At 40.5% G+C, this 118382-nt stretch overlaps 5 protein-coding genes and 2 long non-coding RNA genes across 10 annotated transcripts; 3 read left to right on the top strand and 4 right to left on the bottom strand.

Annotated features, from left to right (window-relative positions):
- Positions 1-3010: 3010 nt before the first annotated feature.
- Positions 3011-7453, bottom strand: rpl36 (ribosomal protein L36). The gene is made up of 4 exons (XM_055658380.1): positions 7389-7453; positions 5155-5249; positions 3900-4034; positions 3011-3139 (listed from the first exon to the last, which is right to left on the bottom strand). Exons 2-4 carry the CDS (start codon positions 5245-5247, stop codon positions 3050-3052), a joined length of 318 nt encoding a protein of 105 aa, XP_055514355.1. The 5' UTR covers positions 5248-5249; positions 7389-7453; the 3' UTR covers positions 3011-3049.
- A 7764-nt stretch (positions 7454-15217) lies between these two features.
- On the bottom strand, positions 15218-19562 carry LOC129711031 (uncharacterized). Its single transcript, XR_008725769.1, has 2 exons — positions 19228-19562; positions 15218-15998 (listed from the first exon to the last, which is right to left on the bottom strand). It is a non-coding gene; the product is annotated as an uncharacterized LOC129711031 (long non-coding RNA).
- Positions 19563-19867: 305 nt separating this feature from the next.
- lmnb2 (lamin B2) lies at positions 19868-36759 on the top strand. Its single transcript, XM_055658377.1, has 9 exons — positions 19868-20369; positions 30130-30286; positions 30857-30982; positions 31813-31983; positions 32119-32244; positions 32680-32900; positions 35334-35553; positions 35860-35967; positions 36529-36759. Exons 1-9 carry the CDS (start codon positions 20020-20022, stop codon positions 36742-36744), a joined length of 1695 nt encoding a protein of 564 aa, XP_055514352.1. The 5' UTR covers positions 19868-20019; the 3' UTR covers positions 36745-36759.
- A 2037-nt stretch (positions 36760-38796) lies between these two features.
- Positions 38797-42217, top strand: LOC129711030 (uncharacterized). The gene is made up of 2 exons (XR_008725768.1): positions 38797-38846; positions 39446-42217. It is a non-coding gene; the product is annotated as an uncharacterized LOC129711030 (long non-coding RNA).
- Positions 42218-45392: 3175 nt separating this feature from the next.
- LOC129711023 (ras-related protein Rab-11B) lies at positions 45393-58959 on the bottom strand. Its single transcript, XM_055658373.1, has 5 exons — positions 58789-58959; positions 52758-52953; positions 51431-51624; positions 47977-48057; positions 45393-47121 (listed from the first exon to the last, which is right to left on the bottom strand). The coding sequence occupies exons 1-5, from the start codon at positions 58826-58828 to the stop codon at positions 46976-46978; spliced, it is 657 nt and encodes a 218-aa protein (XP_055514348.1). The 5' UTR covers positions 58829-58959; the 3' UTR covers positions 45393-46975.
- A 223-nt stretch (positions 58960-59182) lies between these two features.
- LOC129711022 (E3 ubiquitin-protein ligase MARCHF2-like) lies at positions 59183-96980 on the top strand. Of its 3 annotated transcripts, none has more exons than XM_055658372.1 (6): positions 59183-59342; positions 75360-75486; positions 81230-81453; positions 84122-84317; positions 85850-86059; positions 87476-87613. In XM_055658372.1, exons 3-6 carry the CDS (start codon positions 81278-81280, stop codon positions 87596-87598), a joined length of 705 nt encoding a protein of 234 aa, XP_055514347.1. In that variant the 5' UTR covers positions 59183-59342; positions 75360-75486; positions 81230-81277; the 3' UTR covers positions 87599-87613. The 3 variants fall into 3 exon arrangements, with proteins under 3 accessions (XP_055514347.1, XP_055514344.1, XP_055514346.1); XM_055658369.1 differs by lacking the exon at positions 87476-87613 and adding an exon at positions 90431-96980 and having other exon boundaries at positions 59200-59342; XM_055658371.1 differs by lacking the exons at positions 59183-59342; positions 87476-87613 and adding exons at positions 59386-59666; positions 90431-96980.
- Positions 96981-100165: 3185 nt separating this feature from the next.
- Positions 100166-118093, bottom strand: LOC129711024 (ras-related protein Rab-11B-like). Of its 2 annotated transcripts, XM_055658374.1 has the most exons (5): positions 117754-118071; positions 109407-109602; positions 108269-108462; positions 104647-104727; positions 100166-100863 (listed from the first exon to the last, which is right to left on the bottom strand). In XM_055658374.1, exons 1-5 carry the CDS (start codon positions 117791-117793, stop codon positions 100721-100723), a joined length of 654 nt encoding a protein of 217 aa, XP_055514349.1. In that variant the 5' UTR covers positions 117794-118071; the 3' UTR covers positions 100166-100720. The 2 variants fall into 2 exon arrangements, with proteins under 2 accessions (XP_055514349.1, XP_055514350.1); XM_055658375.1 differs by lacking the exons at positions 100166-100863; positions 104647-104727 and adding an exon at positions 107807-107943 and having other exon boundaries at positions 117754-118093.
- Positions 118094-118382: the final 289 nt, after the last annotated feature.

The following is a 118382-nucleotide window of genomic DNA, read 5'->3' as shown; positions in this document are numbered from 1 at the left end:
AGATATAAACGTTCTGAATGGTTTACACGTTTTTACTTTTTACTTAGATGCTATCACTTTAGTGTTCTGCAATGTTGCTTGATCTATACAATTGACATAATTACCTTATAGACATCTTTCTATGTCTGAGAATAAGGCACATTAGAATCTGTGGGCATTTTGTTTCAGTAACTTTAACTTTGTCTTGCATTCATTAATTTCATTGGCCTCCAATTTAAAGATATGGTTGTTTAATTTTAAATTATCTTCATCGTTCAGAAGAATGCAAATTGGATTGATTTATCGATCACTCCCTCCAACTACCATAATTGTATTTGTAAGTTCAACTATTTCATTTTGCAAAAAAAAACAACTTGTGTCGGTATTCTGGATAAATATGATTTCCACTCGTACGAGGAGAAATGATTATCAAGTAGTAAATAATGGCAGCTTTAAGATAATACACCTCTACTATTGTTACAATACTTTGCTGGGGAATTTGGTGCTTCGTTTTAAACCACAAACTTGTGAATAATTTTGTGGTCTTAATGGTCGATCTTCAGTATATTACTGGTCATTATACTTAAGTATTAACTTTGTATTTCCAGGTATGTGAAATTAAAGATTTATGGAGTTGTCAATTGAAAATCGACGAGCTTTGCTGCTGAATCTCATTGTAAACACTGAGATGAAGCCAATGCTAGAGCTTAGCCACTTCTATTTAGTAAGGAGTCTTTCTGTCTTGGAAGCCACAGGGTGAAGGCCTAGGGAAGGGGAGGTTTGCACCAATTTGTCTGATTTTAAACTGCTTCTATCAGGTTACAGGGTGGAAGGAGGCTTTTTAACCATATCATCTGTAGTATAGTTCTAAAGAACAATCCAAATAATTCCTCTCACTAAAATCTGCACTTTCCTTCCAGATAGTCTCCATCTCACTGTTGAATATTATAAATGGATGTGCTTCCACTACTCACTAAGTGCATGCCAGACCCATTCTCTGCTTTTTTTAAACTGTCTTGATCACCCTATTCTGTATCCTCTTGTCCGTCATTTAGTTTCTCTCTGTTTACACATATTAAATATTTTTCAAATTACTTCCCAGCTTTGCGTATATTACCTTTTTAGAATTCTATTTGTATCACTAACTGCATTTTCCTTGACAAATTTGTCTCAACCACATCAATGCTGGTATTTTCTAATTCCTGCAGGACTATTGGCTGCTAATTCTTTCCCTGGTTGTTTTGGGACGTAACTATCCTGTTTAACCTCAGCAGTGAGTTATTTGGTCTGACTCTGCACCTTTGAACTAGGGTGTAACATTTCCAATGTTCTGAACTTCAGTACCATTATGCCATGTGTTTAATGGGTTATAGCCAAGGCCTCTGCATTCCCCCCCCCCCCCCCCCCCCCCCCCCCCCCCCCCCCCCCCCCCCCCCCACTGTCAACAACCTCAGACATCAAACCCCGCCAAGTACAATTAGCATTATTCATTACCGCCTCTTAATTTTTACCCCATTCAGAATCTCAACCACAGACCTCAGCATTACCTCACCCGTACTGTGATCTATTTGTTTTGGTCTAGGTATTAAGTGAACTGAGAGCTATGAGAAATGTCAGCTATGATCTTGATGCATGGAAAAAGTAGACACAAAGAACTCAATGGTCTCCTGCTATGTTTCTGGTTGCCCCGATGTCTTTCAAAACCCAAGTTCACATATCTAAAAGATTTGTTTTTAATTCCTACACTTCTTACCTGTCTCCTCATTCCTTCCTCACCGACATGTTTCTGTAATCAGTCTGATTAATAAGCTGACCATTTCCTGCTGTGCTGTAATGTGGACATACAAGAGCTCGAGCTTCAATTGCATACAGTTCTCTTTGATCAATCCAAGCTTTGATTTTAGTTTCCCCAAACCCACAAGTATTTTAACCCAATAATATTAGCCATTATCTCATTGGCCATGCGTATCTAGGGTCATGGGGAGAAGGCAGGAGAATGGGGTTGGGAGGAATCTAGAGGGAGAGCTCAATTAGCCATGATTGAATGGTCGGGTAGACATGATGGGTCGAATGGCCTAATTCTGCTCCTATCACTTATGACTTGAAATGTTGCACTGTATTTTTCATAGCTGTTCCAAATGTCCAGTTGCCTCTTAGTTCCTCTCCCATTGATTCTTGTTCCACTTGGCTTGGCACATTTTCTAAAACCATCTCCAGCTATGCCACCTATCCCATTGCGTTTTAAACATCCTAAAAAAAAAACCTTTTCTCACTTCTATTCTATTGTCTGATTTGCATAGTTGGAATCTCACCCACCATCACTGTGGCATTTGGGCATCTCAAATCTGATCATTGTCTCCCCACCCCCCAAGTCAGAATAGTTCCAGTACTGAACAGATTGTGTCCTTGATACTATATTCTCAACAGCATATTCTTCCATTATTTTTTGAACATCTTGTAGCCAGTGCAATTTTTAAAAATTGGTGTTATTACCTAATTGTAATTTGCAGCATACAAAACCTTGTTTTAATGATTGTAGTGTTTACACTAGATTTATCTGAACCTACCCCATACTATTAAGATTTCTTGGCTAGATTTGTCTATTTTTATCTCCTATCGGTGCCCCATTTCTAGCAAAACATCCCTCTAGTCACTAGTCCCCGCGCTAACATACAAGGGCTGGTATTTATGGGTCCCACCTCCTCCAGTTAATCCAAATGTCCTAGGAATAACCCCCTCTTCTGTATTATTTATCCAGCAATGCATTTGTGCTTTCCTTATTTCTATATGTACGAGCACATTGTAACCTTGTCTTGCTGATGAATGCCCCGAATGTAGACAGTTCTAGAATTTATGGAAATCCAAAGGGGAATTTGTTAGGGTGGAGTACATGGTGAGCTGTATAGATTAAAGGGGCCACATTAACTTGTAAAAGGTAATATGAATATGAAAAGGCTACATAAAATACAATAAATTATTTCATGAAAAAATAGTCCAACTGTAAATGTAAAGCCGGTTATTCACAAGTTAACTTTACAAATGGATTTTATTGGTAACAACTTGGTACAGATTAATCTTTCTTTGCTGCTGCCTTTCTCATTGCTGCCAATACATTGCTGAGTTCTTCCCTCTTCCTCTTGGCCCGAATATGAGTCCCAACCTAAAAGGAATGAACACATTTCAATGAATGTTTACACTGCAGACATGAACAAAAGCTGCATCCTGCCAGATCCTCTAACACACAATTTAAGTTAACATGACCACTTATTATGGTCAATGCTCTAGTTACCCAGCCTGCTGAACATTTTCTGCTTTTATTTCAGACTTCCAGAATCTGTAATATATTTGATGTTTTGAGTACTGACAGCATTACATTTACCCACAAACAATGCTGCATCTTGTAAGCCTAATTTATCCATAGGCAACTCGACCTGTGCAGTTCTCTTAGGGTAAGTTTCAAACAACACCCCTCACAAATTATCCAGATTTCACACACGTACGTAGCATGCAACATACATGTAATTCACAGCCACAATTCACTCGAGTTGCTATCTGTGGGACTTCCTATTTTGTGAATTATGAATAATGCAGCACAAAACAAACGCCAAAATTGCTCCGAATGCTACCGTGCCTTTCGTCAGATTGTTGAATGTCAGCAATAGAAAGACACTAAAGTATATTTAATATTTTCTTATTTCAGTATTAGTAGGTTTAATAGTAAATGCAAGCTGTTGATGAATAATTTAACTGAGTACAGAAAGGTTAAATATTGCAAGAAATGTTTGATGATACCAATGAAGTGCATTGAAACAGGTTAAGGGAATATTCAGATAAGAGTTATATATGTAACAGGACCGGAATAAAGATTTAAGATTATGCATAAGGTCAGAAAATTAAATATTTGGTATGTTGTTACTTACCCTCTTTTTAATGAATTTGAGTGCACGCTTATCTTTAGAGACCTTCAGCAATTCCATTGCACGTTTCTCGTAAGGGGCAAAACCGCAGACCTCACGGATCAGATCTCGGATAAACTTGGTGTGCTTGGTCAGCCGCTGAAAAAGACAATTCATGGAACACATTCAATTCCAAAACCCACGTCTCTTTAGTGGAGATATTCTTGCTAATTCAACAGGTAGACTGTGCAGCATTTTTGATCATGATTTTATCTTGGGATATATGAAAAGGAAAGCCACATTTAAAGAGACAAAACACTGCAGACGCTAGAATCATGATCAAGAAGCAAACTGCTTGAACTGAAGGGTTCCAACCCAAAACAACGTCAGTCTAATTTCCTCCACAGATGCTGCTGGGCCCACTGAGTTCCTCTAGCAGTTTGTTTTTTGCACCACTTTAAAATATATATTTAATTTACGGAGAGTATCTAACAGGGTAGATAAAGGGGAAACCATTGAATGTATTATATCTGGGTTTCTAAAACCTATTGACTGTGCCAAGTGGTGTAGAATGCAGAAGGTACAAGTGGAGCGGCCATTTTGGGAGAGCTTGTGTTGAAGCGCGTGTCGTATGTGAAGGCAAGTGGTGGGGCTTTGGCTCATGATGCTTCGGCGAGGAGGCTGAGCAGAGAGTAACAGCAAGATAAGGCAAGGTCTTCTTTGGTCTTAGTGCAGTTGTGGAGAACTACAGAATTAATCACTAGAGATAAGGCAGAAGAATGGGTATCAAATCCAAAAAATTCACATCAGCCATGAATTAATTAAATATCAGAGTAAACGGAAGAACCATAAAGCACTGTACTGTACATAGATTCACTAGCCCCTTAAAAAACAAATGTAGTTCTTAGAGGACCCTTATTATAAGACTAGTCTGTCATTTTGTGACAGCATGGAAACAGACCCTTTGGCCCGCCGAAACCGCGGCGACCAACAAATACCGACATGGTTCTATCCCACACATTAGGGGCAATTTACAGAAGCCAATTAACCTACAACCCTGTGGAATGTGGGAGGAAACCGGAGAAAACCCATGCGGCCACAGGGAGAACGTTCAAACTCCGTACAGACAGCACCCACCGTCAGGATCGAACCCGGGTATCTTTTGTTGTATGGCAGCTGCTCTACCGTTGTGCCACTGTGCAGTTCTCAACACATCCGTCAAGTGAAACATTGGGCATTGAAATAAAACATGCAGCTACTGTAACAAGTGGTTACTCACCCCGCGTCTGCGACACTGCCTTGGGGTTCTCTCATTCTTGGTGATAGGGTGGCCTTTGTGCAGGCCAACTGCCATAGGATACCTGATTGCCATTTCTGTATAGAAATAGACATTTTTTTAAAGTCAAGAAAAATGATTGCATAAAGCTGACAAGTTCTACATCAATTTTAGTGACACATTAGCTGTGTCCTGGACATTTCATGAAAGGAAGTTGGTTTACATACATAGAAAACTATGATTTAAAATACTTGTCTGATCTCTTAAATATCTTCTTGCCATAAGGAAGCAACCATTTCTCCATTTTATCAATGTATAGCTGATTTGCTGGCAAATATGCAATACAAACTCTCCATATATTTCCAATTAACTAAGACCCAAACCATATCTGCCTAACTTAAAAATGGAAGCATAAATTGTCTATTTCTTCTTAGACTTATTTTAAAATTGTACCAAGCATGAACCAGTTTCCCATTCTTCACATCAAAATATATCAACTCACACTTTTACATTTAACTTCATGCACAATGATTTTCAAATTTATGGAATGAGCATTAAGCCCATAAAGTCAATATTCTAAATGCTTACATGTCTCACATTCCCTTTTCAAAGATTCAAAACACTGATGGAATAACCTTTCTACATCAACCACACTAGCAAAAATGCCAACATTGTCTTTTAAGTAAACATGGCAGAATTAATAACATTCTAATCTTCATTTTAAACATTTAGAACATTATTAATGCAATCTTTTTGTGTCATTGTTCATTGTACTGTCTAATTATCTGGTATTACTAAAACTGAGGAAACCACTGCAATTTAAGGGGTGCTCCAATATGTTCTGAAGTTTAATAAGGAGATAACATCAAAACATTACACTCTTAAGATGGTAACAATGGTAGATGAGCTAAGAGGTAATTTTGGTTGACAGGAGAATCTTGGAACAATGAACAATAGTCTCAGACAACTATCTTGCCACAGAGGGTTATGAATACATGTAAAATACAGCAACTAAGGCACTTCAGCATTCAGGTCTGCCAGAACTAAAAAATAGATTCACTAGTCTCTTGAAATACAATTGCAGTTCTTAGAAGGCCTTTATTTTGAGACAGAAAGTCATTGTTATTGTTTTAGATCTCATGACCCTTTGGTAAAGCTTCACTGAAAAACTACATTGGCTTTTGGAAATGTCATTCATTGCTTGAAGGCGCTCTAACGGGAGTCAGAGGGTACTCTATATAGATTCTACAGCATCACTCCAGCTGCAACTCCATGTAACAGGTGACGTTTCGGTTCGAGACCCTTCTTCAGACCTGAAACGTTTCAGTCCCCTATTCCTTTGCTCCAGTCTGTCCCGCTGAGTTACTCCAGCATTTTCACACAAGTCTTTGTAGTAGAAGAATTCAGCCCATCGAGTCTACTCTGCCATTCAATCATGATTGATCTCTAGTCTTAAGGGATTGGACAGGCTAGATGCAGGAAGATTATTCCCGAAGTTGGGGAAGTCCAGAACTAGTGGTCACAGTTTAAGGATAAGAGGGAAGTCTTTTAGGACCCAGATGAAAAAATCTATTTTTACACAGAGTGGTGAATCTGTGGAATTCTCTGCCACAGAAGGTAGTTGAGGCCACAGTTCATTGGCTATATTTTAGAGGGAGTTAGATGTGACTAAAGGGATCAGGGGGTATGGAGAGAAGGCAGGGATGGGGTAACTGAGTTGGATGATCAGCCATGATCATATTGAATGGCGGTGCAGGCTCGAAGGGCCGAATGGCCTCTACTCCTGCACCTATTTTCTATGTTTCTATATTATAACCACAGAGGCGGCTGGTCACTTGTCTAACCGCTTCTCCCCGGGTACAACGACCAGCGGTTTGGGGCAGTTTTACTGGAGTGTGAGTGAGTGAGACACACGACAGATGCAGAACCCGCACTCAAGGCCGTCCCCGAGGCCCGGGGCAAATCACCTGGTGCCTAGAAGAGCAGGCAACGGTCTGGGGACCTGAGATAAAGTCATGAACTGTGACTGCTTCACCGATCTGAAGATGGGAGAGGGGAACGAAGCAACGGCGGCTCCGCCCGTAATTACAGCTCCAATACATCGCTCATACACCCAATACTCTACCCAGACACCGGCTACAAGGCTGCTCTCCCCATCCCCACCCAGCAAGAGCCGCCCGGCCGGAGGATGGCGCGGATAAAAACCCGATCGCACTCGCATCCATCTCTTCACCTACTTGCGGATAATGGCGTCCACACCGGAAGGACTGCGGCAAAGCGGGATGCTGGGACGTCGAGGCTTACGCCCTCTAGCGGCCGGGCCGGGTGGAACCGCAGCCGCAGCCGCCATCTTGGCGCTTGCTCTCCACTTAATGTCATGAGTTTTCTCTAATGGTCTGTTTGAAAAAAAAAACTCTTCGTTTTGGTGCTTTATATTTATATTTATATCTCACATATATATATCAACAATAAAAATGCCACTTTATTCCATCCTGCATCTATTTTCACACATTTTATTGCCCATTCCTACTGATGTGCCTCAGGAAGGCAGTCAGCATCCATAAAGACTCCTCACACCATTGTAACCAAAGATCCTTTGATTGTAACGGTCTGTTCGAACTACTTCCCTCCGGCAGACGTTACAAGGCCTTCTACGCCCGAACCTCCAGACTCAGAAACAGCTTTATTCCCAGAGCTATAGCGGCTCTGAACCGGCCCTGCTGAGTGCACCCCACCCCCCCGGACTGTCTCCCGTCTCCCTCGGATGGTCACGTCACACAGCTTATTTATTTATTTTACTTTTCTTTTACATCGCATACTAAATCTCGTTGCACTGATGTGCAATGACAATAAAAATATTATTATTATTATTATTATTAATGAATGTTGAAACAGGCCCTTCGGCCCAACTTACCCATACTGGCTAACATGCCCCAGTTACACTAGTCCCACCTGCCTGCGCTTAGTCTCTATCCATCCAAACATGTACCTGTCTAGCTGTTTCTTAAACGTTGGGAGAGTCAGCCTCAACTACCTTCCCTGGCAGCTTATTCCATACATCCACCACCCTTTGTGTGAAAAAGTTAGCCTCAGATTCCTATTAAATATTTTCCCCTTCACCTTAAACCTATGTGCTCTGGTCATCGATTCACTTTCTCTGGACAAGAGACTGTACATCTACCGATCTATTCCTCTCACGATTTTATACACCTCTATAAGATCACCCCTCATCCTCCTGCACTCCAGGGAAGAGTCCCAGCCTGCTCAACCTCTCCCTATAGCTCAGACCCTCTAGTTCAGGCAACATCCTTGTAAATCTTTTCTATACCCTTTCCAGCTTGACAACATCTTTCCTTATAACATGGTGCCCAGAACTGAACACAACACTCTAAATGTGGCCTCACTAGAACAACGCAGCCTTGCAAGCATATTAATGCATCACCTCACCAAATAAATGTGCAATCAACAATAAATCATCAGTTATACTAGGTAACCAGACCATAATAGTGCAAGCCAAAGTACATTGTACAACTTAATGCAACATACTTCCTAACAACCTCCCCCTTCTTTCTTCTTCCCAGTGCACTACCTGGATTTACACCTTCTCCTCTCCCCTTTCCCCCCTTCCATCTACTTTCCTTCCTCTGAAGGAAGAGGGTCCCATCTATCCATGTTCTCCAGACCTGCTGAGTTATTCCTGTACTTTTTTTTTGGTAAACCTGCATCTGCAATTCCTAGCGTCTCCAAGAATTTAATTGTACCTTCTTCCGGATGGTGATAGCAAGATGAGAGAGCGGGACCATAATCTTGTAGCATTTTACATTGTTTGAATATTAGATAGTTCTGTCTAAACTAAGGAAATTACAAAGGTATGAATTTACTGTTACTTCTTTTCCAGTAATGCCAACTTTGAAGAAGTTGGATAAAGGGTCTTCTACTAAAACATTTATTTTTTCTCATATGCTACCTAACCTACTGTTTCCAGCATTTTCTATTTAAATTAAAATACGAGTAACAGTCTAGTCCTCATACCTTAAATTGAAAAGTGTATATATAGATTAATGTGCCCAATGATCTAGAGCAATTTGGTAAATTGGATCCAAAATTGGCTTGTTAATAATAATATCTTTTATTGTCATTGCACATAAGAGCAACGAGATTTGGTATGCAACTTCCAACCAATGTCATATCATAAATAACTAATAAAATTAGGATTTAGATATTGATATCCAGAGTACATGGATTGTAATAGAACAGTGAAACAGTCAAAACAGTTCAACAGACTAAAGTGCATATGTGTCTGTGCGACGTGACCATCCGAGGGAGACAGTCCAGGGGGGATGGGGGGCACTCAGCCCCATGTTAGGAGACAAAAGTCAAGGTTTTAATGGACAGATAATAGCTCACATAATTTGCAACAAATGTATTCCTTTAAGGCACATAAATACAACAGGAATAGTGCTCCAAACATGGATCATTGCTGAATAATGATGGTGAATCTTCAGAACTTTCTACTCCAGATTTCTGTGGTGACTGCATCATTGATTGCATTAAAAATAGAGGTTGATGAACTTCTGGATATTAAAGAAATACATGGGGATGTAGTAGCAGTTGGTTTTGAGGTAGCAGTTGTTTCTCATGTAATACATTTTCTAAATAATGTATTAATGATTGCGCTAATATCATATTATATGTCTCTGCAGAACGGAATATAATGTATAAAATGTAGTGAGTCATTCCAATCTGTGGGTGTGCCATATTTGTTCTGTAGCTTAATCTTTCCCTTTTACTTAAATTTACACCTTTGCCAAATATGTTGTAACATGCCAGGTAAATGAGAATAATTGTGGATTGAGCAATATAATGGCAGAGCAGTTCAGAAGGCCGTCTAGTTTAAAAAAAAAAAATTGTGGATATCTGGGCATCAATGGCAAGGTCACCACTAACTGCCTTTGAAAAGGGGTCGGTGAGCTGTTACAAATGTTTCAACCTTCTGGTGACGGTACTGTTCTCTCAAAATGCTGCTGGGAAGGGAGCTCCAGGACGGACCCAATGATAATGAAGAACTGGCAATATATTATCAAGTCATGATAAAAATATATAGCTGGGGATGTTCAGGCATGCATAGAATGAAGTCATTACCCATGCATTCCTTTTAGGACATTGTAGGGGATATCAGATCGAGTTGCTCAGAGACCGCCCTTGTTAGGTATTTTCAGGGTAATTGGATTGTAATAACACTGGACTGGCCGCCAGGCTTATTTTTGAAACTTTAGTTACTCATCATGAATGAATGAATAAGTTTATTGGCTAAGTATTTACACATACAAGGAATTTGCCTTGGTGCTCCGCTCGCAAGTATCAACACAACATACAGTAACAATTAAGAATGACACATCAAATATTAAACATTTATAATAAAACATTAGTTTAAATATGTGAATGAAATAAAATACCAGAATTCAAGAAGGCTACGGACTTTTGGTTATTGAGTAGAGCTACTTCTCGTGAAAAAAAGTTGTTTTATGTCTGGCTGTGGCAGCTTTGACAGGCCTGAGTTGCCTTCCAGAGGGAAGTACTTCAAAGAGTTTGTGGCCAGGGTGAGAGGGGGTCAGAAATGATCTTATCCGCTCGCTTCCTGACCCTTGCAGTGTACAGTTTGTCAATGGGGGGGGGCAACAACCTTCTCAGCTGATTGGACGATTCGCTGCAGCCTCCAGATGTCATGCTTAGTGGCTGAGCCAAACCAGACCATGATGGAGTAGGTGAGGACAGACTCTACGATGGCAGTATAGAATTGGACCATCATTGCCTGTGGCAGATTGTGTTTTCTCAGTTGCCGCAGGAAGTACATCCTTTGTTGGAATTCTCTGCCACAGAAGGTAGTTGAGGCCAGTTCATTGGCTATATTTAAGAGGGAGTTAGATGTGGCCCTTGTGGCTAAAGGGATCAGGGGGTATGGAGAGAAGGCAGGGATGGGATACTGAGTTGGATGACCAGCCATGATCATATTGAATGGCAGTGCAGACTCGAAGGGCCGAATGGCCTACTCCTGCACCTATTTTCTATGTTTCTATGTTGGGGCTTTATGACTGTGGAGTCGATGGAGTCCTCCCACTTCAGGTCCTTAGAGATTATGGTTCCAAGGAACTTAAAAGACTCCACAGATGTGACTGTGGTGTTGTTGATGGTGAGTGGGGGGGAGGGGAGGGGGAGCTCTCCTAAAGTCTATTTGTGCCATATTCATATGGCACGAATAACTTCCCATTTTAAATTGTGCCGTAAACCCACAACAATGCGGAAATACAAAAATGGGTATCCAAGTTTAAATTCAAATGGAACTTTTTTTATTATCCCATGCAAGGGAATGATGAGGTACAGATACAATGAACAATCTTGCTTCCAGCAGCATCTCAGGCACATAGACTCAGACATACACACAATTTATGCATGAAATTCGAAAAGAAGAAGACTGTGCGAATATCAAGGCCAGCGGTTGTAAGAGTGAGGTAAAGAAAGGCAAATTAATTCTGATGTTGATTATAGTGGTACGGTGAACTGGACACAATGCAAGTAAACACAATGGGTGAGACTTTTGCTCATGTTTCTTATTAGTGGAACATTGACTGGTGCTTGACGAGTTCAGTTCAGTTCAGTTCAGTGTCACGTGCACCGAGGTACAGTGAAAAGCTTTTTGGTGCGTGCTATCCAGTCAGTGGAAAGACTATACATGATTACATTTGAATTACCAAATGAGCAATTAAAAATGTATCAGGTTGTTCAATCACAAAATGAGAATATGAAAACATCTAGGATTAAGATGTAATTTTAAATTTCTTTAAAGGATTTTGTCTTTTTTTTTTACTTGCAGCTCGTAAATTTGTAAGAGACTTTTAGTTAAATTTGATGAGAGTTAAAATTGATAAAACAGCATTGATGTGCAGATGGCTCTTGGTGTCCAAGTTCACAGCTCACTGAAAGTGGCCACACAAGTAGTTAGGGTGGTACAGAAGGCGTGTGGTAACAGGAAGTCATGACGCAACTCTATAAGATGTTGGTTGGACCACATCTGGAGTATTGCGTGTAAGTCTGGTCTACCCATTTTACTGATTTTGCATCTGACCCTGGCCTCCCTTCAAAAGAAGTCACGATCTCCGTATTCCCCACTGTCTTCATTCTCCCAACCTTTCTTGTAGCCCAATCCTTCTTGTAGAACGATGCCTCTTACCAATCCTTGATAACTTGTTCACCCACCCAACTCCAAGCCATCATTCTCTATCTAAATTCTGAATCTATCTCCTCCACTTACCCAGAAAAAGTACATTTTGGTACTTCCAATAGTGCCCCAATATACAGAAATCCATAAGACCAGTCCAAGACAGAGATAGTTACTAGCATGACCACCTCAGCAGATCAGGTCTCATCTGAGGAAAGAAACAAGTCTGACCCTTCTTTAAACCTTTTTCTCTAATATCTTCCCTGATCTCAACATGGTTTAAAAAATGGCCAATTAAAATTCATCTACTGCCTTCCCAGCATTTTTAGAATTGTACAGAATTAGAATGACCCACACTTGATGATTGTTTTTAATGGCCTGACATTATGATCGGCTATGATCATATTGAATGGCAGTGCAGGCTCGAAGGGCCGAATGGCCTACTCCTGCACCTATTTTCTATGTTTCTATTATCATTGCCATTGTGAACAGTTTTTTTTAATCCCATTTTGAAGACTAGTTCTTGCTTTAATGAATATCTTCTATCTACCTAATTCTAGAATTCCTGAAATTTCTCTAACACCAAAAGTAACCACAGTGATCAGTCACCATATTTCTCCCAACATGACTGGTTGTACAGCAGCTTTGGATCATGATGCTTCTTGATTCTTCTAGCCAAACAATATTAGTTAAGAACGTGTATAGGCGCGATCTCACTGACTCTCCACTCCGCTCTGGATCACTTGGACAACAAAATCTCATATGTCAGGCTGTTATTCATTGATTACAGCTCAGCATTTAATACAATCATGCCCTCCAAGCGGGTTACCAAACTCGCAGAACTGAGTCTCTGCGCATCCTTCTGCAATTGGATCCTCGACTTCCTCATTCACAGACCATAGACTGTTCGAATTGGTATAAAGGTGTCAGCCTCGATAACGACCGGAAGGCATTGCAGAGGGTGGTGAAAATTGCCCAACGCATCACCGGTTCCACGCTCCCCTCCATTGAGTCTGTCCAAAGCAAGCGCTGTCTGCGGTGGGCGCTCAGCATCGCCAAGGACTGCTCTCACCCCAACCATGGACTGTTTACCCTCCTACCATCCGGGAGGCGCTACAGGTCTCTCCGTTGCCGAACCAGCAGGTCGAGGAACAGCTTCTTTCCGGCCGCTGTCACTCTACTAAACAACGTACCTCGGTGACTGCCAATCCACCCCCCCCCCCCGGACACTTATTATTATTTTTTGTATTCAAATCGTTTGCTATGTCGCTCTTCAAGGGAGATGCTAAATGCATTTCGTTGTCTCTGTACTGTACACTGACAATGACAATTAAAATTGAATCTGAATCTGAATCTGAATCAGCAATCCCTCCCTTCACCACCTCCAGTTTAAATTCTAGTTGAAATAGTTTGGAGGACCAAGTAACCAAGAACCAAGCACGGGAGCATCTCAAGGCTGCGTGCTCAGCACCCTGCTGTACTCACTCTATACTCATGATTGCGTAGCTGGTCATAGTGCAAACTCCATCATCAATTTCGCTGACGACACCACTGTTGTGGGACGTACTGTATCACTGATGGGATGGAGTCAGAGCATAGAAGAGAGATCGACCGACTGACCAAATGGTGCCAGCACAATAACCTGGCACTCAACACCAGCAAAACCAAGGAACTGATTGTGGACTTTGGAAGAGGTAGGATGGGGATCCACAGTCCCGTTTATGTCAACTGGTCAATGGTGGAAAGGGTCAAGAGCTTCAAATTCCTGGGCGTGCACATCTCTGAAGATCTCTCCTGGTCCGAGAACACTGATGCAATTATAAAGAAAGCACATCAGCGCCTCTACTTCCTGAGATTACGGAGAGTCAGTATGTCAAGAAGGACTCTCTCTAACGTCTACAGGTGCACAGTAGAGAGCATGCTGACTGGTTGCATCGTGGCTTGGTTCGGCAACTTGAGCGCCCAGGAGCGGAAAAGACTATAAAAAGTAGTAAACACTGCCCAGTCCATCATCGGCTCTGACCTCCCTACCATCGAGGGGATCTATCGCAGTCGCTGCCTCAAAAAGGCTGGCAGCATCATCAAGGACTCACACCATCCTGGCCACACACTCATCTCCCTGCTACCTTCAGATAGAACGTACAGGAGCCTGAAGAGTGCAACATACAGGTTCAGGAATAGCTACTTCCCCACAGCCATCAGGTTATTAAACTCAACTCAAACAAAACTCTGAACATTAATAGCCCATTATCTGTTTATTTGCACTTTATCTGTTTTATTTATTCATGTGTGTATATATTTATATAATGGTATATGGACACACTGATCTGTTCTGTATTCATGCCTACTATATTCTGTTGTGCTGAAGCAAAGCAAGAGCAAGAATTTCATTGTCCTATCTGGGACACATGACAATATTCTCTTGAATCTCTTGCATCTTGGATCTTGAGGTGTTTGGCTTTTCATGGCTTCAGGAAATTCCAAAATACTTTATTGTCACCGAACTCTTTTTTGGAAATGAGATGCACTATTTTATACTATAGACGTCTAATGGTAAAACTAGAGACGAGGGATATTGAATCTTTCTTTATTATTAAGAAACCATTTAATTTTGTCAAACTAAAGATGAACAATTTCAGCAAAGGAAGTCAAGCAAGGAAAAATATAATACTTTATTATAACCATGTCAAATGAAAGTGATGTTAACAATTTTGTGTAACAGGATGGTTCACCCGACCCAAAAATCAGAAACTGTAAACAAATTATTTTGTAGATTTACACAATTTCCATATGATATGATATGATATGATATCCTTTGACAAATATAATTTGCAACTTTTTGCCAGGTCGTGTCCAACTGACACAGAAAATGTGTAATCTGCCCACAAGCGGATGACAAGCGCACTTTATGCAGACTAAAGAATCTCTTCAATAAACATTCCCTTTTTAGGAGAAACTGGCAATCAGACTTTGGAATTCAACAAGATCACCATTTTCAAAGATTTAATGATTTAAAATCAAAGTGAGTTGTTGCTGCAAACTAAATACATCATACTTGAAATACCGTTTGACATGAATGTTTATATAATCCTACATTTTTTTTCTATCTTTTCCTCTCATTATTTTCACTCCACCTCAGTGAAAAGAGTTAAACCTTGCTGCCGCACGGGAGTTCCGGGATCCAGTGGCTCCTTCAAATTTGAATCTAAATACCGAGAAGGGTAGAGATTTGGAACAAAGACTAAGCGGGAAGGAGGGGAGTGGGAAGTTAATTGTAGTTAACTGTTTATAGATATAAATTAGGTATAAACAGTAAAAGGGAAAGGACCTTTTAAAGAAAACAATAACTAAATAAGTCAATAACTAGGGGACAAATGGTTCTGCTAAAACGCAAGTTGCTTTCATATGAACCTCCTCATAGAAAATTGCATTATAAAAACAATTGTGTCAATGGGGGGGAAGGGGTTAAGGGTTTAGAGTTTTTAACTCACAATAACAAAATTACTTTTTCTGCAGGATTTTCAAAAGTAAATGTCTTTTCAGTCTGAAGGTCTCAACCCGAAACGTCACCTATTCCTTCGTTCCATAGATGCTGCCTCACCCGCTGAGTTTCTCCAGCATTTTTGTCTACCTTCAAAAGCAATAAGTTGATTTTATTACAGCAAGCTCAAAAGCAGTATTGTTTAAGAGTATCATTACACAAGTGTCAAAAGGAGTGATTGCCTGTCAATTTCTATGAACACCTCAGGTTAAAGTAGCAGCTGTGTTCTTAAACGACAATGGTGTCTGATTACTACAGGGAGGTTGCAAGGAAACCAATCCCCTTCCTCGTGTTGTTTTTTTAAATCAGTGAACACATCAATGAAGCTTGGAGTTCAGCCTGAGAATGTGTGCAAAAGGCACCTACATTTCAGCTCAATGACTGAATTGGTTCCTGTAATGTAGGTTGAACAATGTCTCATTTAATCCTCCCAGTTTTTTCCAATGGAAAACCTCTTGGAAGTGAAGTGCACCATGCCAATCAGATTCAGATTCAGATTCAATTTTAATTGTCATTGTCAGTGTACAGTACAGAGACAACGAAATGCATTATAGAATGGGCAGCATGGTGACATTGTGATCACTGCTGCTATTTCACAGATCCAGGGGCATAGAATTGTTACCATGGGGTGCTGTGTGCATGGACGTTGGGGAAAGAGAGAAGAGAATTGAAACAAATTTACCCCATAAAATACAGTTGGAAGAGTTTGATGTTCAGCAGTTTGATCATAGTTCAGAGGGAGATACAAGTATCTGAGAAATGACATAACCATATAACCATATAACAATTACAGCACGGAAACAGGCCATCTCGGCCCTACAAGTCCGTGCCGAACAAATTTTTTTTTTCCCCTTAGTCCCACCTGCCTGCACTCATACCATAACCCTCCATTCCCTTCTCATCCATATGCCTATCCAATTTACTTTTAAATGATACCAATGAACCTGCCTCCACCACTTCCACTGGAAGCTCATTCCACACCGCTACCACTCTCTGAGTAAAGAAGTTCCCCCTCATATTACCCTTAAACTTCTGTCCCTTAATTCTGAAGTCATGTCCTCTTGTTTGAATCTTCCCTATTCTCAAAGGGAAAAGCTTGTCCACATCAACTCTGTCTATCCCTCTCATCATTTTAAAGACCTCTATCAAGTCCCCCCTTAACCTTCTGCGCTCCAGAGAATAAAGACCTAACTTATTCAACCTATCTCTGTAACTTAGTTGTTGAAACCCAGGCAACATTCTAGTAAATCTCCTCTGTACTCTCTCTATTTTGTTGACAATGTGGCATGTGGCCTTTATATTTAAATTCTAGATTAAAAACCTTCCGTGAAACGTCAAGAAGTGCGAAAGACATGTTGATTTCATTTTCAAACCCACAGTCTATTCAAAAATCAGAGTTTCTCAGTGAAGAGCTGACAAAAGTACTTTTCACCCACAAAGATGTAACACGTTGTGAAATTGTGGTTTGCATGCATGATTTAGTTCAGTGTTACTCAATAATTTGATAATTCAATGTCAGGGTGGCTCTTTATGTAGCATTTTTTCCTTGATTACTTTTTATCTAGACTGATAATGGGACTGAGCTGTACAGGAGCGAAGAAACAAGAATCAACACAACATTTATTACATTTAATTCATCACTCGCAGTCCAATACATCACAGGAATAAGCAGTCCAATTAACTAATGAACTAAATTACTATTAAACTTAAAATAAAACAGAAAATGAAAGTAGTGATTTATGTGCAGGCTACTTTTTAAAACTTGTTTTAGAGCTACTTTACTAATGCTGGTAGCAACAAAAAAACAACAGACACTACAGCAACCTTACAATGAGAATGTCATCCCGGGCACTTTAAACCCTGCAATGCTCATCGGCTGAAAAGCATTCCCATTTCCATATTAGAAGGTCCTGTTAAAACTAGGATAAAAGGACAAGAGCATGGATGTGAAGGAAATACTCACAAAATGTAGTATTTGTGGTGAAGATTCTATTTGATATGATTATTTAATCTCTGCTCAATCTAGCACATCAGTGATGCAAACTTCAATATATTGAAGGTAGACAAAAATGCTGGAGAAACTCAGCGGGTGAGGCAGCATCTCTGAAGAAAAGTAATAGGTGATGTTTCAGGACAAGGCCCCTTCCTCAGAACGTCACCTATTCCTTTTCTCCATGGATGCTTTCTGAGCTACCTTCGATTCTTAGTCTACCTTCAATTTTCCAGCATCTGCAGTTCCTTCTTAAATGCTTTCTGAACTGCTGAGTTACTCCAGCTTTTTGTGTCTATCTTCGGTTTAAACTAGCATCTGCAGTTCCTTCCTAATATGTTGTGAGATTTGTACCATTTTGCATCTGAACTGGAGCACCTTGTTCACTTCGATAGCTTTTGTAAAACATCTATAATTTGGGACAGAGTCCAGGAAGATATTATTCATTTCCTGTATGCCCACATCTGATTCATAATTCAAAATCACACAAAATGACTGGTAATGTATTTCCATTCACAATAATCTCAACATTTAATTGCTTAATTTTGAGCTTGTTTTTCCATTGAGTCATTATCACTTTACACGATAGGTGCTAGAGGCCTGTATATGTTCCAATCCCAACATGCCAGATGGAGAACTTAATTAATTTAGCAGGCAATAATTTATTATTTAAATTAATTGGTCATTCTGGAGATTACTAGAGTCGGGGAGGAAGTCACTCAACAATAATTATTCTGGCCTAATTTTATCACAGCTCAGTGAATGCAGCCATTTAACCGATCAAGTCTGTGTAGAGCAACCAGCCATTCAAAAATAAAAGATGGTGGAAATCTAAAACAAAAACAGAGAACGATGGCATCAGCAAGTCGGGCCACATCTGTGGGAACGTCAGGCCACGTCCGTGGGATGAGAAAAAAGAGTCAACATTTCAGGGCAGAGACTCTGTCAGAACTGAGATTTGGTTGTTCCCTTTCCCTGCGACTCTGCAAATTATTTGCACGAAGTATCCATTTAATTCTTTAAAAAAAAATCCTATTGACTTGGTTTCAATTACAGTGAGTTCCTGATCATTATTACTCTTTCTCTGAGCATCTTTGGTCTATTACTTTAAATGTGTGTCCCTTGTCATCAAATCACACAGTAACATTGACAGCTTTCTTTAAGAGCCCTATCTAACTCTCTCTTGAAAGTATCCAGAGAACCGGCCACTGAGGCAGAGAATTCCAGACTCACAACTCTCTGTGAGAAAAAGTGTTTCCTGTAATATTAAGTACCATGATGGAGAATTAAACGTAGTAAGGCGAATTTGGAAGAAATATATAATAGTACCTGGCGTTAAAATGAATTTTGTCTCTGCGTAGGAAAGGAGATGTTCGAAATGTACGGATTTAAAAGTGAAAACTCTGTGTGACAACGAGGTGGCGGCACATGTTTACAGTCAATAATATTTTCTCCAGGGGTATGATTGTTTTTTTTCTCTCTCCATACTTGGTTTCGTTTCCTAATCTGATATTGTCTTTTGCCAACTGGTCTCTCTTGTTGACGTTGACGGCTTCCCTCCCTCAGACTGTTCTCAGAAAAAAAAATACTAGATCGCAGTTCCTCGGGCGGCGCCAAAATTTAAAAAACGCGCGGAACCGCCGCCCGGAGGCGGGGCCACACGTGACTGACAGATAACCGTTGGCCACTGGGCCAATCGGCTCTGTTGGCGGGCAACAGGAGCGGCGCCAAGTCCCCGGACAAAGGGTGCTGGCGTTTGTAGTCCACAAACTCTCGAACCTTTCGACACATGTATTAAAGAATATACCGTAACGAACAAATGCACTTGGTATTGCTATATTTATAAGTCTGCCTCCGTGCACTGTGGTGTAGGGAACCGATTGCTCACCCCCTGATTAAATATTTATAAAGGCGGGATGAGTAGGACTACAAGTCCCGGCAGCCACTGTGTTTCACTCGGCGAGGCCCGCATGAGAGCGGCGCCATTTTCTAGTTCATTGAATAAAAGGGGGTTGGTGGCGGTTGGAGTTGCTGACCGGTACGCGTCCGAGCTTGTAATTAAATTGGCAAATACCGGCGATTTGTAAGGGGGAGAGAAAAAAAAATAGATTTTTTGTTGCCATGTCAGCTACTCCGGCCCAGAAACCGTCCCGGGGCAGCGCGGCCCAAACGCCTCTGAGCCCGACTCGGATCACTCGCATTCAGGAGAAAGAGGAGCTGAAGAACCTCAATGACCGCCTGGCTACCTACATCGACAAAGTGCGCTCGCTCGAGTCCGAGAATAGCGTGCTGCAGCTGAAGATCTCCGAGAAGGAAGAGGTAACGACCAGGGAGTTGACCGGCATTAAGTCCATTTACGAGACTGAGTTGGCGGACGCCAGGAGGTTGCTGGACGAGACGGCCCGCGAAAAGGCGAAGTTGCAGATTGAGTTGGGCAAGACCAAAACAGAACTGGATGAGCTGACCAAAAAGTAAAGTACTTTGTTCATTGGGCTGACAGCTTGTACAATTAATCCACGTGTGCATGTAAAAATATATACATCTTTGCCGTATTTATACTAGATAGTACGGCCAGTGGGGTGGATAATGTCCAACTTTATTAAGTGTATAGTTGTTTAATTGCCTGTGCATTTTTCGAGGACTCTTCCATTTTCACCTGTTTCCAATTATTTTAGGAATGAGTGGCCCCTTTTTGCCTTAAAAGAAACGCTGTTTACGTTATTGGTTTAACATGTGGGATCTAATCGTCTTGAGTAAATTCAGTCATCAAACATAGTTTTCCCCCCAATCCGGCAGTAATGTTTTACCAGTTGTGGTATAATTTGTAACACTTTACTCAAGTGTTTGTTGATCTACTTTTATCTGCTTGGTCAAGTGTGTAATGTTTTTATTTTCTCGTATCTGTGTACCGTAAATCGAGTGACAGATGTGGCTAGTTGCCCTTGATGCTTGATTGCAATTTCTCCATTAGACAATTATCTATGCTACTTTGTTTCGTAGGTGATTAACTAGGTCTCCTGCCTTTAACCAGAGCTTTAATTTTGTCTCCAGAAGTTGCGGCTCGGCACAATCTCTCCCCCCCTCTTCCATTCACAGCCGCCTTAAGTGGCTGATCTTTAGCCCTGTGTCGAGCTACCTGCCGGTTGCCTCTGCATGTAATATTATTTCTTAAGTATCCGTGAGAATACAGTACGAATGGCCACTTGCAAATCATTCTGCAATTCTGATAATGGTTAAAAAGTTCAGTGAAAAGTCAAGCGTGCAACACAAACTCAGATATTCACTCAAGCGTGAATATATTTTCTGTCATTTAATATTTAGTGGGGAGGCATAGTATCTATCACACAGTATACTCGAATATTTTACAATGAAGAAAAATATTTCTGGAATGCAACAGTATTACAATGAACGCTTATTTATAGGATGCGCAAGCGATGAAACCGTCTGTTATTACGCTGGACTAGTCTTGTAAAGTCACTTTATCAAACAGCGTTTCATTTTGACTTTTTTAATTGCATTTGGTCAGTACTTGGGCTGTAGTGAAGGAGTGCCTTTTGGTACAAAGCCTGTAAAACGTGGGGGGGGGGGTCAAAGGTTAGCAGGTTTTTTTTTTTTTGCTGTGTTAAATTGTTACAGTTCATGGACAAATGTTTAGAGGATAAGCAGATTTTTTCTGCCTGTTAGTGTTATGAGGCGATGTGTTGAATTCTGGTATTTCATGTCATGCTAGAGGTGGTGTACTATCAATTGAAGTTGATTCCCCAAGCAAATTAGTGATTGCTTCTGAACACGTGGAATTGATTTTTGGCTTGGTGTATTTTGGTGTATTTTTTTGTCCTTGTGGTTTGTGGTGTTAAGCTAAAGTCAACTATTTTAAACAATCATTTTCTCTGGCTATTCTAATATTCGGATTTGTTGTGGCCAAGGTGGTCCACGATCAAATGGGATATCCAAATCTTCACACTGCTTTTAAGAGAACGCATAACATCAAAACGACGTGTAGTTTGGTCGAATGTCATGGTTTTGGCTTGTGCTTCTAATTGGTGTTTTTGCAAATATTTTAAAAAGTTGTCTATATAGCTTCACATGATTTTTTTTTTTGGCGACATGACTCCAAAATTAAAAGGCGGACTCTTGGGGTGTGGCTAGAAACTCGGAATTAACAAAAGTTGAATTTGGCAAAGAGAGCAAAATGTATGGTTTATTCTGCATGGTGATCCAGTTTTGGGCTGTAAATTCCTGCGCTTACATTGCTAAAAATATAACTTGTGTTCCAATGGCAGATGCATTTAAAATTCCTCCTGGAGAAAAGAGAAATGTGGATTGATAAAATGTAGCCCAAGTACTGACAAATATTGCCGTCTTTGTGCGGAAACCCAAATATTTGTCTATCCTCTTAATGGTACAGTAATCCACAAGGAGGCCTGAATGTACTTGGAAGGATAAATTATTATAAGGTGTTATTCGCAAACTAATTAATCTCCTATTTCTAATCAATAAAAATAATGGGTGTTAGTTAAACCCTGTGCGATTTCATTTTTTGTAGAATGATTTAATTGTATTTGTCTTATACATGGAATAATACTTTATGAAGTTATAGTTCCTTCGATGCTGTAGTTATTGGTGGGATTTGTGGAATCTGCTTCGGTGGATTATTACTCAAAATGGCGGTATAATTTCATTTCCATTGTTGAGGCACATCTGTTGAGCTCGAATGCCTGGATTTCATTTCACCATATGAGAATACCATTCACATTTGGAGATTGAGTAGTTGTTTTATTGTCAAATGTATTAAAAAACTATTTGTTTCTATGGCTCTTTGGACACCCAGACGCATCTCTTCATTTCTCACAACTAGGCTGGGGTTCGATCTTAATGTGTATTCGTCGACGCCTTATTCTTTGTGCTCCAGATCTGACGCTGAGTAACGATTGATCCCACCCAAAATTTACGCGCTGGATTGAACAATGGACAACTCGCGTTCACGACTTAAACTGTTTTTACACTCGATTTTATCGTGACCAGTTGAGTCAAATTCACGGAACCTTACTGGAGTTCCATCATAAAGCTGTATGCTGGTTTTGCGTTCGATTACGACGATGTTTTTAGAAAAACAAAATTGCCGCGCCCATCGATCGGGATTTTTATTTTGAAATGTGAATGCAAGACACGATTGGTAAGGCTAGATCAGTTTAGCCAAAATAATAACTTCGTACGTTGCATGGTTTCCTTAAAACGTCCACCGTGCATTTCGAAGAGATCCCACTGTACATATGAAACCCATTTCCTTTTGAATATACCCATTTTAAATGCCATCTGTGCTTTGACTGGTTTGTGGTTATGATGTCAGGGAGATCACGCTATTTCAGGAAGCGTGGTGAAATGCGGCTCCGCCTTGCTTTTTCTGATTTGGTGGATGGGGTGCGATGGAAGTACCTGTACAAAATGTTAGTACGTGATCGTCAGGATAGGAATGTGCTCAGAGTAAAATAGGAATGTGCTCAGAGTAAAAAGTTTTAAAGAAAAATAGGATTGCATCTGTTAACTGCGCTGCGAACCCGAATTGCAATGCAGAGCACGTTCGATTAATTGGAGCTGTTCCACATGTTTTTTGAGTTACGAGCTTTGGAGGACCAGCCAATAAGCAGATGTATTCACTTTCTTGCCGTTGGTTTCTTCGAAAGGGAGGGTACTGATCTGCGAGTAGTGATGGGACTGGATAGTTTGAACGAGAAGGGAGGGAATGTGATTCTTACTGGTGTCTGGTTTAAAAATTTCAGACACTTTACTGGTGTCTGGTTTATAAATTTCAGCTCAATTTGGCTAGTCATTGGGTTACCTGATTTGGGTGCAAGCTGCTGTACTCTCACTGCGTGCTCTTGATTTAGCCCTAAAAGTCGGTGATTTGTTTTTATCACTTAAAAAAAACAAAACAGGGTTTTGGGAAATGCAAGTTCAGATGGTGTTTTTTTAAACATATCATTTTTTATTGGAAATGAAGAATCTGCAAAACAAGTCTTTAATCCACATGAACTAAAATATTTTGGGTGCATTTAATGAAGCTAGTATATGTGCCCTCCATAATATTTGGGACAAAGACCCATCATTTAGTTATTTGTCTCTGTACTCCACAACTTGAGATTTGTAATTTAAAAAATCACATGTGGTTAAAGTGCATCTTGTCAGATTTTATTACAGGCAGTTTTTTATACATTTTGGTTTCACCATGTAGAAATTACAGCTGTGTTTATACATTGTCCCCTCCCATTTCAGGGCACCGTAATGTTTGGGACACGAGGCTTCACAGGCGTTTGTAATGGCTCAGGCGTGTTTAATTGCCTCAATGCAGATGTGAAAGAGCTCTCAGCACCTAGTCTTTCCTTCACCTTTGGAAACTTTTATTATTGTTTATCAACATGAGGACCAAAGTTGTGCCAATGAAAGTCAAAGGTGCCATTATGAGACTGAGAAACAAGAATAAAGTGGTGGTGGTTGGGGTTGTGAGGGAGGGGGGGCTACCTTGCCGTGCCGTGCATGGTGGTGGTGGGGGTTTAGAGGGAGGGGGGTGGGGTTGTGAGGAAGGGAGTTGTGGGGGTTGGGGTTGTGAGGGGGGGGTTGGGGTTGTGGGGGCTGGGAGGGGGGGGGCGCGGCCTACCTTGCTGAGCAGGGTGGTGGTGGGGGGGGGTGGTTAGGGTTGTGAGGAGGGGGAGTTGGGGGCTACCTTGCCGTGCAGGGTGGTGGCGCTGGCATCGCTACGCTGTTCGTGCATTGGGGCAATGAGCGTCCACTGGTTGTTCTCGGGTTCGTAGCGCTCGGCAGTGTTGAGCTGGACGTAACCATCGAAGCCGCCCATGGCGTGGATGAAAAAAAGGATGATCAACCATGATCGTATTGAATGGCGGTCGGTGCAGGCTCGAAGGGCCGAATGGCCTACTCCTGCACCTATTTTCTATGTTTCTAATAAAACTGTTAGAAACAACAGCCAAACCTTAGGCTTACCAAAATCAACTGTTTGGAACATCATTAAGGAGAAAGAAAGCACCGGTGAGCTTACTAATCGCTAAGGAACTGGCAGGCCATGGAAGACCTCCATAGCTGATGACAAAAGAATTCTCTCTATAATAAAGAAAAGGCCCCAAACACTTATCTGACAGATCAGAAACACTCTTCAGGAGTCGGGTGTGGATTTGTCAATGACCAGTGTCCGCAGAAGACTTCATGAACAGAAATACAGAGGTTGCACTGCAAGATGCAAACCACTGGTTAGCCACAAAAATAGGATAGCCAGGCTACAGTTTGCCAAGAAGTACTTAAAAGAGCAATCACAGTTCTGGAAAAAGGTCTCGTGGACAGATGAGACGGAGATTGACTTGTATCAGAGTGATGGAAAGAGCAAAGTATGGAGGAGAGGAGGAACTGATCACGATCCAAAGCATACCATCTCATCTTTGAAACACGGTGGTGGGGGTGCTATGGCCAAGGCATGTATGGTTGCTGAAGGTACTGGCTCACTTATCTTCATTGATGATACAACTGCTGATGGTAGCATAATGAATTCTGAAGTGTATAGACACACCCTATCTGCTCAAGTTCAAACAAATGCAAACAAAAAACTCATTGGCCGGCAGTTCATTCTACAGCAAGACAATGATCCCAAACATACTGCTAGAGCAACAAAGGAGTTTTTTCAAAGGGGGGGGGGGGTAAATCTTGGCCAAATAATCAAGTGATGGAGTACAGAGGCAAATAAATAAATGACAGGTCTTGTCCCAAACATTATGGAGGGCACTGTATCTGCAATAATAAGCTGAGCAAAACTAGCAATGATGTCTGTTTTGGCAGAATGCCTAGCACTAAGTTTGTTCTAAACCTGCTTAACTCCAGGTCTATGATCCTTTGTAACAGGAATGTTTTTTTTTTTGTTTTTTTTTTGCAATAATGAATTATTAAGATGGCACCCGGCATTACTTGGAAGGTTGTTAGGATGCCTGGGTGGGATGTGAGGTAGGTTAATAGGATGCCTGGGTGGGATGTGAGGTTGTCAAAATCCCACTAATCTCCAGCAGCCTTTATTTTAGTAACATGGGAGTCACCAAAACTTGATTGCTGAAGAAGTTGGCCTGATGGAACATTTGATGCAAGATATTAGCAAGGCCAATATTTTGGGTTTGTCTCTAAAATCCTACCGTGAATTACAGTCCACAGCTTTGAAAGAATTAACATTCGGGGGTCCATCTTTCAAACCCACGTCAATGTTTCAGATGAGGGTAATTTGAGGTTTTAATGGTAATGTTTTCAGTCGGTGCCCTTTGACTAGAAATCATTGATCTGTAACGTTTACTGATTTGATTTCTCCTGTTCTCTGTTTCTTATTATATCCACCACACATCTACTTATCCCCATCATGAATTGCCCAACCTGTGTGTGTGTGTGTGTGTATATATATGTGTATATATGTGTATATGTGTATATATATATATATATATACATATATATACATATATATACATATATATACATATATATACATATATATACATATATATACATACATACATATATATACATACATACATATATACATACATATATACATACAGATATACATACAGATATACATATAGACCACACATCTACTTATCCCATCATGCATTGTCCAACCTGTATATATATATACTCTGTACCAGTGCCGTGAGTAACTACTCGGGGTAGGCAACCAGCCGGCTTTTAAAAATAAATAAATAAATAAATAAATAGATAGATCTTAAACCGCGCATGCGCAGATTGTTCTCTCCGAAAAATAAAAATAAGTTGCAATTCAATTTGCCCAAGGCTTCTAAATCTCCTTCATTTTGATTTACTGAATGGGTGGGGTGGAGGATGACGGCAGGTGGAGAGTAAGTGGGGAAAATGGGAGCACACCAGGACAAGTTAATTTAGTTGTGATCTTATTGAATGAGTTAATGAAATCTTATTGAATACTAGTTCAAGGGACCAATTGGGGTGAGAGTTCCTTTCACAACGTGTGGACAGTTTTACCAGGGGTTAAAGGTGCGGGGGGCGCAGGAGTGTTGAGAAGGAGGGGGTCGGGGATCTTGCCAGTAACTCACTCAATGCTGCCTCTGCGGTCTGGGCAGGGAGCCACCGCATTGTGGCCGTGGAGGGAAGCAGATCGGGTGGCTGCGAGCGGCCGCTGGGGCCTCAGCGCTTTCTGCCGGCCCACTTAACTCTGGCAGTGCTCTCCGTCTGAACATCTCTCACCTGCCGCTTGCCGGCTTTGCTCATGTCAGCCGCTTCCCACAAATCCTTCAATTCCGAGCCGAATAACCTCAATTGATCCCTTGATCGCGCTGTCGGCAGAAGGAGCTGTCCGGTCCCGGCGGCCACTTGCAATTGGGACACTGGTTTAATGGATTTGCTGGCTGTTGCTAGTTAACACCTTTGTGTCCATTTTGCAAATCCTATCTAGAGATTCTCCACCCAGCCCACCAGCAGTGTTTTTAAAAACAATAACATTTAAAATCTAGTCTGCCGTAAAATCTAAGATTATGGCAGATCCTCTACTTCAGTGCCACGTCCCAGCCTATCTCCCTATGTCCCTTGATTTCCTTGACGACGATCTCGGATCTGAATGAACATGGCGACTGATACGACAGCCCTCACTGAAGGAATTTGAAAGGTTCATTGTCCTTTAAGTAAAACTTCTCTTCTCAGTCCTAAACTGTCTACTTGATCAACAGTGGTGTCCCCTAATCATTCCCCCCCCCCCCCTTGCCAGGGAGGAGAAAATGTCATCACTGCAACTGGTCTATTCAAGGCATTCAGCAATTTTTATATTGCTTTATTAGTATTGATTGAAAAAAATGAAATCTATTTCTCATCTGGAGAAGTCCCAGTCTACTTGTGCTTTGGTAAATCTAGTTATTACTTGGAAACTATCAAACAATTATTTTCTTTCTTTTTGGGGTAAGGAGACCAAAACTACTTGCTACTGGTGCCATCTCATCTGAACAATTGCGGTGAAACTCACTTATTACTGCATTCAAAGTCCTTTTTTCCTTCATTATTGTTTGATGCACTCGCATGTTATATTTCATTTGCCACATTCTTGCCCCTGTCGCTGTGTCCTCGAAGCTTCCATAATTTTTCTCTGTACTTGCATTTCACTTAGTTCAATATTGTAAATAAACCTGGAAATTTGACATTTGATCCTACATGTAGTTTGTAAGGCTCTCTTTTAAACTCTTTGTATTATTGCTCCTCCTTGTACTTTAGTTTAGAGATGCAGTGTGGAATCGGGCCCTTTGGCCCAGCGATCCCAGCACATTAACACTCCTACACACACTAGGGACAATTTACACTTATACCAAGCCAATTAACCTACAAACCTGTATGTCTTTGGAGTGTGGGAGGAATCCAAAGGTCTCGCAGAAAATCCACGCGGTCATGGAGAATGTACAGACTTCGTACAGACAGCATCAGTAGTACGGATCGAACCCGGATCTCTGGCACTAAGGCAGCAGCTCTGCTGCTGTGCCACCCTAAACGCCCTGCCCAACTCTTATTACTTTAAATTTTCATTGGCCATGTTGTCTGCAATTCAACTGACTTCAAAATTTGGACAGCATTCTCAAAATGTGTTGTCTGTCTATTCACTGCTTCCATGTTTTGTCCTCTACAGTTTTAAATTGTTGTCCCATCACCATAAACTTCACAGTGGCTCAGCACTTCAACTCCCCCTCCCATTCCCAATCTGACCTTTCAGTCCTGGGCCTCCCCATTTGTCAGTGAGGCCCAGCGCAAATTGGAGGAACAGCACCTCGTATTTTGTTTGTGTAGTTTACACTCTAGTGCTATGAACATTGACTTCTCTAACTTCAGATAGCCCTTGCTTTCTCTCTCCACCCCCCTTCCCAGTTCCCCCACTAGTCTTTAAGCCTTATCCCACTGTACAAGTTCATTCAAAGAGTTCTCCCGAGTTTGCCCTGATTAGAACTTGGAGATTTACAGTAATAGCCGCTCGTCGGTACTCGGGGCTCTCGTGGACATTTTTCAACATGTTGAAAAGTCTTCCCGAGTACGTGCCGTTAGCATTACGAGCTGCTAAGAGACGTCCCCGAGCTCCGACATACCCGCTACGTTCATTCTCCGTGCTTACCACAAGTTTGATTTTGCTTTTAAACTCGGGAGAGTTCTTGAATGAGCTTGCATCGTGGGACGGGGCCATTACTGTCTCCGATTACATTCTATCTTTGTCCCGCCCCCTCCCAAGACATCAATCTGAAGAAGGGTCTTGACCTGAAACATCACCCATTCCTTCTCTCCAGAGATTCTGCCTGTCCCGCTGAATTACTCCAGTATTTTGTGTCCACCATAAACCAATGTTGCAGGGAGGAACTGCAGATGCTGATTTAAACTGAAGATAGACACAAAATGCTGGAGTAACTCAGGCAGCATCTAAGGATAGAAGGAATGGGTGACGTTTCGGGTCGAGACGCTTCAATTTGAAAAAGGGTTTAGACCCGAAACGTCCCCCATTCCTTCTATCCAGAGATGCTGCACGTCTCGCTGAGTTACACCAGCATTGTGTCCATCTTCGCCATAAACCTATGTTCTGGTTATGAATATGGCTATAATTTGTGATCTTGTTATTGTTCAGTACAGGATGGATATGGGGGGGGGGGGGGGGGGAAGGGAAGCGAAGAGGAGGATAATGTTTTATTTTTGTTGGATCCTGATTCTTTAGCGATTTCTAGTTTATTTAGTTTAGATGAACCAGCATTGCAAATCCCAGTTAGGGAAATGTGACTTGCATGACCCCTACTGGAATAAACCAGTCTAACACCCTGGCCTGATTTATGAATTTCTTTACTTATTTGCAGCATTTGTAATTATTTCATTATGATTGTATCTTTCATTCTGAAAATATTGAGATTTAAATATTTCTGAAAAGTTCAACTTGTGCCCAATAGTTAAAAATTGCACATTGGTTGTTTGAAATTCGTCCTCATTAAAAATTGAATGGGTTGCTATTGCATTAACAATCATTGCTTCTGTATAGATGGTTGAAATTTGCACAAACCAAATTTGGATGTGAATCTAGATTAAAATTGGAGTGTTGGCATGCATTCATTTTAAGAATAAAACGTTGCATTCTATTTGTGACCAATATTTTCAGTATTTAAGACTGGTTGTATTTATGTTTGTTGAAATTGGTTTGTTTCCCTTCAGTTACAAGAAGAAAGATAGTGACCTGATATCGGCTCTTGCACGGTTGAAAGATTTTCAATTGACCTATCACAAAAATGAAGCTGCACTTAACTCTGCTCTTAGTGAAAACAATCGTTTGGAAGCAGAGATGGAAGACTTGCGGTCACAGCTTGCTAAGGTAAAGAATCATGGTTGAGTTATAGAAACATATCTGGAAAACGATCTCTCAAATGTTTTGAATGTACCATGAAATAAGATATGGTATTTGAATTCTGTGCACATTTCCCCCCTAACTTTCGGCTGTGGTTTAGATATGCTTCCCTATTTACAAAAGATGGGTGTCATCTGCAATTAGTTTTCATCTATATGTGCCTGTTAGATATGTAGTGGTGAAAGTTAGTTTGGGCGTATAAAGAGCTCCACCTTTCCATGTTATCCCTCATTAAATATTGCAAGGGTGCACTAATCTCCTCTTGCTCTTTTTTTTCCTTTTCAAACCTAATAAGTGTACTTAATAATGATGAAAAACGATTTTAAGTCGGGTTGAAGTCTTGCATTGACTTTCCAGTGTAGCAGCTTGGATGATTGAAAGAGTACAGTGCAATTTTTTTCCTTCAACATGTTTTGGAATACTCTTTATCATATTTGAAGCTAATTGCATGATATAATGATCACATCGGGAATTTATTTTGTGTACATTTAACAGTAGGTACAGCAGACCCTTATTTTTCTTTCATTAATAATGTAGGTTGAAAGCTCTCTGGCTGCTGCCCAAAAACAATTGGAAGGAGAGACGCTGATGCGAGTTGATCTGGAGAATCAGTGTCAGAGCTTAAATGAGGAGCTGGCATTCAGGAAAAATGTGTTTGAAGAGGTATGATCATTTGGGTTTCTTTTTTAATTGCTAATACGATAACGTTTTCCAAAATATCAAATATTGCATTCTGCAAATCTATAGTATTAAAGTAAATTCACCCGTAGGAAGCCGTTCCTTCCATGTTAGAATTTGCCCATCGTGCAGTAGAAATGACTTATTTTTCCAATATCCTGAAATTTCAATACCCCGTGACTGGTTAGCACACAACAAAATCTTTTCACTGTACATCTGTAATCATGACAATAAATAAACAAACGTTGAAATATTTTGAATTGACCTACTGCAAAAATAATGCTGCACTTCAAAACCAATATTGAAGTAGAAATAGATGACTGGAAGCTTACATTCTTCCTTGTGTGTGCAGCCACTGAACAGAATTTGTTGTCCCTTCTAACCAATGTGTTTTCACCTATTGAATATCAATTCAACTAATTTCCATGGAGCAGTAAAACTCAGTTAATCTAATCTATTGGTTGTTGTTCCACATAATGCTCTAATACTCTTTAATCTGATGTTAAACAGTAGTAGAATAATATATTTTCTAGTGGCCTTGATAAATATAAAGGGATTCCTTGCGCCCAGCGACCCAGGTGAGTTTAAGGGGAGTGCGGCAACCAAGGGCCCAGAAAATGGATGGGGAGAGCAGTGATCATTATTTGGTGCCAGGTGCTGAACCATCTGTGGGTTATCAGAATTTGGCCAGATTAGCAGCATGTGTAATTATATAAAACTAAAATCCCAATTGATTTCTTATATTATACGCCCTTCGGTTCACATTATATTGAGTATGAGCCCAGGCAATATTATCATTAATCTTTTTAATGTAGGAAGTGCGTGAGACTAGGAAGAGACAAGACCGTCGAGTTGTGGAGGTGGATTCTGGGCGAAGAATCGACTATGAATCCAAACTGGCAGATGCTCTTCAGGACCTGCGACAGCAGCATGAAGGTCAAGTGAAACAGTACAAAGATGACATGGAACACACTTTCCAAGCCAAGGTAACAGTATATGTTGAAATGAAATTGAATGTTAACAGTTGGATCATTGAACCGAGAACTACTTTAGCTGCACAAATAATAATATTTACAGGTTAATTGTTGATTTTCTTTCTGCATTTTCTTAAACTTTTATAGTTGGAGAATGCTAAATTAGCATCTGATAGAAATGACAAAGCTATTGGAACAGCACGGGAAGACTTGCAGGAGGCATATCATAGGATTGAAAGTCTCAATTATCAACTTGGAGTCCTGCAGAAACAGGTAATCATTTTACCCACTTGCACTCTGTGATCATATTTTGGCATGGGGTCATGGTAGTTAGAAAATCGAATGTTGTGTGTGTTTGTCATTTGGTTTATTCTGAAAAGGTTTCATTTATTGCCCATCCCTCAGAAGGTAGTAGACTCTTCTGAGTAATTTAACTGGCTTTAAATCCTATTCTAAGCACTCAGTTGTGCAATGTTAAATTAAAGTATTGTGCATCCCAACCTGGACAATGTACCCCTAAATATTTCACCCTATTCAAGGTCTCGTCGAATGCATTACCAGTGAATCTTACATATTTCTGTTGGTTGACTAATTGATCCATAATTACTTGTCTGTTTGATGCTATTGGAAGGCGAGCATTTTGTAGCAGTCTTGTGATAATTACGTCCAGTGTGATGTTTTCATGACCCTAATCACCTTCCATCATAGTCTGCTGCTTCTGAGGCCAGAGTTCGGGAGCTAGAAGATCTGCTTGCAAGTGACCGTGATAAGTTCCGTAAGATGCTGGAGGGAAAAGAGCAGGAAATGGCTGAGCTGAGGGATCGCATGGAGATGCAGCTGCAGGAATACGAGGACCTCCTTGATGTCAAACTGGCCCTTGACATGGAAATTCAAGCTTATCGCAAACTTTTGGAAAGTGAAGAAGACAGGTATGTTGCAGCTAAATTATTCTTTCATGCGGCTTGTTACTGTTCTTTAAATTACACGCCACTGATCAAATCTTATTTGGAAGTTTTTTTCTTCCCTTGTAGAGTTTACATTTTTGTATTTATGATTTACTATATTAAAAAACAGCTACTGGTTGTTTACAAAATAACTGATATAAGCTGGTAAACATAAGCGTTGAAGCTAGTGAAGGCAAGATCTGAAGAAGTGAGTTTTAGTAAGAATGTATTCTAAAGAGCTTCAAAAGAGCTCTGGTGTAATTTGGATGCAATTGAGAGGGTAAGAGCAAGAAGAAAATCAGTATTTGATTAGAAATTAAGTTTAAATAGGGTGGTGGGGGAAGGTGCTTGGGAAAGATTTTAAAAATAAGATGTCTAAACTGCTGAAGGTATTGCCATAATAAATGTCCACGGGTGGCACGAATTGGAGAAGTTGGGCCGAAGGGCTGCTTCCATGTTCTATGACTGAAAAGCACAACAATCATCAGAACAGGCTGTGCAACAGATACAACAGACTGTACTGTTACTTCTTACTTACCCCCCCCTCAGACTCCTCGCCGAAGACTCAAATTTACCCTCCACATAACACAGCTGCTCTGCTACACCCTTCCTTTAATTAGCTGCTCAATTAGCCAATTTGGATGTTCCAACCAATAAATGGGCTTCCTTTTCAAAGCTCCCTCTGACCTGAAATTGACTTGAATTGAACCTGAATTAATGTTTCAAATTGAAGATCTGGTGAAGGGCGATTTGAAATGATAACTGCTTTCCATGCTATTATAATAAGACCTTAATAAATGAGGGTACACAAATAAAGTTGATACACATTGGAAGTGATTTTCTTTAGTGTTTTAATGGGAATTGTGTATTGTTATATCTGTGGTTAAAATATATATCTTTGTTGCAAATCACCAGAAGGGAATTGTGATTGATGCAAGTCACGCTGCTGGAGAATGTAATGGAGGTAGAGAATTTCAACGCTTTGGTATCTAGATAAGCACTTGAATTGCTTGAAAGTATAGATTATGAACCAAGTACAGGTAAATGGGATTAGTATCAATGGGAATTTGACTGTTAGGTGGACACGATAGGCTGAAGACTGTTTCTATGCCCTGTCTCTGCGGTAGGTTCTGTAGAAGAAATTTGGCTGAATGCAAATGTTCCCATGAGACCGTTCATAGGGGTTGTCTTTGCTCTTGTGGTCCATATTCAGATCTCTATCAATATGACTAACACAATTGGTCACAGTCTAGCTTTTGTTTGTTGAACTGTGAGCGCCTTGGGGTGCCAATTTTCCTACATTACAATAATGACAATGCTTGCTTTGGTGTAACCTAGGCCATTAAGGATGTTGTATAGATGTCAAGAAGAAAGCTGCTAATTTATACAATGCACTTTTGTACCGAAAATCTTTGCTGCCAACATCACATGTTGACAAGCAGAAAGGAACCGCTTAGCAATGAGGGATCTTATCTTTCAAAAACATCTAATTTTAAACTTTACGTGGGTAAAATGTGATCCAGCCATATTTGGTTGCCACAGGTCATTATTAGCTCCTTGGGCATGATGGTAGTAGTCAGGTGGCTGGCATTGCACGAGTCGCAACAAAAATAATTAGAGATACAGGTAAAAGTAGTTAACAAAATTGGTAGAGACACCAGTAAAATAACAAGGAGCTGACTGGTTGATTTGTGTTTCGAAAGGAGATTCATAAGGGCTTTGTAAGAAAATTCTTTACAGTGTGGTCAGAAAGGAATTGGTTTCCAATATATTGAAGGGTGGGTCTAGTGAGGACAATACATGTTGGGCATTTAAAAGTGATCACAGCCACCAGAAATGAAATTGAAGAATATAAATTGGAGTGTATTGTTTGGTTTAGGGAGGGCAATGAATTCGAGAGAAAGGGGCAGGTGAAGATTATGTTCAGGGTGGTAGTTGACTAAGGAGGTTGACTTAGCGTGGTTAGATAAGGGCATAGCGTGAACCAAGGCCAAACGTCATGATTAATATAATAATAACTGCTATAGGGGCAGGTTTTGTGACCCACCAGCAGAATCTCGGATGCATTGAGTGGATTGAGGCTGGTCCCCAACTGGAATCGGGAGTTGGAGAAAATGTGTTTTTTCTTTTCAGAATTGTGCTTTCCCAATCATGCTTTTACTAACATATTATGACCCAGGTTTTTAATGATAGAACGCGGAGGCGGTGATGTTGTTGCATCTTGTTTGTGTGTCGTTTATATTAACGGTGGTACATTGCTGAATATTATTATTCCATGGAAGGAGAGCAAAAACGCAAATAAATGGTGTTTGTAACAGTGTGCTTGAGCTGGAAAAAAGGACCCCAAGATGAAGGAAAAAGTACATATAAATAACACGATCCATTTGAGGAAAATGAATGCTTTATTTTTGTTCCTAGGTTGAAGCTGTCTCCAAGTCCTTCCTCCAAGGTTACTGTGTCCCGTGCTACATCTAGCAGCGCTGTTCATACATCTCGTACCAAACGAAAGCGTGTAGAAATAGAAGAGCACAGAGAAAGCAGTCAAGTGGTGCAAACACACTCATGCAGTGGTTTTATCAGTATTGAGCCAATTGATCTTGAGGGAAAATTTGTTTGTCTCAGCAATGATTCTGAGAAGGTGAGGACCCAGAAAATGTGCATGCATCGTTATCTTCAATTTGTCTTCCTTTGAGTTGGCACCAAAGTTTATTTGAATTGTGTAACATCAACTGGAGTCTTGAATTTCTGGTGATCTGTCTGAGGACTTGTGGCCATTTGAAAGCTGTAAAAAAACATTATCATATCTTTTGTCACTGGGCGTAAAGTTGTTTATTATTAGAGGGTGTTTTTATTTTTTTATCACCCGAGCAAGCTTTTTAGAAAATGTCTTGATGGGTGTTCTCTATCTGGCTATTTATAATTACGTTATTGCTTTTGCCTGTAGGATCAGCCACTTGGAGGATGGCGACTGAAGAGGCAAATTGGAGATGGGGAGGAAATAGTCTACAAGTTCACCCCCAAATACACTCTGAGGGCTGGACAGAAAGTCAAAGTGAGTTACACATTGTGCATTACAAATCCTGACTGATTCACTGGGCCTCTTTTTACACTTGTCATTTTTGGTCTGACATGTTTTGCAAGTCAAAGTTGAGCTTTGGATGGACTGTAGAGAAAAGATTATAACCAGTGTTTGTTTTTAAGAGCCTCCAGCTTGTATTTCAGTATGTGGCCACTTTTACATATGCCATTGAGACAGTTTAAAAAGCTTCTGTAAGTTGAGTTGGATCTTGGCATTATTGTTAATTTTGAGCTGCTATGGAATGATAATGGCAATACCAAAGTATGTTAAATGAATCTCTTTAGGAATTGTTTCTACTGCACAGCTGAACCCTTTGGCTGATGACAAACAATTGAAACTGGGACTTGTGCTGGAGTTGGGGGTTTGGACAATGTTTGCTCATCTAACTGAGCGCATTACTTCTGCAGTTTGCTTAACTAATGATCTTGCTATTGGTGGTAATTTCATTGCCCAGTCACTGAATACTGAAGGGTCTTACCAAATATGTCATGGTACAGGGTGAATTATCTTCTTTGCTGTACTTTTTTTGTCTAGATTTGGAGTGCAGATGCTGGCAAAGCCCACGGCCCTCCTACTGACCTTCTGTGGAAGAGTCAGAGTTGGGGCACTGGGGACAATATCAAGACTGTCCTTGTCAACTCTGATGGAGAGGTATGGCTTAAATTCATAGTATCTAACATTGGTAAATTGTCAAGTGGTCACAGTTTACAGAAATGTTTTTCCTGGTATAAGGAAGACAGAGAATTTTAGGTTTTGCAGGAATAAATTATGTTTTTTTTTTAAAAGGTAACATAGTCATTAGCTGCAGCATCGAACACTTCCTTGTTTTGCCTGTGTCGGTCACTGACTGCTCCCAGCACCATCACAGCTGGTTTATCACTCACCACACTAAATAAAACAAATAGAATCATAGAGAGATTCAGCATGGAAACAGCCCACTGAGTCCATCCCAGATATCAACTACCAGTTTCCATTAACTTAATTTAATCTCATCTGATCCATTGGTTGTGGAATTGTTTGATTCTGTTGTACACTGTTTTATTGGCATATTATGCAATCACTAGGTTGTAGCCCCATGGAAAATCCTCATTGCTCCGGCATGTTTTTCACCAGAACTGTTAATGAACCAAGGTTGGCCCCCAGGCTTTGATGGGATCAGTGCATCTGCACAGGACTAGTGAGGAAAAGTAGGTTTATCACAATGTTGACTAGTTCAGCAGCCAAGTCCTTCAGGGTTTCATCAATGAAGTCTTCAGATTTTCTTCTGTAAGTCTATTATTGAATCGCATATGACCTTTGCCAAAATTGAGGTATTGTGCTCATTTAGCATGGTTGTTTTACTGGCTATTCAACAAATTGAATTTGAGTTTCCCACCTACAATGGGGTGATTCAAATTTCTTATAATTTGCCAAATAACATAACTTTAGACTTGTGGAACTTCAATCCCAATGTCTCTTGAACAATATCAATATTAGGATGTGTAGGAAAGAACTGTGGATGCTGGTTTAAATCTGAGGTAGACACAAAATGCTGGAGTAACTCAGTGGGACAGGCAGCACTTCTGGAGAGAAGGAATGGGTGACGTTTCGGGTTGAGACCCTTCTTCAGATTTGTGTCAACTTGTTTGAAATTCCTGCTTGCATTTTGTCACTGAACACAGTGAAAGTATTCTTGCAATAAATCAGTCAGGAAAACCTAATGGAGTATTGAGACCCTTCTTCAGACTTGAGTCTGAAAAAGGATCTCGACCCGAAACGTCACCCATTCCTTCTCTCCAGAGATGCTGCCTGTCCCGCTGAGTTACTCCAGCATTTTGTGTCTATCTTCAATCTTAGGATGCCTGGGTCTGCTGTTCCCTTAAATGTTTCTTGTCTCCCAACCAATTTCTAAATATGATTTCTAATCTTCCCGTGGCTTGATTCAAAATGAAAATTCTCAGGTTATATTCCATTGGGTTTTTCCTGACTGATTATTGCACAAATACTTTCACTGTGTTCACCGTGATAAACTGCAAGCAATAATTTCAAACAAGTTGCCAATCTCGCAAACAAGTTGCCAAGATTTTAAAAACAATGCTGGAAATACCATTGCAGGTCACGAGGAGAAAAACAGCTGACATTTTGGGTTGATGGCCTTCATTTAAAACTGGCAAAAGAGAGGGTGTTTTGTTATGTAGCTTGACTGATAATGCATATAATTAAGTGTCAATATTAGAAAACAATGCCTGAAGGTAGCATCTATGGATAGATGATTAGGATTTCAGTTTAATCTTTGTCAGAATAGATGAGACATAGAAATTAGGTGTAGGAGTAGGCCATTCGGCCCTTCGAGCCTGCACCGCCATTCAATATGATCATGGCTGATCATACAACTCAGTATCCCGTACCTGCCTTCTCTCCATACCCCCTGATCCCCTTAGCCACAAGGGCCACATCTAACTCCCTCTTAAATATAGCCAATGAACTGGCCTCAACTACCCTCTGTGGCAGAGAGTTTCAGAGATTCACCACTCTCTGTGTGAAAAAAGTTCTTCTCATCTCGGTTTTAAATGATTTCCCCCTTATCCTTAAGCTGTGACCCCTTGTCCTGGACTTCCGTAACATCGGGAACAATCTTCCTGCATCTAGCCTGTCCAACCCCTTAAGAATTTTGTAAGTTTCTATAAATCCCCTCTCAATCTCCTAAATTCTAGAGACCTTTCTATGAAGAGACATATTGCTATCTTTTGAAAATTAAAGGAAGTTGAAATTTGTGGAATGTGTAAAGGCTTGGGATTTGTCGCATTTCATCACTAAAATGGCATGTGGTGGAGGAACCAGAGTATGGCGAGGAAGACCTTTTCCATCAACAGGTACAGTATGAATTCTTTGTTTTGACATTAATGCTTTACTGTCGGAAGTATTTATGAATGGTGCTTGTCTGAGGTTTGTCACTAACTTCAACAAAAGCATCCAGGGATACTGCTGAAACTGGCCCTTTGGCCCAACTTGCCCATGCTGGCCAAGATGCCCCATCTATTCTAGACCCATCTCCCCTTATTTGCCTTTCCCCATGTCCTAAGAGTAGATCGGACTTTGCCTTCTCCCTTTAGGGCCCTCCACATATTGCCCGAGGAAGCTTTCTGTACATACTTAATAAATGTCACCCCTCACAACCCCTTGGCACTACGATGGGTCCCAGTCTATACTGGGATGGTTAAAATCCCCTACTCGGACAACCATGTTAATCTTGTAGCCGCCTGCAATCTTATGACATCATTGTTGTGGAATGGGGGGGGGGGGGGGAGGGGGGAATTTCAAGCATGCGCTCATAATTTTGTCTGGATTAAAGGTGTTTGCGAATAAGCGGTGGTGGACCTGTACGTGAATTACTGGCTAGGCGCGAGAAATTGTTTGAAGAGGTTTTAATGATTGTAATGGGGGAAAAAATGACCACTTTGTTTTATTTCAGGGTGACCCAAGGACCACATCTCGTCAATGTGCAGTGATGTGATCATCATAAATGTACCTTTTTCTTCCCGGAGGATGGATTATTTTACCCTGATTTACTTTCTCCAGAGCCACTGAGAAATATTTTTGTACGCAATATTTTCTTTAAACATTTGAGATCATGCAGTTTTAGTATTTTAATCCATTGTTTTATTTTGTAAACCTGAGTTCTGAAGGGGGTTTTAAAGGTCACTTAACACTGCAAAGTGGTGGTCAAGAGACATTATCAATTTTATGTGGACAGGGAGGGAGGGAGACTATAAACAATTTATCCAAATGGCCTCGGTCTATATTAGTTGTGTATAGATTGAGAATTGGGTTCAGAATATCTAGGGCTTAGCCGTAGCACTGCATCAGAATTTGGTTATTCTGCAGTTTTTCAAACCCAAAGGGTTGTTGTAAAAACTCCACCAAATTGGTGTTAACCTCGTACCCAAACAAAATTATTGTTAGTGGTACGAAACTCCTTCATAACTGCAGATGGAGTACTCTGAACTCCAATGCAGAAGTCTCAGGTGTTTTGAAGAAATGGGCTATAAAGATTTTTTCTTTGATTCTGCCCTAAAATACTGTGTTTGGCTATTCTGTACAAAACTGCTGCATGCGATTGTAAAATTTGTGTAATGGAAAGGAGACTAACCTTTTTGGGCGTTGCATTTATTGAACAGGCAATGGGAGACACATTAATTTTAATTGGGTGAATTACACAATCGTGCGTTTATTGAATGAAATTGTAAATATTGCATGAAAAACAGCAGAATATACCAAGCTTTTTTTTAAACAAAAAATTCATTCATCATGTAATATTTTTTGCTTTTTTAAACTGTACTTGGTGTCAAAATCCCATTATTTAAGTTAGTATTTGGATTCCCACTTTGCTAATGCTATTGAGTGTATTTACTGGGTGGTATATCAATATTTTGGATGGTGGCTTATGGAAGGTTGATTTTTCTTTGTCGCTGATGGCTGTTTAGGACAGAACTGAGTGATTTGTAGTAGCTTGCTTGTTTTAGAGGCTTGTTTAGATTGACCTTTAGGTAAAAGTAAGTGGGCTTGGGAACATGTTTTGCAGCACTGGAACAAATTAAAATTGAACTTGAGGACAGTTTACCCAGCAGTTGCAGTAGCTGCCTTAATTTGCTCTAATTTCAGCTTTAATCATCTGACATAATTAGTCAATGTAAAATACTATCAGAATGGGATTTTCATAACATGACACATTTCCCCTGTTCCTTCATAACTGAGGTTTTCAAAAAGAAATTACGTGAGAATCTCCAGCAATAAAACTACGCTAAAGAGATCTGCATCCAACTCTTCAATATTCACCCTTGTATCACTGTGTTAAATATGTGTTTTTTAGAGTGGGGAGCAGTTAAAATAATAATCATGTTGCTTATATTGCCCTTTTGATTTTATGTATCATATATATGGTTAAATAACAAATGTTATGCTTCTGTTTATCAACTTTTAAAATTGTTTCTCAGATTTTTAAGTAAATTGAACACCTAATAATAAGGAATATTGAGATTTGAATAATGGAGTTCCTTTTGAATCCATACGTTTTATTTGGTTAAGCTTCCTAAATTTGTCATTAATTAGAATTATGTAATGTGAAATTGTCCTCCAATAAAAGGGAGCAGAATATAGCCTGGGAAACAATGTTTAAAAAGATACTTTTGCTTTTATATTAAACTTATTTGAACCATAGCGGATGGTCCTAAAAATCATGTGCACATTAACTGTTTCTTAAATGATCAATTTACTGGTAAAATCATGATATACATTGCTGTGATTATTTTCCTTTAATCTTTTTAAAAGGTTGCGTTACAAGGTTTCTGGTGTTTCCCTTGTAAAATCAAACACTTTCCACTGATTAAAAATAAATCCACAAAACAAATGTGAATTCTCAGTTTGTTTTAATTTTGGGGTTTTCGTTAAAGCAAACTAAATCATTGCTCTCTTCCACTGGTGTATGCATGTCCACATCCTACCTCTCATTTGGTGCCCCCTATAAAACTAAAATTCCTAGTAGCTTTTAACATCAGTCTAATATCAATGACTTGGGTATGAAAGCTGCAGAAGAGCAAGGAAATTAAGATTCTAAAGGAACTGATTTGCCACCATTGAAAATGTAAAGCCTAAACTTACTACTAGTCCTTGTTTGGAGAGGATGTTGAATGACATAATTCAACTGTATAATTAATTTTAATTTTTGAGCAATGAAATAAAATAATGTGAACAAAGCCATTTCTGCCTGTAATTATCACATGATCAGATTGTATGTAGCTGGTGATATAGTAATTTGTGGAGGTGATTAGTTTCATTTATGCATTTATGATACTACTACTTTGGCTTCACCATTTGCATCGGGACCTGACGCTGTTTCTGGAAAGAGGCATGAAAGTATGAACTAATTTCAATGACCTATGGCTCCATAGAAAGTATGTACTGAACATAATCTATAGAATTATAATCTTTGTTTTAAAGATCTGAACAAACTTCATCTTGCCCATGTAGTACAAATATTTTGATTGTCCATAAAAATACATTTACATTTGATATCTATTGAGTTGGCGAATGTAAACATTCTTGGATACGCTAAGAAGCTAGACACTATCACCGAGGTGTTTTGCTGTATGGAGATGATGCCAAAAAACAAAAGTTCTGTAACTTGTAAACATTTTATAACTGGAAATTTTATGAACATTCAATAAATATGGTTTTACATATTAAATTGGTTTAAAGCATGTTTGTTTTTCTTGTATGAGTTTCTATAAGCATGAATACCTGTGAAGTGTTGGCAAGGACTGTTGAGGTTATTTTGAAGGTGGCGGAATCAGTTTTTAGGTTGAACGTACTCCATTCACTGCATTATAAGAGGCTTTTCTTAACTAGAAACAAGGAACTGCAGATTCTGGTTTACAAAAAAGACAGTGCTGGAGTAACTTGGGTCAGGCAGCATTTCTGGCGAACATGGATAGGTGATGTTTTGGGTCGGGATCCAGCTTCATGCCACTCTGAAGAAGTGTCCTGGCCCAAAATGTCACATCCATGTTCTACGGGGATAGAAACAAAATGCTGGAGTAACTCAGCGAGACAGACTGCATCTCTGGAGAGAAGGAACAGGTCACATTTTGGGTCGAGACCTTCATATGCTGTCTGACCCACTGAGTTGCTCCAGTACCACATGTGGATTTTTTTAAAATTATTTTTTTGAACTTCGGCTTAATTTTCAACCTAGCTTAATGGTTGATCTCAACTCTTGGGAGTCAAAAGATCATTGAAGTCTAATTTGAGCCTTTAATTTGGACTTTTAGTGCTGCCATATAGTGATATTCTCAAAGGATTGCATTAGAACATTTAATATTGATGGGTGCAAAGTTGGAAATTGGGTCTCGGTGTCCTGGACTTTTCCTGCTTTTATTTCACCATATGATAACTTGTATGTTCCTGTTACTACTTTGTTTGCATTTTAAAGTGATACATTGGAATAGACCAAGCACATGGCTGTAAACATGTAAATACAAATAACATTTCATTTTCATACCAGGGAATTCTTGCACTCTTGAAATTTGGATTCCATGTAATGGTGTAAATGACTAGAGATTCTGTAGCATGGGGATTTTTGACTGGGAAGACTGAGAATAAGTCATCAAATTGTTGATGTGATGCATTTACCTTTTGGAATAATAGTTTTGGAGTTCTACTTTTGGACAGGGGTTTGTGTTTCATCTCTGGCACTTTATTTTTAATGCAGAGGAAGTTTGTTTAATGTTTGACTTGGTGGCACTGTCTTGGCTTGAGGCTTGCATTGATGGGTTGAAACATTCCAGTTTTAAGAATGTTTACTGGACTTGGAGAACAACACTATTCTTTGGGACATGTTAGAGTCATATAGCACAAATGTCTTTTTGATCCATCATGGACCAAGTAAATGTCTGAAGAAGGGTGCTGACTCCAAAAGACACCCATCCTTTTCTCCAGAGATGTTGCCTGACCCATTGAATTATTCCAGCACTTTGTGTCTACCTTTGGTATAAATCAGCATCTGCAGTTCTTGATGATTCTACATGATTATATTAATCCCATTCACCTTCTATACCATGGTGATTAAAGTGATTAGATATTAAATGGTTGAGAGAATCTGTCTTAACTATCCTATTGGCCAGTGCATTTATAGGTTTATTCCATTTCCTGGATGAACCTATGCCCTCCTCAAATACCTTTTTTGGTAAAATTTATTTATCACTTTGTAGATGGTGGAAATGTTTTGGGGTGTCAGAGGAGGATACTGACAAGTTCTCTTGCAGGATGTTAATTAATAAGGAATTCAAGATCAAGAAGATTCAAGATTCAATTTAATTGTCATTTGGACCCCTTGAGGTCCAAACGAAATGCCGTTTCTGCAGCCATACATTACAAACAAATAGACCCAAGACACAACATAATTTACATAAACATCCATCACATCGCTGTGATGGGAGGCCAAAAAAACGTATATCTCCACTGCACTATTCCCCCCCCCCCCCCCCCCCCCCCCCCCCCCGTCAAAGTCAAAGCCCCGGCTGGCGAATTGTCCCGCGGCCATTAAAGCCACGCCGGGTGGTGCGAGGTCGCAAAGGTCTTGGTGTTAGACAACGACAACGGAGACCCGACAAAGAAAATTTCTCCCGTGCAGGGAGATATTTAAAAGTTACCCCCTCCCTCCCACTCCCCCACACACACACCCCAACAAAAAATAACAAAAACTACATAGAAACAGACAAAAAATAATAAAAACGCAGACGGGCTGCAGAGGCCGCTGCTGACGAGAGTCGCGCCTCTCTATGACTGAAATAAAATGCTTAATGTACTTATTCCAAAATTAATTTGCAATTTGATTTGCCTAAATTAGATAGTTAAAAATGCAATAATTGCTTTGCTTTTTAATTGCTGTCCTAATTATTTTACTCAAATATTCAACATTTGTCCTGACTGAATCCTTGGTAGGTGCACACCTTACAACTTAATCTTAATTATGTGGCTGTACTATATAGAATTTTAGAGTTCCATTTATAGGCTATGCAGTCACAATCCATGCCGACCAGTGATCCCCATGCACTAATTCTATCCTGCCACACACTGGGGACAATTTCTATCTAAGCCAATTGCATCTTTGGCGTATGGGAGGAAACCAGAGCAACTGGAGAAAACACATGCAGGGTACGGGATGTACGAACAGCACCTATAATTGGTATCAATCCTGGATCTCTGCCTGGTGCTGTAAGGCAGCAACTCTACTGCTGTACCACCCAATTAGGAGTGGAAGAAGGTAACATGCTTGACAAAACTTAAGAGTGGAGATAGTTATTAAGAGGGGTCTTGATCAGCTGGGCAAGAGGAATGCCAAATGAATTTTAATTCAGATAAGTGAAGTGTTGCAACATGGGAAGTCAGGACAGGACCTTTACAGTGAATGGGTGGGACCTGGGGAGGGTTGTAGAGCAGTGTTCTGCCTCCAGGTTAGACGCTTGTGATTTATGGTGCACTGCAGGGAATCGGTGCTTAAAGCGTATCAAGAGGTTTGTTTGACTTGCTTCACCTGCTTTCATTTCCATATTGATCTTGTATTAAATGTTTTGGTTTGTAGATATTCCAAGCTTGTGTAGGCTATCCCAAAGAACTCCATCTCAGTTACCCCCATTGATTACGAAATGTAAAAATCACCATTCAATAGTTTAAAGCAGTATTTTGATTTTGTTAAAAGAACTGAAACCACTTGAAATATTAATGGACAACAAGTGTCCAAACCGCTCAAGCTTCCTGCAAAAGAAAACTACTGGTTTGAAATGTTCTATAAAGCATTACATTTCTTTGAGATTCTGGCCTTCAGAGGCCTAACTATAGAAAGTGGAAGCCACAAAGTTGGGAACAGGTTACATTTTATTCCTCAACCCCACTGTTCGCCATAGTGTAATGCACATTGCTTCAATCGCTGTGGACTCATCGGCACCAAGTGCTCAGTTGTGTGTTTCCATGACATTACAAAACATGAAAAGTACTCCCTATATTGGCACATATTCAAGTCACTTTATTGCATTTTGCTGGCACCAGCATGCCAGGGTTATCAAAGTTAATGCTTTAAGTGGAAATTTTTCCAACCAGCATTTCAAACTCTGAACAAGTACAAGCCCTTTATGGGAGAACTGCTCTTTCAAAAAACAGGATGAAGAATTGCAGTAGGTTCTCAAATGACTTCAGTTATGCCCTTGAATCAATTTAAACTCGGTCTAATTCATGGTGCAGTAACAAAGACACAGAAAAGTTTGGCAACATGTTTATCTACATACATAATAACCATGCACAATCAAGTGACAATACATATTTACAAAATGGTTGTACTTAACAGAATACAGGGCCTATTAATGCCGTGGAAGTAATGGTGTCCTCCAAATCAGTAAGAATCATTTGTTCCAATGTGTCAGTCACAGGCAACTTTCTTCTCAGGCTGGGGATAAAGGTAAGGGGCAATGGGGAGGTGGTATTGAGATGGCCAGCATTCACCACACTGGTGACATTTTAATGTCCGGAAACACCACCATGGTAGTCCTTTAAGGGAAGTCGCCTTAATAATATGCAATGCCATTGCAAACAGCACTGCTAGGGAATCAATATGGTCAATCGAGTATTCTTTAGATACAACCGAAGACAAACCAAAAATCAACCAAATATGAAAGATGTGCATGATTTGAAACTGTCCAAATCCAACTGGAAACTGCTTTCTTCGCAAACAAGAAACTTCTCATTCAATCCCAATGTCAACAAGTTTAATTTCTCCACACTTGACCAGGCAATGCAAGCTGGGATTGGTGACAGGCTTTGTGGATATTTACATGCTTCAGGAATGTCAGCTTTTAATGTACTCAGCTACTAACTAATCAGGGCAAAGCAGCACTCAAGGTTGTGTAGCTACATTAAGATGCAGCAGATAGACTACTATTTAGTTATAATTAATAGATCTCGTTACCAATAGTTGTATGGAATAGGAAAAGAGTTTTCCTTTGTGAAGATTCAAAGCAGAAGATATAAATACTTTGACAGGATATAAAGGCCTCCATAGCTATAAAAAAAAAGTGTTCCACAGTATGAACATGTCTGGATCTTTTGATACCGAAACTCTCAATGACAGAAGCATAAATATGCACAAGCTCAAACTTGCCAAAAGAAATATGTAAAAAGGGGCATGTGTTTCTTTTATCTTAAAAAAATATGTACATAAAGTATTGCTCAACATAGTCTTGAATGTTTTCATAATTACAAGCAAAGAATAGATGCACATGCAATGTAGTCACATTAAAAGGGATATTCCGTCTGCAAAAAGGAATGTGAATTCTACGGTTATAACTTTTGGACAGGATTTCATCAATCACAGGACAAGACAGAAGCAATTACAACACTGCAATGCACAGCCAAGAAAGAGTTGGGATTTGGGGAGGGACATAGCTTAAGCAAGTCACATATTCTGGCAACACTGCAGTTTATTAGATTTCTGCCCATCAGTTGTTGGTGGTACACTGATATCTACGACGTTGTTACCAGGCGATTCATCGTGAGCCGATCGATCAGAAATCTGCTTCTGTGAAACTATGCGGTAAATTTCTGGCGTAAAAAAGAGAAAAGCTAACTTTATAACCAAGATATTTAGTTGAAGTCAAAAGTTGAAGTACTTATTTTCTTAGTCATAATCTGCTCTTGATATCTCAAGCCTTAAGAGATTTACTTTGCTGAAATTTAGAGAAAACACAAATGCAACTAAATACATAGATCCGCATAGAAATGTATACCTGTCAAGTCCATGTAACAAACCCTAGTTATAAAACTGCCCTTTCTACCATACAATTGCTGTGAAAAGCAAAGGATAAACCTCGGTCACATGTGTGAGCAAAACCCCATTTTATTGAAGCACTTTTCCCACAAATATAATTGTCTTATGATACATGTAGATTTTAATTAATTATATCTATAGGACTAATGTTACAATTTGTATTCTTTGGTGTAGAACATGGCAGAGGTTCATTGTGCAGTAAGCCGTGCTTAGAACTAGAATAAAACTAAGGCAGATACAGTTTGAATTGGGACACGATTTGTAACCTAAAGGAGTGGGGTACATGTCAGGGGCAAGATATGGTATTGTAGAGACTCACACACAAACACACACGAATACTTCTCTTGGACAGACCAAATTACTATGAATTGAAGTTTTTTACTGAAATGTGAATTGTAGTAAAGTAGGGAGAGTGAGGAAATCTGCATAATTAGACAAAATGCAAGATATTTTGTATTCATTTAGTGCGATCATTGTTCTATAATTAATGAGTGAACGCTGAGCCATTACAAGTATAGCTCAGAGAACTTTGAGTTTATTTTACTTTAGCTTGTGGAAATGTGATGGAAATCTAAAATGATACTGCCAAGAACAGCAGGCCAATAGTTTAAAGAGGCTTATTATATTACCTGTAAGAATATTTTTAAATGCTTCCTCTACATTTGTTGAATCCAGTGCAGATGTTTCAATAAATGAAAGATTGTTCTTCTCTAAAAAAAAAAGAAATATTTTGTGACCAACAGACAGAATTTTCAATGGTGGATTTGGAGCAGCAATTTGGACATCCTTGGGTGATTTTCATTAAAATTCTATAAATAAATCTTTCAGCTTGTTGCACCCAATCTAATAATAATAATAATAATAGCCAGTCCTCAACTTTGTCATTCATAACACCTCAATTCCTCATTTCGAAATTCCTCGTATGTTGCAAAACATACTTGGCGAATAAAATCTGATTATGATTCCGATTCTGAAGTCGCTGCCTAGTCTCTTAAAATTATTTAAGAAATCAGCTTTCACTACTGTTTATGTCGCCCGATAGAAATCTAGGAAAGCATATACATTTTGAAATAGCTTCAGCTGCATATTAACGGATTTTTTAATTTAAGGAGCCTCTGCATAACTTCTCCGTGGATTGCCACCTTGACATAGTGGAGAAGTTTGAGTGGACCTGAGAGCGATGCCATCTGGAGCTATGCTCCTGGTAGGGTCATCTATGGTGGTAAGGTTGAGGGGGAGATCTCGGACAAAAATCAATCCAACCAAGACCTCAACGGTGGAACAGGCAGAGGATGATGGCTGACCTTAGTGGAGCGCACAACGGCTGGGAAGGCAGATGAAGGCTGCAGCAGAAAAGATCTGTCAAGGATCCTGGGGTGGCTATCTGTGCACCATTCTCCCCACATTAAACAAAGTCACGCACAGGCGTCCTCCATATAGGGAATAACACCCTGGAGATACCCATGACCGAAAGGGGCCAAAGAAGAAGCATAACTTCACTTTTCAAAACGGTTTCACAGCAGACTAATAATGTTCCATTATAGCCTCCCACACATTTTACATCTCCACTGAACATCTGCCAATTCTCCCCATTTTTAATTGTCACCTTGATGCCTAATATTCTCATCCTTACTTATAAACTTGCCCTGTTTTATATCACCCGCAAACACTTAACTTCAGCCAGCTCCTGACAGAGACAATGTCATGATGAGCATTACTTTAATCTGAACTGCAGCTCAAGATAAACTAGTCTAACTCACCAGCACGACATTACATTTGAAAAAGACTACCATAAACTGACACTAATATCTAAAGATCATGGGCATTCAGGAGACCAAGGTTAGAGCAATCATTATAACAATCATGCTGTGTGGAAAAGGTGTTTTAAAACTTGAATTGACATGTTGCTAGCAACTACATCAACACAGTATAGAAATGTGGTGTTTAACCATTTTTGTAATACTATTTCAAATCAAAATACCTTATCCTAATGGAATCCTTAATTGTACATCAGAGATTATATTGTGCATTGTGCAAAACAGCATTGTGAATGCTGAATGATTCAAAAATCATACCTAAAGTTGTAAATGCGCTCTGTAAATGCTGAATAAATCCCAGGGATCTAATCTGTGATTAGTGGTTCTTTTTGAAAGTACATTAGCTGGCTGTGCATTAATTGCCACTTTATTATTCTATTCAAAAAATTTAAGTTACACTATCAAACAGATGCTAAATTGTTAATGGATTAGCATTAGAAATTGAATAATCATATTGCTTTAAAAAAAAAAAATCATTAGCTATCATTGGGTCTCGATTGTTGAGCCCACTCTCTCCCATGAAGACAAATTGACGCAGGAATACAACTCCAGAAACGTTGGTTCTGCATTGGCACAGCAACATAGTGTACAGTGCATTCAGAAAATATTCAGGCCCTTCACTTTTTCCACATTTTGTTACTTTACAGCCTTATTTTAAAATGGATCAAATTGTTTTTTTTTAAATCATCAATCCACATACAATACTTCAGAATGAAGAAGCAAAAACAGGTGTTAAAAATAAAAATTGAAATATCACATTTACATAAGTATTCAGACCTTTTGCTAAAACACTCAAAATTGTCCTTAGACCTTCAAGACAAGATTGTGTCAAGACTCAGATCTGGGGAAGGGTATAAAACAATTTCTGCAGCATTGCAGGTCCCGAAGAACATAGTGGCCTCCGTCATTCTTAAATGGAAGAACTTTGGAAACACCAGGACTCTTCATAGAGCTGGCCGCCCAGTCAAACTGAGCAATCGGGGGAGAAGGGCCTTGGTCAGGGAGGTGGCCAAGAACCCGATGGTCACTCTGACAGAGCTCCAGAGTTACTCTATGGAGATGGGAGAACCTTCCAGAAGGACAAATATATCTGCAGCACTCCATCAATCAGGCCTTTATGGTACAGTGGCCACTCGGAAGCCATTCCTCAGTAAAAGGCACATGACAGCACGCTTGGAGTTTGCCAAAAGGCACCTAAAGGACTCTCAAACCATGAGAAACAAGATTCTCTGGTCTGATTAAACCAAGATTGAACTCTTTGGCCTGAATGCTAAGCGTCACGTCTGGAGGAAACCAGGCACCACTCATCACCTGGCCAATACCATACCACAGTAAAGCAAGGCGGTGGCAGCATCATGTTATGGGGATGTTTTTCAGCAGCAGGAACTGGAAGACTCGTCAGGATTGAGGGAAAAAATGAACGGAGCAAAGAACAGAAGGATCCTCGATGAAAACATGCTCCAGAGCGTTCTGGACCTCAGACTGAGGCGGAGGTTCACCTTCCAACAGGACAACGACCCTAAGCACACAGCCAAGACAATGCAGGAGTGGCTTAGTGACAATCGAACATCTCTGGAGGGACTTGAAAATAGCTGTGCATCAATGCTCCCCATCCAACCTGACAGAGCTTAAGAGGATCTGCAGGGAAGATTGGGAGAAATTACCCAAATACAGGTGTGCCAAGCTTGTGGCGTCATACTCAAGAAGACTTGAGGCTGTAATCTCTGCCAAAGGTGTATCAACAAAGTGCTGAGTAAAGGGTCTGAATACTTATGAAAATGTGATATTTCTAAACACCTGTTTTTGCTTTTTTATTATGGGGTATTGTGCGTAGATTGATGATTAAAAAAAACTGAATTTAATCAATTTTAGAGTAAGGCAGGAATGTAGCAAAATGTAGAAAAAGTCTGAATACTTTCTGAATGCGCTGTAAGTTCTGCAAGCATCTCTTCTACCTGACCCGCTGAGTTACTCCGGCATTTTGTGTCTTTGGCATAAACCAACCTCAGCAGTTCTGTGTCATTACCCAGGTGCGGCAGCTTACTTCACCCTGAAAACATTCATCTATGCAGGCATCATAGGGCAAAGAGGATGAACAAGATTCTATTATTTTAACCTCTGGGCAAGTAGTGGCATCGTATTTCAGTGTTAACCTACTATAATGAACTTAAAATTATCCTCCCAAATTCATAATTAATGTACTTTGAATTAAATAAAACACATCACATAAATAGCAAAGCGTGTTATGGTCATGTCCGACACCTACCTGCAAAGGCCCGTGCCTCATCCGTGGGCACAGCTCGGAGATGACGTAGGTCGCTCTTGTTCCCAACCAGCATGATGACAATATTGTTGTCAGCATGGTCACGTAATTCCTTCAACCACCGCTCGACATTCTCGTACGTTAGATGTTTGGCAATATCGTACACCAACAGGGCACCTACAGCACCACGGTAGTACCTGAGAACACACACACACACACGCACCCGATAGTATCAGTCATTTATGCTCACCCGATGTAGACAGCACCCTTGCATTCTGTGGCATATGGTGAATTCTATGTGTAGTCAGCATCGATGATAAGAAAGCTCTTGTTGATGAGACTCATTGATGGTGGTATGGTGGACACAGGAGGGGGCATGGAAAAGTAGGAAAGAGAAACTGTTCTTGAAGTTTGCACTTAGGTTTGATGCAGGTCATATTCAAGAGAGAAGTCACAGAGGCCATGCAACTTTTCCGTGGTGCAAAAAACAGCTTTAGCAATGTTAGTCAAATCCTTTCCCATTTGTCTATCAACTTGCACTTAATTCTGGGGATGACCAAAGGTTCTAAATTTGGTCAAAAACAATTTAAAGGCTTATGCAAGATTAAGGAATATGAAATCAGACAAGGCCTTTGAAAAATAAAGCAAACAGGAAAAAACTCAAGCAGACCATTAGAAGGGCCAAAAGGGGCCATAAAATGTTATTGGCATGTCAGATGAAATAAATTCTGGCTAAAGGTCTGAGACCAGTGATGTTTTGCTGAGCCAAATATATCTTCGATGTAAATGTAGATGAGATGGCCAGCAAGTTAGCAGACATAAAAACTGGAGGAGTTGTGGTCATTGAGGAAAGCTGTCATAACAGGATCAATATATCAATCCCACAGATCCCCGAAAACACATGTAAAGTGGCAAAGGTGCAAATGGTAAAACTACGCTTTGGAATTTAAGAGCCTGGAAGTCATGCTGCATGAAACTTGGGTTAGGCCCCCTTTGGAGCATTGAGTGCAGATCTGGTCACCCCATTATGGAAAGGATGTAGAAGAGGTTGATCAGAATGTTGTTTGAATTGGTGGATAATTACTATAAAAAGAGGTTGAACAAATGATTTGTATTTCCATCAGCTTTCTAAATAACACATTTGGTGGCTAACAAAATCACTTACTAATTCTTGATAGAGGCAAGTATATCAGTCAGACCTTGACTGATCCATTATTTCTCAATACCAGAAAATTATACACACCTCAACCTGTTCTCCTTAAAATGTGCATGCAGTCTGGTTACTTTATAATTGCTATTAATTAGCTATATTTAGAAATGAAATGCTTACGCTGAAGTGATGGCACGGTATCGCTCCTGACCTGCCGTGTCCCAGATCTGTGCTTTAATTGTCTTTGCATCTACCTGGATACTCCTGGTGGCAAACTCCACTCCAATGGTGCTTTTACTTTCCAGATTAAACTCATTACGTGTGAACCTTGACAAGAGGTTGCTCTTTCCAACCCCAGAATCACCAATCAACACAACTGGAAGAGAGAGAGAGAGCGCATATTAAACATTTAGCTGCTATATTCAGTAGGGTAAAGGCTATTCGTCCCAGTTTGTTACACATCCTGACATGTTGAATTTTCTTTCACTCAGTATTTGTCCCGAATCCAAAATGGTGAAGCCTACAAATCAAGCAGTTAAGGGCAAGAGTGACTGAGCAATATCTTCACTGCTTCTGACATTACAGTCATGTATTCACACTTCCCAACCAAAATGTTTGCTGAAGTTTAAAGACGATTGCCTCCACAGATGCTGCCTGACCCGCCAGGTTCCTCCTGTGGTTTTGATGTTGCTCAGAATAGAACATCTGCAGTCTGTTGTCTCCATAAATCAAAACATTCTTACAACCAGGTGTACAGCATGGAAACAGGCCATTCAGCCCACCTTGTCCATGCCAACCAAGTTTTCATACTGGACTAGTACCTCTTGCCTGGATTTGGCCCATATCCCTCGAAACCCTTCCTATCCACATAACTCTACAAATGTTGATTAAAAGTCATAATTGCATTCATTACTATATATTCCTCTGGCAGCTCATTCCAAATACGGACCACCATCCGAGAGAAAAGGTTGCCCGCGGGCCCCCCTTAACTCTCACCTTAAGCCCACGCCTTCTAGTTTTTGAATCCTCTACCCTGGGAAAAAGACTGATCTTTCAATCTATCCATGCCCTTCATGATCTGGTATATCTCAAAATGTAACCCAGTCAGCCTCTATGCGCCAAGGAAAAATATCCGTGCTTATCCAACCTTCCCCCAATACTTAAGTCTACAATCCCAAGGAACATACTCTTATCTCCGAATAGTGAATGCCCCCTTTCCAACTTAATGACATTCTTCCTACAGCTGGGTCACCAGAACTGCAAACAGTACTTCAAGTGTGATCCCACAACGACTGGTACAGCTGCATCCTGACGTCGCCATTTTTGTTCGCAATCCCCTTCCCAATGATTGTAGGAAGGAACTGCAGATGCTGGTTTAAACCGAAGATAGACACAACATGCTGGAATAACTCAGCGGGACAGGCAGCATCTCTGAATAGAAGGAATGGGTGACGTTTCGGGTCGAGACCCTTCTTCAGACTGAAGTCTAAACGTCACGCATTCCTTCTATCCAGAGATGCTGCCTGTCCCACTGAGTTACTCCAGCAATTTGTGTCACCCTTCTCAATGAATTGTACCAAATGTTTTCACCACACTGTCCACTGACTCACCACTCTTGTGATTGAGGTAGTGCAGCGTAGGTTCACGAGATTGATCCCTGGGATGGCGGGACTGTCATATGAGGAAAGATTGAAAAGACTAGGCTTGTATTCACTGGAGTTTAGAAGGATGAGGGGGATCTTATAGAAACATATAAAATTATAAAAGGACTGGACAAGCTAGATGCATGAAAAATGTTCCCAATGTTGGGAACTGTGGCCCAGAACCAGGGGCCACAGTCTTAGGATAAAGGGGAGGCCATTTAAGACAGAGGTGAGAAAAAACTTTTTCACCCAGAGAATTGTGAATTTGTGGGATTCCCTACCACAGAGGGCAGTGGAGGCCAAATCACTGGATGGATTTAAGAGAGAGTTAGATGGAGCTCCAAGGGCAAGTGGAATCAAGGGATATGGGGAGAAGGGAGGCACGGGTTATTGATTGGGGTCGATCAGCCATGATCATAATGAATGGCGGTGCTGCCCTCGAAGGGCCAAATGGCTTCCTCCTCCACCTATTTTCTATGTCTATGTCTAAAAAGATTGTAAAAGTCAACAATATCTATGCTTCTCATTTTTATACATTTCTTGAAGGTCTCCCCTCAAACACTAGTGCTCCAGATAAAACAATCCAAGTCTGTCCAGCCTCTCCTGAAACCAGGCATCATTCTGATAAGCCTCTTCTGCACCCTCTCCAAAGCCTGACACCTTATACTCAATGCCCTGACCAATGAAGGCAAGCATACCATACACTTGCTTTAACACACTATGCCATGTGTATATATTATTAATGTATATAGCAAACAGCTGGTAACAGGCCAATCAGAAAACAACCTGCCAATCAGACTACTACCCCCTCCACTCCTTCCTCCAAGCCAAAATTTGAAACCAATTGACTGATAAGGCTCACAGGGCTGTAGTACCCTGGCTTATTGTTGCTGCCCTTCTTAAATAACAGTACATTAGCCACCCTTCTGTCTGTCTGAACTTCACCCGAGGCCAAAGGTAGTGAAAATATCTCTGCAAGAACAATCTTATACATAACTAGTTTTAATTAATAGTATGGATCTTTGTTTATTCCACATCCTCCAAAATTGAAATATGAAATGCTTTACAAATTAACATTCAACATTTGCAACTTTTTCCACAGAGGATGGTAGGTACAGTATATACAATGAGCTGCCATAGGAGCTGTTTGAGGCAGGTACTATAACAACATTTAAAAGACATTTGGACAGGTACATGAATAGGAAAGGTTTAGAGTAAGTGGGGAATTCTTGGTCGCCATGGGCCAAAGGGCCTATTTCAGTGCTGTATGACTATGACTGAAGTCATTTTTGAATGGGGTATGAAAATGTAGTTCAGCACAATACTGATGAGGTCATTGATGTATTCAGAACAAGGAAAACAGGATATAGCCTGCAATAGTCTGGATTGTGGCAAAGAATAAGCAAAAATAAACATATAATGCAGCAGAAAACCTAAAATTATGCAAAGTTTACAATTACTAGTCTAATCTGTATAGTTTGCTAGAAATGCCTCCACATTTGAAAGTTAAATATGATTTCAATAATGAAGTTTTACTGTTGCAGATCAATATTTAGTGTATATTTATGATCAAAACTACATACTGGTTTTAGCACAGCACAAAATCATACTATTATGACAAGTGTTTAAGAAAGCACTGCAGATGCTGGAAAAATCGAAGGTAGACAAAAATGCTGGAGAAACTCAGTCAGGGCCGGGACTTTATCTGCACACATCATACGAGCCCAGTCTGTTTTGAATCAGTTAGTCCACTATATTTTTAACAAGTGTCACATCTAAAGCAGATTTGTCGCTGCAGAAATTCCAAGTATTTTCTTGGTTATAAGAAAATATGAAATAGCAGGAATTGGTCTAATCCCCAGAGCACCAGCATTCAAGATCACGGCAGATTGTTTTCCTCAGCATTACTTTCCTTTGTCAACTCCATATCCTCAGGAGAAAATAGCAACTGAAAGATCGGTTCCTCCACAGCAAATTAAATACAATGTCATTTTCCTCCTTTCTAAATCTATACTGAAACAAAGTACCTGCACCAATTTCTTTGTTCTTTTCCCAGTATTTTAAAAAGCGTGAAATGTATCAACAAGCTCAGCATCTCAATTTTTAAGTGCTCTTATTGATGTTACAGCACATTTTAAATTGGTCAAATAAAACTAGTATTTTATCCCCTCAGTTCTGTAGTGAATATTGGTGTCAGCTCATTACTTCAACCAATCTTCCTTCATCAAAAGACCACCAGGGTCACCGGGGAGATGGCTGTCCTGCCGGAAGTCTGTTCGTTTTTGCTCTCTTTTTGTTATTTTTTTAGTTTGTTAAAAGTTTTGTTTTAATGTTCTGCGGTTTGTTTTATGTGGGTGGGGGGGGGGGGGGGGGTGGGGAGGGGATCGGGATGGAACTTTCTTTTAGGTTCCTACCTTCCCGGAGATGTGATTAATTTTTGGATCACATTCTCCGAGGTCTGCGGCCTACCATCGCTGGAGCAGGAAGCCACCTTGGACTGTCGTGAGCCCCACCGTGGGGAGTGGACTTAACATCGGAGCGGACCCCTTGTCTGGGATCGCTCCCACCACGACCACCAAGGGCTCGCAATCTCGGGAGCTCCAACATCGCAGAAGGTTCGACCAGCCCCAATCCGAGGTTCGATCGTCCAGCACAGGGGAGCTGACATCCCCCCCGATGCAGGAGCTTGATCGCCTCGAAGCGGAGGGCCCGAACGCCACCGGCTACGGCAGTCGAGATCGCCCCGTCAACGGGGGCTCGAGGCCCACGACCGAGGAAGAACTAAGGGAAGGATTTGAACTTTATTTCGCCTTCCATCACAGTGAGGAATGTGTAGGAGTCACTGGGGTGGATGTTCATGTTAAAATGCGTTATTGAGTGATCGGTTTCTTTTAATTGTATGTCTGACCTGGCCAATGAAATTCTTCGTATGTTGCAAAACATACTTGGCGAATAAAGTGTGATTCTGATTATGAAATACGAATATGTTGGAGAATGGCTTTTTACTGCAATACTGTATGATCCTACATATTAAAAGAAAAATGAAACATTTTAAATTGTGTAAGGGAAATCCCTTGAAGTGTTGAAAAACCCAAATAAAATTAATAGTTCTTGGTTTACACGAGCTATTTTTGGATTCCAGATTTAACCTACTTTGGTTTCTGATTGGGGAGCAGGATATGGATCATGAAAGCACTGCAAGGACTTGGCTGGTAAGAATGTTGAATGCTGTTTTCAAAAATGAAGATGCTGGGATGGTATGAATGAAAACAACAGGTACAAGTATATATTTGACAAGGAAAATATTACTAGTTCATGCTGTTCCACTCAACCTGTAAATGTGCTTGAATGTGGGATGCCAAATTCCAATAGGGTGATTTCACGAAAGGTCACTGGAGTGTAGATCCGCACCCACGTGACCGAAAATCTCAAGTGGAGGACATGCTAGACATCCGGTACATGTTAGTGGATGGGAAAACACGCATTTTCCCACCCGTTAAAAACATAGAAAACGGCCAGGTTTTGATCAGCAATTTATTGTGCCAGTCGGGGTGACCGTAAGGCACAGCTACCTAGATTTACAGTAAAAAAAAGATAGAAACTAAGGTAAATTAAAGAGGGAGCTGAAGGTGCCAATCCAGCGGAAGTGAACAGCGGACATTTGCCGTGGAGATTTAAAGGTCCAAAATATCGGGAATTATCGCATTTGCTCGCTGAATTTCATCAAAAGTAAGTCAATAATGCCTTACTTTTGATGAAATTCAGCGAGTAAACACGATAATTTTGGTCGAAACGCAGGCCTACACACAACGCAGCACCACAGCTGCCGAGAATGTTTATAGCGAGTGACCTATGACCTGGGCATGTGCAGTCGGAATACCAAACTCGCTTATTGGCATCAATGTTGCATTTTGAAAAAAACTGTCTTGACCCTGTAACAGGACAGAGTATTTCATGCTACATTTGCCAAGTGACAGTTGCAGCCTTACATTCATCTGAATTATAATACTTCGTCCTCACGTAGCTGATAAGTTTTCCCAGAGTTCATACCACCATCATGTTTTACAGAATTCCTACTTCAACGTCATATAGCCACAGAGTGCGGGGCAGGGAGTCGTGTAATGAGTACATGATGAAAAAAGTTACAAATCCATACTTACGCAGAAGATGCATGAAACCATTTCCAAGTCTTACACCCACAGAAAATAACATCTTAACTTGTAAAAAAAAAAGTGCACATTAATTCCATACAATGTTATTGCGTAATTAAACTGCAATGAAGTCAAAACTGGATTACATCTGCAGATGATAAATCAGCTGCCAATAGTTCATTATTTGTTGCAGACTTCAGCTTTTTTTGGTTGGAGAGGCTATAGATCCTGCTGCCAGCAGTTCCTCATTCCTTTCTGTTGGCAAGTTAACAACCCCTACTGAGAAATTTAAAAAGTCGTCCACTATGAAGGAGCTTTTTAGTATCTTTTGCCCAGATTGAAGGCTCAAAGCCTGAGGCCTACCTCTAATTGCGAGTAAAACAGTCCGTATATTTTAAAATCCATTCGTTCACTTACCTTTAAACAGGTAATCGTACTCATCATCTCTTGTTCCCATGTTAGCGTCAATTTAACCACCTTCCACCAAAGCAAAAAAAAAAGCCTGCAACAACCGCAAAAAAAAAACCCCCTTCCTTTTTTTCTGCCGAGGCTCAAGCCCAACCCCTCAGCGGACAGCCGGAAGTCCAGGTCAGCCCGCCCACCGCCGCGGTGAGTGGCAGCACGTGGGACCAATCAGAGAACGTCTCATCGCAACCTGCCATCGCTATAGTGACCACATCCGTGTTTGATTGGTCGAGATCAACCCGTGGTCCCGCCTTCTACCACATGTACTCCAAATGATTGGTCTGCCCACCTATCAATTGGAGCGAATCTAGTCACTGATTGTGTAGCTCGCCTGTCATTCGCGGTCACCGTCCCGGCAAACCCCTTCCGGCGCGGATTTGCCCCGCCCCCTCCCCTCAGTCAGGACGAGTCGTGCGCATCGCGGATAGTCGTGTAGGGCCAAATGAAAGGCTGAGCCGCTCCCCGGGCATCCACCCCCCCCCACCGAAGAAGGCGCTAACTCTGAGGTAACGCAAAACAAATGGTCGGCAATCGTATTTTAAAAATAAATACTGTGCCCACGGTGGCACGGCACGGTACGGCGGCGTGCGTCATAATCACGGGATTGGGATTATTTGGTGGTTAAAATGTCTCCTCAAACGGTCATTTAATCAGGCCTCCCTGTGAACTGTCAGACGGTTTGCAGCCCGACACTTCTGCAAGGATCCTCCTGTGACAACTCGGGGGAGGGAGGGAAACTAGCCAAATTCTTCAGTGGTTTGAATCATTGATCAACTCCAAGATAAATCTGTTTTCTGACAAAAGTCTGTGCGCCTCGAATAATGTTCCAGGTGAGTTGTCAAATCTGAAATCTCTGGGTAAGAGACAGGCTTGTTGACTGTGAAAACCAACTGACCCAACGTAGTGTCAAAGTTCACTTTGACTAAGCACTCCTGGATTAATATCTGACTGGAAAGTCTACCAGAAGTGAGTAATGGTATCGCCGTGAATTGTTTTTTTTCTTTGTTCGTGGTTGATCACTTCTGAGACAAGATAAGATTTTCTATTATTTTACTCACTACCTTATGCGATTGTAACTCGAACATGTACATAAGAAGAAGAAGAAGAAGAAGTAGAAGAAGAAGGCAGGAGAATGTGGTTGAGAGGGAAAGGTTATTGAGCCACGATTGAATGGTGGAGGAGACTCCATTGATTGACTGGCCTAATTCTGTTCCGATGATTTATGAATTTATGGGGTTGAGATAGGAAAAATAGGTCAACCATGAACAGCCTTGTGGAGCAGTCTTGATGGGCCGAATGGCCTAATTTTGCTACTGCATCTTAAGCTCATCACAAAATAAAAAATGCAAGAAACTGTAGGTGCTCAAATCTATGAAAGCAGAAAGTAGTGAAAATACTGGCCAGTTAAAGCAGAATGTGTGGAGAGAGAAATTTGGAATGATTTGTCTTCACTTCATAATTGAGGACCGTGAATGACAGTTATAAGGTTTGCTCTTGTAATATATTGATGAAGTTCATGGACATATTTTGCAAATAATTTTCTGGCAAGTGGGTAAGATAAGGATATCATTTATTTGCTTTTTGAAAGTATAATTTCTGTATTTTTATATATAATAATGTATGTATAAAAATGTACTTGGTTATATAGGATTTTTAAGCTACTTTGTTTTGCTTTTCCTTTTTAGTACTTGGTCTGGATTTATTAGTCTCTTGTTGCATACTTTCCTTTTACTGGGAAGGATCGTTTGATTTATGGACCTTTTCTGAGTTTTCAAGAGAATATAGCTATATAATTAGGTAATGAAATATGCAACTTTTTCCTTTGATTTTGGTTTAGCAAAAGGGTTGACTTTTAAAGTGTTATGGAGAATTAGAAAGTGAGTAAATACGTCACTGAAATATATTCATAGATTAAAAGGATAATTGATTTATTAAAATTAATAAATTCCACTAACATTTATTAATAGTTAATGAGTGGCTGAAGAACTTGTGGCTGCTGTGCACTCAGTTACTCATCTGCTGTGCATTAATTATCATGAGATTTTTTTTATGACTTGGCAATGTCATGAAAGTAAAGCCTTTGGAACTTCACGTGTAATATTTGTTTAATGCTTGTAGGACTATAAAATATACTTTATCTTTCTTATACGATAAGACATAAGATTTGGTGGCTTCTTAAAACAAGTTGAATAGTAATCAAGGACACATTTTTCCATTAGTAACTAGAGGAAATGCATTTAAGAGAATTAGTAGAACAAATGTGGAGATGAGAAATATCTGAAATGCATTGCCGGAGAAGTGGTGAAAGAATTGTGACTTGTGAATTGTGAAAGAATTAAACAGACTTGGAAAAGGAAATAATTAGCAGAGCTGCAGAGAGAGAACGAGGCAATCGGAGAAATTAAAACAAAAAAAGGAGTATAGTGGGCCAAATAACTAACTGCCTCTATTCTTTAGAATTCTATGATTAAATTCTATAATTATTTCGTATGATAAACTTCATAACCATTCCTGATTAAAAATATTATTTTTTGAAAGTTAGAACAAAACAGTTCTGCTTTATTAAACTTACAAATAGAAGAAAATGTTACAGTCCTAGAGGTGTAGTTTATAATTAAAATACCAATGACTGCTTCAATTAATGCAAAATGAAATAGAATTTTTGCCAATTTTGTGTTGTGATTTCTTTTTAAAGGAAATTAATATTTTTCTAAAATTCCTAACTTTAAGAATAACCACATATGCTATTTGCACTTGTGGAGAAACACACACTGTAAGCCTTAAAGTTGTGGCAATAATTATTTGGTTCTTACCAAGTGGGTGTTCTGTGGAAAAATAAAAAGGATAAATAATCTCGGAAACCGGTTTAGCTTTCAAATTAAAAAATCTGTGCATTGTTTATGATTTACATAATGACCAGAATGTACAAGCATAATAACAAATTAACTTCACACAATTGAGGAATTGTAACTCACCACAAATCTCAATTATTATTTTTCTTTTGTTGAATATGGATGTTTCTTTATTGGTAATTTTAATGCATATTTTTAAATATCTCAAGATTTGTCATTGTTCAGTATTCTTTCCCAAATGCGACTTTGGCAAGAACTGATATTAGCCTTAAACCCGCTGTCCCTGGCTGCTCTATACAAATGGGCTTTTAGTTGGATAAAATTTATATTTTTTGTTGCGACCATTCCGGGGTTTTATCTAGAGTGAATCCTGGAATGTGTGTCGATTCTTGGCCTTACTCTAAATAAAAAATTGTGTAGGAAAGAACTGCAGATGCTTGTTTAAATCGAAGGTAGACAAAATGCTGGAGTAACTCAGCTGGACAGGCGCATTTCTGGAGAGAAGGAATAAGTGATGTTTTCAGAAGGGTCTCGACCTGAAACATCACCAATTCCTTCTCTCCAGAGATGCTGCCTGTCCTGCTGAGTTGCTCCAGCATTTTGTGTCTAAACAAAAAATGTTGCATTACCAGCAAGCCTGCAGTGTTTCCCCATATTGTGCCTTTGGTAAGCCTAATGTAATAAAATGAGCGAGTTGCACCAGGGAAGGGATACGGAAATGTACTTTTTACTTAACTTTTCAAGGTTAAGGTTTCAAGGTCAGTTGATTGTCACCTGTACCAATTAAGGTACAGTGAAATTACATCCAATATTGCAAGTAAAGGCTGTTGGTGCTTATCGTAACTGCAACTTAAATGATCAGAAAAATGTAACTAGTTTGCTTCAAACAATTACTTAACAGTCAAATAAATCCAGAATGTCAATTTCATGATAGTCTTAGGGTTATACAGCATAGAACAAGCCCTTTGGCCCAACCTGTCCATGCATACCAAGATGTCCATCCGAGCTGTGTTCCCATTTGTGTGCATTAGCCCCATATTCCTCTAAACCCTGGTTTATCTTGCCAAGAGCAATACCTTGCATTTGTCCAAATTAAATTCCAACTGCCATTCCTTGGACCACTTCCCTAGTTCATCTAGATTCTATTATAAACTCTAATAAACCTCTTCACCACTAATTTTAGGGTAGATGACAAACAATCGTTGTCCCAGCACTGATCTGTGCAGCACACCACTGGTGACTGGTTTCAATCTGAATAACAACCCTCTACCCTCACTCCTTCCACCAAGCCAGTTTTGATTCCAGTTGCCTCGCTTGCCCTAGATGCCATATGATTAACTTTCCAGGCTTTCCACCAAGATCTTGCTAAAATCCATGAAGAAAACATCTCTACCGCTCTCCCCTCGGAAACCTCTTTGTCACCTCTTTTTAAAAAAAACTATGTGACCATGAATAAGCTACATATTTAAAAACTTGCCATCTTTAATTGTACATATTTTTATATTATTTTGGTGGGAACAAGGGGATACTTGTGTCTAATTTCTTCCTCAACTCTATTCTGAAGAAATATGAACAAATGATGGTTGATCTGTTATTAATACGATAGGTGCACCGTGAATGTCACAAGTGCGGTCAAAATATTGGTGCATATTTTATTTTTTCCCCCCCCATTCAGCTTTTGGGAAATGGAAAGAACAAAGAACAACTTTGGCATATAAAAGTGTGTAGGAAGAAACTGCAGATGCTGATTTAAACCGAAGATAGACACAAAAAGCTGGGACAGGCAGCATCTCTGGAGAGAAGGAACGGGTGACATTTCGGGTCGAGACTTCTTCAGCCACATTCACAACTTTGATTTATTTCTATGTGTGAGGTGGTTGGAGACACTTGTTTGTAATGGATGGATTCTTCGAAGCAGGGATTGGATGTCAGCAATATTTGGAGCTCTGGAGAAAATTGTTGTTGTAAGCAGAATTGTAAACAGATGACTACTTTCACTAAACACATGGCTTATAGCAACTCCACTGGATTCCCTAGATTAAAATGTCAAGACTTAGCTGAAAAATAATATGATTTCTCAATTTTAATCTTGTTAAATGTATTTTCCTTCATCATTCCAAGTCCAAACTAGTGACAATAAAACAGTAATTCCTTCCACAAGATGACAAAAAATAATTTGCTTTTCTATTTAAATTGTTGTTTAATATAGTTCCATGCTCATCTGTTTTTGATTTTGGTGTATTTTTTTAATTTTTGCAAAATAAAACAAGGGAGTTGACGAGAAAGATCTAATCTGTTTTTGGGAAGGGTTCTATATTTAAACTATGAAATGAACGAAGTAAACCTCTATTTGTCAAAAATAGTGGTGACATTTTTAGCACTATTTGTATACTAACATAAAACGGAATATTGGCATTAGATACCAAAATTGTGTTAGTTTGGACAATATTTTCTCCAGTTCAGTTGTATTTGCATTGAAGGATTTTCTAAAATTTTGATATCACTTTCAAAGAATACTCTGAGGCCTCGACTATCTTAGTATTCAGTTTGTGTACCCTGGAACTGGAATGCTAATGGAATTGGCACTAAAAGAGATCATTATGGGATGGTGCATGAAAAGCGAGATGAGTTATTGGCAGTTCTATTGTGCCAAGACCCTGGTAGAAGCACAGTTCTCTGCTGCCGCTCCTGCAAGAACTATCTTGTTAACGTTGAAACAACATTGTTAAATAGCCCAAAGAAGGATCCCGACTCGAAACGTCACCTACCTTGTTCTCCAGAGATGCTGCCTGGCCTGCTGAGTTACTACAGCAATTTATGTCTGTTCCCATTGTTAAAGTGATCGTTTCACACTGTGATTTGATGTCGAGTGAACCTCGAAAGCCATGTGCAAGACCTGACTCTGAGGGTATTGTATATATTGCAATAAGGGTGCTGAGAAATGCGGTTTAGGGCTGCATCTGGGCAGGCATGACATGTTGAGGCCATTGCTGGGGATTGGTAGAAATAGCTCTTTATGTTTACAACCCAGCAGAATCCTACAGTCTCTCTCATCATCTCCTATTAGGTGTGTAGGAAACTGCTGTCTGCATATCTCTTTGCCAAAAGGAGGAAATCAGTAGATGTGATCAGATTTAACAGGAGGTAATGACGGAGTCTGTAGAAACTCTCAACACATGGAGCAGGTGCTGCCAGTTCCTAACAGCCGTGAGTCAACCATCTCTGCTACACAGCTGCACTGTGCACTTCGGCCCACAGTATTTCATCAGTTGATTCTAGACCACCCCTTCAACTAAGCCAAGATCACACAACCCCGAATTCCTTTCTAAAACCACCTGCCTAAACAATTTGGCCTCTACTTTCACAAGCCTCTTGACGGCTTTTGTTTAATATTATGCTTTGAATAAACAGAACCATAACCTTTCTTTCCTTTGGTATTCATTTAATTCCTGTGTTATTTAAACCATTTATGAGAAGAGACAGACAGTCTAAGTTCTCACTTAAAAGGGGGAAAGAAAAGAATCATCTTACTCCAATATTATGCACTGAGAATTTCACCTGCCAGTTGGCATACAAAGACTTCTACATGTATGCAAAATTGCTCTTCTTCTGTGTCTAACTTCCGTGTTTGATGTATGAAGTGAAGCTAAAAATAGAATAAACTGTCAAAAGGATAAAGAATGTAGAGTACAAACATAGTATTGAAAATGTAAAGTAGATTTATAGATTTCTGGAAAGATTACATTTCAAGTATTCGTACCATCAGGATTTGGTCTGCTGTGAGGACAATGCATAATATAAATAATAGAATCATAATCGTAAGTTATTAGCCAAGTATGTTTTGCAACATACGAGGAATTTGGTTTACCATACAGTCATACCAAAATAGCAACAAGACACAAAACTGCATAAAAATCTGACATAAACATCCACCACAGCAGCTCCTCCACATTCCCCACTGTGATGGAAGGCGATAAAGTCTTATCTTCTTTCCTCCTTTCCTCCCACGGTCGGGGGAGTCGAACCACCCGCTGCCAGCGTTCGAGCTCCCACGTCGGGGGGGGTGGTTTACGCTCCCATACCGGGACAGTTGAAACCCCTGCGTCTTGGAGTTCCTGAAAAAGGTTCCTAACCAGGGACCGCGCGCGAGCTTCACGATGTTAAAGTCCGCAGCTCCCGCTGGTTGGAGCACCAAAGGCTGAAGGGATCGATCGCTCCAAGATATTGAAGTCGGCAGACTCCGCGGTTTTGGAGTTCTAGAAGTCTCAAACAGGAAGCCGTCAACTCCACGATGTCAGGCCGCATTGCGGACGGAGATACGACACGGAGAAAGTTGCAACTCCGTCGAGGAAAGAGATTAAAAACCTCCCATACAAATACAAAATACTAAAGATAAACTATAAAACATTAATTTTACAACAAACTAAAAACACTAAGAATGACAAAGACAAAGACAGACCGTTGGTGATATCATAGACTACCATTCTATCCATCAAGTAGTTCCTATTTTGGTCTCTGAATGATCTTTTGACTTCAGTTGTCCTATTATTTAAAATTAATTATTTTTAAATATATGATTCTGTTTATAGGATAAGTATGTCCAAGATGTAATGCAAGCAGAATTTGTTATGTCATGCAGGATTTGTGATATGACTTATTCTGGCACAATAACTTCCTGTGTAATGATGGTAGTAATTTTTCTCTCCCGCACAGTCAGTTAGGATGTTGCAATTGCATGCAAATTTAAATGTATGCAAAATAAACTTGAGTTGCGCAGTTTTCAGATTGGTTGGGGTGGTGGGAAGAGAGAGAGAGAGAGGGAGGGTGGGAGGAGATATATAACTTGAATCCCCAATCTATGATTTTGGAACTTTGTTTTATGTTGTGTTTTTATTACTTATTTTGGGTTCATCTCAAAACAGTTCACAAGGAACTTGGTTGACTCTAGGATTCAGCACCAGATGAGCCTTGGTGCAAAATCCAAGGCGGATTCCAAAATGTAAATAGAGTGGGGAATCCCAGCAAGGTCTTGTTCTTAGTTGGACTCCTTGTGGAGTCCTATGTCACAGCACAGTAAAATAAATGGCTGGCAGTGCCCAACCAGTAAGTGTGGGACATCTATGTTCATGCAGTAGTCCCAACATTTTCCATCACTATTGACAAATGCTGGCAGTCTTACAGGAGCTCAACCGATTGGAATATGTGCTCCAGGCCAGCAGATCAAAACAACTCGTACTCCTGATAAGTAACTACTACACACAAGCTCCAACAGAATAATGGAAAATAAAAGACAGCAACTTACCAAGTTTTGGGTGGAGAACAGTGCATGTTTTCTTGCGTGAGTCACTGTTCTCAGCAATTACTCTGGGCATCAAAATTGTTATTTGCAATTTCTGGATGAAGCCCGAGAAGATGTGTTAAAATGTGATGTTTAGTAAGTTCAGGATACCAAACTTAACTTGTATTTTCATATCTTCAAATGAATCATTTTGAGAAATAGTATGAAGTAATTGAAGGCTTTACAATATGATTAAGCAGATGAATGTGACAGCAGCTTTCATGATTAGATGCCTTTATCCTAATCAATATGATAGTGTCCCTGATCTATTGGGAGGGATCTGTGGACAATGCAATGAGGGGAGGGGGGTAATGCCCATTAACAATGAACTGCAGACAAACCCAGAAATCGGAGCATAAATCCAATGGGTTTAATCCATGGATTTTATGATTCAGGATGAAGGATCTACAAATATCTGCCATAGATTGTGGTTATGTTTAAATAAATATGTGAGTAGAATATATTTACCTGAATTGTGGTACAGCTTTTTCAATCAAATGTGTGTCTAATATTTTAAGACCGCTATATGCCTGCAACTGTGGTTTCTATCAGGCAATACTGTGATTGGCAAAGTGGATGTGGTACAATTTTAGTACAGTAATTTACAATGAATAATTTATACTAATCTGTGCACATTTCAATTACGCCTTAAACCTATTGCATCTGATCTCATTTGGGGATCAGAGGGTTCAATAAATACCTTAAAGAAATCTGAAGAAATTTAGCTACTGAGCTATTGATATCTGGCATTGTTCTTCAATTATTTATATATTTTTGTGGGGAAGGAGGGAGGAGGGGGTTTTGCCCCCTTTTTTGAATTAATACACAGCGGAAAAGGTATGGTTAACTACCAGTATATGGTGATGTGCTAAATGTTTAGGGAGTACAGTGCAGAAGAAAATAACGTTCAAATGACAACAACAATAAACATAAGTAGAATATCAAACAGTAGACAGGGACCAGTCATGTGTTCTGTTCCCTAATCTTTGGAACTCGCGTCTGACATTTCCAGTTTTTTTAAATAAGATCAATGTATCTTCAAGTGAATTATTAACATTCTAGAAGAAGGTTGCTCCTAGATTATTTTCTTTGCGATGAATACAGGTTGCATACGAGCACACATTTGATCAAATAAATAAACCTGTATATGTTTCTTGCTTTGTTTAAAATAAATGGAGTGGGTGTTTTCTGAGTTGCACTGTGCTAACCAGATAGATCAGTTTATTTATTGGTCTTTGAATCAGATACTTTCAGACACTGATAATATGCTGCAGTTTTTCTTTGTCTATCATGAGATTGCCCAGCTTCATCTTTTTGATTATTATTCTGCGTCTCCTGGTGCAAGTCTGCTTTTCTTTGTTTGGAGGGATAAGAATACAGTCAGATACAAAGATCTTAGAGTGGAGCTTTGGTCAGATGTGTCTGATGGCATCCCATGAATGAATCATTTACTATTACTCACTGATAGGGCTGTAAAGAATCGGTCATTTTTTGAGATGGTAAAGTTAAAAAAATAACCTGCTGGCCAGTCAGATTAATGCATATTTGTTTTTTTAAACAGGATTCATAGAGTTTGATTATTGATATATTTTCTCCTTTTTTATTGTGACTGTGGATTGATACTGAAGAGCCAAAGAGAAAGTTTAGGTTCCAGATTACTGGTTTTTGTAAATATGTTTTCAGAGATGGTTTAAAATGACCAAATCAAGCAGGAATGGAGTTTATTGAATTTTGACTAAATCAGAAACAGTATGTTTAATAAGGGAGGTGGAGAAAATGGAAACAACATCTGCTTAGCAAGAAATTTCCACAGAATTGCAGCCAAGTTATTAGAAAACATAGTGAGTGGTTGAAGGAAAAGGGCTGATATTTGTTTTGTGGTGGTAGTGATGGAAATTGAGGCTGGAGGAGGTTCAATAGCGTGGTGGAATCATTAAAGAATTGAAGCATGGCTGGAATTTTAACTTTGTGCTCCATAGGTGAGGGATCTAGGTGGGAGGCGGGCAGAGAGGATAGTGACCAGATACAGTGAAGCTTTGCTGTGAGTGAAGAGATTGTGCATGGACATTGGGTAGCAATTGAGCAAATAAGCATACTGGATATGTCCCCACGGATTAGAACTTTTGATCTGACAAAATGACTGCCAATCCCAAAATTTTAATTAAAAAAAAAATATATATATTATTATTATTTTTATTAGAAGCAATTGTACAAGGATAAAACATTCGGCATCTAAAATTATACAATTATTGTACAGCTTCAATTTTAACCTTTTAACCTGAAAATGAGAGAAAAGAAAAGATAAGGAAAAAGTGAGAAGTGAAAAGATAGTTTGAAAAAGCAGATAGAAAAGACCCCTAGACTACCAACGTTGTGTGGCCAAAAGTGAATAAAGATATAAAAGAGAAAACAAAAAGAAAAAAGGAAAGTGGAGATATACCTGGCCCTCGACTTCCACCCCCTCCCCACCCACCCACCTCACCCAACCCAGAATCGGATTTAAATTTCGATTTGTGTTGTGCTATACTATCCTTGTAAGAATTCGGTGAAGGGTATCCATGTCTTGAGAAATTGATCTGGTTTTTCTGCCAACAATCCTAAAATTTAAATGGTCAATTTAACAAGCACCTTATAATAATGGCGACTAAGAAACATCTGCTTTGTTTAAAAATCCCATTTAGTTTACTAACATCTTTCAAGAAAATAAACTGTGAGTTTTTATTAAATCTAGCTATTTGTGACTCTGGAACCATTGCAATGTGGTTGACTTGTAACTGACCCTGAATGACCAAGCAAGCCACTTGTGTTCCGGGGCCTTTGTGGAAAACCAGTAAATTCTGACTATTCATGTACCATGAATTATTCAATTTTGGATGTATTCTGGCAAAAGACTGATCAGCTGGAATTTGAATGAAGTTGTAATGAAAGGAAGTTCTATCGGCATGTAAGTAGGTTTTGATGATGTGACTGGTCAGAGTCGGATCAGAATCATAAGACGTAGAAGCGAATGTTAAGAGGTTAACCACAAATGTAAATAGGGTTTTATGAGCAGAGATTAGAAAGACTGAATTCAGAAGAGTGGGAAATCAGAATAGGATAAGATCAAAATAACAAATATGAAGAACTGTGGGAAGACTGAATAGATGAAAGTTCCAGAGAAAAATTTGGACTTGATTTCTCGCAGATGATGGAGTTTCAAGCAGCGATAGAAATGAAATGAGTCATAGTCATACGGCAAAGAAACAGGCCCTTCAGGCCAACTAGTCCATGCGACCGATGCACAGAAATTGGAAAAAAACACTGTTTAAGTCCCAACTGCCCACAATCTATCTATGTATCTGTCCAAATGTCTTTTAAATGTTCTAATACCTGCTTCAATTACCTCCACTGGCAGCTTTTCCATATACCCATCACCCTCGGTGTGAAACAGTTGCCCCTCAGGTTCCCATTAAATCTTTACCTTCTCACCTAAACCAATGTCCTCTGGTTGATTTCCCCAACTCGTACTCTGGGTAAAAGATTCTGTGCATTCAGCCTAACTATTCTCTTCATGATTGTACACACCTCTACAAGGTCACCCCTCATTGCTTGAAAGAGATTAAGTTGAATTGGTAGTGAGGCTGGATCACAGCCACACTAAGTAGATAGTGTAAGTACAGCTGACTTCTTAATTATGCATCAGCACCTACGATGTAGTATAAAATGCAGCTATTTTTTAAGTACAGTATTACATTCTGCCTCCAATGCTGTAGTAACTCCTCACTTTTGAGAAGCCTACATGCCATTGTTCACACAGATTACACTGATGTTGAGTTAACTTTTTCAAAATCCCTCTCTGGACTTTTTAAGCATGTATTGCAATCTCCTCCATATGTGTAAGTGGCTGAACAATTTATCCACAGTATCCAACTGGGTGTTTTCCCCAGTGTAAAGTTCTCTTTATGATGCCAGCACTCTGCTATTGTTCAAGATTCCAGCTGAAATCTGTTTTGGTTTTTAAAAAGTCCCTTGTTGTAATGTTAGTTTATATAACAGTCGTAAAAAAAATATCAGGTTGGCATCTGGAGAAATGAATGTCTCTGGTAATCTTAAAGATGAGATGAATTGGAACATAAATTCAGTATGGATGTTATCACATACCAAGTGATTGGTTTGTATTGCTTTAGGGTTGTTAAAATCTTGGCCTAGAATGACTGACAATTAGTTGGATCTGAGCAGAATGCAATATTTGTGAATTTTTTTTTGGTCGACTGTTGTGATTATATCGAGGGAGTGCCAGACTAAGCTGCTGATAAATGTATGCAGAGCTTTGAAATGCTGGATACAAAATTGGAAATAACCCATTTGTCTAAACTTGGAGGGCTTGGGGACTCTCAACCATGTGTAGGATGCAGGTGTAATTTAACAAACTGAGACTGGCCTTGAAAATCATTTGCTCCTAAATGTCGGCTATTGGCTCAGCAAAAAAAGAGGAGACATTTGTTTTTCCAAATTCTTCCTTTTATGAGAAGTGGTGAACCCAAAGTAAAAGGTGTATTGGATTTTGCACAACTCTTGGCACTGAGTCACTCAGCTGCGGCATTAGAACGTAAACCTTTGAAGGAGCCTGCAAACAAAAAGGTACAGGGTGGGTCATTTATGCAAAAGTATATGGGGAGGTAGGTTAGTTATAGAACTATTTCCTCCCCTTATTGCTCACAATCTAAAGATTGTAGATGAGGAGATTGAGGAGGTGAGGTGTTTTTTGCTGGGAGTGCCCAAACGGCATCTCAAGCTACAGCCAGATGCACGTTGACCTCAATTCCAGATTGAAATATGGAACAATGCAGAAAGAAATACTATGAAGTTAAGTGCTCGACAGCTGCTGCTCACTAATAAGAGACGATGTCGTCTTTTGCAGCGCTATGTTCACTGAGATTCCATAACACTCATACACACACTTAAGAGACACACCTATTTTTTTTTCCCCGCTCCATCTCCACTCTTTATCCACCTCCCTGGTTTTCATAGATCTTCAAAAGTCGAGCAGAGAGTTTGTGATCAGCCATTTTGAAAGGTGAGAAGCACTAAATTAGTATTTTTGTAACTGTTTTCACCAAGGAAAACAGCATGGAGGACAGTGAGATTGGCATGGAGAATACTAATATGCAGAGATTCTTGAACATTAGATCTACTCGCATTTGAACGGAGGAGGTCAATTAAGGATGGCTTGGCTTTGCATACGCCAGGTTGTGTCTCACTAATTTGATTTAGTTTTTTGAGGAGGTGACAAATGTGGATGTTGTCTACATGGATTTCAGTAAGGCATTTAATGAAGTCCCCCATGGTAGGCTGATCCAGAAGATTAAGATGCACGGGATTAACAGTGACATGGTTGAATGGATTCAGAACTGGCTTACTTACAGAAGACAGAGGGATAAGGGGGAAGGACAACATCCAGGCTGGATTGATTAGTGCAGATGATACCAAGAATGCTGAGGCCATGGACTGTGAGGAAGGCTGTCAAAATATACAGCAGAATATGGATCGGCTACAGAAATGGGCAGAGAAATCGCAGATGGAGTTTAATTCCAGCTGAGGTATTGCCATGTGGGAGATCAAATGTAAAGAGAATATATACAATTAATGGCATTACCTGTATCAACATTGATGTAAAGAGGGATCTCAGGGCCCTAGTCCAAATCTCTCTGATAGTGGCAAAGCAAGTAGATAGTGGTAAACAAAGGATTTGGTATGCTTGCCTTCATAGGTCAGAGCATTGAGCTTAAGAGTCAGGAAGTTATGATGAAGCTTTATAGAACCTTGGTTGGGCCACATCTGGAGTATTACATGCAGTTCTGATTACCCAATTACAGGAAGGATGTGGAGGCTTTGGAAAGGTTGCAGAGGAGGTTTACCAGAATGATGCCTGGATTAGGGAGTATTGACAACAGGGAACGTTTGGACAGACTTGGATTGTTTTCTCTGGAAAGCCAGGGGTTGCGGGGAGACCTAATAAAGTAGATACAATTATGAGAGGCAGAACCTATTTCCCAGAATGGAAAAATCAAATACTAAAGGGCATGGCTTTAAGGGGAGAGGAGCAAAGTTTAAAGGAGACTAGACCAAGTGCAGACCCGTTGGGTGGCATCACACTCAAATTAACCACCCCCCAAACTCACAGGTGGGGGGGGGGGGGGGGTGAGAGAAGAGGGGAGGGAGAGGAGAGGAGGAGGAGGAAACATGACAGATTTGGGAGGGAAAGGAGAGCGGGGTAGGGGGGTGAGAGAGGGGGATGGGAGAGAGAGATGGGGGGGGGGGGGGGAGGGAGGGGAGGAGGGGGAGAGGGGTGGAGGGAGAGACGGGGAAAGAGTGGGGTGAGAGTGAGAGGAGGAGGAGGAGAGGGGGAGGGGGGGCGGGTGGAGAGAGGGAAGGGGGTGGGGTAGAGAGGGAAGGGGGGGTGAGGGAGAGAGGGAGAGGGGTGAGGGAGAGGGGTGAGGAGAGGGAGAGGGGTGAGGAGAAGGAAACATAGAAATTAAGTGCAGTAGTAGGCCATTCGGCCCTTCGAGCCTGCACCACCATTCAATATGATCAATGGCTGATCATCCAACTCAGTATCCCATCACTGCCTTCTCTCCATACCCCCTGATCCCTTTAGCCACAAGGGCCACATCTAACTCCCTCTTAAATATAGCCAATGAACTGGCCTCAACTACCTTCTGTGGCAGAGAATTCCAGGGATTCACCATTCTCTGTGTGAAAAATGTTTTCCTCATCTCGGTCCTAAAAGATTTCCCCCTTATCCTTAAACTGTGATCCCTTGTTCTGGACTTCCCCAACATCGGGAACAATCTTCCTGCATCTAGCCTGTCCAACCCCTTAAGAATTTTCTATAAGATCCCCCCTCAATCTTCTAAATTCTAGCGTGTACAAGCCAAGTCTATCCAGTCTTTCTTCATATGAAAGTCCTGACATCCCAGGAATCAGTCTGGAGAACCTTCTCTGTAATCCCGACATTTTTCCGGTTTTCTCTAATTTAATAAAAATGTGCAAGTCTTCTTCATATCGAGTTTCAGGGGTGATTTATATAAATATTTTTACACAATATGTGACAATTTCATGTAGTTTGGTGACTTGGGTCACAAAACTGCTGAATAAAGCTCCTCGGCCCACAGCCTATTCTCTGTACTCCCAATATGGCAACAATGTATTTGAGCATTGGGCATTGTGACATCACACGATGGAACAATCACCATGGGCTGGTGATGCTTGTGTGGGCGAGAATCCAGTTTCTTTTTGAAATATTGATTGAGGTGGTGTGGGGGGGGGGGGTGAAGGATTTGATTAAAAAAGTGTACCTAAACACGACGAAATGTAATGAGGAGCGGATACTTAGAAAGAAAAGCGAAATCTCTACCGAAATGGAAAAGACGTCGGCGATTCTGCGTCCGGTTTCGGAGTTGCGGAGAATCAAAGGAAGAAACGCGGCCGGAAAGCCGTACATGCAAATGGATCCATTCCGATTGGACGTCCGCGAGCATCGGGCATTGTGACATCGCACGGCGGGAACGAATCGAAAGGCAGGAAGGGATCCGTACTGCAGGCGGACGGACGGATTTGACTTTTATATAATAGATAGATAGATAGATAGATGTGCAGGGCAGGTGAGTGCCTGGAAAATGCTGCCTGGTTAATGATTTTGGCAGATATGATAGAATTTCAGGAAATTTTGGATAATGTAGGGATTGAAAGGATATTGATTATGTGTAAGAATTAGGCTTGGCGTCACGTCCTTGTGCTGTACTGTTCCATGTTCTATATACATATTCCTACACTCTCAAAGACCTGGATATTTATTGTAAGCCAACCATGCCAGGAGTCCACCTTACTAACTTTATCTCGCAAGCCAAGATTGCAAGGAAATGGTACCCATCCCTCCAGAGAGTAGGGATCCTCTTGGGCCCAGACACTGCCTATTTAGTTGAGTTTAGTTTAGAGATACAGCACGGAAACAGGCCCGTCTGCTCACCGGGTCCGCGCCGACCAGCGATCCCCGCACATTAACACTATCCTACACCCACTATGGACAATTTTTACATTTACCAAGACAATTAACCTACAAACATGCAAGGCTCACCTGCCTGAAAGATATTGGGTGTTAAACTGATGCACCAAGATCACCTGAGAAGATATGCAATATTTGTGGTATGCAAGTATCCTCCTGTCCTTCCACTTCTCTGATTCCATTCTTGAAATAATTCTCTAAATGATTCTGCATATGAGCTGGACATTTTCTGCAAAGGATTTGTATAGTTATTATTGATATACTTTTCTTTTTGGCGTTACCTTTGTAGGTTCCCTAGAGGGAAGATCACCACGACAATAAGAAATAAATGCTGTGGAGCAGCAGGAGCTTAAAAATGATGAGCCTCTGGATGATGTGGTGTCAAAAGGGCACCCTGCTTATTGCTTCAATCCATGGTAAGTGCAGCTCGGATACAATGAAGGCAGAAGGTAGTTTTCGAGGAGAGATGTATGGCACTGTTCGGAGGTTTGTACAGTGAAATGCTTAGAGATTTTCCAGCCTGTCAGAGCAAATATTTATGATTATTAAAGACATGGTAGAATTCAACCTTTTTACATCTTGCAGGAGGTCTTCATTTTTGCACTGAAGTTGAGGTGCGCCAGCCTTCATTGATATTACAGCAGATATATACGTACTCAAGGATGGCATGGTGGCGCAGAGGTAGAGTTGCTGCCTTACAGCGCCAGAGACCCAGGTTCGATCCTGACTACAGGTGCTGTCTGAATGGAGTTTGTAAGTTCTCCCCTTGACCACATGGGTTTTCCCAGGGTGCTCCGGTTGCCTCTTACATTCCAAAGAGTTACGGGTTTTTAAGGGGCTGTCCCACTGTACGAGCTAATTCAAGAGCTCTCCCGAGTTTAAAATAAAATCAAACTCGTGGTAAGCACATAGAATGTACCTAGCGGGACGCCTCTTAGTGGCTCGTAACGCAAACGGCAGGTACGCGGGAAACACGGTAAGCTCAGGAACACTCTTGAAGATTTTTTAACATGTTGAAAAATGTCCACGAGAGCCCCGAGTACCTACGAGCAGCTATTACCGTAATTCTCAGAGTTCGAATCAGTAGAAACTAGGGAGAACTCTTGAATTAGCTCATACAGTGGGACAGCCCCTTCAGGTTAATTAGCTTTGGTAAGTTTGTAAATTGTCCCTAGTGTGTGGGGATTGCTGGTCGGCACGGACGCGGTGGACTGAAAGGCCTATTCCGCGCTGTATCTCTAAACTAAAAGTACTTGGTTTTCGCTTCCATGGAAGCACAGGCTTGAGGTCATCATAGCTCTGCGACCAGTAATCCAGTTGCAGGTCAATCTCCAGTACAAGCAGATTGCTGTTCTACAATGGAGAGAGATGGCTCGATTGATGTCATGTGAGCAGACAGCTGTTTTGCGCGAATTGTTTGTTGGAGTTAGCAGAAGTCTATCCGGTACAGTCTGGGTCACGTTGCTTATCCTGTGGTACTGGAGTCCTAAAGCAACAGGGAGCCATTTCCAAACTGACAGAGGTAGTAACATTAAAGTGTTGAATGCATGGCAAATAATTAGATTGGAGTAATGGATCTCAATTCATGGGGCATCTCGACCTTGGGGTTGGGGGGTTGTTCTGCTGGTGTTCTCCAGTGTGAAGAACAATTTGTAGACTTGTACCGATCCAGAAAACCATGTTGGTATGTTGAGGAATCAAATGGTAAATGGACTATCTGATTATATAGCATTGTACTTAAAAAAAAAAAAAAGGACACATTCATTATTTTGCCCAGTTGGAGCTGTATAAAATGTTGGTTAAGCCACACTTTGAATATTGTATGCAATTCTGGTGTTGTGTTACAGGAAGGATGTGGTGCTTTGGAGAGGGTGCAGTAGTGGTTCACCAAGATGTTGCCTGGTGTGAGAGTATTAGTTATAAGGAGAGGTTGAACAAACTTGGATTATTTTCTGTGGATCATCGGAGCCCAAGGGGAGAAGTGATATAAAAAATTATGGCAGATGTACGGTAGATAGTCAGTCCTTTTCCCCCCAGAGTAGAAATGTCAAATGCTAGATTGCATGGCTAATAGGTGAGAGAGGAAAAGTTTAAAAGAGATGTATGAGGCAAGTTTATTTACTCGGGGAAGTAGATAAACTTTATACACCTGGAACTTACTGGTCAGTTGTGGTGGTGGAAGCAGATATGATAGTGACATTTAATGGGCATTTAGGCATGCATATGAAAGTGCAAGGAATGGAGGGATGTGGATTATATGTAGCTAGATGGGGTTAATTAAATTTGATATCATGGTCAGCATAGACATGGGCAGAAGGGCTTATTAATGTGCTGTTATATGTTCTATGTAATTAAAATGCCATTGGGGAAGATGGATTAGGAAATTTACATTAACAAATGCAAGAGTAGAGAAGCAATGGCCAACACTTATGTAATATTTGCATAGTTGGCAACAACTACATATCCTTTAAAGCGCAAGCCTATTTGAAAAAAGTGGTTCAACTGCGTAACAAGAAAAGTTAAAGATTGTGTCACACTGTTTCCAAGAAGTGGAATAAACTTGAGAACATAAATTTCAGAATTCAGCAAAAGTGGACCATGAAAGTGATAAGGAAAGGAGAAGTAGATTACAGCAATAATATTGCAAGAAACACAAATGCAGATTGAAAGAGCTTTCATATCCAGTTAAAAAGAAAAAGATCAGCAAAGGTTAGTCATAAAGACATGCATAAGAGAACCAGATCTTTTGCCCACTTAGTCCGTCTGACCATTAATCATACATTTACCCACGTCCTACATTAATTCCATGTTTCATTTTACCACACACTCATTCATTCTCCCCAGACTCTCCCACATGCTAGGGCCAAGGTACAGTGGTGAAATAACCTACCATCTTTTGGCATGTGACAGGAACCTGAGGAACCAGAGAAAACTAACATAATCACAGGGAGGTACACAAAAATGCTGGAGAAACTCAGCGGGTGCAGCAGCATCTATGGAGCGAAGGAAATGGGCAACGTTTCGGGCCGAAACCCTTCTTCAGACTGATAGGGGGTGGCGGGGAGAAGGAAGGAAAAAGGAGGAGGAGACAGCTCGAGGGCTGAGGAAGGGGAGGAGAGAGCAAGGGCTAACAAAATTGGGAAATTCAATGTTCATGCACGCAGGGAGAACCTGCAAGCTCCTCACAGACAACACTCAAAGTCAAAATTGAGGCCGAGTCTCTGACACCATGAAGCAGCAGACTTACTAACTGCACCATTGTCATGTTCATGTGGTTTCCCTGTAGACTGAGGTAGAGGCAATGCGTTACTGTGTTCATTAAAAAGAGTTTCAAAATTCTGAAATGGCAGTGGAGATCCAGAGAAAAATCTGCGATGATTAGTAATAGAATGAACATCCACCTTGCAAAGTGAGCCGCAGCAGAGTGCAAAAGTTGCAGGTGAGAGTGAGTTGCTCTGCACGTTGTGCAGTAAAAAGCGTTACATTAAACGTTTATGAGTGAGCAGCACCTAGTGAGTTTTGCATAAGGTCACTGAATTTGCTTGGTAAAGCTGAAAAACGAGGATTACATCTTCTCCTTCACATGTGTGATGTTTCCAACTCTGGATGACTCATGGTGGCAGGAACTTGCAATGTGATTGGAATTTTCGGGCATTGAGTAATCATTGGCAATCTTGTCTCATTCCTCCTCTGTCTGGGAGTATATCTCTACACAGATGTTAAAGTCATTGTTAAATCAGCCACGTATTCGTGGACTTTCCAATCATGAGGCCACATGAGGCACTGTGCTGAAAGACTTAAGAATCAGTGTCCTATATGTATATTTGTTCCCTATGCCTAACAGATAATCACAGTCTTCCTCAGTGTTGCTCATACAAAGTTTGCCTCTCTGATTACCTAAAAGGATTTGTAATGCATCAGATATGTATACGGCAAGGAAATGAAGTCGGATTCATTAGTAGTTATACATTTTCTGGCAAATTATAAACTGAAAAAAGGTACTCTGCTAGTAATCAGAAGAACGAGAGTTCAAAACCCACAATGGCAATCATGGAAATTTAATTCGGTTCATTCAATAAAATCTAGATTTAAAAAAAAACAATATCTGTAATAGTAATTATAAAGCTGCGTATTAGTATAAACACACATCTGGTTCATTAATCTCCTAGGGAGAACATTTTGGCCATCCTTCCCCTGCCTGGTCCGTGTGTTGCAGACCCAATAGCATTACGGTTGACTCTTAACTGCTGACCAAAATAGGCTAGCAAGGCATTTAGTTAGTGCACTGTCAGGAGGGGAAATAAATGTAGGTCTTGTAACTGGTGCCTTATATCCCATAAATAATTAAAAATAAAGCCAAATTCCACATTCTTGTGGATAGAAACTGGAGCAACTTGTATGCATAAAACTTACATACACGCAATTGAAACAGAAGTCTAGTCTCCAGTTTATGATTAATTTTTTAATGTAATTATTGGAGTCCTGCCTTTTATTCTAATTCACCTCGGTCGTCTTGCTCCTATTTAAATGTTTTAATTTAAGACCCAGTAACAATGCTCTTGAAACTTTATGACACTCTGTGAAATTCTGATTGTTTATTTTAAAATGATCTTTTAACATGATTTATTAACCCTGTCTTGCTACACAGGACAAGATCTAAAATAGTTGTTCCTCGGTGATTTTTGACACATTTTTCTAGAATAATTCTTGTGCATTTTAATACTCTTGCCACGTTAGTGTTTCAGAATATAACCATGTTAAAACCTTTCATTCTCCTAATAATATTGCATTACCCGTATTGAACTCTTGTTTAATCTGATCAATTTTAGAAGATTGTTGAAATTTAACTTTCCATCAGTGTCAATTTTATATTTGCCTTTATAGCAGATAAATTGGACTCGGAAGGCAGTGGAGGCCAATTCTCTGGATACTTTCAAAAAGAGTTAGATAGAGCTCTTAAAGCTGGCGGAGTCGGGGGATATGGTGAAAAGGCAGGAATGTGGTACTGATTGTGGAGGATCATCCATGATCATATTGAATGGTGGTGCTGGCTCGAAGGGCTGAATGGCCTACTCCTGCACCTATTGTCTATCGTCTATAATGTGCTGAAGGAAAGGTAATCAACTGAATTCTAAAATGACATTTAGTACTGTTAATATGAACTAGAGTTTGACATGGTTTCAAGGCTGGACAAGGTAAGTGTACTGTACAAATATAATATAGGAGATGGATAAGTGTGTGGGGCAAACTCATCGTCTTCAAAGATACCAATCATTGCCAGTTAATATATCGGTAAACAAAGCTATTGAATGGAATGAGAGAAATAGAATGGTGTGCTTGACCTTTGACAGTAGACAAATTTGGTGCAAATGTAGTGTAGAAAGTGAGAGAAATCAAAAGAGGAGTTGCTCAGGATGAGAACAGGTGAGTAGGTGGGGGAGTGTGTTATGTGGAGTGGAACATATGTCCGAGAAAGGAATTTAGTCTTTGACTTATTAATGATTACACAGAGTTTACTTTAGAGATACAGAGTGGAAACAGGCTCTTTGGCCCACCAAGTCCATGCCGACCAACTAGTACACTAGTTCTATCCTACACTCTAGGGACAATTTACAGAAGTCAAGTCAAGTCAATTCATTTACTGTGCAAGCCCACACATCTTTAGAATGTGGGAGGAAACTTGGGAACCTGGAGAAAACCCGTGTTGTCACAAAGAGAATGTGCATACTCAGTACAGAGAGCGTCAGTAGGCAGGATCAAACCTGGGTCTATGGTGTAAAATGCAGCAACTTTACTGCTGTGCCACCCAGTAATAAGACAGGATTGAAAACTCCAATCTAATAATGCGTTGACAGCATTCTCCTCTACTCTAGTCAGCATTAAGGAAGTCAAGTCATTTCCAAGGGTATTTCCAAATAAAAGTTGTTTTATCTTGTGTGGTTCTGCCTCTAATAGCCACACGATTACTCTTTCTCAGATGGAGGGCTCAAAAGACTCTCAAACCAACAGGGCCAATATGGATGTTCCAAGAGATTCCTTTTCATTTTTATAATGGTAATGATGACCTGTTATTGAAGTTTGCGCTATTAATGCTAACGCCGTTTGTGATTGGGGTAAGAAGCATGTGGCTTCAATCAATTTTCAATTTTTGTTTTTCAGACGCATGAATGTGGGAGTCTGTGTCGCTGGTAGTATTAACTCGTTGCCATGACAACAGGTGACTGCTGTCATCTCCCTGGATCTCTCTGTGATTGTACCGCCACCTCTGCCTTTTCCAAGACGGTAGCACCAGCTGATGCTGGTCGGCCTCAGTACATCACGCAAGTGACAGCAAAAAATGGCCGTCTCCTGTCAAGTGTCGTGAAGGCCCTCGGGACACAAAGGTAAGTGATAGTGAGCCGCCAGTAAACGGGAGTGTATTTCTGTTTGTTCTTGCCATTTCAAGGCATGACAGAAGCAGCATTATCGATATCATAGTTATTGTCCTTTGCTGCCTGGAACATCTTTCTCTGCAGTTTACATCAATATGCCTGCTGAGATTTTATGGCAAACCGATAACTGTGCTATAAAAACAAAACATGCTGGAAACTCTCAGCAGGTCAGGCAGTGTCTGTGGAAGGGAAAAATAGAGGTAAGTTTCAAATTGAAGATCCTTCTTTGGAACCGAATCTGAAGAAGGGCCTTCACCCGAAATCTATTCCTTTTCTCCAGAGATACTGCCTGGTCCACTGAGTTACTCCAGGTTTTTGTGTCTATCTTCAGTAGAAGAAAAAAAAGAGTTAGAGGTACACTAGAATAGTGGAATAACTAATGAATAACTTGTTTTATCTGACAAGACTTTGAGGGTGCCTGAATGGCGGGAATGAAGGAGGTGAAAGAACAGGCATTGTATCTCCTGTGGTTGCATGGGGAAAATGCAGTTGGACATGGAGTGATTGATGGAGATAATAATGTACCAAAAAGTGGCAAAAGCAACAGTTCCATTAAAATGCCAAAAGAGGCCAGGAGAGGAAGATGTGTCTGGTGGAGGAATCTTTGTTGGAGCTGACAAATTACAAAGGATGTTCTGTTGAATACAGAAGACGATAAGAACAGTGGGTGAGAGGACAGGCAGGAAATAGATAAGATAAGGTCAATGCCTCCGTGCACAATGGCTGAGGGGGAAGCGATGTTTGGGGGGAAAAAAGACATTACAGAGGCCCCTTGTGGAAAGCCTCATTGTTGGATCAAATACAATGGAGAGAGTAGAACTGAGAGAATGGAATGGAGTCCTTGCAGAAGGCACGTTTTTTTTTGTAAGTAAAACAAGACCAAAATTTGTGTGTTAAGAAGTTATCATTCCAATTAAAGCGCTGGACAGGCACTGGCTCAGTCTCCATCGGGTGCATTTTGTAGCTGGCTAGTGGGGGGAGGTGTTTAGTATTAAACAGCATAATGTTATGAAAATGTCATGAATTTCTTTTGGCTTGTACAAACTTGCTGCAGCTCATACTGAGCCCTGAATAGAGTGGGGAATCAACCGTTCACACTCAAATTTAACAACTGTATCACTTTTATAATTAAAAGTGTAACAGGCAGCATTGTGGCGCAGCGGTAAAGTTGCTGCCTCACAGCGCCAGAGTCCCGAGTTTGATCCTGACTATGGATGCTGTCTGTACAGAGTTTGTACGTTCTCCCCGTGACCATGTGGGTTTTCTCTGGGAGCTCCGATTTCCTCCCACACTCCAAAGACGTACAGGTTTGCAGGCTAGTTGGTTAGTGTGTAGGATACAGAACTTATAAAATTCTTAAGGGGTTGGACAGGCTAGATGCAGGAAGATTGTTCCCGATGTTGGGGAAGTCCAGGACAAGGGGTCACAGTTTGAGGATAGAGGGGAAATCCTTTAGGACCGAGATGAGAAAAACATTTTTCACACAGAGTGGTGAATCTCTGGAACTCTCTGCCACAGAAGGTAGTTGAGGCCTGTTCATTGGCTGTATTTAAGAGTGAGTTAGATGTGGCCCTTGTGGCTAAAGGGATGGAGAGAAGGCAGGTACAGGATACTGAGTTGGATGATCAGCCATGATCATATTGAATGGCGGTGCAGGCTCGAATGGCCCACTCCTGCACCTATTTTCTATGTTTTCTATAATGTTATGGGGTGATCACTGGTTGGCGCGGACTTGGTGGGCCCAAGGGCCAGTTTCCGTGCCTAATCACTAAACTAAACTAAAAGCCACTACTGAAAATTCAACGGGTAATTTAGTAGTGACGGCACGGAGGAGGCCATTCATTCCACTGAGTCTAATCCACCATTGATGGGTTGCGTTGCGGGACCAGGCTATGGGTAAGTGGTGGAATATTGCGTTGGGGGAACAGGTAAGTGGTGGAATCTGGTTGCGTTGGGGTAACGGGTCCCAACGGGTCCCACTTGGTCCAGTAAAAGCTAAAAGTCTGGAATCACTCTGCAAGTCGGGCAGCATTAAAGGAATACAAATGGTGAATATTGAGGTTCAAAACCTTTCATTACAATGGGAATGTTTCAGGTATTAGGTATTTTATATTTTAGTTTAGAAATACAGTGTGGAAACAGGCCCTTCGGCCCACCGGCCCATCAGTGATCACCCCGTACACTAACACTATCCTACACACTAGCCAATTAGCCTGAAAACCTGTACGTCTTTGGAGTGTGGGACCAGAGCTCCCAGAGTAAACCCAGTGATCACCAACACTATCCTACACACTAGGGACAATTTACCGTTCTTACCAAAGCCAATGAACCTATATAGCTGTACATCTTTGGAGTATGGGAGGAAACCGGAGCACCCGGTGAAAGCCCATGTGGTCACGGGGAGAACGTACAAACTATTGTACAGACAGCATCCCCAGTCACGATCAAAGACGGGTCTCTGGTGCTGTAAGGCAGCAACTCTACCGCTTCACCACCTGCTGTAAGCCCCTTGCTTAACTCTTTTGTACATTACTGCCACTTGTGCATTAGAAGACAAATTGCCTTAATAAAAAGCATGCAATGCAGCAGGTCTTAGCGCAATGTATCTGTTTACTTTCAGTGATGGACCAATTTGCCGGATATGTCATGAGGGCAACAACCTGGAATGTTTACTGTCACCTTGTGGGTGCACGGGAACACTCGGAGCCGTTCACAAAACCTGCCTGGAACGATGGCTCTCATCTTCTAATACCAGCTACTGTGAACTGTGCCAGACTGAGTTTCTGATTGAGCGTAAGCCTAGACCTTTGAGGGAGGTAGGTGTAGGAAAATGATAATATGATGCATTATTGTACCAACATTTCAAATGTTTTTATTGCTGATTTTACTGCAGATTCAAATTTGATTGTACATTACATTTTTGAGAGGTTTTAGGAAGTATATCAGACTTGAAAGGACTAAATAAAAATGATGGTAGCAGGTAGGGCAGTGGTTTAACACTTTCCCCACTCATTAAACGCAATTAGCAAGGTCTCAGTTTAGAGGTGATGATTTAATTATCTTGTTTGGATGCAAACTGTATCATCGTACCACAACCAGAGAGCAGTGCTGAACTACTATCTACCTCTTTGGTGATCATCAGACTATTCTTGATCGGACTTTGTTGGCTTTACCTTGTACTAATCGTTATTCCCTTATGTATCTGTACACTGTAAATGGCTCAATTGCATGTATAATCTTTCTGCTGACTAGATAGCATACAACACAAGCTTTTCACTGTACCTCAGCACACGTGACCATAAACTAAACTAAAAGAGAAAGGACCAATGTATAGTCTACTCCAACAATACTACTTGAGGTGGAGGAATTTTTATAAGTCCACAACACCAATCTGTATGCATTACATTTAAATAAAATGGTGCAAGGGTGTTTCATGGACAAGTTGAAATTCTATCATTTATCTCCTCCTTACAATAAAGGATACTTTCTTTGACTTTGACTACATTGTCTAAACCACTGAAAAATTACTCGGTCCTCTTGAAATGCATGTTTCAGATATGTGTCTACGATGCTCAAAAGGAATTGTGTTAATTGAAAGCAGACTGCTATCAGTAATGTTCAAGAAGGAACTGCAGATGCTGGAAGATCGAAGGTACACAAAAATGCTGGAGAAACTCAGCGGGTGCAGCACCATCTATGGAGCGAAGGAAATAGGTGACGTTTCGGGCTGAAGTCTGAAGAAGGGTTTCGGCCCGAAACGTCACCTATTTCCTTCGCTCCATAGATGCTGCTGCACCCGTTGAGTTTCTCCAGCATTTTTGTGTACCTGCTATCAGTAATACAAGTTTTAAGATATTTCAAAGAAGGCTTCTTCAGCTACTTACCCATGGCAAAATCATTAACTCATAAACAACAGATTTATGTTTTTCTTTCGGAACGCCCATTGAAGCTTTCCTTCATCCATCCTAATTATTACCCAAGAGCTTTTAAAAAAATAAATAAATTTAAAATAAATGCTTTTGCCGTCAGTAATGACCGAAGAGGTGTGAATCTGTGGAATTCTCTCCTACAGAAGGCATTGGGGCCAATTCACTGGATGTTTTCAACAGAGAGTTAGATTTAGCTCTTGGGGTTAAAGGGATATGGGGGGAAAAGTAGGAATTGGGTACTGATTTTGGATGACCAGCCATGATCATATTGAATGGTGGTGCTGGCTCGAAGGGCCGAATTACCTACTCCTGCACCTATTTTCTATGTTTCTATGAAAGGTGCCTAACAAACCAAAAATTTTGTATGTGACTTGGGTTTACCCATATTTGACAGGTAATGGTTTTCTTGTGTTTTTCAGTGGCTGAGAGATCCAGGTCCAAGGAATGAGAAGAGGACATTATTTTGTGACATGATTTGCTTTCTGTTCATCACTCCGTTGGCAGCAATCTCTGGCTGGCTCTGCTTGCGAGGGGCACAGGATCATCTACAATTCAACAGCCGCCTAGAGGCAGTTGGCCTTATTGCACTCACTGTGGCACTTTTTACCATCTATGTCCTGTGGACACTGGTAAGCAGGAGTTAGATAAGGTGAAACATTTCTGAGTCATTCCACAGTAGCTCGCTTCATTTCACCCGCTTTAATCTTTAGACTCCTGCCAGGTTAGAGGAAATAATTTCTCCCTTTCTCAGCTTTGTGTGTTTATTCAAAATACTCAACCTAAAATTCTTAAGGGGTTGGACAGGCTAGATGCAGGAAGATTGTTCCCGATGTTGGGGAAGTCCAGGACAAGGGGTCACAGTTTAAAGATAAAGGGGAAATCCTTTAGGACCGAGATGAGAAAAACATTTTTCACACAGAGAGTGGTGAATCTCTGGAACTCTCTGTGACAGAAGGTAGTCGAGACCAGTTCATTGGCTATATTTAAAAGGGAGTCAGATGTGGCCCTTGTGGCTAAAGGGATCAGAGGGTATGGAGAGAAGGCAGGTACAGGATACTGAGTTGGAGGATCTGCCATGATCATATTGAATGGTGGTGCAGGCTCGAAGGGCCAAATGGCCTACTCCTGTACCTATTTTCTATGATTATGAAGTATCATTCATAAACTATCATTCATTCATTATTTTAACATAATTCTTACTGAACTTAATGCCCATTTTTGTTTATATTTTTAAGTCTGTTTTCCTTTCCCATGTACCACATTTTAGTGAGTGAATCAACAGGAAATCTTTTAAAGAATAAATTCCAGTTGCAAAAATTCAGCATTTCAAAATGCAGTGTCCTATAAAAATACCAAATGGTTGGACAGAATATAAGTCTCTTTAGAGCCATCGAGTTGTACAGCACAGAGATTGGCCCATTAGCCCAACTTGTCCATGTTGACTTATTATATTCCATTGAGAATAAACCCAGCCTATCTGTCGCTGCTTGTAATTCTAGGTAACATCCTGGTGAATCACTTTTGCATTTTTTCTAATGCTACCACTTACTTCCTGTGTAGAAAGGAACTGCAGATATTGGTTTACACTGAAGATAGAAACAAAATGCCGGAGTAACTCAGCAGGACAGGCAGCATCTCTGGATAGAAGGACTGAAGTCTGAAGAAGGGTCTCGGCCCGAAACGTCACCCATTCCTTCTATCCAGACATCCTTTCCGTAGTGTGGCAGCCAGAACTGTACACAATACTCCGTGCAGCCTGACTAATGTTTTGTGAAACTCTAAAAATGACATCCCAAGTCAGTATTTTGGCCTACAAGGACTAACTATGCCAAATGCCCTGTCCATCTGAGTCGCCATTTTCAGAGGGCTCTGAGCTTGCATCCCAAGTTCCCTCTGTAAACCAACACTCCTGAAGTACCAGCTGTTTACTATATAGTTGTCCTGTTCGTATCTGACGTTCCAAACTGCATAACCTGACAAGTCACACCTGTCACAACTCTGCCCAACTTTCCAACTGATCTTTCTACCTCTGCATCCTTTCACAGATGCCTTTGCTGTCTATCACTCTACCAATTTTTGTGTCATCAGCAGAGTTAGTAAGTAGCCTACCTACATTCTCATCCAAGTTGTGTAAATTAATGATAAAACAACAATTATCCCAGCACTGATCCCTGTGGTGCATTCTTGGTTACAGAATCCATTTAGTAAAAAACACCCTTGACCACTACCCTCTACGTTGAAAGATAATGTATGGAAATGGGCCCTTCAGCCCACTGAGTCCAGGGAGACCTTAGATCACCAGCTCTGTGGTCAGATCAAGCGTTCTGTGGTCATTTGTCTCTGAATGATCTGATGGAAAGCTGGGAAATATGCTGGAAGAAATCTGAAAATCAAGATGACACCATGCAGCAGTAGACCCGGTTCAACGAGCAATTTATATCTTGAATCGGCTTTATTTTCAGTATGTTTACTTGGAAAATCTAGCTTGGGTCACCACTTCAAGCCTAATCAGCGATTTTCATAATTTTTGGGGAGGGGAAAAATAAAATTATAGTTGCGATAGTGAGGATTAATGGCATGATCCCTTCTGAATTCTATAAATTAAATGAGAATTCTAAATTGCCGAGGTGACTCTTGAGAGCAAGGTGCATAGTTAATGAGACTCATAAAATACATTGACAGACACGGACTGATAAGTGCTGAAAATACTCGGTGGATCAGGCAGCACCCGTGGAAAAGTAATGAAAGGTCATTGACCTGAAATGTTAACACTGCTTCATCCTCAGATGCTGTCTGATCAGGAAAGAATTTCCAACATTTTATTCTTATTTTAGATTTCCAGCATCTCTAATTTATTTTTGTATGTTCACCTAATGGATCTAGATCAGCACAGACAAACTTCGAAGTGCATCCTTTGATGGATTGATTCAAACAAAAATTTTAATTATAAAATTAATCGGGTTAATCTTGTCGACAATCACGGGCATAACCATGTGTAAGAAAGAACTGCAGATGCTGGTTTAAATTGAAGGTAGACACAAAATGCTGGAGTAACTCAGCGGGTGAGGCAGCTCTGGAGAGAAGGAATGGGTGACGTTTCGGGTCGAGACCCTTCTTCAGACTGAAGTCAGGGGAGTGGGCGGGACAAAGATAGAATGTAGTCGGAGACAGTAAGACCAGTGGGAGAACTGGGAAGGGGAAGAGAAAGCAAGGGTTATCTGAAGTTGGAGAAGTCAATGTTCATACTGCTGGGGTGTAAACTACCCATGCGAAATATAAGGTGCTGTTCCTCCAATTTGCGCTGGGCCTCACTCTAACAATGGAGGAGGCCCAGGGCAGAAAGTTTAGTTTGGGAATGGTAGGGGGAGTTGAAGTGCTGAGCCACCGGGAGATCAGGTTGATGAAGACGGACTGAGCGGAGGGGTTCAGTGCAACGAATGCCGAGCCTGCGCTTGGTCTCACCGATGTAGAGAAGTTGACACCTGGAACAGCGGATACAGTAGATGAGGCTGGAGGAGGTGCAAGTGAACCTCTGCCTCACCTGGGAAGACTGTTTGGGTGCTTGGATGGAATCGAGGGGGGAAGGTAAAGGGGTAGGTGTTTCATCTCCTGCGGTTGCAGGGGAAAGTACCTGGGGAGGGGGTGGTTTGGGTGGGAAGGGATGAGTTGACCAGGGAGTTTCGGAAGGGAACGATCTCTGCGGAAAGCAGAAAGGGGTGGCGATGGGAAGATGTGGCCAGTAGTGGGATCCCGTTGGAGGTGGTGAAAATGTTGGAGGATTATATGCTGTATGCGACGGCTGATGGGGTGGAAGGTGAGGACATGGGGGACATAGAAACATAGCAAATAGGTGCAGGAGTAGGCCATTCGGCCCTTCGAGCCTGCACCACCATTCAATATGATCATGGCTGATCATCCAACTCCGTATCCCATCCCTGCCTTCCCTCCATACCCCCTGATCCCTTTAGCCACAAGGGCCACATCTAACTCCCTCTTAAATATAGCCAATGAACTGGCCTCAACTACCTTCTGTGGCAGAGAATTACACAGATTCACCACTCTCTGCATAAAAAAAATGATTTTCTCATCTCGGTCCTCTTATCCTTAAACTGTGACCCCTAGTTCTGGACTTCCCCAACATCGGGAATAATCTTCCTGCATCTACCCTGTCCAACCCCTTAAGAATTTTGTAAGTTTCTATAAGATCCCCCCTTAATCTTCTAAATTCTAGCGTGTACAAGCCAAGTCTATCCAGTCTTTCTTCATATGAAAGTCCTGCCATCCCAGGAATCAGTCTGGTGAACCTTCTCTGTACTCCCTCTATGGCAAGAATGTCTTTCCTCAGATTCTGTCCTTGTTACGAATGGGGGGGGGGGGGAGAGAGAGTAAGAGCGGAGCTGCGGGATATCGAGGAGACCCTAGTGAGAGCCTCATCTATAATGGAAGAGGGGATCCCCATTCCCTGAAGAATGAGGACATCTCGGATGACCTGGTATGGAACACTTCATCCTGGGCGTAGACGCGGCGTAGACGGAGGAATTGGTAGATGGGGGATAGAGACTTTACAGGAAGCAGGGTGGGAAGAAGTGTAGTCAAGATAGCTATGGGAGTCAGTAGGTTTGTAGTAGTAGGTTTGTTGGTCAATAGTATTTTTCCTGTGATAGAAACGGTGAGATCTAGAAATGTTAGGGAGATGTCGGAGATGGTCCAAGTGAATTTGAGTGCATGATAGAAATTAGTGGTGAGTGAGTTCTGCATAAGTGCAGGAGGTAGCACCAATGCAGTCGTTAATGTAGCAGGGGTAGAGTTTGGGGATATTTGTTAATATCCTACGGATGTAACCATGGTCTGTGCACCATTTCTAAATGTCTGATTTGCACTAGGAATACAAAGCAGAAGTGTCTGCAAAGAAAACGTGCAGGCTATGGAGAGTAGTGGAGCATGAAAGGGAAACAAAAGCGATATTTGTGAGATTGATACATGTTGATTTTTGTCCAAAGGTTTCATTCCGCTACCATTGCCAGCTTTACTCAGAATGGCGAAGGACAAACCAAAAAGTCCAACTGGTGACTGCAGACCATAGGAATATCACTCAACACTCTCTCCTCTCTTCAAAGCTTGTGAGGAAAGATTCCAGTGAAACAATTGTGTGAATTCACCGACACAACGAACCATAATGAAATGAAAATTCATTAAATCCACACGTCCTTGAAATGCGCTTAACTCCGGCAAGGAATGACAGAACAACGTTCAATTTAGAGAAATACATGCAAGAGGCTAATTTAATTTGCGACACTCTCAGGAGCCAGTATATATGCACCTAGCATCTAAATGCAATCCCAATGAAGAGTAGGGTTCAGAGACTTTATCTCTACTCAATTGGACAGTAACTATTATCCCATTGTAAGGTTGAAATTTATAGAATGGAACAGTTGAAGTTTGAAATGCGACAATCAATTGTGGTAACATGTATAAAAATGACTTGTGTTAAAATGTGTTGATCTGCATTTGTTATGAACTGGAGGCAACAAAAAGATGTGCGCTCATCAATGCACAGTAACCAGATATTGGGTCGATCAGCACTAACCTGCATGGGTCTGGAGATCTATTTCTTGTAAAAATTGTTTATGAATAAAACGACAAAGCAGTGATCCAAGCCCTGGAGGAAATTGTCCTGCTGAGTTACTCCAGCACTGTGATCAAGCCCTGGAAGAAATTGGGAAAGTTAAATGCAGATGCAAAGGTGAATTATATGTATTTGAGATTTCCATGTTTAAAGAAAATGCAAAGTGAAGTGTTCTTTTATGTATACAGGATCTAATGCTCATCTTGTACATCAGTGAGTTGTGTAGAACTGATGTCACAGATTTGGTGCATATTAACACTAAAATGGCATTGGATTTTGGGAAGCTTTTTCTTGCTTTGGCAAATGACACTATTGAATACCAAAAAAAATCTGCATGTTTTTTTAAAAAAATCACATTTTATGATGCATTTAGTAACAACGCAGTCGGCCTCCTACGCTCTTGGGCACAGTGCATCAGCAGAAAAACTCACTTGATGGTATAACATTTGAGGTCAACTTTGCAATATTCAAGCAGAATAATGTTTTCCATATGCAAGTAGAGGAAGTAAAGCAGTTCATAGTGGAGAATTGGACCTACGGTACTCAAGAATGGCCTCGAGGGAGGAAGGTGTGCAGGACAGTTGTTCAAGACACACTTTTTGTATAATAGAACATTTGAACATTGGGTTACAAATTAATTTTATTTGGCTTGGGTTTTGGTACAGAATGAGTTAGGAAACAAATAGATTTCACCCGCTGATTTCCCTTTCTGTTTCATGGATGAACTACAGGGCTTTTTAGTGCTCTGTATATTGAAACCGGGCCATAATCGTGTTTTCTGCATCTCCCATTATGCTCTTCCACAATGGTGAATCAGATGGCAAAAGAACACTATATAGTTTATGAATGATTATTACAGAGGCTTGCCTATAAAAAGTTAACAAACATACCACTTATTATTTTAATGTGGGTTTTTCCATAGAATATTTGATGCACATTTTGAATATTTTAATGCAATTCCAAAATTATCTAAAGTTTAAATATTTGGAGAGACTGAAAAATATTAATTTAGTTATGTCATTTATTCTCTCTTTGATCTCAGAACTGAAATTGATGGCAGCGTACTAGTAAACCCTATTAGTTTATGCACAGCAACATAATAGAGGTGACCCTTAAATACAGGGGGGGTGGGATAAGGTTATTAACATTCCTAGCAAGGGGTTGTATCAAAATATTCCGTTACCTGAATCCGTGCTATCTGCATGCACCAAAAATAAATCCCAATTTTTTGGGAAGCGAGTTGTAAACTCTGTAAGGTCTAATAAGGTCTAAAGGAGCGAAACACGAGAGTCGCCTGTATTCTGTGTATCCCATTTCATGTTTGTGAATTATCTGTATTTAGAGCAACATGTAGAAAAGTAAACTGTCTTCGGCCCAGCATGTAAGCATCCAGCATAAAACACATTCTATATGAACTGGTGAATCCTCATTACAGATCCCACATCCCACCTTCTGGTTATCTCACCCTCCCTAAATAATATATATAAGTATATGCATTCATGAACCTATCAGCTTAAAGCACTTACACAAGAGAAAGTGTTAAATAAGATAAAGTATTAAATAAGGGAAAAAACTATCAGTGCTGTTGAAAATGCACTTTCAGGTTTTTTTAGCATTAACATGTAATCTTGCAACCTATCTAAAACACAAGCCTGGTTTTATTTTAATGCAATTTGGCAAATTATGTATTGTTCCTATGGTCGTCATTGTTTTGAGAGTTTATGTTAGAATGTAACGTGGGCCTACAAAAAAAAAGATTTTTGATTTTGAACTTCTGTTTGTGCGCCTATTTATAGCTTCAGAAAATGTGGCTAATTAAATTTAATTGGCCCGATAACTAAAGTAGGTCCTCTCATATTATATTGCTATCCTAAACCACTTCACAGCCACAACCATTGGATTATTTTTTTTGTGGCGGAGATTTACTACTCTTATTATCAAAGTGAATGGCAATTTTGCTCAACGGGATGTATAAATAGAAATCCGGGGAAAAAAAGACAAGCATTTAGGCAAAATAGAAAAGAAAGTATTGGATAAAAGATTGAGAATGCTACCCGTTTCTTTAAGATTTTTATGTCTACTAGAACCGATAGTTAAAGTCTTGGTTTACTTTATCATCTAAGCAAAAACACCACTAACTGTATAGCATCCAGTCAGTATTGCATTTGAAGTGGCAGACTAGAATGTAGATTCAAGTCAAGGGTTAGGGAAGGGGGGTGGGTTGGGGAATACTTCACCCTTTAAACTTGACTCTTGAGTTGAGATATAACACCTGACTTAAATATTTCCGTAAGAGAATTTTGCAATCTTCTGCTTTTTCGAACTAATCCTTTTAATCTGAACTAATATAGTATATATGAATAAAATCAAGTTATCAACTTTGAAAAAGAACTAATCCATTATTTTGTTTTGTGAACAAATTTGAAGTATGAGTAGAAACCTGCCCTGTTGAATGAAATATCAACCGTGAAAGATGCAGTGGTGTGCAGCAGTTTTCTCCGTTCATGTACAGAATCCTAGCATTGTAATCTGTTAATGGGTTTATTTTGTACATTTCAGGCTTGAAAAGCTGTTGTTTATTTTGCCTGCTGGCTCAATGAATTTTGCTGACTGGTGTAATGTGACTATCTTGTTGTAGGTACTCTATTTATAAGCATCTGACTGAGTTTAGACTTTGTTTTAAACTGTAGAATTAACTTGAGTTTATTTTTATTTTCACATATTGCATTACTTAGTGATACACTTGCGACCATGCGCTTTAATTTGCTTACTTTAATTCCCTTTTCTCAGTAATTGCTATGAATTGATCAAACCTGGTTTACTTCATAATTTTTATAAAATTGCATCCATATGTGCTACAAAGGGAAAACGTTTTTTTTTTAATTTAATGCAGAAAATTGCAAAATATGACCATGTAGGTCCCCATTGAATCTTCTAATTGTTAACCCTAGAAGTGGAAAGGAATTTTGTTTCAGATGCAGTTTATCTACATTTGATCTGCACTTTAAAAAAATAGCTAATCCCTGTCCAAAGCCAGTTTGCAAAATATATATTTGCATGAATCAGTGTTCTCGGTCCCTTTCTTATTCATAGAATTAACAAATGAATTAAGTTTGATTTTTGTATTGTGTTTGGAGGTGTAGTGAGTTCGATGGTCTGACTTAATATAATTGGTTGAAAGTGAAGTTGGCAGAAATGTAATAACTGTGTAACAGTGTGGGGAAATTAAGGTGAAAATGATGAATAATTTTGTGCCCTGATACTATGAAAGTAGCAACAATGTTTTTAGAAAGGTGGCTAGTGATCGGACACCAAGAAGGAAGTGGTCTCAATTAAGGTTCCTGCTCCTGATCAGTGTGTCCTGACTACTGTTGATGAGTGCACATTTATTGATATCTCATGTGAAAAAAGAGATGTGGTTTTTTACAGTGCAACCTTACAACAAGATAATCTCATATTCACTTTATGAAAGATAGATGTGCGACATAGCATCAGAGGTTGACCACCAAGCTTGGAGCCCTTGCCCCAGCCAGGTTTAGCCGCAGGAGAGTTGGGGAGAGTTTAGTTTTCCATTGTTTAAATACTAACCTTTGAAGAAACTGATCTATTCTGATCAATTATCAAGAATTTCAAAAATTTAACAACTAATGACCAAAGTGGCTTTGTGGCAAAAATCACGTTCAAAATTGTAGCAATCTGGTTGAGATGTGGTCATAGGTTTTGCACAAAGTTTCGGTTGATAGATTTGAGAAAAACAACAGAAGACTGACAGTTGTTAAAAACTAAAGTACAGTTTCTTTGTGAGAATGGAACAGAGCTTTTTCTAATTTTACAGAAATAAATAACCTTTTTACTTTTAAGATCCTCCTTATCTAATATCTTTTTGATTATTTATTCAAAGATTTAAAGCATAATTGATGCACAGATGTTTATGCCACTATTTTTAAAACTCTACTTTTATCCCCAGAACCCTGGTCATTATACTGTTAAATGGGTAATATTAATGCACACAGTTGTTCCATTCGCTCTTTCTAGATTACTTCCACTTATTGATTGGTTGTCAATCCAAAATCAAAAAAACAGTTTCTGCACTTGATCTTGGTATAATTCTTTATTTTGATATGTCAATTTGCCTCTCTAATCTGTGCTAATATTCAGACTCATTGGAGGAAGGTCTGGATTTAATTTTATGAATTTTATATAATGCATTGTAAAGTGGTACCGTATTGTGAACTTGGCTATTTGAATATTTCTTAAAACTCGACATTTCCAAGGACTAGAATAGGATATGTAACGTGTTTACAACAGTTATATATACCTTTGTTAAAATATTCTATGTTGCCGAGAGCAAGATTACAAACCCAGATTAATGGAGCCATGTGCTATTTTGGCAACTTTGGATTGTAAATTAATTCTATTATGTGCACCTAATTGATTTATCTGTGTATGTTTTTAATTTCTTAGTATTCCAAAAAATAGGATTTATTTCTAAAAGGACTCGGCATCTGGCTGAACCAATACCTTTAGGTCCCGCCACTTGCTGCATCACTTGTGCGAAATTAAGAACTGCCAATACCTGAAATAAAAACACAAATGCCTAGGAACACTCAGCAGTACTGGCAAAGGGTTATCGACCTAAAACATTTTTCATTCCACAGATGCTGCCTGACTGTTTCTAGCATTGCTGTTTTTGTTATCGGCTTCTAGCGGCGCTGCATTTTAAGTCTCAATGTCTAAATTGAAAAAGAGCAGTTACTGAGTTTCTTGCTTCTTAACACTGTCCCTGCTGCTGTTGCACAAGTATAAACATTGTCTGGCTCAGTTATGTAATGATCAAACAATCGACTAAAAGCCACTGTAGGGCTCTTGTGTCTAATAAATAATGGCTAATTTAATAAAATGGAAGAACATTATACAAACAGCAAGTTAAATCACAGATAAATAATTGAATGAGGTGAAATTTTTAATAAGATCTTTTACCTTTAAAGCACCTTTGAATTTGCACAAAGAGAAGAAATCATTAGTTAGAATCTCTCATTGGGGAGTTGTTTGTATTTTAGCCCAATTGCCATGATGCACTGAATTTTAACTCCAGTACAAAGTTTTGGTCATTAATCCTTGAAAGAAATCCCACTTATATCAATCTATGATGTATCAAACTAGTTCCCTCTTCTATAATGTATGTATCATTTTGATGTATCAAAATAGTACCTGTCATATTTTAGGGAACTGAAGGCATTTTTTTAATTCAGTACTTAAGTGGGCTTTTGTTAGTTCCGTTGTATGAGGAACAAGACTGGCAATTGGAGGGTGCCTAAAAATCCTCCCTAAACCTGAAGTGTTTTATGATGACACTCTAAAATGACTTGAACAGCTCTTGTGTGTACTGATTTAGTGGTGGATAACATTTTGTCATTGTGGAGTAAATTCCAGTTAAGAATTGAAACTGTTCAGTAATTGTTTCTTCCTCTTTGGACCATCTCTTGGAAAAGTTGGGGGAAAAAAACGTACTATAACAACACACTAACTTATGCAATAGTGGGTCATCCATTTATTTCAAGATGTTTGATTTTGAGCTATGTTTTTGAAAAGACTGTACCAAGCTCTTTACTGAAAGGATGTTTTGCATGGAAATGGATTGAGGTTTTCAACACCTCATCGAGTGTAAAGTTCCTGTGGTTTTTTTTGTCCAAATGGTAGTTAATTGCTCTATACATTGCTAATGTCATTATTCTTTGAATGTATAATGTTTTAACTATCTTGTTTGCAGTTGCTTTATATTGTAAATATATATCCAGTCATTGTATTCTCTTATCTCAATTATTATATACCTTTGGCTGATTTGTCTTCATTCCATTTTATAAATAAGATACTTGTACTCGCAATTCAATTTAGAACATTGAATAAACCTTATCCAGACACCATTCTGTTGATGAGTTTCTTACTGTAACTTTGTTAAAACGTATATCAAATTTATATATTTTGTTATTAAAGCTACACAAACATATATAAAGTACACAACAAAGTCCTGTAAACCCTCACATCAGTCTGAAGAAGGGTTTCGGCCCGAAACGTTGCCTATTTCCTTCGCTCCATAGATGCTTCTGCACCTGCTGAGTTTCTCTAGCATTTTTGTCTACCTCCTGTAAACCAAAAGTGGTTTTAAACTTGACATGCATTGTTGCCAGCTCGATCAATAGTGAAAATGCTGGATATTCCTGAGATAACTGAATTAGAATTGGGTGAGAGTAATTCTCCTGATTTGTTCTGTCTCTGCCTGGATAGAGTACACGCGGCTACTAACTGGCAAAAAATTTCCTGAATAGACACAAAGTGCTGGAATGACTTAGAAGGTCAGGCTCTTAATCAGTCCCGACCTGAAACGTCACCCAGCCTTTTTCTCCAGACATGTTGCCAGACCTGCTGAATTACTCTTGGACTTTGTTTCTATCTTTGGTATAAACCTGCATCTGCAGTTCCTCGTTTGTAAAAAAAGATATTGTTGGGTTTGGCACTGACTCCTGTTTATTTGGCCTGTCTGGAAGTGCATTTGTAAACTGCCCATTTGGTTCACCTGTCAGAGGGCAAACATTCTGTGGGAAACACAAAGTGCTGATGGAACTCAGCTGGTCAGGTTGCACAGAATGGACCGGTGACATCATTTTTGGTGATGAACAGAATAGATTGAGATTGATTGGGTGGTAATCGGCAAATTGGATTTGTCCTTTTTTATTAGAGAGGGCACACCTGGGTAGTTTTCCATATTGTCAGGTAGATTGTAACAATATTGGAGAAGCATGGTTTGCAGCACACAATGGAGTACAAGTCTTCAATAATGATGCCAGAATGTTCCCTGGGCCCAGAGGCTTTGCAGTATCTACTGTTCACATCAGCGTCTTTATCACAGAGTGAATCAAATTGGCTGAAGACTGGTTTGTTTGAAAGTGGAGATCTCTGGGTGAACACTGGTGGGAATGCCTCTTTTTTTCGCACTTGCCTGCTGAACCCCAACCATTGTTCATGGTTTTGTTCTCTTGGTACTCTTTAACCAAAACTACTCCCCTTCACACACTCGTCTTGCAATGCAAGTATAACCTGGGCTTTTCTGCAATAGAGATATTTAAATGTGGAGTATTTAATAAGAGAAAGCCTCTGAGGCTGGGGAAAGGTAATGTTGGGCTTAATGGACAAACTGGGGGACTTGGGACTTCCACACTCCACCTGTACGTGGATAAATAGCTTCCTGTCGGGTCGCAGCCAGAGAGTCAGAGTGGGCCATCATACATCCACGGCCCTCAGCCTCAGTACCGGCTCTCCACAGGGCTGCGTACTGAGCCCCCTGCTCTACACCATCTACACACATGACTGCACCCCCGCCCACCACAGCAACACCATTGTCAAATTTGCGGATGACACTACGGTGGTGGGACTCATCTCCGGGGGGGACGAGTACGCCTACCGGGATGAGGTGGAGCAGCTGACAGTGTGGTGTGAAGAAAATAACCTGCTCCTCAACACCTTAAAGACAAAGGAATTAATAATAGACTTTAGGAAGAATAAAACGGACATGGTACCATTGACTATCAGAGGGGACTGTGTGGAGAGGGTGGCGGATTTCCGCTTCCTGGGAATCCATATTGAGGAGGACCTGACGTGAAGCGTGAACACCACTGCGCTGCTGAAAAAGGTCCAGCAGAGACTGCACTTCCTGAGGGTGCTCAGGAAGAATAACATCACTCAGAGACTGCTGCTGTCCTTTTATTGGTGCTCCATTGAGAGCATACTAACATACTGTGTATGCGTGTGGTACACCAGCTGCACAGCGGCTCAGAGGAAAGCGCTCCAGAGGGCCATTGACAACGCCCAGAGGATTGTCGGCTGCCCTCTCCTTACCTTGGAGGACTTACACAGTTCCCGCTGCACCAAAAAATCCCAGAGTATCATAAAGGACATTTCCCACCCCGGACACTCCCTGTTTGAACTGTTGCCGTCAGGCAGACGGTACAGATCTACAAGGACAAGGACGAACAGACTAAAAAACAGTTTTTACCCCACTGCTATAAAAGCACTAAATGTAGCCGCCAAGGAACGCAGGGGCGAGACATACTAAGGGACTGTGGTACACTGTGAAATCGACAGAAGGATGGAGGGTTGGGTGTTTATGCGTGCTATTTTCGTGATATTTATTTTAGTTGTTTATCTTTTAATATTTTACCTTGTATGTATCGTTAGCTTTTAGAAATGTTTGAATGGTGCACTGACTGGCTGACATTTTTTAATTTTGTTGTACATGGTTCATGTTACAATGACAATAAATAAACTATTCTATTCTATTCTAATGCACATGCTGGTTTCCATCATGTCCCAAGGGTATCATTGTGCACCTACTTCACTGGTACTAGCCCACTTTTTACTCCACTTATGACCAGTAACAATTTTATAGTCACACAAATCTCCCTGAATTTGTTACTCAACATCCTGTCTAAAGAGGGTCTCGACCTGAAACATCACCCATTCCTTCTCTCGAGATGCTGCCTGTCCTACTGAGTTACTCCAGCTTTTGTGTCTTTCTTTGGTTTAAACCAGCATCTGCAGTTCCCTTTTACACATCCTGTCTTGTAATATCTCTCTAATCTTTTTTTAATTAAACATCCTTCTCTTCAGATGTGCTTCCATCCTCTCCTAGTCTTAGAGATACAGCATGGAAACAAACCCTTCGGCCCACCGAGTCCACGCTGCCCGTACACAGCAATAACCCGTACACTAGTTCAATCCTACACTGGGGACAATCTACAGAGGCCAATTAACCTACAAATCTGCACAATTTTTGGGAAGTGAGAGGCAACCGGAGCCCCTGGAGGAAACCCACATGGTCACAGGTAGAACGTGCATACTCTGTGCAGAAAGCACCCACAGTCAGGATTGAACCTTGGTCTTTGGTGCTGTGAGGCAGCAACTCTACCGCTGTGCTGCCCCTAGTCCTCCTCTTCCACTTTGAAACCCGTTGTCCTACAACGACACTGCCTGTACAAATATAATCCCAATGCGTGATTTGGTCTCTCGTAAAGCAGGTTGTTTATTCATAAATAAATACAGGAACAGGCTGAAAGACATTGCTAGAATTTAACCACATTTATTTTTTAATTATATTTACTATAAAATGGCAGGTATTCTTTTGTAGAACAAATATTTCATCTCCGGTTAAATATTTTCTCTTGAATCACTTTGGACTGGAATTGAATTTGTCCCAAATTGGTGCAGGTTTGTGCTGTGCATTCAGATCCATTTGGAACTGGAATGAGATTATATGAAGGTCACATCTGCGAGGCCTTTGGAAACAGCAGACTTGCAAGGTTTTCCTTCCATCACCCAGGCCCTGGAATGCCAAGGATATCCTTATCAGTTTGCCTCGGTCTTTATTCTCAGCCGAGAATGAGAGGTTAGTTAAAACTGGGATTGAATTAGTGGCAGCTTGTCTTTAGGCCTTGAGCAAAGGGAGCTTGTGATTTTACCTGTATGTTTTAAGCAATTATTTGCTGCCTAAGGTAACAGCAAAACAAAAATCCAACAAAAGGTTAAATCATTCAGTGCATTGGACTGAAGTATTCCACTTAAAATAATGGACAGACATGGGTGAGAATCACAGCAGAACAAAATCAGGTGGTTACATGTTCTGGCAACATGCCAGTTTACTTGATTTCTGCCCATCACTTGTTGGGGGAACATCAATCTCAACTACGTCACTGCCAGGTGTCTCATGTGCAATCCGGTCTGAGATTTGTTTCTGAGAAACAATGCGATAAATTTCTGGAAAATAAATAAATCAAAGTTACACTGATCCCAACTCTCCATATAATTATTTTCTGGCCCCTCCAAAGATACTGTCACCTTATAATTGTGCCTGTATTATAATAAGTCACATTCAGCCATGGAGCCAGACCTCCCCTTCACATCACAGAAACTTAAACTCGTCCAAAATGTTGGTCCCTTTAGCCAAATTCACACAATTCTTTTCACAGCTTAATCCCATGATCACTGCAGTTTTTGTCACTTCTCTGATCCTGAGCCCAATTGTAACACCTCCACATATACCCAGCCAAGATCAACTCTGAGTTAATCAGGGTATAATTCTGCAATGCGCTCTCTCGCTGCTTCCCATCTGCGATCCCTCCTGCTCTCCAGCTCTATAACCACATTTTAACCAACTCGAATCATTGTCCATTTCCTTGAACATCGTCTGCTCTGATCTGTCCTTTTCACACCTTACATGGTCACCCTTCCATATCTCTAGTTTTCTTCTCCCATGACTCTCAGCCTGAAGAAGGGCCTTGATCTGAAACATCACCTATTCCTTCTCTCCAGAGATGCTGCCTGTCCCGCTGAGTTACTCCGGCATTTTGTGTCTAAGGGTAAAGAAAACTACCCGGCACTACATTCCCTGGTTCATTGTTTAAATTCCTCTCCTCTGTGCTATAACACAGAACATTGCAGCCTCACTAACACTGTTGGGATTGTCTGTTTTTCATTGGTTTATGATTTAACTAATCTGCTAAAGCTCAAGAATGCACTTGTGAATAGGTTTTTGTGGGGAAAACCACCAACTAATTTAATGGGCTCAATAGTCAGCAGGTTATGCAAAATTCTTTACTTCACTGCATTTCCTTTATTTGCTTTTTATTTCTGGCTTGACATCTCCAACATACATCAATCAAAGTTTGCCATTCAACTGCTGGAAGGTGGTAAATTAATAGACAATAGGTGCAGGAGTAGGCCATTCGGCCCTTCGAGCTAGCAACGCCATTCAATGTGATCATGGCTGATCATCCCCAATCAGTATCCCATTCCTGCCTTCTCCCCATATCCCCTGACTCTGCTATCTTTAAGAGCCCTATCAACTCTCTCTTGAAAGTATCCAGAGAACCGGCTTTCACTGTCCTCTGAGGCAGAGAATTCCACAGACTCACAACTCTCTGTGAGAAAAAGTTTCCTCATCTCTGTTCTAAATGGCTTACCCCTTATTCTTAAACTGTGGCCCCTGGTTCTGGACTCCCCCAACATCGGGAACATGTTTCCTGCCTCTAACGTGTCCAAACCTTAACAATCTTATATGTTTCAATAGGATATCCTCTCATCCTTCTAAACTCCAGAGTGTACAAGCCCAGCCGCTCCATTTTATCAGCATATGACAATCCCGCCATCCCGGGAATTAACCTTGTAAACCTTCGCTGCACTCCCTCAATAGCAAGAATGTTCTTCCTCAAATTAGGGGACCAAAATTGCACACAATACAATGTGGTTTCACTAGGGCCCTGTACAACTGCAGAAGGACCTCTTTGCTCCTATACTCGACTCCTCTTGTTATAAAGGCCAACATGCCATTCCCTTTCTTCACTGCCTGCTGTACCTGCATGCTTACTTTCATAGACTGATGAACAAGGACCCCCAGATCCCGTTGTACTTTCCCTTTTCCCAACTTGACGCCATTTAGATAGTAATCTGCCTTCCTGTTTTTTATACCAAAGTGGATAACCTGACATTTATCCACATTAAACTTCATCTGCCATGCATCTGCCCACTCCCCCAACCTATCCAAGTCAACCTGCATTCTCATAGCATCCTCCTCACAGTTCACACTGCCACCCAGCTTTGTGTCATCTGCAAATTTGCTAATGTTACTTTGAATCCCTTCAACCAAATCATTGATATATATTGTAAATAGCCTTGCGGTACCCCACTAGTCACTGCTGGTCCCCACACCGAGCCTTGCGGTACCCCACTAGTCACTGCCTGCCATTCTGCAAGGGATCTGTTAATCCCTACTCTTTGTTTCCTGTCTGCCAACCAATTTTCTATCCATGTCAGCACTCTACCCCCAATACCATGTGCCCTAATTTTGCCCACTAATCTCCTATGTGGGACCTTATCAAATGCTTTCTGAAAGTCCAGGTATACTACATCCACTGGCTCTCCCTTGTCCATTTTCCTAGTTACATGATTTCCCCTTCGTAAATCCATACTGACTCAGACCAATCCTGTTACTGCTATCCAAATGTGCGGCTATTTAATCTTTTATAATTGGCTCCAGCATCTTCCCCACCACCAATGTCAGGCTAACTGGTCTATAGTTCCCTGTTTTCTCTCTCCCGCCTTTCTTAAAAAGTGGGATAACATTAGCTACCCTCCAATCCACAGGAACTGATCCTGAGTCTATAGAACATTAGAAAATTATCACCAATGCATCCACGATTTCTAGAGCCACTTCCTTAAGTACCCTGGGATGCAGATCATCAGGCCCTGGGGATTTATCCGCCTTCAGTCCCATCAGTCTACCCAACACCATTTCCTGCCTAATGTGGATTTCCTTCAGTTCCTCCGTCACCCCAGATCCTCTGGTCACTGCTATATCAGGAAGATTGTTTGTGTCCTCCTCAGTGAAGACGGATCCAAAGTACCTGTTCAACTCATCTGCCATTTCCTTGTTCCCCATAATAAATTCACCTTTTTCAGTCTTCAAAGGTCCAACTTTGGTCTTAACTATTTTTTTTTTCCTCTTCACATACCCAAAGAAGCTTTTACTATCCTGCTTTATATTCTTGGCAAGCTTACCTTCGTACCTCATCTTTTCTCCCCGTATTGTCTTTTTAGTTATCTTCTGTTGCTCTTTAAACATTACCCAATCCTCTTGCTTCCCGCTCATCTTTGCTACGTTGTACTTCTTTTATTTTTATGCTGTCCCTGATGTCCCTTGTCAGCCACGGTCGTCCCCTTACTCCCCTTGGAATCTTTCTTCCTCCTCGGAATAAACTGATCCTGCACCTTCTGTATTATTCATAGAAATACCTGCCATTGTTGGTCCACTGTCATCCCTGCTAGGATATCTTTCCAGTCTACTTTGGCCAGCTCCTCCCTCATGGCCCCATAGTCCCCTTTATTCAACTGTAACACTGCCACCTCCGATCTACCCTTCTCCCTCTCCAATTGTAGATTAAACCTGACCATATTATGGTCACTACCTCCTAATGGCTCCTTAACCTCAAGTTCCTTTATCAAATCCGGTTCATTCCATAACACTATGTAATCTTTGGTAATCTACAGAAAATAAACAAAATCAGTTTGTTTCTTGAACATCTTGACCACATGCGGTGATGCAAAGGTTTTAAATTTTGACAGTAAGACGAGAGGTTCCAAGCTGTAACCCACAGAGATGCTTGGGGTTTGAGTATCTTCCTGCTTCTCGATTATACTTAATTTCTCAATGAGATTGGATTGAGTGGTCCACAAAGATGTGGTGTGACTTCAAACAAAATTTCTAGACATTGCTGATTGATAATTTAAGTTAAGACTGAAATTTTGATCTAGAAAATTGGCAACAGCAACATCATGGACCCTCAATAATCAGGTTAAGGAGACATTGATGTTACAAAGCAGTGTAGGGAATAGCTTGCTTTTTCTATTTAAACCTCCAAACCAATTGGCCTCCTGTTTACTTCTGACATTTTCTGTTTTGATTTCAGATTTACAGTTTCCTATTTTATCTTATTTCTAGTTCACAGCATAGATACATTTATTCAGATGCCTTTTGGGTTTTACCTGTTAAAATATTTTGGAAAGCCTCCTCCACATTAGTTGAGTCCAAGGCAGATGTTTCAATAAATGAAAGCGAATTCTTTTCTACATCAAAAGAGAACAGAGGAACCATCTGTAATCTGAAGAAACCATGTGAACAAGAAACAATTCAATTCTTACCCATGTGAAACTAAATAAAGCTCCAGTAAGATTCATTTATGCAGAATTTGTCAGTGTGGTATTTCGGGTAAAAAAAAAGGTCATTTAGAGTGAAAGTTGGTTTTGTCACATCACATGAATGTCCTATTTGCTTTGTATGTTATTGTAGAATTGTTGCAATAAAACATTAGAAATTAAGGAAGAAAGTAGAAATGTCATGGTGGCACAATGGCAGAGTTGCTGCCTTACAACGAATGCAGCGCCGAAGACCCGTGTTCGATCTCGACTACGGGTGCTGTCTGTACGGAGTTTGTACGTTCTCCCCGTGACCTGTGTGGGTTTTCGCAGAGATCTTCGGTTTCCTCACACACTCCAAAGATGTACTGTAGGTTAATTGGCTTGGTAAATGTAAAAATTGTCCCTGGTGTGTGTGTGGGATAGTGTTAATATGCGGGGATCGCTGGTCGGCGCAGACCCGGTGAGCCGAAGGGCCTGTTTCCGCGCTGTATCTCTAAACTAAACTAAAACAGTCTGAAGAAGGGTCTCAACCCGAAACGTCACCTATTCCTTTGCTCCATAGATGCTGCCTCACCCGCTGAATTTCCCCAGCATTTTTGTCTACCTTCGATTTTTCCAGCATCTGCAGTTCTTTCTTAAACTAAAACAGATGATGCCTGAACCATTGAGTGACCTCTCAATTCACTTCCAGAGGAAGCTGCTTACTATTCATTCGACCTCTTTAACTTTGTGACATAACTCCATTTCAGAAGTAGAATCAGACATGGTGTTTATATACCAGTGGGTGGCGCCATCAGCAATAGCAGCCTCGCCAACAGTCTGTCTATCTTCTAATTTGATAGTATCTCCAGTCGCCCTGCGGCCTAACATCATGGAGCTGGAGGCCTTGCGCGGGACTGGCTTTGAGCCCCATCGCGGGGCCGTGGACTTACCATCGGAGCCTTCGATCCCTTGCCTGGGATCGACGCTCCAACCACGGCAAGCGGATTTCACCATCGAGGAGCTCGCAGTTTCTGGTAGAGACCGATGTCGGGAGCTCCAAACGACGCAGAAGGTTTCGAACAGCCCTGACCCGGGATCAGATCGCCTAGTGCGGGGAAGTTGAGATTCCCCCCCCTCCCCGATGCAGGAGCCTGATAGCACCAACACGTGGGCCCGACTGCCGGCTACAGGAGCCAAGATCACCCCGTCAATAGAAGGCTTGAGGCCCCCGACCGTGGGAGACAAAGAAGGGAAGAGATTGAACTTTGTTTTACTTTCCATCACAGGGAGGAATGTGGAGGAGTCACTGGTGGATGTCCATGTTAAAATGTATTTTGTGTGTTTTGTTGCTTTTTATTGGCATGACTGTATGGCAAATCAAATTCCTCGTATGTTGCAAAACATACTTTGCTAATAAAGTATGATTATGATATGGTCTAAAATTCTTGCCCTTATGATACTGCAACTTCTTGCCTTTTGCAGGCAACAATGGATAAACTAGCTAGTTATATATCGATCGTTATATATAGAAGTTATGATATATGTATGCTATCATTACATAATGTGTGCAAGAGAGGTGTGTATTGAAGTTATGACACCTGTGCTATCACTTTACATAAAACAACAAGAGAATGAGATGATTTTTAAAATATAAATTGTTACCATCACTTCTACATTAATCTGACTTCTGAAGGAAAATGACAATCAGCTGCAAATCAGAGAAACTTCCAGCAGGCACAGTAAATATCAACATTATATCCTGCAAACACAAAGTAACGGAAGTGATTTTAAAGGACCTGCCAATAATTCAAAGTGCACCCTGACTATTAATGTAGGGTGCTACGAATGTCAAGCTATTGATTAAAACTGCCTTTTAAAAACGACACAGTCAAAACCTTATGGAGACCTGCCATCTCACATCTCCTCAGAGTTAGGTGAGATCTTATGCAAAGGAGTCACTTATAATAGTAGACATGAGTTCCTGTTAACGTAGGGTTCAATTTTCAATCTTTTTGTTAGGTTTGATCCATGATAGGAACACAAAACGCAAATTGGAAAAAGGATAAATGTTTTTAAGTCATTTAATTATCACTTGCAGATCCAAACACCCAGGAGTCATTGGATGTAGTGTTTGAGCAAGTATGTATGTTCTCCTGGAAGTGTTAAGGGACTGTCCCACTGTACGAGGTAATTCAAGAGCTCTCCCGAGTTTAAAAAAAATCAAATTCGTGGTAAGCACGTAGAATGTACGTAGCGGGTATGTCGGAGCTTGGGACGTCTCTTAGCAGCTCGTAACGCTAACCGCAGGTACTCGGGAAACATGGCAAGCTGTTGAAAATTTTCCACGAGAGTCCCGAGTACCTACGAGTGGCTATTACCGTAATTCTCCGAGTTCGAATCAGGGGAAACGCGGGAGAACTCTTGAATTACCTCGTACAGTGGGACAGGCCCTTTATAATCCCTGCAAGTCACAGATACTGTGTGTCACATTAGCGCCTTAATATTGTGCATTTTACCATCTTCTGGACAAATTTCAAATGTGTAATAGAAGGATATGACATGGGTAAGGGATGGAGAGGAGGCCTATAGTGCAGCTTCAGTTGAAAGAGAACAAAGAGAAAGCTTATATGGAAATAACATGATAAATCCAGAGAATTAATAGAATAAATGAATGAAATAAAACTCAAATCATAATGAAATGAACTTGGTTTAGGGGACAGCTCAGGAGCCCATCTGCCTGACCCTAGTAAACCTGAGTTCCCAGAAAGCTAGAGAATGTTGTAATTTAATAAATGAATGATTCAGCATGTATAAAAGCTGTGGCAGCATGTCAGTATTGCAGGTGTAATGTAGTCAGTGTCGAGGTTAGTGCTGCTGCCACAAAGCTTAGATGACCTAGGTTTGATTCTGACTTTGCACATTCTCCCAGTGACCACGTGGGTTTCTCTGAAGTGCGCTGCTTCCATCCATAACCCAAAGATGTGCGAGTAAGTTCTTTTTCTTCTTATCGAGTCCACACACAAGATTAGAAGATTAGAAATTACCTTTTTTTACACGTCTCGGCATCTGTGTACAATGATGTCTGTCTTGTCGCTTCTTGTGCGTGGTGGTGGAAAGATTGGTGGAAACAGGGCCGCGACATGAATGCTCTTTCCTTGACCCCTGCGAGTAAGTTAATTAGTCACTATAAATTACCCCTAGTGTGAATAAGTGGCAGATAATTAAAGGGGGAGTGTATTAGAGTGCTGTACAGGCGTATAAATGGGTGAACAAGATTGAGCAGTTGTTCAGAGAGCTGGCATAGGCCAGATGGGCTGAATGGCTTCTTTCTACATTATACGATGAGAAATACTAGATCCAAAGTGGAGTGAAAAAGGAAGTAGCAAGTGAATTAAATGGATCCACTAAAATGCACCAACATCTCACTCTGCCTCTGAGCACTGTGCAGGGAATAGTTTTGTTAGTTTCCAGCTACCACGTGGCTCACCAGCAAACGCCCACGCCTCATCCGTGGGCACAGCTCGGAGATGACGTAGGTCGCTCTTGTTCCCAACCAGCATGATGACAATATTGTTGTCGCCGTGATCACGTAATTCCTTCAACCACCGCTCGACATTCTCGTACGTGAGATGTTTGGCAATATCGTACACCAACAGGGCACCTACAGCTCCACGGTAGTACCTGAGAACACACACACGCAACCCAGATAGCATCAGCCCTCAGTACGCGCACATGCTGAAACTTGCAGGTTACATGCTGACGATGAAAGAGGCAAATAAAGTACATTTAAAAATTGTAGATACAAAGCATTGCGAATTTTGGTTTACAAAGAAATTGTAACCATAAACCAACAAAAAACCATAAACCAAGATGTTCCGTTCAAAATCTCCGTTCAGTCGGCCTAAACCTACCTGATCTGCCGGTTGCTAAACACTTTAACTCCCCCTCCCATTCCCACACTGACCTCTCTGTCCTGGGCCTCCTCAATTGTCAGTGAGGCCCAGAGCAAATTGGAGGAAGAGCACCTCGTATTTCATTTGGGCAGCTTACACCCCAACGTTATGAGTATTGACTTCTCTAACTTCAAGTAACCCTTGCTTTCCCTCTCTCTCCATCCCTCCCCCTTTCCAGTTCTCCGACCAGTCTGACTGTCCCCGATTACATCTTATCTTTGCTTTGTTGTCATCTTCTCCTAGCTAACAATGATTTCTTCTACATTTTCCTTGAGCTCATCACTTTTGATGTCTAGTTTTAACACCTTACCCTTCCTTATCTCCTAGTCTCCCTCTCCCCTGACTCTGTCTGAAGGCTCTCGACCCAAAATATCACCCGTTCTTTCTATCCAGAGATGCTGCCTGTCCCGCTGAGTTACTCCAGCATTTTGTGTTTATCTTCAATGTAAACACCAGCATCTGCAGTTCCTTCCTACACACATAGAGTCCTTTGCTTCTTCATTTTGCACCAAAGACAAATCCCATCTTACTCATGCCAGTCTTCTCCAGTTTTCCAGAAATCAGGAATATAATGGCAAGCTTGTTAATAATTGTGGAAACAGTGCAGGCCTTGGCCTTGTAAGGGAAGGAGACAAAGCGGAGAAAGAAAATGAACAAATAGAAGGTCCTTACGCTGACGTGATGGCACGGTATCGCTCCTGCCCTGCCGTGTCCCAGATCTGTGCTTTAATTGTCTTTCCATCCACCTGGATACTCCTGGTGGCAAACTCCACTCCAATGGTGCTTTTACTTTCCAGATTAAACTCATTACGTGTGAACCTTGACAAGAGGTTGCTCTTTCCAACCCCAGAATCACCAATCAATACAACTGGAAGAGAAACAGTTTGAAGACATTAGTACATCAGAGTGAAATATTGTAGTAAATGTATTGAGGAATGATTGATTGTGTGATTTACATCTGCACAGTCCTCCGATCACCCTACATGGGGTCGGTTTGATAGGGCTGATAGCTTCCTTTTCATCTCTAACCTTTGTCCACCCATCTGCTAATTTAAAAAAAAACACCTGCATCCATCTATCTTTTAAGGAAAGACACAAAGTACTGGAGCAACCTTAAACCAGCATCTGCAGATCTATCACTTCCCAGCCTTTGTCCCAATCCCATCTCTTTTCCAGCTTTCTCCCTCCCTACTACAATCAGTCTGAAGAAGGGTTCTGACCCTAAACATCCCCTATCAATGTCCTCCAGAGATGCTGCCTTACCCACTGAGTTACTCCAGCACTCGTTGTTCTACTCTTGATTCCAGTATCTCCAGTTCCTTGTGTCTCCACCTCCCTGCACTAACTAGGTTTATTTGTGTTTGCTGAACCATTTATTTAATTATCCCACTCTCTCTTCCTTTACCCAGCAAGAGAACAAGCCAGACGGCTCTGTGTGGACACTTCCTAATAACTCATCCCTAGTACCACTCTGATCCGTACTGCATAAAGAACAGTTGACAAACCTGCAATTTTATCCTTAACCTCTAATATCCAAAGTTACTCTCACCCCTTTCTGTGCTTGCATACTCCATATTCCAATTTAATTTCCTCTTAGAGAAACTAACTCGTACTAGGAGCAATTTCCCTTCAGAGTTAGCTATTACTGGAATACATGTTTCCAGGGTACTGTCTTCCGGCGGATAGACACAAAATGCTGGAGTAACTCAGCAGGACAGGCATCATCTCTGGATAGAAGTAATAGGTGACGTTTCGGGTCAAGATTGAGAGTCAGGGGAGAGGGAACATTCTCGCATGTTGGCTCTCACTTGGGCTGTCACTGGAATACAGGCTCTGTGGTGTGAGCGGCATTGGGCATTTGTTCACCATGTGCTGATTTTCACGGAGCGCAAAGGTTCCCAGATGCTGTCTGTCACGAGGAAACAATCTGAAGAAGGATCTCGACCCGAAACATTACCGATTCCTTCTCTCCAGAGATGCTGCCTGTCCCGCTGAGTTACTCAAGCTTTTTGTGTCTATCCGGTTTAAACCAGCATCTGCAGTTCCTTCCTAAACAGATTCCTCTGTCGCTACCAAAGATCTTAGAGTGGACCAAAGTTGCTGAGTTTCCCCAGCTGCTGAGGCAGATTGCAACAACTCCGAGACCTGGCTCCCACTGGGGTATAGATTGGATTGGAATGCCTGAGAAAACATGAGGAAATGTGAAAGGAGAAGATTTTTTTTAAGAATGTGTATATTAAAATAATGGGCAGACATGAATGACTTCTAAAGATGTTGACACAGCTCCAGGGAGATAAAAGGAAACTGCAATACCACAGTCAGCCTGGGATTAACTGATAACATAATAAAGGAAGGTAGAACTCTGCCTCCATCCTGTCAGAGATCACAATGTGTCTGCTATAGATTACTGCTACTATTTATTAACATATAGGGCAGGAAATATAACAACAGTATGATTAGAAAGTTGCATAACAACAACTTTTTCTAGTTGTAAGCTTTTTATTACTTTGCTCTATCCTAGAATAGTTAAAATGGGGAGCTTTCTAGCAGAGAAAGTAATTGAGGTGAATTGTATAGATAGTCAAGTCAAGTCAAGTCAAGTTTATTTGTCACATACACATACGAGATGTGCAGTGAAATGAAAGTGGCAATGCTCGCGGACTTTTGTGCAAAAGACAAACAACAAAACAACCAAACAAATTATAAACACAATCATAACACACATATTCATTTAAATAATACATTTCATGGGAAAGTAAATAAGCATGAGGGAAAAGGGAAAAAAGAAATGAAAGATACGATGATAAGATTAGTTGCATGATCCATGTATTAACATAAACATTGGTCCAAATCCAAGTATCTTTTTATTGCAGATTTCAAATAAATGTTAGATGAATTGTGCTTATGGTCTATTTTTATCCTTCCTTATTTTCACCTCAACTCAGGGTGATTGATATAAATGTACTGCCCCTATCCCCATCTCAAAGTGCTATGAGCTCATGTGGTGTCGAATGTGCAGCAAACGAGGAACCCTTTGTGCATCTCCACCTTCAACTACTAAGGCCTATCAATTTAGTGAGTGAGCTCCCAAGTATTAATCATGCATTACACCATCACCATTACACCATGGTCACCACCATCTCCGAGAGATAATTAAACATTCAAGATTGCACCCAGGAATCAAGTTAGTTTGGGCACCAAATATTGAATTGCACCAGCACAAATTTAGAATCCTAAATTGTTCCATTTCAAATTAAAACAGAAAATGCTGGGAAAGCTCAGAAAGTCAAGCAGCATCTGTGGAAAGGGAGAGACATAAAGTGCTGGAGTATCTCAAGTGAGCCAGCCTGCTTCTCTGGAGAAAAAGGATGGGTGGTGTTTTGGGTTGGGAGCCTTCTACAGACTGAAAGGGAAATAGTCTGTGGAAAGTGAAAGAGTTAACATTTTGTCAGAACTGGCAAAAATGTTATAACTTTCCATGGTCCTTCCTCCACCTCTCGATAGGGGAGATAGTGGAGGTGGGATCTGTGGAACAAATCGCGTCAGAAATGGCTTAAGAGGCCAATTACCAGCAGGTTAAAAGATTCTTTGTCCTCGACCTTACCACTAACAACGCACACACAATGCACTGTTAATGGTAAGGTTGTGGACCAGATTTATATGAGTAGGTGACAAGAAACTGAGGTAACATGATATAAAAATGGAAAATGCTGGAAAAACTGCAGGTCAGAAGCATCCATGGGAAGAGAAGCAGTGAATATTTCAATTCCGTTCCTTCATCAGACCTGAAAATAGTGAAATAAGTTAGTCTAGGCAGCAGTGAAGGTGGGGGATGGCGATGAGTAGAATAAAGAAATTTCTCTGATAGAGAGAAGTGACTTTTCAATGTGAAGTTTCAAATGAATTTCTGGAGCATCATTAATAAAAATAATTTATGAAGTAACCCATAGAGAAATTGATGAAAAAATATTGAAGAAATATGCAGCAGGCCTAGTATCATCTAGGAAAGAAAAGCAGATTCATGTTTCAGCTGGACATTTCTAGTAAGATTGTGATCGGAATTTCTACAGCAGAACTGACATGAATTCTGTGCCCAGAATTAGAATAATGTGTTCAAGAAGGAACTGCAGATGCTGGAAGATCGAAGGTACACAAAAATGCTGGAGAAACTCAGCGGGTGCAGCAGCATCTATGGAGCGAAGGAAATAGGCGACCTTTCGGGCCGAAACCCTAGAATAATGCGCCTAATTTGCAAATCGAGGAGTAATCAGTACTGGATTACAGGATGGTGGCTGCAAATCTGGAGGTTCATGAAATAGAAATAGGAAACCTGGTGGAGAGCAGCAATGTCCAATTCCTTAACAACAGCTGGAGACAAATAAACAAGGAACGTTTCCTTTACCGTCAGCTCTAACCAGTGCCAATTAGCTGGATTATTTCTAATTATGTTGTGTTCAAGTAACAACTCTTCTGTTGCTCAAAGTTTTGGTTTGGCTCAGAAACAATGTCATAATTTCTGGTTTTCAGTTAATCTCTATAGTTCTGAGTAAATCAATAGTAGTTTCATTTTTACACATCTGATGGTTGCTCACCAGCAAACACACAGCACAGAGCCAGCCTCCTGGCAGCAATACCGGAAGATGTTAGAATGAACCACAAAACTTATAGCGCTTGGTCTCTCACACCGAAGGAATATTGCACATGAAATGGTTAACATGTTGAAACTGATTACAACATGGTGGTGCTGACATTTACAACAGCAAGTTCAAGTGAGAGGGAAATTCAGCTCATCCATTTTAGGCTTTGACTGAAATATTCTGCACCTCCTCTGCCCAACAATTACCTCTATCCTTACGATCTCCAGAACTCCCAGGATTCTGCCACTCATCTATCTTACCTAGAGACCATTGTCGATTTCACAGCTTTTTAATTGTAGGAAGTAGACATGAATTAATACCTCTGAAGGTGGTGAGGAATGAGATATTTTGTAGATCCAGGTCAGCATCGTCCAAACATCACTGCCTGTCATTTTAATTTGCAATTCCATTCCTACATACCTGTCTGTGGCCTCCTGCCCTCTTAGTTTCATTTCAGTAATCTGCAGCTTTTGATTTTCACCAGCTGCATCTGGTCTTCCAGGAATGCTAAACCTGATGAAGTTCTGTTCCTTCAGATACAATTCCTGTCCTTCAATTTCTTCTCTGTCCAACATCCAGGTACACAGTCCTTCCATTTCAAGCTGCAATTCACATGCACCTTTTCCTGTCTAGTATAATGCACTCAACATCACATGATTTCCTGTACGCTGTAGAAACCAGGCACAGATTGGATGCCTGCTTTGCAAAGCACCTACGTTCAATCCACAGAGGGATCCAAGGTTGCTCAGGGAGCTAAAGGAGGACATTTCAGAAATGTTGACCATAATCTAAGATGGTGCCAAACGATACAACTCTTTGTGTGCTGGTCCCACAAATGGATCTACAATCATTCATTACAATCACTCTACTTTTTAAAATCTTTATTTCCTTTATCCTGTATCTGTACACTATGGACGACTCAATTGTAATCAGGTATAGTATTTTCACTGACTGGGTAACACACAACAAAAAAGCTTTTCATTGAACCTCGGTACATATGACAATGAACTAAACTAAACTGCATTAATCTTCCAAACATCGTCCCCTGCCACTTTAAATCTCTGCTCCATTCCCATCTATCAGTAGCTTGAGGAGCAGCATTTTGTCCTATTTCACATTGCACACATCGAAGCCATCCAGAATCAAGACTGAACTCAAGAGTTTTAGGTAACCCGCTTTCTTTGTTTGTTTCAGAACTGTTCAATTCTGCTAATGGTTATCCATCTACAATATTGGCTCAGTGAGGAGGACAGTCATATAATTGAAGGAAATGTTGGTAGGTATGCAAAAGTGCTTAGGTTGCTGATGAAACTTAACACTGAGAAATGTGGTTATATTATGGAAGGAAGAATGAACTAATATTGAGTTTGGAATTGTAAAATGGGTAAATTAGAGAGATCTGGAGGTATGTGCACATTGTACATTGAAAGTGATTAGGTAGTTAGAAACATAGATGGGATACTAGGCCTTATAAATAGAGTAAAAAAAACAAATGAAAAACCGTTGTTAAACACAGGTATGAGCACAACGGGTGTACTGTATCCTGTTCTGGATTCCACACTTTGGGAATGATTCAAAGATTTTACAGAAGGTACAGGAAGAGACATATTAAAACAATTCTAGGGATGAGGCACTTAGCTGTGGAGATAGATTGAAGAAGGTGGAATTATTATTTTGGAACAAAGGTGGTTGTAGAGAATCTACTGTAAATGAGGTATTTAAAGACATGAATAGTTTAGGCAGGTGGACAAACTACTACTAGTAAAAAAAATCAACAATCAGAGGACTTGGGATGAAGGTGATTTGCGATGATTCTCTTCTAATTCTGTTGCCATAATATTTACCCATGCAACAATCTTATATCTGCCAATCTTGCTGTAGACACAACCTCCTATTACAGTATAGGAACACGATAAGTAGGAGCAGGAGTCAGCCATATCACCTCTTGAGCTTCGTCCACCATTCAATTAGATTTGAATTGCTGATCTTAGCCTCAACCTTACTTTCCTGCCTTTCCCCCTAAAAATAGGACTACCCGACACATCAAAAATCTCTCCATATTGCCCTTGAACATATGCATTATCCAACCTCACAGGTAACCTGGTATTATAAACAAATTTGGCTATAATGCATCATTAAAAAAGCAGTCTGAAGAAGGGTCTCAACCCAAAACATCACCAATATAGAGATGTCGCCTGTCCCACTGGGTTAGTCCAGCATTTGTGTCTATCTTCGGTGTAAACCAACATCTGCAGTTCCTTCCTACATATTAAAAAATAATGTATTTGGCGCACTTTTATAAATTGTTCTCTGAAAATTTACAGTGTAAATGACCCATATACATTCATGGTTTGGCACTTCAGCTTTTTAACTCATTGTTCCTCTAATTATAATGAAGCCACTGTATTCTAATCAACGCTTACGTCACCACTACCAAAGTTCTTGTCAAATTTGCTCAATAAATTTATATGCATTTCTATTAATATAATAAATGTCAATGTCATGTTGACTTGTATTTCCTGTATTTTAATTTCCATAGTTTTGATGGGTCAATGTCATAATTTCAGAGTTGAATTACTCAGTAGCCAATGCAGCTGATCAGGACAATTAAAAATAATACTTGAGTGGGCAGTGAAGTGGGGGGGGCGTATAATCTTTAACTTTTTCCACCAGGTGGATAGGACTAACAAAAATGGATTGGAAGTGTGTTTTATTTTATATCATGTCTGATTTTCTTTTCTTCAGAGGCCAAGTTAACACAAAGTATCTGACAATGGAGCAGAGTGTTCATTTTTGCACTAGTTCCGCAGTGAAACATAAACAGAGACTGGTTTCAACTGACTTCAGATGCAAAACCCGATCCTTTCTGCAGGACTGATTCCATTTGCTGCAAAATATGTTATGCCCAGATTCCATCTGACCAATATTACATTGATTTATGTTCAAAATAAAATAAAATAAGGAAATGCTGGAAAGATTTAACAAATAAGGCTGAATCTGTAGAGAGACAAATATACTTCTGGTTGTTGATCTTTTACAGTCCAAAGTGAAACAACTTCACACCAATACTGCAGTTGTAGTGTAAATCCAGTTTCTTTTGTAGAGTATGCTGTCAAATGTCAAAGCCATTTTTGTTTCTTGAGATACCTTATGTGAATCCAGTATATATCTGAGCAATCCAGTGGGAATTTGCAGCATTTTGTTGCAGAAGTAGATTTCCAGTCAATTCCCTCTTTTTTTTTAAAAAGCATGGGCAGGTAGAAATACAGTATTCCATTCCATCCCTGTGTCCACACGTGACAATAATAAACTAAACTAATAAACATTAAAATAACTTACCATTTAGCCCAGTTAGTTTGTGACATCCATAAGGAATAGTTTGCAACATCCATAAGGACTGATTTGGACAGTTTCAAAAATAGGCAGGATTTGGGGAGCAATTCAAATAGCATTAGCACAAATAAAATTAATAGCATGGGATATTTAAAACCACGTGCTAGTGCCATGAGAATATATTTTGAAGCAAGATATGAAAATTTAGGTCAAAGACCTCAGTCTATTTGAAGCTGAACCTTACAATTCAGTTTACTTCATTCCAGGGCCATTAATCAGGATGGTCCCTGAAGGTCCACATAACAAGCAAGAGATAGAGGGAAAGGAGAGGGAATGTGGGGTACCAGACCAGGCATTTTTAAGAATCCATAGAATTATTTAAAAAAGAAAATGAGGACGTGGGGTTGGAGCTATGAACAACAATAACAAGGCTTCAGTACTTTCAATTAGAATATGGCCTTGACGATTTTGCAACAGTTCACGTCTCACACAATTCGCAATTCACGCTTGAAAAGTGGAGACCAAAGACCACGGGAGTCCGAGGTCCATAATGCCATTGTGCATCGAGACGGTGTTTCAAATGTAGACGTATTAACGTATGTTAACCTTACGTTAAAACAAAATAACCAGCAAAGGTATTGGAAATATTCAAAAACAAATTATTTAGCAGTGAATGTTTTTTGAATATAAATCCTTGATTAAATCCGCAAGGGCAGGGAACAACACCAGACCCCACCCACCCCGTTCTCCGGCTATCACCGGCTGGTGCATCGCATTCATGCAACCTCAGACATCTGGATATGCAGTGGAAAGAGCACATTGATAAAAACATGGAGGGGGTTTTATGTCCCAAGAATTTTGCAAAATCGGTCGCGAAGCAGAGGTCGACGATTATTCATCCGATAATTCACACTCTGCGGTTCATCGAGATCATAGACAGTGCTGATGGGAGAGTATCCGACGGCGGAGTGAACGTCGGTAGATCCCCACGCCGAATCAAAAGGACATGAATGGGGTTAAAGGAGGGGGGCACTGATATAACATCTCACCTTTGAACAAATAATCATATTCATCCTCTCGGCTCCCCATCTCACTGCCCGTGCTCGCTCACTCGGCTCTGCGCAACGGGTGAAGAAATTACCAAGATCCTGTGTTCGGAAGGAAGCCGAGATCTTCCGGGATCGAGCAGGAGGAGCGAGTGCCACACTTAAAGCTGTACTATTCTCCACCCACTTACGATGCGGTACCATACATCACGGGGGAAATGATGGCATTGTCCCAGCATTTCTAGCCCTGGAAATCGGACCGAGACTTTTTCACAAATCACACTGAAATTCTGAATGGAGCTAACCTTGGTTCCACTGTTATTATCGTTGGATGGTGGTGGGTTGGTATAAGCTATCCGCTTAGAAGCTGACGCCAGTATGCTGCCAAAGGTTAGACAGTTCTTGGGGATTTGTCACCCCCTGGGGGGTCGATGTGGGCAGGCGTGCTTTGGAATAATAGTCCCAGCACACCTAGCATGGTTCCTGCTCCCCACCTCGATGCCCCAAGTGTCGAGAACGGCACTAAATGGGCACTTTCTCAGAATAAAAGGTACTCTAGAAAGGAGATGAGAAGGAATTTCTTTAGTCAGGGGGTGGTCAGTCTGAGTGGAATTTATTGCCACAGATGACTG

This window comes from Leucoraja erinacea, chromosome 29 (genome assembly GCF_028641065.1).
Source record: "Leucoraja erinacea ecotype New England chromosome 29, Leri_hhj_1, whole genome shotgun sequence".
Classification (NCBI taxonomy): domain Eukaryota; kingdom Metazoa; phylum Chordata; class Chondrichthyes; order Rajiformes; family Rajidae; genus Leucoraja; species Leucoraja erinaceus.
The sequence above is the reverse complement of the archived record's forward strand: the minus strand, read 5'-3'. Positions and strand labels throughout refer to the sequence as shown.

Bases quoted from the DNA above. Each gene is read 5' to 3' on its own strand.
- LOC129711022 (XM_055658369.1), top strand. From the start codon at position 81,278: ATGACAACAGGTGACTGCTGTCATCTCCCTGGATCTCTCTGTGATTGT. The intron at 81,454-84,121 runs GTAAGTGATAGT...GTTTACTTTCAG, and splicing joins AAGGCCCTCGGGACACAAAG to TGATGGACCAATTTGCCGGA. The intron at 84,318-85,849 runs GTAGGTGTAGGA...TGTGTTTTTCAG, and splicing joins AGCCTAGACCTTTGAGGGAG to TGGCTGAGAGATCCAGGTCC.
- lmnb2 (XM_055658377.1), top strand. From the start codon at position 20,020: ATGTCAGCTACTCCGGCCCAGAAACCGTCCCGGGGCAGCGCGGCCCAA. The intron at 30,287-30,856 runs GTAAAGAATCAT...TTAATAATGTAG, and splicing joins TGCGGTCACAGCTTGCTAAG to GTTGAAAGCTCTCTGGCTGC. The intron at 35,968-36,528 runs GTGAGTTACACA...TTTTTTGTCTAG, and splicing joins GGGCTGGACAGAAAGTCAAA to ATTTGGAGTGCAGATGCTGG.
- LOC129711023 (XM_055658373.1), bottom strand. From the start codon at position 58,828: ATGGGAACAAGAGATGATGAGTACGATTACCTGTTTAAAG. The intron at 51,625-52,757 runs GTAAGCATTTCA...GTGTGTTCTCAG, and splicing joins TACCGTGCCATCACTTCAGC to GTACTACCGTGGTGCTGTAG. The intron at 47,122-47,976 runs GTAATATAATAA...TTTTTACGCCAG, and splicing joins ATTTAAAAATATTCTTACAG to AAATTTACCGCATAGTTTCA.
- rpl36 (XM_055658380.1), bottom strand. From the start codon at position 5,247: ATGGCAATCAGGTATCCTATGGCAGTTGGCCTGCACAAAGGCCACCCT. The intron at 4,035-5,154 runs GTGAGTAACCAC...TGTCTTTTTCAG, and splicing joins GGCAGTGTCGCAGACGCGGG to CGGCTGACCAAGCACACCAA. The intron at 3,140-3,899 runs GTAAGTAACAAC...CATTCCTTTTAG, and splicing joins TCAAATTCATTAAAAAGAGG to GTTGGGACTCATATTCGGGC.
- LOC129711024 (XM_055658374.1), bottom strand. From the start codon at position 117,793: ATGGGGAGCCGAGAGGATGAATATGATTATTTGTTCAAAG. The intron at 108,463-109,406 runs GTAAGGACCTTC...GTGTGTTCTCAG, and splicing joins TACCGTGCCATCACGTCAGC to GTACTACCGTGGAGCTGTAG. The intron at 104,728-108,268 runs GTGAGCCACGTG...CTTTTGATGTAG, and splicing joins TGAGGCGTGGGCGTTTGCTG to AAAAGAATTCGCTTTCATTT.